General features: G+C 46.4%; 2 protein-coding genes and 1 long non-coding RNA gene across 6 annotated transcripts; 2 read left to right on the top strand and 1 right to left on the bottom strand.

Moving 5' to 3' along the window:
- The first annotated feature begins 61,992 nt into the window (after nt 1-61,992).
- Nucleotides 61,993-84,256, top strand: SLC41A3 (solute carrier family 41 member 3). Of its 3 annotated transcripts, none has more exons than XM_088528223.1 (10): nt 61,993-62,308; nt 71,732-71,839; nt 72,708-72,779; nt 73,582-73,726; nt 75,288-75,434; nt 78,120-78,264; nt 78,984-79,063; nt 80,609-80,743; nt 81,613-81,761; nt 84,062-84,256. In XM_088528223.1, exons 1-10 carry the CDS (start codon nt 62,018-62,020, stop codon nt 84,245-84,247), a joined length of 1,458 nt encoding a protein of 485 aa, XP_088384349.1. In that variant the 5' UTR covers nt 61,993-62,017; the 3' UTR covers nt 84,248-84,256. The 3 variants fall into 3 exon arrangements, with proteins under 3 accessions (XP_088384349.1, XP_088384351.1, XP_088384350.1); XM_088528225.1 differs by lacking the exon at nt 61,993-62,308 and adding an exon at nt 65,683-65,917; XM_088528224.1 differs by lacking the exon at nt 61,993-62,308 and adding an exon at nt 65,683-66,688.
- A 466-nt stretch (nt 84,257-84,722) lies between these two features.
- Nucleotides 84,723-84,934, top strand: LOC148594021 (uncharacterized). The gene is made up of 2 exons (XR_015913584.1): nt 84,723-84,784; nt 84,822-84,934. It is a non-coding gene; the product is annotated as an uncharacterized LOC148594021 (long non-coding RNA).
- Nucleotides 84,935-91,965: 7,031 nt separating this feature from the next.
- On the bottom strand, nt 91,966-123,152 carry CHST13 (carbohydrate sulfotransferase 13). Of its 2 annotated transcripts, XM_088528186.1 has the most exons (4): nt 123,046-123,152; nt 108,310-108,417; nt 97,065-97,147; nt 91,966-93,300 (listed from the first exon to the last, which is right to left on the bottom strand). In XM_088528186.1, exons 1-4 carry the CDS (start codon nt 123,137-123,139, stop codon nt 92,455-92,457), a joined length of 1,131 nt encoding a protein of 376 aa, XP_088384312.1. In that variant the 5' UTR covers nt 123,140-123,152; the 3' UTR covers nt 91,966-92,454. The 2 variants fall into 2 exon arrangements, with proteins under 2 accessions (XP_088384312.1, XP_088384311.1); XM_088528185.1 differs by lacking the exon at nt 108,310-108,417.
- Nucleotides 123,153-142,654: the final 19,502 nt, after the last annotated feature.

The raw sequence follows: 142,654 nt of genomic DNA, 5'->3' as shown, positions 1-142,654 counted from the left end.
CCAGAATGTTCCCTCAGCTAAAATCTCTGGAGGTTATGGGTCAGGCCTACACTATTTGCTGCGCCATGTATGAAAATGAAATAAGTAGTTTCACTTATTCTTGGAGAGGCAAATCGAATGATGCTGTTGCTGCTGAGAAGCCGTATGCTGCCTCAGAGTTGGATTCTGGTTTTTGATTCAGACAGCGACAACTAAAGTACCTGCTATAGCTGCAATCAGGTGCTCAAAACCATTGACAAAAATCTGCTTGTGATTGCACAACGATGGGTAAAAAAAATTCCCTTTCCTTTTGCCCCATTGATATCCAGAGCCATGCCCAGGATTGTTGCAGCCCATGTTCAGATAACATCTCTTTCTGACTGTAGGTCAAGGCTGCCTCTGGAAAGCCTGTGTGTAAGGGTACAGAGGTTAGCATGGTTTTTACCCTGTGCTGTTGAGAGAAGACCATAGAGGCACACAGATACCTGCTTTGTTGTTTCATTCAGGGCTTTGGCACTCAGTAGGCTGAACCGAGCAGAGTTCTAAAGTGATAACAATAGGAGATGGCAGAAAATCCACGGAGTTTTCACACTGGACTGATACTGTGCCAGAAGTCTTTGTCATTTCTGAATGATTTCCATGTGTCTTCTGTGACGAAACTGTCTTCATCCAGACACTAACAGATATGTCCAAACTGACACCCCAGTTGTCACTTCTTTGCTGAGGTTTCCTATGTGGAAGAAAAGTCTGCATTTTTCTTCCTGTCAAAAAGGTGTTTCCTACAATTTGTAGCCAAGCACACTGGCTTAGAAAATGCATGTGTTTCTATTCTATACCCATTTCCAAGCAAAATATTATTAAATCTTCTTTACGTCAGTTGGCATTTTTGTCACAATTACAGAGTGTACTTTCAGTCTGGCTGAAGTGTGCAGTTAAAGGGGGTGGGGGGGGAGGAATAACAACAACAACCAAACTCCCAGAAACGTGCTCTCTAATATGCAGACATGCAGGGGAAGAGTGTGGTAATGACTTTGGCTCTGTTTATTGAGCCTGGGCCAAATTCTGATCTCAGGCAAACTGGCCTCTGCTGAATTGCTCCAGATTTTCACCAGTCTGACAAACGGAGCCCTTTTCTGCCCATTAGGATTTGCCTATGGGTATTAAGTTTCATGGTGGTCTTGGGCAGGCGGGAGTGGAGTTTTTAGTGCAAAAAATTTTTGAGAGTCCTATCTTAAACAAGCAGTTTGGGAACACTTTGTAGGATATATGTTTTGGGTCAGTAAGGATCTATCTGCTGCAGGGCATATGGTATCCCAAGTATATACAGCCTTCTAAGTACTGTAGATCCGTATGGTTGTTTCTATTCTTACTACCTTTTGCACAAAGTGCAAGGGAGTGGCATCAACATCCATGCATCCATCTGCATCAGTTAGGTCTATGCAAGACAGGAAAGCTGTTTTTAAATGCTATCAGGGCTGCTGTATTATAAAGGACAGATTAACACATCACTGGACAGTGATGTACAGCTATGAGGTTTAATCTTCCAGTAGTATTTCTAGATATGTACAGTTTTTAGCTTTATGCTTTAGAATAGATTTATTTTTGAAATAAAGTATTGGACACAGACTTGTCAGAAACAATGAATGAGTCTTTAGCTCTTATTGTGCTGGTTTTACAAGATGCCAAAGATGCATTGTCATATGGATGGTATGTATTATGTCATATAAAATAATAGGTACATTAATGTAGATAGTATACTAAGTTTTATGTGTATTTACATGTGTGCATATACACAGACAAATGTGCACTGTTCATGAAAACAATACCTAAATTCTTCGTCCAAAGGGGAGATTCTCTCTCTGTTATTTTGCATGGGTATTGTGCAAGGGTAGCAGGAGAGGGAAAACAAAAACGAAGTCTTTACCTTTATAGGTTAAAGCACACCAAATGGTCTCAAAGCCAGGAATACAATCATCTGTGGTTATACTAGTAATTACATGATTAGTGTTGTCCCTGGCATGGTCTTGACTGGCTAGAGCTCCCCCAAACAATTCCCGAGTTTGGTTTGGTACTAGCAGTGTGTGTGGGAGCGCAGCGTATTTGAGTCCCACCTTTGGTCCTGATACCCTAGAGTCAGTGCAGATGTAGCTCAAGCTTCGGTATTAGTCGTCAAGCCGTGGTCATTGCTCTGCGTCCCCGTTGTGTGCTCAAGCCCTGTCTAACCCAATCTAGCATAGAAGGAATTGTTGGCAGGCTATTTTGTGGGGGGCAGTGCTGTGCAACTGACAGATCGTGATGACATTGGTGATAAAATATTTTGTGATCACTACTGTTGAATTACAGGTATCTTGGTCCCCAGGCTCCTCCTGGAAGCAATTCCATATGTGAATTTCCAGTGGGACTTGTACTGGAAAAAGCAAGATTTCTTGATGCTGGCATCAGAGGGCATCTCTTACTGGGTAGCCTTAAATAGCCAGTGCTGTGTCTGGGATTCCTCGGAATACAAAGTGTGGTGTCCAGAGGGTTCCTGCTGTGGCTAAGCTACGTTCCTCCAAGTGCCCTCTCGCCGCAGGAGCGGACACAAGATGCTGCTGCCAAAACTGACTGTTCTTCAGAGCATCTCACAGATTGATTTTCTTTGGCTTGGTTTGAAGCTGTTTTCAAGCTACCATCACGCTAAGTTGTAAAGCAAAAGTCATGGTGCTTGTTTCCAAAAAAATAAAAAATAAAAAGACACTCTGGGAGACTACAGAAAGGTTTGACTAGCCTGGGTTTCTGACCCTTCCATTCTTGCTGGTGGTGTTTATCAGTTCTCAAATTAGTAACAGGAGCTTTGAGACTGATGTCAGTCTCTGACATAGATTTTTTTTTTTTTTTAAACTTCCTTCAACATGCACTAATGGTCATTCCCTTTCATTTATTCACTGTGGATTTCTCCAAAAATACCTATTTGCAACACTTGAGTGTCTTTCAAGTGCTACATTTATCATACACCATTTTTGTAAAGAAATATTCCAAGTTGACAAGCCCTCTCTCACTCGCAAGCCTATCTAAATTCTCATGGCTGCTCCAAATTAGTCAGCGATGACGCTTTTAAAATTTACATCAGTTGTACTTGCTGGTTTGCTAGGTTGCAAATTTAACATCAAGCAGGCTTTCAATGTTAAAGTGATCATGTTTGATAGAATACTGACAACGGGTGTCCTATTTTTGCCAGCAGTGGTCTTAGACTGACTGCCAACGTGTAGTGTTTGCCAGCATACCACGAGTGTTATGCTGGGCTATTTTAAGGTTATATTCTGTGAAAGAGCTGAGACGCTTCTGAAATACCTGTTAACATTTAATGGAAACTACACACTGTAATACGTGATGCTGACAGGCATGGTCATTATAGCCTTTAAATAACATGCTACCTCTTTGTAAGGCAAAATAAAGATTCTATCATCTTTCTGGAATAGCTGTTCAAGTCAGTCATGCTCAGTCATGAGCTCTACCCTATCAGATGCTTCAGAGCAAAGTGTAAAATCCTTCTAGACGATTATATGGTAGCATTACTTAGATGAATTTTCTTCTAAATTCCTCTCCGTTAATATTTGGCTTGCATCCTGGAGCCTGAGGGTTCATATCTCTTATGTGCTACTTAATGCCACAGTGGATGTTTTTTCATTGCTCATAGAAATGTTGAACCCTTCCCTTAGTCCTCCTAGGTATTTTAGTATATCTTGTAGTATTTGTTTTACCTGTGTCTTGCACTGTGTGTTTGGAGGAGACACATATCATCAGTTGGGGAGTTTGTCTATGCAAAAATAATCTTTGTCACTTCAGGTCTCCTGACTCATGATCTCATTACATGTGTCTTGTCCTTTCGTAACAATAGAAGGAAGTTAAGAGTGGCCAGATATGTGACATAGCCAATTCCTATGCAGGGAAAAGGCCGTCACCATGAACACTGCTAATAGCTCGTTGTAAAAGCCTTTCTTAGATCTTTAATAGGTTTTGGGGGATTGCATTTTCTGTTTGTTTGGGTGGATGCACTGAAAAGCAGTAAAAATGCCAAGAAGCAGCTATGTCTGCTTGGTGTGTGTTGCTGTCTACTAGAGATCCCCACACAGAGCTCCGTACCCTTTCCAGTAATAATCTATTTCCATGCAAAAGGAGAAACTTGAAAATATTGCAGCTTCTTTTCCCCTCTTCTCCGTATCTTGGCATAGATTGTATGCCAGGACCAGGGCATGAAGTGTTTATCACTAGTAACGGGTATGTTTGAAACAATTTCATACTAAGGTTTTGAACATGTGGCTCTGGAGCAGGTTTCCTATGCTCCCAGTGACCTGAGGTTCTCCTGTGACATGGGGCACGACTCTAGTGACCTTCCACTTTTCCTGCCCTCTGGAATTCTTGTCTGTTCTCTATAGCTGACCCCACTCTGGATGCAAATAGAGATGGGCCCTTGCTGATGCAGGATGAAGCTGTGGAGACCGAAATACAGTACAGGTTCAGTGAGGGAAGATGTAGCTTATTACTGAACCTCTTTCATTAAAATCACAAATTTTCTATTGAGGTCGAAAAGTCCCAAGAGTTGTGCTTGTAGTTATGAGCTTGCACCAGTAGAGAAAATGGGAGAATAAGACCCAGAGTCTTTAACCTAGAGAACCTGCAAAATGCAGATTTTCCTCTTTTTTTGTGGAAGAGATTTTCATAGGTCAGACTTTCACTGATGTCATTAAAGTCTCTAATGTCACTTAAGCCAAGTATTCCTATTGGGAAGTGTAATAATGCCAAAGGATTAGCAGAGCTAGGAGTTAGCATTGCAATTTACAGGCATTAACTCAGTGCTAATGGCCTCAAGAATAGGAGCTCTGCCTATCTCTTTACAATGCTGTGACACTGATGCTAGGGACAGGGAGAGCTGCAGACCTTGGTAACTAATAGCCCTGAGTATTACAAGCTGTGTGGTCTTCTCAAGCCACTTCTCCTTTCTGAACTGTGTTTAGCCTTGCTTGATGGATGCTTAAGCTTCTCTCACGGCTGCAGCTTTTCCTAGCTGAGGGCAGCCAGAACACTGTCCATTTGCTCTGGCTTCAAAGACCAAGTTAGTGTCTTGTTTATAGAGAGGGTATAAATGACCAGCCTCTCAAAAGGCATCTCCTGAGTGAAGTACCTTCAACTTGGGTCCTTTTCACAGCCTCCGTGATGGTACAGCTTTCTTCAAGCACCTTTGCCAGACTGTTCATCCAACCGATCTGCCTTTGACTATTGTGGGTGTCTAGTAGAAGACTGGATTGATCAACTCCCCAGCTTCAAGCATCTAAGATGAACTCCATGCTTCGTCCCTCTGACTCGGTACCGTGCTTTGCATGGGAAGAACTGTGAGATGTGAGGTCGTGCGGTTGTTATTTCAGCATGGACCGGCAGGATGGTTAATGCTGAAAGGAAAACAATGTTCTCCCCTCAAAGAGGCATCCTGAAACCACGATCTTTCTGCTGGGTCTCTGCAGTCACTGCCCTGTGCAGATCCCAGGGTATGCCAGAGCGCTGGTAGCACTGACCACAGCATTGCTGGAGTGAATTTGTGAAGACGGACTTTCCCCTGATGTGAGGTCATGTTAGTGGTCTGTGCAGAGCTCTGTGGTGCTTCGTAGATACCAAGGCTTCCTCCACAGAGGACATTAAAGCTACATATGGGAGGAAGCATCTTTCTGCTTATTTCTGGCTCTTACATAGTTGATTTCTTTACTGAAGATAACTTTAGACTCTTCCCAGAAGGACTTCTTTTATGAGCTTCTTTTTGTTTAAGGCGTAAATCTTCTCATAATACTTAGCTTTAGAAGTAGAAAGTAAATCACTTATTCCACTCTACCCAGCTTCATTGGTTGTCTACTGTGGAGTTTTTAAAAGAAATTGGGTGCAAACTTGAAGTTTTCAAGTAGCTCAAATGGTAATTGTGCGGTGGGTTATTGTTAGAATTGCAATGACAGAGGCTAATCAAAAAGAATGCTGTTGCCTTTCAGGAAGAAAAACAAGTTTAATTGGTAACATCCTAGACATGTTCTGCCAGAGTCGTCTTCTCATCTTTTCCTAACTGGTTTTGATTAATGTAATTTTAACAATAATTTCTCTGAATAACTTGGCTTCTAAGAGGGTCTCTGCCGGATTGCGTTGTTGTTCCCTGCTGGATGGAGCTGATTTCGAGCCTCTCACTTGCAGGATGCTCTTGTGGGAGCAGCCGTGTCCTATTGCTGCTCCCGTGCTCTTACTCAAAGAGAACAGCAAAATGTGAGAAAGGCAAGGTGAGGGAAGCCGTGTTTATGCAGTCCTCATCCCTAGGATACTCATCCCTAGGACTATGCTTGCAGTATTTGCTTAGTGTCTCTTTAAAGCAAGATATGGTGACTAAATAGCAGGGTAGATGCGGGCATGTGTGAATATTATAGGGATGAGTTGACCCCAAGTGTTGTATTCCCATTAACTCCCTTGTTAAGATCCTCCTACCCTCATGGATCTATTCCAGGAGCTACTTTCTCCAATCTATCCTTCCATCTGTCCATTTTCTTTTTCTTGGAGATTATTTTGAGATGTGGGTCTAGTGCTAGTACTTGAAAAACAGTTGCACTTTTAAAGCACTGTGATTTACCTGCAGTGCATTTTATAGATGTGAAAAGATGGTGATAACTGCTCTTCCTTATGGGGAAATAGGGAAATAAATAGTAGTGTTACCTGTGGATGCTGTCTTTTGATTTCTAGTGGTAAAAGGATCCTATCTGTTTTAGAAAAACAGCAGTTCTGCCCTTTTTAACCTGTAAGTTTTATTCTGCCCACACACAACTTCAGGAACATACAGCAAACAGACTGTGGCACAAGCATAGTTTTCATTTAATCCTAATGCACCAAAACACCAACAGCTCAGTTTAAGTAAGGAAATGAATGATCTCAGTTCAGTGACTGTGTGTGTTATAAATGAGGGCTCTATATGTAAGACGGGGAAAATCCAAATGTTGTGTAATCGTCCCACAGCTTGTCACGGGTCTGCGCTTGCTGTGTGCAACGTGTGGAGGTTTGGGGGGAAAAACAGTGCTTTTTCTTTTGGTTTCCAAAACTCCCAAACTGATGCTGTTAAGCAGGAAATGGGCACACAGCTCAGCTTTGCTGAGCTGGACATCAAGCCTTGCAGTGCTAGGGTCTGGTCCTACCAACAGACTTGCCTACCTCGTGGCCAATGGGTACAGGGTACAACTTCTTGAAACTTGAATGAGACAAAACTTAAATAAAACTATTCCCTGTGTCTTGGCCATGATGCGGTCTTTGTCCGTGCAGTTCCTGCTGCATGATGTCCCGTAAACTTCAGATTTAGTGTAGAATCAGCCCCCGGGAGGCCTTAGCCCTTGGGCAGGTATGAAGGAGGAGCTGAAGGAGGTGGTGTGGATGTGCTTACTAAAGGCAAGCACCACCGGTGGCATGTGCTGCTTTCCAGGAGATGTCCATCACACCAGATGGGGCCCAAATGTGCTCAGATGCCATGTGCTGAGGGCGCTTTGAGGCCTCTTGGTAATGTGCTCTTTCCTGGAGCTACCAGAGATGCTGAAGGACTGCAGTTACCGCCTCAGCTTTTAGTAAGGCTGATCTGTGCATTTTCTCCGAAGTTGACTATCTTTTGAGGAAGACCCTTATGGCCAGGTAAGGCCAAGGAGTGCCATTGCGTGGCCTTTTAATAGTGAGGTTAAATCAGAAAGGGTTTCTGGTGTTTTTTCTCACCCTCGAGTGTCTTGCAAGGCTGGGCTTAGTGCTTCTAAATTTCAGCTCTGAAATCTCTTGGAGGAAGCACTCCTGTCTCTGCATCCCGCGGCAGCTGACGTCTTGTTTTCCAGCATCCCTTGGTGAAGGAAGGTCTGTTTCCCATAATGAAAAGCATCAGAGGCTCCAAATGACTCCCTTGTGTAACTTACAAATGGGTGCAGAGTAAAGTTTGATTCAGGCTCTGAAAAGAAATAACCCTTTTTCTTTCTTTTCTTTTTTCTTTTTCTTTCCTAAGCCAAAACTTAAAGTTCCAGCAGTTTCAAACCCAAAATAAAATACAGATTAACCACAAGCCTGCTCATATATATAACACTGACAGCTGCAACAGAAGTGCTTTTCCTAGTAGAGCCATTCCTCTACCTCAGCTAAGTTTCCTTACTGTGGGAAATTACCCTTCTTGGTGTTACCTCTGCTGGCAATCCGTGAGGTCCGTTAGCGCTTCCCTAATGGGAGTTCAGAACTGAACTGAGCCCATAGATCCAAACCCTTCTGAACCTGAAGGGGAACCAAAAATGGAATCGCAGGCAAATGCCGACTCTTTTTTTCTGGCTCATGATTAGCATGAAACATTACTGGGAACAGAATCTTGCCTTCAGTTATGGAAATATTATTTATATTCAGTTTTGGGCCTGTTTTGCTGTTGCATAACTCCCCAGGTTTCAGTGGGGCTCCACCAGCTGGGAATTTGGCATGTTTTACCTCATGCTGCGGTGTTTCTAATTTTCTTCCTTGTGTCTGGGAGCAATTTGAGCAGGACATGAGACGATTTGGGATGTACGGGCCCTATTCCCAGCAGTGCTGTGGCAGTGTGTGCACCTCTGAGCGCTGTTTGGCACTTTCTTGCCTTTAAATTTTCTCTGAGATTCGGTTAAAACCCAGAGAGGGCCAGGGTGGCAGTGACAGCATTAGTTGTTACCGTGATACCCTGAGGTAGTTGTGGCTCTCTGGTAACGTTGCACGGGTAGGAGAGGGTGTGTGTACACGAATGACACTGAACGTAGCAGGTAAGGGCTCTACCGTTCCCAACACTAGTGACTTCTGGGGAGAAAGTGAGACTGGAATACTCTGGTGTTCATACTTTGGCTTTATTTTTGTTTTCGTGTGATCCTGGATCATGTAGACCTTTCAAGAGACCTGCTCCCATGGATTTCAACACTGCTGGAAAATAGAGATCAGGCTCTGAAAGACCTATGGTGAGAACTTTCTCGGCTTGCTGGAGATGTTTGTAGCTGCTCCTCCCCATGTCTCTAAAAACAGCCAAAACCAACACTGAGTCACTCCAGCCTTGCTCTTCCCCAAAGCACGAGCACGTTCCCCACCCCACGTCCACGCAGAGATGCATCGCTGTGAGGAGGGATGGGGCTGGGTGCCGAGGCCCCTTCCTCACAGTCCTCATGTGTGGGTTTTGTGGTTGCAAGGAGCATGGTGCTTTGGAGCTGTGGCCCCACTCCCTTGTGGGTGCTCCCTCATGCTTTGCGTGGATGGATGGAGAGAGAAGGGGGCTGGTGTGAAGCTGATCTGGTTCATTCCCCCTGCGCTGGACCGGGGTGTGGAGCAGGAGCAGCAGGGCTGGCTGGATGCTGTGAGCAGCTGTGGCTGAGGATCCCAGCACAGCTTGGGGAGAGCTTGCTGAGCAGAACTGGGGTGTTTGCTGGCATGTTGCCTCCACATAAATTTCCTTTAAGCCCAAGCTTAGAAGAAACCTTCATGTGAGTGAAAACACAAGGTTGTTGGCCACAGCCCTTGTCTGGACGTTTTCCAGGCTCCTTTTCCCTCCGTCAGGGTATATGTGGAAAAGTCAGTTTGGCCAATCCGTGTATGTGACATGGAAAGAGCTGTGGCCCTGGGTTCTGCAGGGTCCCAAGGGTTGAGGGAACCAGTTAGGTAGCAGCCCCAGGCACCATGTAGACACTTGGGCTGGGGCACCCTCCTGGAGAGGGTTGTAGACACCTGCACTTGGTCTGTCCCCCGTATCAGTGATGCCCTACCTGCGCCAGCCCCTTCTGAGGTTTTTCTACCATGTGGTCTCTCTGCCTGGGTGTTTCAGTTTGATTCAGTATTCGGTGGCACGTGATTTATGAGCTGTGCTCCCTGATTTATGAGCTGTAGGACTGGCCAGGAAAGCCAGATCAGGCACTTGGCTGCTGTGCAAACAGAGATGACACATACTATCCGAAGTAGAAGAACACAGGAAAGATAAATTACACAGATTGTTGAAATACTCTCCTCAGCTGTGTTGTTCATGTAGATGAGTAAAACCAGAATAAGGGTTGTTTGGTTTTGTGTATGAGTTGGGGTTTTCTTTAGCTCTTTAAATTTTTTTTGCTTTTTCTCTTATGCTTCATTCAGCCCAGACAATGATCCTAGGCTCCATAGGGTGATTCGCAGTTTCAGATTTGGGTATTAGCATAAAACTGTTTGTTGGGTTTCTTCCAACCCTGGATCCCACAGTAGCAGGATCTGGAGCTGTGTCATTGCACAGAGGCCAGTGGCTGATGACACATGTTGCCTCCATGAGACTCCCCGCTCTCAAATGCTGTCTGCTAGCCTGCCTGCATGCTGTGTATCAGCATCCCCACCTTCTAATTTTGGAAAGAAAACTGAAAGTTTGTCATGGCACCCACAAAAGGTCACTGACCTGAGGTTTTAGTCACTGCCGTGTCATTGACTGGCATTTGGCTGCTAACCTTCATCCTCTGTTAGGCCACATTTTCTTTAACTGTGTCCTTATTAGACTAAGTGGATTAGACAGTTTAAGACATCAACTTAAAATTTTCCATTTGCAATTCTTTTCAGCAGAAAACCAAGTATTGAGCTAAAAGTAAATGGTGAAAAACTCCACCTTCCTTAGTCTGACTTTTCATGGTGGTAAAAGACCAGCCCCTGGTGTGGTGGGATGTATTTTATTTTTTACCCTGGAGGGAAGAGTTCAAAACCCAAAACCTTGGAATATGATTTTTAAACCATGTGATTTCTGAAACATCAAAGCATTAACTCTCTGGATACTAGGACTTCTCTCTCAGGCTTCCAACCCCCTGGGTATAGTGAGAGCAGCATATATTGTAGCTCAAGTCTGTGGTGACAGTATTTTAGGCTTGTGCAATTATCTTGCCAGAGGCGAAGGATAGTCTGGGAAATCAGCCAGGAGAAACTTAGAATAAGCAGGGCAAGTGGTATAAATGTAAGAATAGGGTGGGATGCCTGGATGTGGAAACAGTTGGCCCGGGAATGTGTTCAAACTGCATGGCAGCTTCAGAAAGGGAAGCTTGAGTGAAGGCTTTTATAAATGCTAGGGCTTTGTCTAGATCTAACCTATTTAAAAATTAAAAAAAGTTGGGTGCGGGACAGGGGAGACGAACATGTTGCCCTTGGGCTGTAAAGTCGGTTGGATCAACACTCGGGTACATACATCAGCAATTTCCAAGTAAAAAGGATCTGGCTTTCTTTGGGACTGCTCACATGACTGAGTAGCAAGCCAAAGCCCTATAAAGCAAATGAGGAGGGAACACATGTACCAAAGCAGCCAGGATGTTCAACTGACTGAATGTCGCTTTATTTCTGTGTTTTGTGCTGAAATAGATTGGAAGAGGCAGATCCTCTATCTCTAGCCAACTGTCTTATCTTCACTGAACTTAAGTGTTATTTATTCACACATACACAGATCTAGTTCCAGCGTGGATGAGCTGACGGATGCAAATCTGTAAGTGTGCCGAACAGGAAATGACTAAAGCGAGAAAAGGTTAGAGGATAAATGAGTTTAGTTCTATTAAATGCATGAAAGGACATTGGAGGGAGCCTGCATCTCTGCTAAACAGGACACCAGGGGTTATATTTACCTATGTAAAAACATAATGTGCACACAAAGAAAGTTCCCCTGGAAAGTCTTCTGATGGAGAAAGTAGCTGAGGGTGAAAGTCCAAGGGAATAGAAAAAAGAAGAAAACAAACTCATGGAATCTGTACATTCCAGACATAACATCCCCAAAAGGAGGAAAAAAAAAATCCATTAAAAAAGATGGGGGCGGGGGGAAGGAAAAAAAAAAAGTTATTTGGTGAAATAAGGCCTTATGTGTTTCTGCAAAACCACCGAACTACTTCAATTCCCCTACTGTCTCATGCCAAGTATGTTGAGGTACTGTTTGAAAACAAGCCTTCTCGTATAGGGGCTGTATGTTGCTGATGCCTCGGGCCTGCTCAGCATCACGAGGTGGGTCCTTCTCCTCGGCCCTCGCTGGCTGAAGAGGCTCCTTTTGAGCAGAGCTGAGGATCACGGAATCCTAAAATCATAGGATGGACATGAGAATGTTCTGCCCTTTAGAATATCTCCCAGATTGGGCAAGGTAGTTGTTGACAGGTTGGGTTTCTATACCTAGCACTCCACCCAGTGTGGTCTCCTGGCTCTGCATCCCACTGGTTGAATTCATCTCAAGCGTGGATGTCAAGCTGACCTCCCCACACAATGCAGAAGGCTTCCTGTTCCCACTGTGGTCACTTTTCCTGCTGGAATATTTCTCCCATTATAACATGCACTGAATGAGCATCTATCTGACAGTCATAAATCCACCCTCGACACCAAAAACTGAGAAGTCGATGCTAACTCTCACTTTAGCAGACATCCAGGGTATTGATGGCAACTTTTGTAGATCCAGTGTTGCCTGTGCCTAACCCTTTGCTGTCTCTCTGCCTACTACTGTGATCCTTCCTCCCTGCTGTTACTCAAATCCTTGATTCTGGTGTAAGGTTAGGTCTTATGTTTTCTCCCTAAAAAGAAAAACTGGTTACAGTGAGATTTTTATGATGTGCCTGCTTAAGGTAGCACAGGAGATGAAACAACATCTGTCTTTGGAGCTTTGGCAGAGGTGAATGCATGAGGTCTGTGAATCTAAGGGTTGTGCTATGGTGGGGGTATTGACCATCCTCTAAAGTAACACAAAAGAAACAATTTTACCCTAAATGATTCACAGAACTGAAGGGCTGTGTTTGTGCTGTACAACTGATTCAAGTTTCAGTAAACTAGAAATACTGTAGCCTGGAACATTGGTTTCAGATGGTGAAGAGATTCTTTCCTCATCCCTGTTCCTACAGTCAAGCTGCACAGCTGATGTCTAATGTAGGTTAACAATCTCCTCTTGGCTGCGCAGACAATGCAAGATCAATGTCTAACATCTCTGCTATTTCCTTTCCTTCTGTCTCCAGCTCTTTTCTTTCATTCTTCAGAGGACAGCTCACTTCCTTCAACAGTTGTCTATTATATACACTACATACCAGCAAAAAAGAATATTTAAGCATTCAAGATGTTCTGTAGCTGCCCATGATCGTTTTGTTTGTGTGTGTTTGACAAGCTGCATTAGCTTTTCCCCACTTGTTTGCATTTTCTTCAGCTTGCATATAGTGCTTGATTGTGCATATGGAAATACTTGGGGTTGACTGAAGGGGACTATCACCTCCTTCACCTTGTGTATGTAGGAGGAACGGGTGGAAAAATAGTGAAGACAACACTAGAACAGCATCATCTATTTACGATGCATAGTGAGTTCCTGTGTTTTGATTCACGTTACATCTTTGCCTGACCGTAGGAAATGGGTCATCAAAACTTTCTAAATCCCTGTCAACTGAGTAAAGCAGATTGCCACTGATGATGCCAGATCATCTGTTTCTCCTGGGAATAAATGAAGATAAAAATGCCTGTGCTTCTCTTATATATTCTGTTAAGTTGATATGTTGACTGCAAAGAGCTCAGCAGAGCTGCTGTGGTCAGTGGCAGCGGTGGCTGGAGTCGTGTTTGGGGGTTCATTGCTCTTAGGGAGTTCTGGAAGGTAATAACCCATGAACTCTTTGAAGGCATCCCTGAGGCACACAGTCAGCTGTCTCTTAGTGTAGAAACAGGGATAGGAGGAAGGTGAATAAAAACCTTAAACTCCTTTATAGAATCCCATCATGTACAGTGCAAGAATAAACCAGCATCTAGTTAATGGTAAGTTGACTTGTTTTTTCAACTAGATAAAATCAAAACAATCTAATGGACTTGGAAGAGACAAGCTGTCTGGGTGGGTGATTTCTGTCCTCCAGACCAAGGCAGTGCAGTGCCCATTTAATTCTGGATTTTTGGTGCTTTCAGGAAGCCTCAATACCTGAATGTCAGCATTGATCCAAATTTTTCTTCCCTACTCAGGATCTCTTATTCATATCTTTATGCTCATTTAATGCCTTGAATGGCAAGGAATGAAGAGCACATATGAACATTAGAATGTCAAAAGCTGTTTTGATTTCAGAGTTTTCCAAGAATATTTTCAGTTTTAATTTAGAAACACTGTAAAAGCTTTCTCTTGTTGCATACTTTATATAAGCAGAAGTGTCGATGCTGAGGAACCTTGCATACAACCTCCAGTGCAATGTTTTTAACCTGGGTTTCTGAAGCAGCATGACTTAGACATTCACTTTGTGTGTCAGGCTTCATCCTCCTCCCCTAATACCTTGGTTGACTGCAGCTGTGCTGGACACAGATGTGGTAGTTCATTGTCTTCCTAAGTGTTTCAGAGGGAAGTTTTGGCACCTCTGAAAAAGTGTTGTGTCTTCTGAGAAGACTGGGGATACCAGAGAAGCTCCATGTCACTGTGGGAGCTTATCCTACTTCACATTCCAGAGGAGCCACCATCAAGATGCAAGACCATAGCAAGCTGCACTGGATTTGTTCTAGAGCTCATGGAAGAGCTTGCCAATTTCTGGAAAAAGTTTGCCTTCTTGGGTAGCTAGTGCTTGAATTTTAGTTGCCTTCTGCAAATGTTACATTTCTTCACGGATACTTGGGAAGGCCAATTTGGGGGAAAATCGGAGGAGGACAGGCTGAGAGATATAAGCGGATTAGTCAATGAGCTTTCTTGTTCTGTGCATTGCTGGGAGTTGGATGGATTGCTCTGTAGCAATGGATGCCTTTTTATTGTGATAATTTATTAGGATACTGTAGTTTTTTTTTTTAGTGGGGGGCAGTACCTCTAACTGCTAGTTCATGGATCCTTAGAGATATGCATAAGCTGGAAGAAAAAAACAGATTGCAAGAGAAAAAAGTGAAAAAGGTCACAGGCATCCTTAATGTATAATACAGTAATATTTCAGTTACAATACAAATGATTTATTTACTAAGAGTAATTCTGTACTGATAATAAAATCACGTTTCCTCTTGGAACAACCCATTGCTGTTTGCAGATCCAAACTGTTCATTCATGAAGTTCCACATACAGTGCCATGTCCCCATGTCTCGGGGGTGAGTCTCACCCGCTGCCAAACACAATCAACACAAATTCTGCTCTTGATCTCGCTGGTATCAGCCTCATCCAGCGGAGAACTTGGCTTCTAGACCTCGTGTCATGTTTTAAGCGAAATAAACTGAGTCAATGTTATTTCAAAATTATTGTTTATAGCCAGCAAATTTTGAATCAAAACAAGCAGGCGTTCTTATTCTCCTTGCTAAATAAGCTGTGGAAAAGGTTTCAGTTTGCAGACTTTTTTTTGTCCCCCAAGATTACTGTGTTTCATGTGTTTTACTTCATCCCAAGATCGTGCTATTGTTCTCTTTAAAGTTTCCTAGGCCGTTAATCTTTCTCTATTGTTTCCATTTGGCCTTGGATAGGTCAGCTGGAAATTGCATTGCCGGAGTGTGCTCTGGTCTTGCCTATGTGCGCACGTACCCACGTGGTGGGGAGAGCCTGCAAATACTGTCAGTTCTTCATTCAGAATATATAACAGTAACCAACCTACCTAGTCTCTATGTTATTAAACTCTTATGTTCTCACTGCCTGCAGAATTACTGGGCATCAGCCACTCTATTCAACAACAGTTCTGTTATTTTTAAGAGTAACTCTTTGCCCATCTTATTTCCATGCAGCTCTCTTCTTCTCCTTTTTTTTTTTTTTTTTTTTTCTCTTTTAACTATCCACTAGGGTCCACTATATTGGATATGCCAGTTCAAAATGTGTATTTAAGGCTCGGTGACACACAGCTCACGCTGCGGCCACAAAGGAACAGTTATGGCAGTTCAGCCGTGTGAGCCGCTCCGGTGTTGCGGATCCATCAGTCTTTCCATTGTGACTCCTCCCCGCTCCCGAAGGATTTATAGTTGTGTTTTTGAGAGCGCTCCAGTAACTAAAATAAAGATGTATTTGTCTCCGCTGAAATGTTGCAGCCACAGTATGTGGCTATTTGGAGAAGACAAAAAAAAAAAAAAAAAAAAAAAAAAAAAAACACCACCCCAAAAAGCCCAAAACATGAAGCTTTAGTAAGCTCATGCGCTGTAGTGGCTCCAGTGGTGGATATTCAAAGCTTTGTGCATTTGTTTTAAAGTGCATCACTTTTAACCATTTTTTTTTAAAGCTGAATTTACTGTTTGAGTTTAAGTAAACATCAGTCATCTTAAATCACAGCCCCCACTTAGCCTCTAGGGCCGTGTCCTGACTTCACAGCTTGGTTCAGAGCACTGGTGTTGGATGGGCGGTTACAGCCCCAACAAGTCTGGAGGAGCTGTAAATCCGTATGGGCAGCAAACGGAGGCTGCGTCCGGGTGACGTTTGGCTGGAAGTCACGAGTGACCTGTGTCCGTGTCACGAGTGGCCTGTGTCCGTGTCACGAGCTGGCTTAATGGCACATTGCCCTCTGCTAGCCTGGGCTCAGGCCTGTTGTCAACCCTGTCTCAGCAGGAGCTGTGGCTTCCCGGCAGAACTGAGGAGTGAAGGGACCCCTATTAAAAGGGCAGCAGGAAAGGACAAATATGCTCAAACTCTGCTATTAACTGCTATGGTCCAGGGAGAAGGGGTGCAGCTGCTTTTGCATAGAAAGCTTCTCCTGCACACACATCCTCACTGCAGCCTGCTGTTATGTTACCAGCAAATGCTGGCGTCTCTCCTACGTGTGCTCTTACCATGGTCCGTGTCCATTCCAGGACTTTCTTACATGAGTAGAGAAAGGGTCTACTCATGAGTAGACTCAGGGCCTCTGGCACAGAAGGATGCTGCTCCTCTGTCATCCCTTTGAGACAGCCGATCACACGAAGGCCTTGGTGATCTGGCTGGTTGGTCTGGAAAACGGGAGCTATCCGTGCTTGTGATCACTGGAGATGACCTTTGCTGTGAGGGGTAGAGTTGACTGACAGTGAGTCTTCTGTACCCTCTGGTGATGGTACCTCCAGTATCGCTGCTCTGATCTTTTGCAAATAACATGATTACCTCCTAATGCAACTTAGGTCCTAGCCTGCTAATGATTCCAGTCTTTTCCTCCCAACCATGAAAGCTTGGATCCAGTGAAATTATCCTTTGAGATTTCAGAGTTTTTATTATTATTTATTATTATTAGATGTGGCTCTCAACCTGCTGAAATACCAGCAGCTCCCTGACAGTGGCTCTGAAGCTCTTTCGTGGTTAACAGGTCATTTGTAACTCATTGTGACAAGTGGAAAGAACCTCTAGTGATACCTCTAGATACACCGTTATCAGACACCTCTCTGTTAAGGGCCTTTCATAAAGCCGGTACAGTCCTAAGAATAATGCAGAACTTCACTCTATTTCTTAAAGCAGAAACCCCTTGATCAGAAGGGGCGTAAAAGTACACTTAGGCCACATCTGCTTTGCTCTCTTAAAAGCAGTTTCCACTGTAAATTTGATTTATGATCTATGCAAAAATTCTCATCTGAATTCTAATCTAGCATCTGACCATGTAGTGCTTGTCTGTAGCTCTTTCTAGGAAGGATCTGTCTCATCTCTTCTCCAACAATTTTTTATTGTTAGCAAAGTACTCAAGTCATCTGGATTTCAGCTGTTGCTCTGATTTTTTTTTCTTCTCTGTAAAATATTTGAGACAGTTATCTTCAGAAAAACAGTGTTTTGGGTGTACAGAAAGTCTGTTGTATTGTTAATCAAAAAGAAATTGCTGTTGTGTGAAACGAAACATGGCCTAGGACAAGTATGAATCTGGAATGCCCTGGTGTTTTCAGACTTGCTTCTGATCTTGAGCAGATACGATGAATCACCAAATGATAAGTTGGGGATAGCTCAATGCCATGTTTTGAAGCAAGATAATAAAAACTTTGAAAAATAACTTGATTTGTGAAAAACAAGGGTACAGGTATCTTTCTTGGTTGGTTGTTTCTTCTTCTGAGTGGGTGTTATGCTTCTGGGAGTTTGGAACTGCCTCCTGTGTGCTTAGAGATCAAAAGAAAGAGGAAGGATAGGCAAAAAATAGATAAGATAAGGAGCATCATTGCTCAATAGAGTAGCTGAGTTAAATATCTGCGAAGAAGAAACTCCTTAGCTCTAGTCCTGGCAAAGTTCTTTTGCCTAGATTGACAAAAGTTAAAAATCAATGAGTTTAAACACGTAGAGCTAATGTGTTTAAAATGGTGGAACAGCAGCCTCTAGGTTCCATCTAAAAGTAGTAGTACTGTGGTAAGGTGAAAGGTTTGGTGTGTTGTCTGGGAGAGTTACTTGGTCTAAAATAGGTTGAATCTTTCTCGAAGACAACCTCTGAGAAGCAGGTATTGCAGCTAGGGGGAAAGGCCCTACGAGGTAGAGCAAATGTAGTACTGAGAAAGTGGCCTCAATGTGATGAGAAGAAAGTCAAAATAGAGCAAGGAGGGAGCTTTGTCTTAGTGAAGGGGAAAAATCTTTGTTGCATGCAGGGAAGTTTGTATATGAAAGGGGAAAGATGGAGCTGTACGTGAATTCCGTGAGCATTAGGAGCTCCATCGTGGAGCTCTTGGCTCCCTGTCTTCTAGTGTGTTGCTACTGCTCTCAAGTGGAGTAGGCTCGCTCTTGGGGCCCTCTTCACTTTATTAATGGAATTAAGAATGGATTTTGGAAGGAAAAAAAAAAAAAAAAAAAAAGGCTACAGCCAAGAGAATATATCTGCTCAAAGTGTTTTCCTAGAATGTCCCTAAACAAAAGCCAATTCCCTAGAGGGAAATACTTCATCGTCCTGTTGCTCAAAAATAATCAGTTTTCGGCCATTCTGAAAGCTCATAATTGTAGTAAAAACAATTTTTTTTCCAAAAGATAGGCGAGTTGTTTTTCACCCTTCTCAATGAGATCCATATTCCATGGCACTGACTGCAAATCTTCAACTTGAAGATAAATGAATGTCATATCATGAATGTGTTTTTACTTTCTAATGGGGATGCACCACCCAATTAGATTCTGAAACAAAGATTAGGTTGAAACTAGGGATTTTTTTTGTTTTTCTTAATAAAAAATACCAGTTAATCCTAAGGAAAATAAGTTACTGCTGCTTTAATTATTACTATAGGTGTCAGAGGCATGAAAAGATGAGGATAAAACTTCAGTGTTATTTCCAATGAAGGCTTACTAGATTCCAAGTTTCTTTTAGTTTTCCATAACTCGGGAACAAACTGGATTCATTTAATAAGATGCTGGAAATGGAGCTGTGCTTAAATCGCTTAAAGAAGCATGAATATTTTTTACAGAAATGGCAGCAAATGTGTGGGTGTGAACACGTGTGAATGCCTGGCTTCTAACTTGTGCAGCCCATCTCTGTGACTGAGGTGGAGAGCCAGGATTATTAATTATATCACTTGTTAGCGAAAGGCATTTTACAAGATGTTATCTGAACAAAATGGAATGGAGAGCAGTTGCAGCTCATCTGGAGCTGGACAAATACCACTGTAAAGTCTGGTTTAAACCATGTGCTTGTAGGCACTGTAGAGGCAGAGAGCCTGGATGGACAGTGTTGGAAGAGATGATATTGACCCGAAGTGCAGATAGGTGGGCAACACTGGATTAAAGGGGGTCAACCAAACCAAACTGAATCAAGAAGAGTCCTCAAGGCAGGCTGCAGGCTTGTCTTCATGTTGCTCTGGAGCTGTGATGGGCATCCATGCAACTTGTCGAGACAAAAGGCCTGGCTGTGGGTAGCTGCACTGTGAGCTCTGAAAAATCCCATAGCTGAGGCTTTATCTTGTGACAAATATTGGCAATATAATGGTAGGAAGGAGATCAAGAGGGATCTATGGGCGTTAGGGTTTCCCTTCCTTCTCCTGGCCTTATCCTATTTTATTTTTTTTCTGTGAGTGTCACTGGTGTAATGAGGAAGAGGGGAGGAAAAGAAGACCTCATTCTTCCCTCAACTCCAGTGTATATTCAAGGGTTTGTGTAATAAAGACTCATAATTATATTTGGGTAGATTTGTTTAGCTCCAAGTGGTGTAGCCACTGCATCTCTTTCCTTTATATTGCTGCGAGATGTGATTAGTGGGAAATTCTGTGTAGATGGTGATTGCCAGTGGTTCAGAGGTCTTGATCTGAAGGTGCAAGGCTATAAACAGGAGGAGATTTAAAGCAGTAAAATTATATCCCCAATCCTCTCTTCACGTATAAGTAGAACTTTTGTATATTTGGCTTTCCTCCTCCCCTTTGCCCTTGCAAATCCAGCCTTCCCAAGGCACCCCCAGGATGAGGACAACTCCCTATCCTGGGTTCAGTAGAGTGAAAGCCCCAGATGAGGTGGCTTTTTGTTCCATTTCTCCTAACCTGAATCAGTCACGGATACTTGGAGGGACCACTTAATTGGGTGCCTTTGCGGTTTCAAAGGCTTGTCTTCCAGATTTAGCATGTTTCCAAATCGTTTCCTATTCTTCTTTTCTTGGTGCTGGATCATCTGCCAGCTTTGTCAGCCAGAATGAAATGTGGACAGTGGACTCCAGGCGTTTTGATCCAAAATTTTCAGATAATTATAAAGTAATAAGTAGGCAATTTTTACCATCCTTGGAGAGTTAAGTTTTTACAATTGCTGGCCAGGCTTTTTGATGCAATGGATTGTAAAAACAAGTTTCCTCATACTGAGGAAAGAAAATCTCTTGTCTTTGAATAACAATCCTAAGAACTGTATCTGACAAGGATTCAGATATACCAGTTGTGTATAAACTACATGAAGTTCCTGTTGCAACTTTGCAAATCAGGTCACTGACGAAAGCACAGAGAGCTGCCCAGATTTCATCTTGCAGGAGAATTGGCAGGTGAGGAGGTAATTGAATGGCAAACTCCTTCCTTAGCAACATGAGGGCTCCTTCTTGAACAGGATCATGGAAATCGTTATTCTGGCCCTGGTCATGCCTAAAGATTGACACAAATATAGGGAAAGAGAAGAAGAAAAAAGAAGAGAAAATGGAGTTGTTCTCAAATTCTAGATCCAAGCCCCCTGAATTTTAGGATTGTTTGGACCAAAAGTGTATGCCTTGAATCCACTGCTAATGGAAAAAAAAATGGTCCTAATAACCAGCCAGTTATCATAAAGAACAACCCTTGTTTGTTAAATATTTAAGTTTCCAGTACATTGAGAACCATTTTTGTTTTACCTAAAATTATTTGATTTATACCAATGTGGGCTCAAGTACTCTGTATTGACATTTGAAGAAATATATTTTAATTTATTTAATTCTAGAAGTTTTGCACCAAATGTGCATAATGGACACTGATGACTGGACTCAGACCAACCAGTAGATATCTAAATAGTGGGGTTTTTGGTTGATTTCTGTTGTTGTTGTTGTTTTTTTTTTAAAAAAATACTTTTACCAACCTTGGAGACTTCTTTTTTAAAACTGCTGTTTAGTGCTGCTGATGCAGCAGAGCCTGGAAAACAATATAACCACGTTTCATTTTAGCAGGAAGAACTGATCCTATTTTTATGGTACATCTTAAATGGTCAATTTAAATTTCCTACAGGGCTTAGGAGGAAGACCAGACTATTAATAATTGAGAATGGAAAAAAATCTGAAGCCTGGGGAGGAGATTCCTGAGGTAGATATAGGTGATGCTTGCAAAGACTCCCATCCTGAAGTTAAGCACGGGTGTACTTAAATGAGACGTTCTGAAAACCATTTTGACTCTGTGGTCACCAGGACAATAGAATTGTTTGCCAAGGAGGTCACTGTGGGCCTTTCAGCAGACGTGTTCAGAGTACAGAAGATGAAACACTTGAGAGATTAAAGGACTAGGGAAGCTGCTTGAGGTATCAAGGTGATGAAGGGCATTGCAGAAAACCACTTCTCTGTTCACCTCCATCCTCCCCGTTTTCTTGTTATGGTTAAGGAAATACTTGATGCAAGTAAAAGATGAGATATGGAAGGCATAAAAGGGAATATTGTACAGTGTGTCTATAAGCTACCTGGGGAGTTCCTCACCACCTCAGCACATCTATGGCCTCTTCAAAGAAAGGCCTAAAATCCATTTGTTATCGCTGGCTGTGCTTGTAGCTAAGCATGGGTTGACTCCTTAGTGGGAGCGTGTGCTCCTAGCGTTGGGTGCAGATGTCCATGCAGACATTGACTGTGTTATCATGATGCTCAAGTCTGATCTTCAGAAGAGTCTATCATCTTCAAGGACCAAAGGTTCTTCCTTCTCCAAGAACACTAACTACATGAATAAGCACGTTTAAGTCCATCCTAGACTTTTTTCAAATTTTGGTCCAGATTCTCTACTGATGCAAATTGGCCGTGCTCAACAAATCCAGGAGGATTTACAGCAGCTGTAGATTGGACACTTCTCCCCAGTGACTGCCCCGGGGTGGAATTCTGAGCTTGACAGATTGAGTGGTGACTTTTGTGCTCTTGGGCCCTTCTGTGAAGAGGTATTTTAAACCCATCATCTTCCCTAGAGCCAGCTGAATAGCCAAGGCTGTCTTTCTGCCAGGAGTCTGAAGCTGTGGTGCTTTTAAGCCAAAAAAATAAATGGGAACAACGAAAAAGAGAACCTCTGGTCTATGTAGAGGAAGAATTATTATGAAGACTAAAACCTTGTATTCTGAAATGTATTTGTACATTGAATGTGTTCAAAAAGAGTACAGCTGTTTGCATCCCTAAGCGGTGAAAATCAGAACTGTTCGCATATATGATGCCTATGCAGATGTAAATAACATTGTACAGTGGAAAGCAGGGAAGAATTAGGCGTTTTCAGCTGAAATGTTTCTCTGCCCAAGATCATAGGAGTTGCCAGCAATGAGCGTGGTGCCAAATTCAGTAAGCTTTTCTACGAATGTGATGACTGTACTCTTCAACCACTTATGCTCCTGTAAATCAGCAACATCTGATTAAAAGACAATGAAGTTTTAATGGTATTAATTGCAATAAGAGAAAGCTCAACTGGAATAAGAAGATTAAAATCTTTCAGTTTCCATGGATATCATTTCTGCAAGCAGTTTTGAAATAGATGTTGTAAAACCAGAGGACAGTGCAGACAAGAAAAGATGTGATTGCAATTTTTTTTTTAATTACATCTTTTCTACCCTTAATGCTTTTTTAATTCATTAGCCTCACTTAATCATCAAGTACTTTATTATTATTAGAATGCATTTCAGGACTACCCTGGATGTAATTCTGTATGTGTTTGGTTTGAGTCAGCAGTTTACAGTTTGTACAGAAGTAACATTTGCAGTACCAAGTCCTAAAGGAATTTTTCAAGACAACAAGATTATTTCATATGAGCAGTTAAAAATCAAAAAAATTACAAACATCTGTATTTTCTCAAGGGGGACATAGATTATTGCTTACAATGGTGTGGGATGGAATGTGCCTCTTTCAGCTGGATGAATCCATGTGCCCTTGCCAAGAAAGTTTTACATTTCCCTTTTTCCTCAGCTGCTGTATCCAGCCTTGGCACAGTATCTACTTATTATATTTATTTCTTGTATTTGCTGTTTTCAACTTTAGCATTTATCACATTTCTGTGTTTGCCTCCCTATTCCCCTCCCGCCCCTTGTCTGACATCATTTGAGTGAGCTCAGGGTGGGAAAAAAAACACTTTGGAGAGTCGAGGCAGGTAAAATAGTAAAAATAAGCACTTATGTAGTTCAAGAAACGAGAGACAGTTGGCCAGTCTGAGCAGGATCTTTCGCCAAGAGTTTGGCTGTTGTTTTCGGTGAGATCAGGACTGGGCACTTGGCTGCAGTAAGAAGTGGACCTGGGCCATGCAGCTTTCATCCAGATTCTCCCAAAACTCAGCAGTGTTTAGATCTGGCTTCCTCCTGGTGAGAACATGCAATGCTTGGATGTGCATGCATGTCACTAGATTCTGAACGTGCCATATAGGCAGAGCCCTGGAATTATCTTCCCAAGCAGAGGGATCGCAGTTGTCTTTGGCCTTTGAACAACATGCATGATGGTGCCATCTCTTTGTAGCTTCCCTTTTCCTAGCCATGCTTGTCCCTTGTAAATGGCCAGGGATAATCTGGCTCATGATGCTCTTTCCGAAGTAAATATGCAGCTGTGATATATATTTAAAAAAAAAAAAAAAAAGTGGTGCCTCATACTTTCAGGAAGACAGTTCTGCATTCGTGCTGATATCTTGAAACCTACTCATCTACAGCTTGTGCTCAAATAAGAGAGTCAAGAGACGCAGTCTTGTGTCTTGTTATTCATTCCAGGTTCAGAACAGCATTCTTTAAAGCAATAGTTATTCCTGGTTTTAGCCCTTTATAGTCTTGATTTATTTAAACTAGTATGAAAAATCTGGGAGGTTGGCGAGTTGAGTTTCTTAATTCCCTGATTCATTTTATTTATTTTTTTAATAGAGAAAGTTAAAAGAAAACAAGCCTGAGAATTGTTATATGGCATATAACACAGCCTGTTGGGATGGATAACATGAATCCGTCACGCCTCAGATGTAAATCACTCTGCACCGTAGGGACATTAAGACTCTTGGTACAAATGTGCATGTTGGGAAATTGTTCTGCAAATGTTACGTCTAAGTGTGCAGTAGCTAATTTTCAATTCTGGAAAACTTGGCTTGTTTACATCCCCTCTGAAGTAATGCTGGGTGCATGATCCGTGTTAGGAAACGGACTGCTTTACTTCTTTTCAAACTGCACTTGGCAATGAAGTCAGTTGGGTGGTACTGCAGCACAAAATGTCCCAACCTGGAATTTTTTGTTGTTGTTTATTTTTAGCACTCCTGAATTAGAGACTTTTTTTTTCCTCTTTCTGAGGGTGGAGCAGGAGATTCTATGTGGACCAAATCCTGGCACCGCTTCAGGGTATGGGACAGTATGTGTAATTTGCTGAGCCTGCATTATAGATCTCTGCTCAGTCTCTAGAGACTGGCTGTTACAGGCCTAGCTCAAGGCAATTTTGCTTCTAACTCAAGTTACAATGACTAAGGACTTTAGTTGTAAAGATCTTGCTTCAATTCTTGATACACTGGCCAAACTTGACTTTTAACTAGCCTTTTCTCCCAAGACTTGTCCTGAGGGGCTAATAATTAGTAGTCTATAAATTACAGGGCTTGTAAACTAGCCAAAAACCTAGTCCTTGTATCTGAGAGAACTGCTGCAGATTAAGTTGGTCATCTCAGTGTAGATGGTTTGGTAAATTAATTTATTTTTGTTTGGCTTATACTCAATTGAATATGCTGTCTGCAAGCAAAAGTAGCATATGTAATTATTAAAGGGATGCTTTTAGAGGAGAACCAATGTGAGGACTCGGCGAATGGATGAGTAGTTAACAGAGGAGTTTCTGAATTATTGGGATGATCTAATGCAAGAGTTTTTAAAACACTTTTGTCTACAGTTCTTGTTTACCAGGAAAGCAGGTAAGTACCAGTGAAGGATAACACTATGTTTGCTTATATGTTGCCATTACGTTCAACTAACATGACTATAGGTCGAATTGTTCAGCATACCCCAAATCATAGGGAAGTTAAAGGACTTAAATGAGTATCTTGAACTCAACTTGTATTATTCCAGACAGGGGACAATCGATATGAATTACAACATGAGAACCGAAACAGTTACTCCATTATGTGCAACCAAAGCCATTTTTTCTGTTTCACAACTAAATAAAGAGTAAGTCAATGAACCAAAGTTTTCAGTTCCTGGTGAGTTCAGCTAGCGAACAAAACTTTATTGGGCAAAAAGACCACTTTTGTGGTCATAGATCTGCATAAGTAGATCACAGAAGTAGGCTAGCTAGCATAAACTAGCGTGCAGATTGGCTTGAGGTCTGCCAAATACCTTCCCTATCTGGGAATTTTCCAGGTAGCAGAGGCTAAAATGGTTGTAGTGAGAGGTAGTGCTAAAGCAGGTTCTCCAAATTCGAAGGCCAGAACCTGATTGTAGAGGCTGACTTTAGTCTGATGGTAGATGGGCCACTAGAGAACCTGAACATGGAAATCTGGATGTATACCTACAAAAATAGGTCCATATCCATGAAAAGGTGCTGTGTAAGAGTTCAAGGAAGACGCTTCTTATGGTGGGAAAAAATCTACTTGTAAAATTCCAAGCTTCTCACAGAATTGATCGAATTGCTTTCAAAGAATGTCAAAGGAAACTTTCTTATATTAATCCCAGATGGTGTTACTAGTCAAAACATATCTCTTAGGGGGAAACATTTTCCCTCAGGAAAATGGAGGGTATTGAACAAAGTCTTGTTGAAAGACACTGGATTTCAGTGAGGTTTAAGATACTTTATCTACTTTATTTAGATACCAAAGGTTTTGATAATGCTCTTTGGCACGCTTAAACTCTGAGCAATGTGTGTAGGTGCTAGAGTTTGCACAAGTAAATATTGTGTGGGATTGAAATAGTTCCTCGTTTAGATGTGTAGTCATCAAGACTTACTCTATTTGACAATGGAAGTTCATTAACAGGCAAGCATGAATAACATGCAAATATACCTCTATTAGCATAAAGGGGCTATCATAAAATTACAGTTCAACACCTCCTATTAATAAGAATGAGTATTAAATTACGCTGTAATAATAGGACTGAAGATTGAGTTCAGCAAAAAAGTGGCAAATTCTGTCAATATGGATTGATGCATGAGAATCAGGTAACAAAAGGCCAGCATCCTTCATCTGAGCAAGTGCTGCCTATCTTTCTCAATCTAGTCAAATGCCTATGTCTTAAAGCAATTGGATTCATGCCTGTGGTTGTAAGGAAATCATATGCAGATGGCACTGAAATGATTATTCAGGATACTCATAACACTCCAATAAGGACATACTCAAAGAGCTCAACTTTAAGTGAGCAGTGTTGGAGATGGAGAGCTTATATGCAACCTATGGCTAAGGTAGGAGGAGGAAGGGAATGAGCACAAGGACTGTTGGATAAAGGTCTCCTTGTGTCCTTGTCCACATAGGCCATCAGCAGATCGCTCACTGGAGTCATTGTTTTTGCCTGCCCCAGCCCTTGTCCATGCTCAGCCATAACGACTCCAAACTGTTAATAGTTTTTTTTTTTTCACATGCAGTAAAACCCTAGCTGAGCTCTCCTCCGTTCCCCCAAGCGCCGTAGATCTGTTCTCATTCCGTGCTCCTCACACCCCTCCAGCCTGGTTGCACAAGGTGACCCACGAGCCAAGAGAAACCTCTGAGCTCACTGGCTGTAACAACAGGCGGTGGGAGCCAGGTTTCTGCTGTCTCATCACCTCGTCAAGGGAACAGGCGTTTGGGAGGGTGTTGGGCCTTGCAGGGGCTGCTCGGTTTGCAGAGCTGAGGAGGAGGCCTCACCCCAGGCCCCGCTGCTGGAGGAGGCCGCGTTGGTCCCCATGGCACCAACAAGGCCGCAGGAGCGCGCTCCAAGTAGGATCTGTTACTCGAGACCCTGGCGATGGGGATCGTGGCGTGTGGAAGCGAGTTCAGATGTGTTTGTACATCTGTGCAATGCCCGTTTACCAGCTCGGGACTCGTCTCTGCTGAGTTGATTTGTATCCCCAGGCTCTCTGTCCTGCTCCAAGCCTTGATTAACAAGGGTTTGTTTATACAGTGCTTGCTCTAGGCCTCCATCTGCCCAGCAAAACATAATACACAACATCTAAACAGAGAGTTATGCAGGCTAATTAATTCCTGATTCAGGGAAGGAAAAAAACAAATCCCCAAGTAAACTAAGTTTTCCTAAAAACTAAGCAACTCTTCTCACCTACTTTCTATCCTCTTATGTTCCTCCCACTTTACAATAAATGGCACCCATGAAACACCAAGTTGATTGAAGACATAAAGGGCTTCAGCAGGTGCTGGGAGATGATCTCCAGGCCATGGTGTGGAGGTTTCTGCAGGATGCTGTAGTGTCACAGGCCAGCAGGTCTACCCCCTAGCCGGAGATGGTGTTTGCTGGTCCTGTTCGTTCAGTCTGGGGTGTTCTTAGAGGTTAATTTGAGCCCTAGGACTCAGGTCTTGCTAGTCTCCGATTGGATCTTGCTAGCCTTCTGCTGTCGATGAAAGGGATTTGTGTCCCCAAAATGTTTCTCCGGGTCTTCAAGAGGCCCTCTGGGTAATGCTCACTAGTGACACTAAGCTGGGTGTAGCAGGCTCCTGGACTCCCTTTCATTTGATTCAGGAGGGGTGAAATCCTCAAGTTCTTCTAGTTTCAGCCAAACCTGTAACTGGGATTTCTTATCCCAGATGTAATAATATCAGTGACTGTGGAGGGTATTAGTCAAACACAAGATATTGGGGCTGGTCCAGGACTGTTTTTGACTGGAGGTCAGAGAAGGTTATTTATTTTTTTAAAAAAAATCTTGGGTTTGGTGGGAATATCACCTGTTTCAGCATCTGGTACTGTAAAACATGCGTGCAGCATGTCAGTCTGTTGGCAGAAAGGACAAGTGGGACCAAAAGTGACGCTGATATGTACCGCTCCAAGCTGATACTGCCTTTTTAGCATCATAGGATGCACAGGCACATCTAAAAAGCCTTTTTGGAAAGAAAAAAAAATAGTAGTTAAACATTTTCTTCTCCCTACTCGTGGGAGCTGAAAACTCAAACTTACTGTAAACAGCCTTGGAAAACATTTTAGGTTTCCAGAGTTCTGACTCCAAGCGTTTCCATGAAGCAGTGACACAGTTTGAGACTAGCACTTTTTTCTTTCTTTCATTAATATTTTCTTTCTGAGATATTTACAGAGTTTTTTTTAAATACTCTTACTTTTTGGGACAAGTGTCTCCTTCTTCAGAGGAGATCGGTCAGAGCTGGGGAAAAGGAAGTGTGCACTTCCTTAAATAAATACATATATGTTTTTAATATTCAGGATATTTTATTTTTCAAGCTGAAACCTGCCTTTTTTTTTTTTTTTTAAATCATCATTTAGTACTATGGAAAATGTATGGAGTTGTTTTGGCTGGATGATGCAAAGCAGTGGGTTAAATTTCAGCACGTTTAGTAGCACAGAGATCTCTCCTCTGTGAAAGACAGGATTGTATTATGTAACAGCCTGGCTGCCAAATACTTATGCTGGCAGCGGTCAGTGTTCTATGCACCATTGACATCAAAATCTAATGAGGTTTGATCCAGGGAAGGGAATTGAAAGGATGTCTTGTTTTTCTTCAATCTCCACAAACTGAACTTGTTTAAAAGTGGGAAGGAAAAAAAAGATACATAGTCTTGTTTGATAAATGGGGAAAAATAGTGGTTTTTCTCCGAAGTTTTGGCTGTTTATTGGTTTAACAGGTATTGCTCAGAACAAGCTGTTTATATTTACGGTGTTTATTGTATCGGCTAACCTGGTGTGATGGATTGAGGGGGCTGGAGGTCAGGCCTGCATGTGCTCTGTCCACAGAGGTTTCTGACAGCTTACCATCATGTTGCCAGTGCCTGGTATTTATTTATTGTCCATTCAGTGAACGGAGGACCAAGCGAGGGTCCTGCTGCCTATAACATGCACGGTAAATAAGATACTCCGGTAGGTAGGTGAGGGGACAAGCAATGCAAGGGGACAGCATGCAGGGGGCCTGGTTCCAGGAGAACTGCCCCAGTGCTCGAAGCGATGCAGCAGGATGTTTTGTCAGAGGTAACAAGGTTTTGCTGAAAAGTAGGTCTCATTTTGCCCCGGAATGAAAGGGCTATTCTACTGGGTTCAGCCTCATGTCCTGTCTGGACGATGACAAATGGAGAAGGATGAAGGGGGAAGGAGAGGACGCAGGACATGTTCCGAGTGATCTTCCCCCTTGATCTAATACTGACCAGCAGTCCAGCCATGTCCTGAGCTGCTGGTCTACGAGACTGTTTAATCCCATTTTGAACTCCTCTTCCTAAGTGTTGTCATGTTTTAGACTGGTATTGCATGGGTTTGAAATAAGGCCGGGGCAGGAATGAGGTGTATTCGCAACCTGGTGCAGACACTTACTAGGAGTTGCTCCATACAAGATGTAGCAGAGTTTGTGCATGTGTGGAAAAAAAGGAATGCGAAGCTGCTCATTTGAAATAAGTAGCAAAGTTGCCAACGCTAGTGAAACAGAGGCGAGAATAAGCTCATCGGTGGCATACTGAGTGTTTTACAAATGTAAACGCAGCCACTTACCTTGGTATCACCCAGGGATTTCAGTATCCTTAGGTTCATTTGCCAGTGGGGAAGCCAGTGTAAACGGGTTAAATACCCCAAGTAAGCAATAACCAAACATGTCAGCAGCAGAATGAGCCTGCACTCCAGGAGCAACGTCTGTTGGTTTGTACTCAGTGTGCTGCCTGCATGTTTCTGGAAAAGTATTTCTGGTCACAGTGTTAGTGGTGTTAACTCAGATTAAGTTTGACAGTTGTTCTCGTATTTCTACTTTCATCTTGAATGTCTCAGGACTTTCTTGCCTATTCAACAAGTCCTGTCAAAGCTGTTTAAGAGAAAACTACAGAGCCCAGGATGATTATTATTATTATTGTTGTTCTGGGCTTCTGCTGTTGCCAAAACTGTCTGACAGTAGCGTGTGTAGGAACAGAAACACTCTGATAAAGTCCAATAAACCCCAGCATCTGTGCACGATAGCAAGAATACAGGAGGGGAACGTGAAGGATGAGCAGCGCTGCTGTTCGAGGGATTGCAGTTTGCATGCAGGTCTCGGCATCCTTTTCATTGCTCTGGGACGGCTTCCAGCATGCCAGGATTCCCAGCAGCTACAGAAAGCAAGTTACCTAAAGGCAACCTGTTTTGAGGGATGAAACTGTTTTGTTTTCTCTCTCAGGGCCTAGCGCAGTTTAAATTCAGTGTTGTGTCAATGAGAACGTTTGAGCATTTTTTAAAAAAAAATAGATCAATTTAACGCTAATATGCCAGGTACTTTGTAGGAATTATAACTGAGGTCTCACACTTTTGTCACCTGTGTAGACCAGCTTCCCCAGCCAGATCATGTCCCACGACACCCCCTGATCAAATGCAGTTGTGTGACAGCTCACCAGAGAGGAGATCTTGATGAAGTACGAGAGCTGCAGCTCCCTGAAGAAGCCCAGACTGTGGAAAAAGTGGAGTAGGAGGCAGCCAGATACTTCCAGTGCTGATGAGACTTGGTAAGGGGAACGGTGCAGAAATCTTAGGCTTTGATTCACCTTGACAATGTAAATCAAAGCATTTCGAGTATGCGATTAGAAATGAAATAGTTAATTTCATTTTTGGTGGAAATTTTTTGATCTGCAGTTATTGGCACTTGTCCAATAGCCGGTCTGTCAGCGTGACACAGTGCTGCTGTGTGACTGGCATTGGTGAAAGGGCAATGCGAATGTCCTGCCTTATCTGCAGTACTATCTTTTATTATTTTTATAGCTCACACTCTTGACTAACCAGTGAAACTACAATAGCTTAGAGGCTGGACTTGGGCAAAATGCTGTTGTCTGTAAGCCTGTTTGAGAACTGTTATTTGGTGTGACTCTACTGATTGCAGAGGAATTGTGTTAATGGCAGTTGTGTTGAGAAGATGATGAATCACCTTCAGAAATGTTTAATGTAGAAAATGAAAACATCAAAACCTTACGTTGGAGCGTGTTATAAAATGAGCTTATTCTACCAGGGGTCACATTTGAAGAAATGAGGGCATTCTCTTGTATTCAAGAGAGCCTGCTGTCTAAATTCTTCTTCTCAAGCCTGGCATGAGACCCTATTTCTTTATAGTGCTAGACAACTAGACATTTCTAGTTGGTTATATTAATATGTAGCACAACAGGAAATTGTTGACCTCTAGTTGGTTATTAATCCCAAAACAATGATGTCTGTAATGTCTTTACAGTGACGTTTAAAAAGGTTATTTCAGTGCATGTATTATAGTGGAGCGCAAGAGGCCATTCGCATAACACCTTGGATGTGCTCAAGCTTTTCCTTTTTGAAAATACGTATTGATGTGGCTTCCATGGTCTCGGGAAAGCAAATGAAAAGCACCACACTTGGCAGAGCCTGGAATACAGGTTTGGCTCCCAATATGTGCCAGCTTGTTTCAGACAGTCCCCAGTCGCTGAGCCAGGCGGTGTGCCCAGGCCCTAGTATTTTGTTCTGCCCTCGTTCTGGGAACACGGCGAGGCCCAGAGGCCAAGGCAAACACAGTGTGCGCTTTTTGCCGGGTTATTTTTGGCTGACATTTCCTGAAAGGAAGAGCTCAGGAAAATAAAAGCTTAATATTTCTTGGGCATCATAATAAAAATGATAACAAAAATAATAACATTTCATTAGGCAGACAGTTTGCAGATCCCCTGTTTACTTCTGAGAGTTTTTTTGAGCAATAGGCAATGGACATCAGAGAGGCGCAAAGATAAACTCTCCATTTATCAAGCGGAAAGTAACATTTTCTACAAATCATTTTGGGATCAAGCTGCATCTGAAAGCCTGAGTAGGTATTGCAGGTATCTCCTACAGGAAAAAACAACTTTCCATCACTTGGGTCTGCCCTTCATCCATTTAAAATGACCCCTGTGTAGCACCTGGCCTCCTGCTTTCATGGGGAGCTGCATGCAAGCAGGGTCTGTTCCAGAGCAAGTAATTCCATAGAAAGACACCATTTGCTTTTGATTTGGGCCTCAAAGCCACTGCGGGGTATGTTATATTGGAGCATATTCTTTAATGCAGGCACTGCGGCACCTAGATTTCATGGTGATTGCTTTATTATAGATACAGAACAAAAACAATCTAACTGCAGGCGAATTGTGGCATCTGTAAATTCATGTCTTTCAACAGCAGGGATACAGGGGAACATCTGCAAAAGACCATATGTTCCACTAGCAAAACCCGTGTGCCTAAATCTGGGGTGGGGAATATCAGCCTGTATCTCATCAGTTAAATCCCCTAGATCAGTTTATCAGCTGGATTTATCTGTCAGTTCTCCCAGCTGTGGCCTGTGTTTGTGTTTTCAATATTGTATTTGCTATTTAGATGCTACCAGTGTTCTTTGAAGACTACTTTCTGAATAGTTTGCTCTTGCTGTGTGAGGAACTTTTTTAATACAAAACACCTCTGCCCATACCTCAGCCCACCAATAATCTTGGGTAATTAACCACGATCTTGGAATACCATTTGCTCTGGTGTCTCTAAAAGCATTTGATAGTAAAAAGGGATCAGATGCTAAGTGCTTACTCTATGTGCCTCTAATGAAAAGATGCATTTGTTTGGCTACTCAAAGGGATAAAATAAGGAATGTTTTCCATGAAGTAAGGAGAAAAGAAGGGTAGAAGAGTGTTGGAACCCCGATCTGGAAACACCTTCCTTTATTCCTTAAATGAGCAGTTACCTGGGCGATCCCATCCTGAAGCCCTGTTTTATTTTGAGGTTCTGCCTGGGAAACAAAAGTTAAATCTTTGTGTTTAGCAAATGTAAGAATATGCAGGATAGTAGGACTATACTTTGGCACTGTCTATTCAAAGAGGAATTATGCATTGGTTAGAGAGTTGTACATTATTATGGGATCTGCATTTAAAAGTACTGTGTGTTTGTTCTTGGAAAGGCTTCCCTGTTATGATGTCTCAGATTAAGCACCAGAATTAAAAATCACACTTTCCTCAGCTATATCTTCTGATTTTTTTCAAACAAAATCCCCATGTACTTACAAAAAAAAAAAAAAAAAAAAAAAAAAAAAAAAAAAAAAACCTCAAACCCAACAGCAACAAATTGTTCCCTTCATGATACAACGAAGGACAGAGTCCTATTGGTTTAGGGGTGTGCATCCCCCTCATCACTTGGCTGCTTTGCAGAGCCATAATCAGTTCCTTTTAAGAGCAGAATGAAGCAGATTTGCTCCATATGTCTGATACTGTATATGGCTGTGCTATCTCTCTAGCTGTGCCCGTAGCCCTGTGACTCCCATGTCAGTGCTGTACGAGCCAGTAAATTGCAAGCTCTTGGCAACAGCAGGAATTATTCCCATTGAAAATATTGCATTATATTCCCTGGCAAAAGAGAACATTTAATGGAGTACAGATGATGTGAATTAATCTTTGAACAAGCATTTCATTTGTTGGCCAAGATCTGATTGCCCTTTTTCTGTAGTATTCTCATAATGAACATAAAAAGATTACAAGATTTGTGAATGCAGTTGGTCCTCTGGAAGCTCTGGCAGCTGGCTCAGCTTTTACTTCATTTCTTTTTTTTCCCTGGTGTAATTAAAAACACTTATACAAACTTAGAACACCAGGATTATTAAGGGCACTCCCGAGCAAGAGGTAAGGTTCAGAACTCCATCACCTCACTTAACCCTTTCTGGCCAGAGACTGAACAAAAGGATCCTGATGAGATTTTGTTTGGAAAATATATTTCTTGCCCAGATCATTAGAACTGCTCAGGTAGGCTTGCCTGTAAACGTATGTATCTTAAGTATTGAAACAACTGAGATAACAGGACTTACAAATGAATTCCTCCTCCTCTTGGCTTGACAATAGAGCACCCTACAATGGCTTACAGTAAAGCTTGTCCTCCAAGGCTTTTTTAGGATGATATACAAGATAGCAGGGAATAGATTTTTGGTAATTGCACAAAATGTCAGTTAAAAAAAATTCACAAGATATATTTGAACATTGACAAGCTGAATGTGATTAGCAGCATATGCCTAGCAGAAGCTGGGCCCTGGGGCTTTCCATATCATGGCAGTCTTGCACCAACTGAAGTTTGCTCGTGGCAGGGAAAAACTGAAGGAGGGATAAAAGATAAGCACAAAATCTAAAGGATTATTTTGAACTGGATGCCAGTGGGTTGTAGATAAGACATAGCAGGACGGGGCATCTTGGAGGAAGGCCCCAGATCCCACTAGCGCTCCACTAAACCATGTCCTGTGGTCCAGGATGTGACCGAAACGACAGGGCCCTCGGGCCTGCTGTCATTGAGACAGAGCTGGTCCTGGTCTTGCCCTTCTGAGTGGGGAGTTACATGAGGAGATTGGGCCATGGGCAACAGGGAAGGAGCCGTGAGAGCAGGGCAGCTTGCTGTGCTCCATGGCAAGAGGAGCGAGGATGCAGCAAGGCCTTGGCATTCAGCAAAGGAGGTGGCGACAGGAAGATTTGCAGGCAGCAGATGCGGGAGGAGAAGGAGAGCTCAGGGTCAAGGAGGAAGATGTGGCCAGTCCAGAGACAAAAGGAAGATTGGCTGGAGATGGGGGGTGGCAGGGACGGAGCTGGGCTTCAGACCGTGCTCCTTGAGTCTCTGCGGCTTTCGGGGAGGTGGCGAGGGGCACCGTGGGCCCTCACGGCAGCTTGGGAAAGTTCAGAGCTGCATTGCCAGGCAGGGACCCTTCATTGCAGACAGCAGGTTCTCTTCTCGTGTGTTTCTCTGAGGCTTGTGTTAGGAGGTGGAAAAATATGGGCTTGGGCTAACGCCAAGGGGTTTAGCAAAACTGGCTGGGGTTTCATTTCTGATCCCAACACGGGTGCAAGGTTTGCTGGAGTCATTTATCCTTCCATTTCCCCTTATGTAAAACAGAGCCATAGCCCCTCCTTATGTTGTAAGGACATCTTGAGGCTTAGTAGGGCCCAATCACCAGCACTGCCCCAAACCAACCAACCAAAAAAGCAGAGCAGCTCCTTTGCAGTAATTGGGGTAGAAATGTACCCCTGTGCCTGTCTTAGGTCAGTGCAATTCCCAGAACGAGTGTTGTGTGATACGTGGGCATGCCGAGCGCTCGTGTTTCCTTTTGTTCCAGTGGAGAATCAGGCCATTCATTTCCTCGCTAATGGACTGAGTTTTGGGAATAAACTACAAGGAGGGTAAATACAAAAGAAGGGTGACTTTTGCTTATTGACATTAAAAAGGAAAATATTAACATTTTGAAGCTTTTTTTCTGTTAAAATTAGTGTGTTTCTTGTTTGCTTAGGGACCTCTCTCTCCTGCCATGTCATGGGGAGGAAGAAGCAAGGTCTGAGTGGTTTGCTTTTTGTGCAAGATTTTCCCCATTTGCAGGACCCATTTTGATGTCGATCCTGTCCCTACCGTAATAAATCTTCAAGTACCAACTGGGATGAGGACACAGTGGTTAATGGGCCACTGTTCAGGGATGGCCAGTGTCTGCCTGAGCAGGTAACCTTGATAGATGAGAGAAACAAGCTGGGCCTGAAGGAAGTATTTTTGTTCCTCTTGCATCAATGGGAGCCACACGACAATATTATAACTTGCTTGGGTCTGTGTTGAATGTATAAGGCAGAGCTGCACTATAATCCTGACGTCTTTAACTTAGATGCTGAACCATACTTATTTTCCACTGAGCTTCAGCAGTAGCTGAGAGTTTTGAATTATTACTCAAACGAGTTGACTAATTTCCAGCTATAAGGGTCTATTTTGCTGTTGTTCGAGTTGTTAAGTGCTTCCCTGGGATTCGTCTCCTCTCTACCCCCTCGGTTTGCTGTGTGCTGTTACGTGCTCCTTAGATTTTCCTTGCAGATGCAGATTCATTGAGTTTCATGAATGCAGGATTCACAGCAAAGCTGACACATTGCATTACACTCGGCGCTGTGCACAGAGCCTTGGCAAAGGATCTCTGGGCTTTACTCAGCCCAGAAACACCGTGTGAGCAGCTGTCGCAGATTGCATTGTAAAATTAGAAGAAAACCATAACACAGAGATGAAGGAAGGGGCAAGGAGAAATGTCCCTCTGGAGGCAGCAGGAATTTTCACTTTGAGCTGTGACAAGAGATTTGCAGAGCCACACACACACACACCAGCTTTGTGCAGAGTTCAGCTGGTTTCAGTTTTTGTGCTGGAGTGTTGTACCACGGTAGGTGCCACGGTACAAAGGATTCACCTTGTTCTGCTTCAGCACAGAGTTCTGCTTTTAGTGTTGCTGTCCAAGACATACAAAACACTGGTGGAAGAGCCTATCCTTTTAGCCAGAGTATTGGATTAAAAAGGACCTGTAAAAACACTGTATTTTATTATGTTGCATATGGAACAGTGCAAGAGTGGAGAGTTGTGCAGCCCTCTTCTGTAAAGGAATGGAATCTCTTTCCCTAATTAGATTTGCCAGGGTTTCAGGGGAGACCTGTGCTTGTTGTCCACATGCTGTACAGCTCTTCTATGCTCATGCATGAAACAGTTGTATTTTTGGCTATGCAGATAAAACATACCTGAGGGTGTATTTTTTGAGTTCTACTTTTTGGGCTGATAAGTGGTTCATCCTCAAACACAGTGCAAAGCTGTGACCTGCCCTGGTGACTCCATGTGAAAACCATAGCTGGGTGGTTATGCCAGTGTGTTTAATGCACAGGATGCTGGATCAAGAGCAGAGATCTGGGCTGCAAATGTGAGGCCTCCCTTTGGGGGAAACCTCAGGCAGGAATCGGGCAGTGCACAAGGCTTGTCGTACCTGATTAAAAGTGGTAAAGAATCATTGCAAAGTTTAGTACAAAAACCTCAGAATTTGAGGGCTCACTTGGAGGCACTGAGGGACTGATTGAGCATTTTTTCCAATGACATCAAGTGGAATAGTAACAGTTATGAAAACAAGGTCTCACTTGTCCGAAACAGGACCCCCACACTTAGTGGATACTAGAAAATTCAGGCTAAAGTGAATTGGTTACAGTCAGACAGAAGTCAGTAACAGAACTAGGACAAAACTCGGGTTGTCTGACTCTCGCTGCAGCAGCTTAAAGACCAGGTATCATTTTTATTGTGACTATTAGCCAATAGAGCCAATAGTCTGATGTGCAGACTGGTTATAGCTTTGGTGAAGAGATAATCAGTGACCTCAAGGCACTGATTGATGACTGCTGTAGATGCTAACAAAATTAGTTAATCAACAGTGATGAAATTGTATCATCACCCAGTAAGTGAAGCGTGCCACCCCGTGATTGGAATCTATTCAACGCCTGCTGTTTACCTTGACTCATGCCAATTTATAAAATGGGATAAGCTATTTCCATTCCAGCATCATACTGTCCTCTCCAAGCCTGCCTAATGAAATGCTTCCAAGTGAAAAACTCAGTGCCGAGTCTCGTTAGTCTTTTCCCTCTATGATAAGGAGATCCTTGTTCAATGTCCATGCTGAATTCTGACCCCTCTGTAGCAGAGAAGATGGAGAAAATATATGCAACAAGGAAATAAAATACATGTTAAATTCTTATTGCTTAATGTTTAAGGGCTATGCACAAACTGCACATAACCTTGTATAAAAGAACAGCTCCTGGGAGGAGTTAAGAGCATCTGCAAAGACTTTTCTGTGCAATGCTATGAGCTGAGTTTATTTCTTATAATCAGGTCAGTGTGTTCCAAAGGCAGACGGTGAGGCTGCCCGGTGTGTTAATGCCAGAAGGGAGGCTGGAATCAAGGCTGTTTTCTCTGCTGGCCTCGCACACAGTCTCAGCACATCCCTGTTCTGCACGTGGGCATGATCTGAGGTGAGTACCGGAGGTGGAAAGCCCCGACACGCTCCGTGATTGCACTAGCTGCGCTCTGGGATGGATCTGGATCTGGAAAAGGCCGAGGAGCCCAGGTTCAAGAGAGAATTCTGTGTTTTGCTCTGAGTATAGAACAGATGCTTTGACACTAAGTTACAGCAAGACTTATCAGGCTAATCCTACATGATTCACTGCCTGAGAACAAATACAGCTTTTTATGACATACAAAGATCCCACTAGTAGCATTATTTTGTTCATAATTTTTTTTTTTAAAAAAAAATCCTGGGAACAGTAAGCTGGTACTAGACCCAGAGAGAGCATCCTGAATGACAGCATAAGCTGATAATAATATGAGAGAAACTAAATTATGACCTTGGGCTTTTATCTGCCTTATTCATAGTGGCAATACTGAGTGGCTCATAGATTTTTAACCCAGAAGGATAAGCCTATGGCATCTGGCATTTCAGCTTGTATTTTTACAGTGCTTCTGTATCTTTCCCTGTGCAAGATATTTTTATAAGAACTTTTTTTTTTTTTAAAGACTTTTAAAATTAGGCACATTTCTACTTCAAATTGCAAAATACATCAACACACTTGCACAGACATGCTTTTCCCTGAAGAGCTGCAGGATTTCAGTCCCGTTTTTTTCCCTTATTCCGGGTGGGGATCCGAGGAACAAGCGTGTTTGTCAGGCAGCATTTTTGTGTGAAGGGGAATGTGACCTGCCTCCCCAATGAAGGGCTTTCACGTGGGCTGCCTGGGGGAATCTTACAGCAAACTTGCCCTCGGTGCGGTAGTAAAAGAGTTGCTCTGATGGGGTTGGCCTAGCAAGGCCGATTTACAGGAGCGAAGGCCTCTTGGGGGAGCCGAGCCAGCTGGAGTGTCCTCTTGACTGAACAAATCGTAAAGGGAGTTTCTTATTCCGCTGGGAAGACTGTGGGATTGGCCTTACTCCCAGTCTCTGCCAAAAGGGCTGCGTCCGCGCTAGGGAAAGGGTTTTGTCCCACAGCGCTGCGTGACGCGGCTACGCTTTCTTCAGGGCTGTGTTTTCTTGGCCCTCTACCGGGACTAGCGGAGCCAGGGTTGAAGTTAGAACAGCCCTAGAATTGCTGCAGTGCTGACAGGAGCTCAAACAGGTCGCCTCAGGCGATTAGAGGTGTACGTTGGCTCTGGCCAATGACTCTAAATATTCCAATTATCATGTTTTTCCATGGTAATGGCGATTAATTTTCTTTAGGCTATTAAAAAGAGCGTGTTTCTGTTAAGTAGGGATACCACAGACTCACCCTGGGCTATGTGAGCTTACTGATTTCCCATGGCCACGAGCAATTGACTGCTTTACAAGCAGTAAACATCAGCCAAGACAAAATTCTACTTTCAAAGTTGGGATTTAGAGAACAACAGGCGGAATTTGCCTTACCAATTCAGTTGAGATCCCATCGAGCAAATCCTGTAGACACAAAGGCATTAGCGTGGACCTGCTACAGCAGCATCTATCCCTGGATATGCTAATGCCCCCCTCTAAGGCAATAATGCAAAATGGGGAGCGATGAGCCATGTGGCTCTACTAATTTATCGTGTTGCTGCCTCAGTCTTCCTGTCTGCAGTCTGGAAACACGAGCTCTTCATCTCAAAACTCTTGTGAAAATGTTGCGGAGAGGAATTTATCGAGTGAGTTGAGTTTCTTTGGCAAGGGAGCAACATGTTAGTCAGAACCGGGCCCGATATTGAGTTCACGCTTGGACCTTGGGGGACCATAGTTTGACTCAGATGCTGTAGGTAAGTCTCAATTTATGCCACAGTCTACAGAGAGTGGCTCTTTTCCTTTAGTTTGCTGTTCTTCAATGGGTCTCCATCCTTTGCTAGCCTGCCTTTTGTGAAATGAATTTTCCACGTTCAAAAGCAGCAGTGTTTTATTTTTGTTTTAGCTTTGCTTGGGAATGCAGAGCAATTCAATCAAGAGGAAAATACACCATGAAAAGCTCTGAAAGCCCCGAGGTCAAGGATCTGAAGTTACCCACAATATTAATGACAAACCAGCGGCTGCTCCATGGCAACGGGCAGCAGAATATGCGGCGTGGAAGCCGTAAGCAGTGTGGGACTCTGAAGGAGCACAACCGGGGGAAAAATGGAAATTACATGATGTTCCCTCTGCTCTGTGCTAGGACTGCCATGTACAGCCTAATCCCTAATGCTGGCATATCCAAGACTTTCAAGAGGGCCTGGAAGAGATGGAGAAAGGAGCTGGAGTTACGCTGCCCAGAAGTTTCTTTTTAGGGGGGAAATGTTTTGCAGAAAGCAAGTTAAAGTTACTTAGATAAAGCATGCTGATACTAGGGAATCTCCATGCATGGCTTCTCCTTTGGGATTTCCTACTGGCACCAAATGAGTCGTTCCAAAAACTCAGTTGGTGGTGACTTTCTTTAGAAGTATGAGGCCCAGCTCTTTGCCAGAGCTGGGAATTAGCAGCAATAGGTTGTGCTTGTGGCTTCAGAGGGTGCTGAGCTTCTGGATGGAGAAGGGAAGGAACTGCTTACAAAAACGCCTCTAGATGCCACATCTTATTATTTACTTCTACTAAAAATACATTTCTGTGACCATCTCTGCTGCTCGGTTGTGCATGAGACAAACGACTGTAGATGTGGAGGGCTGTACTGTCAAGCTCCTACCTCCCATGGCAGTGTAAAGGATCAGGGAATGGGGCAAGGAGAGATGCAGCTTTTTTGTGCGGGGCTCTGAAATTTGCAGTATCTACCTATACTCAGAAGTGAGAAATCTGTCAAGAAAAAAAAAATGCTATTCGTGTGAACATGGTCTCGCTGTAGTCACGGTCCTGCTGTGACCTTCATTCTTACTAGCATATGTGGCGCAGATGGGAGGCCTTCATTGTGCTCTCTGAAATTTGGGGTGCTGTTTTACCTTTCAGGAACTTGCTTGCTACAGTTGGTCCCAGTTTCTATCCGTGTAGTTCAGAGCTTCACAGATGCTTTTCTTTGAGCAGCAGCAGCTGCAGCAAGTGGCTGGCCGTGTGGAACCTGTTTCTACAAACCACTCATGGTCCCCACAACCACGGCTTGGCCACTCTGGTCTGGAGTAAGTGTGTTCTTGGCACACTTCGTAAAATGTGGTGAACCATCAGCCAAAGAACTTGGATGGCATTTATCGGCATTATGGCTTGTAGTTAGTGACAACATTTACTGCTCTGTGCACTATTCTGCTGCTTTTGCTCTTCACTTTGACTGTATAACAGCATCAGCTGTGTAAATGTACATGGAACTTGGTAATCTTTGTACCCTTTTATTTATTTTTTTAAAAGAGGCCTCAACTTTCCAGAATACCAGAGAGATGGTTAATGAATCAACACCGGGTCATGGTCAACTGGATCCCTGAACAGCCCAGGGATCTGTTTTGCTATAACATCTGCTGCTGTAGCATTTGTTCTGTACGCTGGTGGTCAGATGACCTAATTCTGTTTTGTGTCAGCAGGGAGCATGTTTGAGCAGGGAGAGGGCTGAGTTTTGAGGAAAGCCCTGTGCAAAAAAAAATCTGTCCATTGAATCTGGTTGCTTAGAGGAACTTAGCTGAACCAAGTGAATGAGAAGGGAGGAAAGAAGCATATAAGGCTTGGAGGAAACTGGAGGGTAGTTTGGCTTCGAAAAGGAAATGAGTAATGAAGGACAGCATGATTCTGGGGAAGAATATTAAACATCAGGAATAGAAAAGGCAGGGGAAGGAATACTGTCTGGAACCAGAGGAAGAAGGCTTTGAAGAAAAAAAACAAAAAGAAACCCAGAAAGTTGCTCTGGATAAAGCTGAGGATTGCAGAAGCAGTAATCTGTTGCTGTGAATGCTGCAAAGGACTGCTTAGCACCTAAAATATGCCCATAAGACACTTCTGATGGTGTGAAAGGCAGTAGCTGAGGAGATGTTGAATTTGGCACGTCAGGGCTTTGCAGCTTCCGGGCACTCTGGTGAGCAGTCTGCTTTGATGCACTCTTTGATCACTTAGGGAAAAACTGGAATTACATGACAGAAGGGATCAGAAAGTTCGGCTGGGACACGTGGCTGAGAAATGCGACCGTTTCCCTCAGTCGATTGGGGTTCCTTGGGCACCTTTTGATTTCTTGTTCACTGTATTGTTCAGTGGCTACTCAGCTGACTTTGAGTATTTTACTTCTGAGCAGCATCTGTCACATCTTTCAACCTCTTCTAATGCTTGTGGCTCGGTAGCTCAGACCTTATGTCAAAAAGAATTGAGTCATTAGTACTGTTATTTCCTGATGCCGCTCAGCTCTCCAGAATCATCTAACTGTACTGACTTGGTTCATTTTTAACCATATCCTCTGCATGGATCCTTTTCTCCTCTTAATATGTAGTATATGTAAATATGTTAGACATTTACTTGACATTAGATTGAAATGGTGATAAAGGATGAGTGAAGGAGTGATGATGAAATGTGCATGAATGGATCACAAGTGATCTAGACGTAAATTTGGTTGACTAATGCCTCCAAAGCAGAAATGTGCACTGGGTTCCTTGTGTGGCCAAAACTGGCTGACACTGGAGTACAACGGCATCCTGATCTGATAGAGATCTCCAGGAGTTGGGTATCTGTTTTAGAGCAAGTGACAGGACAAGACTGATGACCATGTTTTGGGCAGGAAAGAAGAGTTGCCCCTACGATCTACAGATACTGGAACCAGGGTGAGTTTGGGACTTTGGATGCTTCTGAATGGGACCTTCTGTGAGGATTTGTTAACATGACAAGAAGCTTATGACAGGGGTGGATGGATGGAAGGATTGGGGTGAATTCATACAAGGCTCTGATTGCCATACCATTGAATGCAGTTGCTGTGATGGATGGGCCTATCCTTTGGACACTCTAAGGACAATATTATACTCCCCGTGAGGTGTTTGGACATTCCTGCAGAGCTGGGAACTGTTAAAGTACCTGGCTATGTTAAGGGTGAAACGCAGGACTGATGTGATGGAGGGAATGAGGATAGTGCCCACCCATCATAGTGATGGGTGTCCTCTCTTGTGACCCTCACTTCACCGAGCAGTTACGGGGACAAAGTGAGGAGGAGGTTTGTGTAAGTGCTGTCTCTGAGGGTGGTGATCTTGCTGGTCAAAATGGATATTGAAGATTCAGCTGTCCCCAGCTTTAAACAGGCCCAGATGTCGCTCTTGAACTAAGAAACTGCAAATCTACTTCTCCGTGACGGATCTCCTCACTTCCCTTGTTAATCCCTTTATATTTCTTAATGTGGCTGTGTGGCTCTCGAGCTGCAGCTGGCCCATAGTAAGCAATGCAAGTGCAACTCTTGTGCATTAACTATGTCATGTAACCAGCTGTGGGCCCTTTGGGAGGCTTCCCTGTGACTTGAGACTTATCTGGGGGAGAAAGTAAACCAGGAGGGGGCTAAACCTGCTATTACTGAGCAACCGACGTGGATGCATAGCCCAATACCAACCCATGCTAGAGCCATGAGGCCCCAGTGAAGCAGCTCTCCTTGCCTACGTGATGTATTTCTGGACTTGCAGAGTTATATGGTGCATGTCTTGTGGATTTTGGCAGCACAAAACTTCTGCTATTCAAAGGAAGGCGATAGGTTTCACTGGTAAGATCCTGCGTGTAATATCAGCAACAGCAGCTACAGATGGAAAATCACCAAAGTGCAGGTCATACTGACACGTTTTACTTCTGGCATCAGATTCCTCGGAAAAGATCCTGAGGAATCTGGGAACCGTGGCACATGATGGATTATTTCTGGTTTGGCCTGTCTCCTCCATGCAGCTTGTTTCTGACAGTCCGTGCTCCTCTTGACAGCTGGAGGCTTGTGGAAATGCAGCTCCTTGCTCGTTGCCTTTACTATTCCTGCCCTGCTAAGGGGCTGGCGTACATCGGAGTGTGACACATGTGAATGCTGATCATATGTCCTGAGGTGACAAAGTCCTGGAGTACAGTCTGCTCCGTTCTTTCCAGCAAGGATGCAAAAAATAATCATGCATGTTTGCCGGAGCCAGAAGGCATGCTAAAACTCCAGCAATTACGTTCATCGGAGTTTGTAGGCGATCATTCACCCGGAGAGAGGATAGCATAGGTTACAGAAGAGGCAAATTTAAAGCCCACTGCTAATTTCTGATCTTTACCAGTGAAACCTGCAAAGACTGATTCTAGCTCTGATTGCTGACTTCCTGGGCGATATTTTCCTAGCTCTTCTGCCACGGTTTTTCCACTGATGCTCTTGCTGCAGAACCAGAAGCCAACAGTGTGCCCAGGTAGTGTGGGGCAGGGAGCCGTGGTGCCCTCTGGAAGCCAAGCGCTCCACACGGAGTGTGACACGAGGGGATGCCGCTCCGTGTCCTCGCGAGCTCGAGGCCCAGCCTGGTGCCACTCATGGGCCCTCTGTGCTGCAGATGGGGTTTGGGACGCTCAGTACTTGTGCAGAGAGGGGCTTGCTTGGCTGTTACAAGAGATGCTCTTGCTCCGGGTTTAGCTGAGACTTCCTTGGTGTGAGGAAAGGAGAGGCACCTTTTTGCCCCCTCAAGGCTCAAAGGACAATTCTGTCAAGTTGCTGATATTTGTCACCATTCAGCTTCTCAGATGTCCCCTGAGGATGTCCAACAGTAGGATGCTACCTGTCCAAATCTCACCTCGAAGCACAGATCTAAATAAAGATGAGCCTGTGCAAAACTACTGCATGATCGCATAGCTGAAACAGGTCGAAAACTAGGGTTGAAGCCAAGCTTGTAATGGCATTTTAGCCCTCGATCCAAGTTTTCTTTTAGAGTTCGGTGTTTATATAACCTGAATGGGCTGGTGGATAGACTCATACAAGCTGTGCAGTAACACCTTAATAAGCAGCTATTATGTTTATTGAAAACTAATGTCAATGTAAACTGGTCAGTGCTCCTTAATAGCATTAAACTATCACTTTAGCCTGCCTAGCAATTTATTTCAGGGTCTAGGCTTAGCAAAGGAGTTAAGCCCAGCTTTGGGCTCATCTTCTACAGCAAGGTACTTTTCCAGCAGTGGTCCCAGGGAAATAATGACAATAGTGGGACAGATTATTTTACCCTGGAGCATATTTGAATGTCCCTCACATGGGTGCAAGGAGCTGAGTGGAAGCTTTAGTGGCTTCCTGCTTTGGGAAAGGCAGGGAGCTAGTTATGCAGATTGCCGCTTTCTGGGCACTGGGGCCGAATTTGTTCTATTAGTGAAGCTGCTGTCATAACACACGAGTCCTAGGTATGCACAGGGGGCAACATGAGTCATTAGCTCTTGCAACAGTTCCAAAAAAAGAGCAAAAGTCCCGTACTGCTTGTTCGCGGCCTTCCTGGCGTTTGCACAGGGGAAGTCTGAAGCCATTCCCCTGCCATATTGTTTCCCAGGAGCATCTGCCAAAAAATGCCTGGTGCAAAAAATAAACCGTGGCAAGTGCTGCCTGTTTCCATTACAGTAGGGGAATGACTGGCTTATGTAACATACAGCGTGAAACCATCGCAGGGATCGAGTATAAATATTGCTCTGTGGTGGAATGGACTGGGAGCATAGTTAACATTTTTGTGGCGAATGAAAAATCAGAGCTTGTTATCACTCATGACGTTTCTCCTCTCTGCGTGTGTTTGTGTGCACCTTTCTATTTCAGTATGCTAAAATCTCTGGGTCGAATCCTGATATTCTGAGCCTATTTTTATTCACTTGCTACTCAGGCAAAACTTCCATTGACACTGATTGGAAAACTGCCTAAGTAGAGATTGCCCAGGGAATTCAGATTCTGGCTACAACCCCGCCTTTTTTTTTTCTTTTTTTTTCTTTTTTTTTTCTTTTTTTTTTTCTTTTTTTTCTTTTTTTTTCTTTTTTTTTTTTTAATGCTGAAATTCCCTTTTTTGAGGTTTGTCTCTCTATCTTTAAGTTCAGACTAGCAAATCCATGGCCGGTGCAACTCTGCGTTGCTCCCTGAGGCCTACCATGGGTTTTGCGTGGCAGGGGTCTCTTCTGCTGTGTGCTTGGGCTAGGCGTCTCATGCGTCTGTGGCCCTGCTACCGGGCCTGTGCAATGTGGGATTTTCCTCATGGAAAGGGATACGTGGCTGGAGCCAGCCAGTTGGCCATGGAGCTGTGCTGGCGTGCGCTGCCTGCGGATGTGGCACGCAGAGGGTGTTTTTTTTTTTTTTTTTTTTCCCTTCGTCTTCCTTCCCCCCTCATTATTGGAAGCTTTTGACGTTGATGGTGGAGATTCAAATGAGTTCCCTCCAGCCTCAAAGCTCTCCCATCCATTTCCTGCTAACCTGCTGCTTCCAGGTTTGTTCCCCCTCAGCCAGTGCCGCCATCTCACACGCGGTGGCAGGTTGGCATTTGGCACAGAAGGCCTCGAAAGACACCTGGAACAAAACTGGCTTGTGAAGTGAAGCGTAGAGCCAGGAGATGAAACCATCCTCTGGGTGGAAAGGACTGTCAGGTGGCATCTCTGAACCTGGGGCAGCGAGCAGGAAAGATTCATTTCTTTGTATCATTACCTTGGTTTGGGGTTTTAGGCCACCGCTTAAATGCTGCGGTCACTACCCAGGAAGGACTGGATGAGGAAAAACCTGGATAAGTCCATCCTAGGCAGATGGTGCTGCAGGAAGGGGTGGTGGTAAGGAAATGGAGGAGTGGTGTTAAATGGAGAAGGGAATATGCCCGACACGGGCGCGAGCAGCTCTGCGGGCGATGCTGCAGGCCGCCTCCTGAGCGGGGCCGGGGAGCTTGTGGTGTGTGAAAATAGCCCAAATCCCCAGACCAAACTGCCCTCATGCTCTGATCCCTCTCTCACCGTCACCTCACCCAGCCTGTGTTTTGACTAATTCATGCCATTTTCTTGCTCTTCTTGCATTTAGTGCCCTGGAGGTGTGTGCTCCGTGCGCAGTGCTGGTCGTGGCAGATAAGTGATGGCTTGCAGAGCGGTTTGCTGATGGATGACTGTGGTGCTGTAAGTTCCTCTCACTTGCTACCAGTCACCTTTGAAGGCTCCTTTTGGCAGTGACATGCAAAGGAGGAAGAGCTGCATCAACTAATGGAAATAAAGGGCTTTTCCTTGGATTAGATCCTGAGGTGTGACAGCTATTCTACATTTGTGGGCCATGTCCCAGTGGTTGGTAATGGATGGCACTGCAGAGCTTAGCACTTTCTGAACAACAAAGGTCATCCCAGATCTCCAAAGGTCCTTGTACCACTCTGAAACAAGTGGCCATCGGTGTCTAAGAGCTCCCTCTTCTCCATCCCTTCCCGTTGCTACCAGCATGGCACGGGCAGGTTGTGGACTGGGTGCACTGCGATGAAGTTGTGTATGGATATCCCCAAAGTGGTCATGGAAGAGTTACCAAGGACTTATTGCTGTCTCTGCAGGGAAACAAATCCCAAGTCGTCCAGCGATCCATAGTGGAACCCACGGTCCTGTTTGTTGGCACAGTGCAAACCTCTGAATATCTTCAGAAAAGAAAAAAATCTTTATTCTGCTCCCAGGCCCAATAATCATTACAGAGAAGGGATGTCCAGCTTGTATGGCCTTCAGGAGGAGATGTGAATACATCAGAGGGAAACCCAGTGGTTGTTAGTTGCATATGAAGCTTTATAGCAGTAGCAGATGGAGTACTGCTAAACTAAGAGGTGTTTCTATATGAACATTAATCAGTGCTAACTTAATATTCTGCAAACTTAATATACTTCCAGGGGACTTTGAGTGCTTTATTATCTGGCCAGAGACAGATCTTGCCCCCAGAACTAATGTTGCATGGCCTGCTATTCATTACAGTGCTAATAAAGCTTAAGATGAGCTTAAAATCCACACCCTTTTTAAACATCAGAGTTTGCCCCAATGACATGAGTGGAGCAGGAAAATTCCTTAGTCAGCATCAAAGGCCAGAGTTCAGTTTCTTGCCCTCTGATGTGACAAGTTACCTCAACTCTTGGCTTAAGCAGTGGATTCAGCTGCAAAAGATAGATCTGACTTCAGATGCATCCCTGAACTTCCTCACCCTCTAGGAAAACAGTGATGCCATTCTTGGGACATCTGCAGAAGCTGGAAAACGCAGAAATCCCTTGTGTGCTGCAAGCTGTTTTCATGAGGTTTCCAATCAAGTATTTGGCAAACAGAGCTGAGTAATTTGGAGAAGGAGTCTCTGATCTTCAGTTTCATTCATTACTTCACTTAATATGTAATTAGAGCTGGATAAAATACCATTAGCCACTAATTCCCTGTTACTGATGAAGATGAAATCGAGTTGCCCTTTTAAGTGTCTTATTTCATGCTGCTTAGTGCCTGAGCCTACAGAGAGATCTCTCTGAAATATCTCTTCAGAGCAAGCAAAGCAGGATCTTCCTCAACCTGGGCAGGAGCTGCAATCCCAACTCAGTATTTAAGGTTTTGGTTCAGATTCTCATTTTGGGTGACTTTTGAAATGGTCTCAAGGGATCACAAGGCTTCCTGTGTGTTTCCCATAGGACATGAATGCCACAAGATCTCTTTTGTAGTCCTTGGCTTCCCCAACCCTTCCAGGAGTATCTGTGCAAATGGGAAGAGCAAGGACTAGGCTCTGTTTCTCATTCGCCAAGCTACTTGGATGCAGTCTGGTTCTTCTCCAGGTGCCATAGAGAGGCATGAGGAGAAATCAGTGCCAAAGCTAATACTTGCTGCCCCGTGGCACAAGGAGGAGCAAGGGAAGCAGGCATCTATCCCTATCCATATACCCAGGCATGCCTGACCCCTTTGCAAAGCATAAAACTGCCACAGGAGAAGTGATGTCCAGGAGCATGAGGACCTTAGGAGCCTGCACACAACCATCTCCACTCTGGGTTTTTACTGTGAAATCTTAATTTATTTGCATGTAAAAGCACAAGCAAATAAAGCATCCAGCGTGAGCTTCTTGCTTCCCTTTAAGTTGTAGGTAATCAGGACTTACTTTACAATGGTATTTTGAGGCTTCCTTTCTTAATGTTTGCTGTCTGGGGCAAGATGCCCAAAAGAAGGTGCTAGGAACAAAGCATCCTTATCGATACCAGCACCCAGCGACTCCAGTTTCTAACCCAGACTTTCAGGTTTCTGAGGAAATGCAAGGGAGGAAGCACTTTTCACTGCAGGGCCATGACCACTTTAATCACCCCAAGGAATCACTTTGCCTTCTTGAATTACCGTGTTAAAAGGACTTCTCATTAGGCTGCTCAGGGAATCTCACTGGCCAGGGCTGAAGCAAGAGAGCTGGTACACACAATGTAGTACTTTGTGTTCAGTCATAAGGAGCCCCATTTAGTTCTTCTTTCAGTTTCCACTAAATCTACGAGTGCCTGTGAACTCCCTTTCCTTGTGATTTGTCAACAGGACTCATGATCATGTCCACAGAGTTAATTATATTTGACATGCCTTATTATAAACAGCAGCTGCAGGCCTAGATGTATAGAGCGGGCTTCCTCCAAGTCTATCATATGGTCATATCAACCCAAGCTAGAAGGTCACAGCTATTCAGGAGACCTCATTAACTACAAACTGATACTTTCACTGAATAATTTTGCTTCATCGTGTACTAGGGGGAAAAAAACAGTTGTCTTTGGATAATGAGGCCACTTGGTATGGGCATGTGACTGCAGCTTCACTTTTTTATGGTGCTTTTGCTTAGATGTTCTGTTTTTTCTGCAAGACAAGATGGGCTCCTTGGCTTGTTTTAAAAACAGTGACATAGTGGAGAGCAGATCACAGGGATCTCCTTAAGCTTAGGCAGGAGGAAAGAGTATTGCTAAGTTTGTACCCTTTTCTGTGTATTTATAAGCAGAATCAGCTAAATAAAATACAGGGTTCGGACTACCTCACCCTGGGGCTTATTCTCCCTCAGGAAATAGGGAAAACTCTGTGACCTCCTGCCCCACCTTCTGTCTTAAGGCAGATTTATCCCCTTTATTGGATGTTCTTACTGCAAGGGGTTTAGCATATTGGTTCAACATACCTGGAAACCTGTGATGCAGTTAATTCTCTGAGGGACACTTCGGATAAGAGACTGTCACCCTCTAAGGAAATTCCTGAGACTAGATGAGGATTGAGAGAGTCTTTTGGGCTGTGTTACACCGGCATTCTGCCATTGCATGCTTAATAGCATCGGGAGCTGAGAGCTAGCCCTGCACCAGCAATGCTGCCCAGAGGAGTAAGTAAAAAAGGAGAAGTAAGTGAGGAAGATGAGTGCCCGTGCTGCTTCAGGCAAACACAGAACCTGATCCAGCCTAGGACCGGCTAGGATGTTGTGTGGATAATGCTGAGCAAAACAGCCAGGACACAAGGAAGAGTGTGTATGGTCCTTATTTTACTCTGGCAAACTCAACTAAGTGCTGTGGTGGTGCTTAATGAGTAGTTGTGCCACAGTAGTTGTTAACCAGAGAGGAAGAAACCCAGCTTGTCCACAGACAGGTCCCTGCTGATCCCAGCAGCTACTCGACCGCAGAGGCAGTGTAGTTTGCAGTCAAAGGTGTCCTCATGTGTGAGCAGAGTCTGCAGAGAAGAAGGGGCAGGTAATTGCAATTTATATTGCAGTTAAGAAGCACCTTTTGCAATATAAGATTTATAATGCAAATAAGATGCACCTGAGGATTCATCTCTAAGGGTTATCACGTGGTGACTAGGGCCGTTTTTGTCACTTTGTTCGTGACATTTGACTAGGGCACTAATCAGTGTTTGCTACAGCTAGGTGCAAATTGCCGAGTGGGAAGGGGATTCCGAAAGCCCCTGGTCCATGCTGTAACTACAGGTTTGTAGATGTGCATGCATATGAAGATGTTGATTGCTACAGGTATGCTGGCACAGTATTTCACTATCATTGTAATTTTAAAGCTTTGCCTAAGCTAAATTCCAATTTCTTGTGTTTTTTTTTTGATACATAGTAGTGTTTCAACATAGGTGGTTAAAAGTTTTGTGTTAATAAGAAATGAAGTAAACGAAAAATTCTCAAAAGATGAAAAGAGAAGGAAGACGGAGATTTTGGCAGCTACAAGGTAAATGACCTTCTCCAGTATTAAAGAGACATTTTGGGAGGAGCTTTGTTTGGAGAAAGGGGGTTGCAGTGTTTCACTTTTCTCTAGCTTGTTTCTTTTAACAAATGGCAAAGGACTTTTAAGGGGCCCTGCCAGTTTAAATAGAGTTAATGAAATATCTTCAATTGTATCCTGAAAGCTAAGGAGGACATTGGCAAGATCATTTTTACACCTGTACAAAACTTGTTGGTATTTGTTCAGCTAAAGCGATAGTCCCTTGGTGTTATAGATGGAAGAGAAGTTGTTCACAGCCAGACTTTTCTGGGAGGGTGCAAATTCTTCAAAAGCTCAGTAAATTATTACCCTCGTGCCCTGCTGCCCGCTGCAAGGCGGTTCCCGTCGTTGCTCACTAACGTCTCTGTCGGTTCATGCTCATTGCAGAGCAGATCCCCAGGTGCAATGCACTGCTGATATGGCTACAGAAAGGCCAGCAGACGATCAGAAACATAGGGCCCACGCTCCTATTACGGTTCTTGTGATGCCAAATCACATCCCTGCCAGCTCGGAGCCTCCGGGCAGGCTCCGTTCGTGAGAATGTCCCTCTCGTGGCCCAGGGGATGCACTAAGGGCACAGCCTTCCAGCAGGTTGGCTCTCCCTCTTAGCCTGGATCTCCCTGTGGAGGAGCGTGTCTGTCACTGCAAGGACTCTGTGTTTTGCTTAGCACACAGATACATAAATAGATCTTGCCTTAATGAAATTGAAGCTGTTTTGAGTCCTATTTGTGGCAGAAGGCAGCTACTAATGGAATAAAAATCCATAAATATAATCTTTCATGTCTGCGGCTTTTTTTGTCTGAATATGTTAATGGTACTTCATAAGAAAACTTTACCATAGACCATGCTCAGTTGTTAACTGTAATTATTGCCATAGCATGAGAGAGGCTGAGACACAGGAGACTCAAGTGCTGCTAGGAGCAAAGGGAAAAGAATTAAATGTAGGCTTTGACCTGCCTCCTTTCTCAAGAGCTAGCCCATGCTACTCCTGCAGATGTGCCAATATTCTTCTGGATCACTTCAGAGCTTTTGATAAATAGTTTAAATGATAATTTGGCATATATCGTGTGCTGGAGGCTATGGGTTCTCATATTTCTGAGTGAAGAAAGGCTTTGGACCTAATATAAACCAGTCAGTGCTAGAAGAGGGAAGCAGTAGCTCTGGTTATGGCCAGAGACGCAAAGTTTTCCATATTAAGGGTGCAGAGTCCTGAAAAGCCAGGGCAAATGATGGCTGGTTTGTGTGCTGCCCAAGGCCCACGGGCTGTATATCCAAGGACAGGCTTTAGACCTGTATTTGCAGTACCGACACATTTACTTGCGTATAGAAACTGAGCATTTGCTCGCACAAAATGAGCAGTGGCACTCAAGCAAGAACATACTGTCTCTGCTCTCTGTTATTTGTCCAGACTGCAAATGGGAAAAAAAAAAAAAAAAGATTTCCTATGATATTTGTCTCTGATGTTGTAATGTTGCATTTATTTACTTGTACGTACTTAGATTTCTAAACTAGATTGCAAGATTATCTGGGGTCATAGAGTTGGGATGAGATTTCCTGCATGGTGTTGTATATGAATACACTTGAACGTATAATCTGAGCCTGAAAAGATGGTGCTTGTTATTAGGGAGTAGAGACTGGGCGGCACTAAGAGACCAGACGCTAATGGAAGGCAATGCAACGTAATGCTTATAGAATTAAAACAAGAGCAATGATTCTTCTGTTTCAAGTCTCCTGTTGATATTTCTGCTGATATTTCTGTATCTTTGGGCAAGTTCTTTAAACTTGCCTTAGTTTTCCTAACTGTATTATAAAGGAAATACAGCCTGAGTTATAAAGGGCGATCTGTCTATATATTTTTAGCCAAGGATCTGCAGAGTGTTTAACAACCTGTAAGTCAGGTTCAAAACAAGCTCAGCTGGTCCGGGCACAAGGAAACGTACAGGAATAGTGTCCCGCGTTCCTGGAATGTACCCGTGTCTGGGACTGAATGTTACAGCAAGGCACTCGTAGCCTGGCACAACGGGCTGCAGCAGGGTGGAGAGATCCAGCGTTCAAACCAGCGCCAACGCGGAGCCAAAGGTACCCGAGTGTGCCCCGCTCATCGCATCTGATGCCACGTTTCTAGTCTTGCCATCCAGACAGCAAATACGCTCTTGAATTTGGCCTCAGAAGGTAAGGGATGTAACCATGGGGGTCTTACCCTAGCATTGCAGGACGGGGGTCTGTATAGAGATACAGCCACAAAGCTGCAGCTCACGGCATCGTGGATATTTTGGAACACTGATTTTCAAAATAAAAACACACACCCTTAAAAAAATCCAAAGTTTGTCTCTCTTCAGGCTCTACAGGTCTTGGCCAGGTTCTTCTGAAGGCCCTAAAAATAAGTGCCCTCTAAACAGTAAATAGCTACACTAGCAGACCCTAGCTCTATGCGTTAGATCTAGAAATATAAGTAAGGTAAGTAAAGAACTCAGCAAGGCCAAACGCCCAATACTGCTGGGGTTAATCTGCTGGGAGCATTTTCAATTAAATATAGAAACCAGTTTTCCATTTCACAAACCAGTTATGAATCTCTATCTATATTTAAGGAGGACCTGGCCTGGCCCCGGACGAGCCTGATCAGCCTCCGTTGCAGAGCTGTGGTAGGTGTCTGCAAACCTAGTTAACGTGCTGGGAGGAAGCTGACAGGTTGTAGCTCAGCTGTGGAGCCAGGACATGAGGTTTTTTCTGTGCTTTCTTCCTGGGGAAGATGTCTTGAGCTCTAGTCAAGTCTGCAGAGGTGAGGGAAGAGGTTTGTCTCTGGTTGCTCTTTTCCTGCCTGTTGAGGCCTCCTCTTCACAGCCTCCTTGCCCAGGGACATGCTGCCACAGCAGGGGATCTCCTTGCTAGCCCTGTGCTTCTCCAAGAAGGGTCTGTTTGAGTTTTTTGTCTGGTCATCTAGGACATGTGAAGTAATTTGATCAATCAATCCCAAAATCTGTGGGAGCAGGTCGAGTTTGATGCCTCCCCTCGTTAGCAGAAGGTTTAAATGCTGTTTTACAGGAGTGTTCCTCTGGCGTGTTTGGGGCTTCCAATGCATTTTCTTAATACCTATTTGTGTTCTCAAGTCTAGAGGCAGGGTGCATAAAACTGGCCTCGCCTTGTTAGACAGTGACATTGAAAAGGTGGCCCTGCAAGCACAGGGCTGTGCCCGTCCTTGCTAAAAGCCTCCGTCTGGAAACGAGCGTGTCTGTGCTCAGTCCTATTCCGATCCAAGCCCTGCATTCCCTGCCGAGGCTGTGCCAAGACCCAGCCATTTCTCATGGTGATCTCTGGGACACCTGTCAAGCAGGAGCTGGGCTGAGACCAACAGCTCATTCCAGATGCCACCAAGCAATCCTTAGCTCCTAACGACTCCCAGCCATCGCCGTGCTGAGCACGGCTATAAACGGTCACTTGAGAGGGAAGGGCTTTTTCCTTCCCTTGACTAGGCGTCTCGGTTTGCGTTTCTCAAACCTGCCCAAATCACTGCGATTGCATGTCTCCTGCTTGGAAAAATGATGTTATGAGCATGGTTCCTCTGATCCCTTCTCCAGAAAGGTCCAGCTTTTCTGGAAACAGTTCACATAGGATTTTTTTTTTTTTTTTTTTTTTTTGCTGCTATTTGCCACAAAAAGCCAAGAAATTAAATGCTAAGGTTCAGGACACAGATCAGCAAAAGTCAAGGGTGAAACAGTTGCCTGTAGAAATATCCTAACAAACCAGAAGGAGGGTTCAAAATAATCAGTTGTGAATCACTTAATCATTTCAGTGCAATTGTGCCCTAAGGAATAAATCATCTAGGTTTAATTCCTGCTGAGTAAGAAGCATTTATCTGTGGGGAAAGGAGGCTGGATGAGAGACTACTTCTTTGGGGGCAGAGCTAAATATTAATATATTTAATGGTGTCCAGCATCCTGCGGGACTGGGTGTTTCTGAAAGATAGTTTATTTTTACAGCTAAAAAAAATAAATAAATCACTGATTTGTTTACCTGTTTTTGGAGATCCTCCATCCCAGCTGGAAGATTTCCTACTGCCATCTCCATCATATTCAAAGCACTTCCAATGCCCTAGAGGTGAGGGTTATCACTTCCAGTGCTGTTGGTGACAGGAAGGGACCAGTGATGGAGGAGGAGCCCCCCAGGAGCAGCAAAGACCGAGGGAAGGTTCAGGAGAATGGAAAAAGGGCTGTGCTCCATGTCACCATTTAAGAAATTCAGTAAGGTGCTAAAGTAATGGAAGAGCTTAGAGGTGGCACAGTAAGGAGAAAGGAAACAAGCAGGGTAGTTAGTGGCAGTCAAAGTTAATTTAAGGAAAACACTTCCCTTCAAATTTTTGATAGCTTATAGGCAGTAATCTATTAATTGGCTGACAGTGATACTGTAACACATGGTCTCCTGTTGTACGTGAGACCGTTTCAACGTTACAGTTACAAATTGGAAAGGTTTTAATTGATTTGGATGGGTGTTTTGGAGAGCTGTACGAGGGGAAGCTGTTTTGCCTTCTAAAGGTGAGAGATTCAAGATGCTGTAAGAGATGGAAGAATAATTTGGAAATGAGCTCTTCAGCCATGGAAATGAAGATGTAACTGAATCTGGTGTCTGGAGACTGAAACCAGACAAATTCAGCCTAGTGAAGAAGTTCGTATTGAACAAGTCCTTAATCCTTGTTGACTCTTCTCCATCAATGGCTGTTTTTATTTAAGTCGCCTATTTTTCTAACAGAAATGTTGCAGTTCAACTAGGAGTTAATTTAAAGCTGTGCTGTGTCCTTTGGGTCAGGCAGGGCAATGGTCTCCTCTGGCCTTGAAAAGCATTGACCACAAATGGGCTGAAACCACTCAGATCTAAGCCTCGTGCACAGGGGCTGGTGCAGTTTGGAGTTTGGGTTAAATATGATCTAAAATGAATGCAGTTTGGGTTAAATACGATCTAAAATGAACGTGTTACAGTTGTTTTCTTGTGATTTTTGCCACAGAATGCTAACGCTGGAAAAACCATAAAGGGGTTGGCTTCTTCCCAGGCTAAGGCATGATCCCACGTCTCGGAGGTGAGAAGGCACATGGAACATTCCCGTTTCCAAGCGTTCCCCGTTGGGGACCCCAGGTGGGTCTCCATTGCAGTGCAATATCGTGCAGCGTTGCGGGGAACAGCCTGGCAGCAGAGGAGAGGAAGGGCAGAGATTCCTTGGTGTGCAGCTCTAATTCCCTGGCTCTGCTGCTGGTGACACCTGAGCAGGCCCAGCGATGTAAACATGCCCAGAGGTGCCCAACATGCCCTTGGTCTCCCTTGCCATCTGGCTCTGGCAGCGTTCCGGAGCGTTCCCATTTCACGTTATCAGTTTCCACGGGAAGGGGGGCTATTTGGGAGAATAATAACACGCGTACGCAGGGGCCGGGGTGCGCGTCCTTGGAATGAGGCAGCTGGATTCCGTCCCCGACTCGTACTGGCACTTTCTGTTGTGTGGAGGCATTGGCTCCATGAAATGTCAGGTCTCAAAATGGAAATGGCTCGACGTTGTTTGGGACCGATTCCAGGAAATGCCTCTTGGACAGAAACGCTCGCGCTTGTTGCCCCTCCTCTGTGACCACATGAGGAAAACGCTCTAAAATAGGTCATTGTTATGCATAGAGAGAGCCTGTTCCCTGAGCCCCTGTGGTTTCCAAGTAAACGAGCTTTGGAGGTAAGTTAGGAAAAGAGGCTGATTCATTAGCAGCAAGGGAAATCTGTGCATTGGAGAGGTGCCCAGCTGCCCGGAGGGATTTACGTAGTGACATGCTTCTCCAATCCTAGGCAGAACGAGCTAAGTGATACGCACACGGGCTTGAACTCTATCACAATCACATGCTTGCTCGGCTCATTTCTTATCTCATGGGTTTCTCTGGAGAGTATCAGTTGCTCCAGTCCCTCACAGGGTTTTAAAATTCTAAGGGAAGGAGTCACAGAGATCTATCTTCTAATGTGAGAAAATGCTGTGTCTGTTTTCTCTTCCAAATTAGGTCACCTTGTAAGGCAGTTCTGGATGGAGTTTGTCCCTGCAGTTACAGAGGCTGTAAATAACATATATGTTATGAGTATTTCATTGTGCTATCGCTAGTCTATCTGAATGTCAGATCCCAGAATTAATACCAAATTAATTTTATCTGCTGAAACACCCCAACTGTCACCCTCCTGTCCGGAATGAGATCATTTTGGGCAGTTATTTGTTCAAAGGAGGAACGGGGCCAGCGCGTTCTTCTGGCCTCATTATCGAGTTCTGGCTTTTGCACAGAGCTGAGCGCGGAGCTGTGTCAAACCATCTAGAGAGCAGGAAGGAAAATTTCATCTTTCTGAAGCATCTTTGCCCTCTTTGTTAATATGACAAGCAGGAGTGCCAGTTAGTGCCAGGGATGAGATGGGCACTTGTCCACAAGATCAGAAACAGAAACCTGCAAATTGCTCTTGCAAAGGGTGCTGAGCAGCTGTTGGATTATGAAGATTTTTGACCCCTCCTGACTTGGGCTAGATTTGATTCATTAACCTAGAACCAAAAAGCTTGAAATCCCTGGAGTACAAACTGTGGGATAAAAAGCCCTTGTAGAGCTCCATGCCCGTATTCCATATTCAGCTGCTGCCATCTAATGGTAGATTAGGTGAAGAAAGGATTTATGCAGTATAAATATCTTGTCATGGAGAATTTGGTGTGTGGGAGAGCACGTGCAAATAGTTCTGATGAGCCCTTAAGGCTGCTGGGGAAGCACAGTGCTTTAATCTAGTGTGAATCCCCTGTGGAGCAAATCCAGAGAGACCTGTGGTGCTGCAGGTCAGGTGAGTGGAGTCTCGCTGCAGAAAGCAATCGGGGTGCTCTTTTGCTCCTCTTTGTTGGGTGATTTCCATATGTGAAGCCCCAGTGGAAGTCTGTGATGGTCAACTGCCTTAAGATCTGCCCAAGAGCAGCAGGAATCAAGTGCTGGATGTTTGTGGCAGGCAATGATGACAAAAGAGTAGGTAGGTGGGAGGTAGCACTTTTATTACTATGAGTACCACAGATGTACACAAAACGTCCAAGTAGCATCCCTTAAAGAACATGGATATAAAAAGGCAAGGAGATGGAGACTATACAGAGGTAACTATCTGTAAATTATTGGGCCTGAAGGCTAACAGACAATAAAAATCACCTTCCTGTAATGAAATATGTACAGGAAAAAGGAAGTAAGGCTTCCTTCTCCTTGTTCAGCAGAGCCTGTTGGGTTCTATGGCTCTGAAACACCTCACTTGTGTGGTGGTGGGGAGGGCTGTTTTATATACACACACACGCACACGCACACACATATATCTATGTCAAGTTATCCCTGGTCTGTTTTTGCCTGAATTCCCCCCCTAAATATGAAGATAGTTTTAACCCATGTTTGCACCATCTCACAGAGGAGACAGCTCGAAGCCAGAATATGTCTTCTTGCAGCCCTGCGTTGCAATGAGGATGAAGGCTGAGGTATGCAAGGCAAAAGTCCTCTTTGGTTTCCATTTGGGTGTCCAGAGACATGTCCTGTAATGGGACTGAAATGCAGCAAACCAGAGAGAGCAGCCCCTGCTCTTAGTGGTGACAGGACGACTTGTACTGCCTGGCAGTCTGACTAGGCCGGTCACTGGCACCAACTGCAGCTAAGTCGTAAATCAGGGCTTTGTGTTGAGAAATATCTTCAAAAGTCCCCAGGCGCCCAAGAAATGTCATTTTATAGCAGGAAACTGGGAAGAAAAAGAATGTCTTTGGATAGAATACTGGAAAGAGCTCTAAAATTCCCCTCTACTTGGCTGAAGGAATACTTGCCAGAGAGAAAGTCCAGGAAAAGAACAGCGTAAAGGAGAGAGAAAGAGGATGCCAAGCTTATTCTGAGCCTCACCAGAGGAAACTATCTTTCAAAGTACAGAGAAGAGGAACAGAATTGGGTGCAATGAGTCCTCTAATGCATGTGTAACTTTTAGGGGTATTACCCCCACATCTGTGACCTTGCCGAGAAAACCAGCACATGTGACATCTAGTTTGGCGAGGAGATAAAAGATCTTAGCGTGAATTTGCTTAACTTTGTGCCAGCGAATGCCTCCCAAACTGCAGTGAGTGGTTGAACTGTCCCCTCTAAACAGGGGAGCTTTGTTTGCAGTCAAGGTCCAGTCGCTCTTGCGTTACGTCAAAGCCACGATCCATCTCAACGCTGCATTGCACTTTTGGGAAAGCAGGGCTTTGTGCTACTGCTGTAAGATGGTGTTCTCAAATACCTACCTGCTGGTGATACACTGAGGTTTCAGAGTGATACCTGTCTCCTTCTCCACATAGGGAAAAGCTCTAGGGTCAGGGTGCTGCTGTTGGAGCTGATGGTGGGACCCAAATGGAGCCCAAGTGGATGGGCAAATCCCTGCAGAACCGGGTAATCCTTGAGCTGGAACCAGAGCCAAAATATCCTTGTCAATCGAGTTCCCCAGGAGACTTTCCGCTTGCTCTGTAGATATTTTTCTTTTAAGCCCAGTGGTAAAGTGATAGCAGAATACACGTAATAGCTCTAAAATTATCTTTGCAAGGTTGCTGTTTTTTAAATGACCCTTTCCTTCTTATTTCCCGTAGGAAAACACTACCTTCATGCCATGCTCAGGAAAGCATCAGTTGCAAAGCGAAGACATAAAATTAAGTGAGCTGAAATTTAAGACTTGCTATTGCAGCAGTGACGCTCAACAGCAACGCGCAGCAGCTGCAGGGTTTCGTTACTGTCACTTGCAAAAGCCTACAAGTCCCTTGCTTGTGCCTTGCTTCAAACCAAAGCTTGCAGGCCCAGAGACACCATTTTATCAGTAGGAACCTGCTAGCACAGCATTACATCCAAGAGACTTCTGATATTGCTGTGGCACTAAAATGTGATTTTAATATCCTGGATTGTTCTGAAAATCTGAGCTGCCTGATTCCAGAGGCTTGTGTGAGTACGGTTACTTCAGTGCTTAATGGGATTTATGTGCAGAAATGTAATGGGTTTCTAACATACTGCTACAGCATGGGAGGAGGATAAAATCAAGTCAGACGGAGTTTGGAAATGGAATTCAGGAGAGCCAGTTAGCACAGGACGCCGGAAACAAGAGTTCTTGCAAATGCAAATATAGATGTAAATGCAGGGAGAAAAAAAAAAGGAAGAAAAAAAAGAAAAGAAAAAAAGAAAAGAGGAAACGACCTTCCTCAGCTCTTAATTGCAGCTCCTCTTTGCTCAGCCCACGCTGAAAGTTTCACCCTTCCCGATGCCGTCTGGTGCGGGGTCGTGGAGCGGTGCAGACCGGGTGGGGGGATGCAGGGCAAGGTCCCCCCGTTCTCCCAAGCGCCTCCTTCCAGGGAGCAGTTTCCCAGGAGGCCTCCAGCCCCATTCCAGGTTCCCCCCTCGAGCCTTTAGCTGCGGGACAGGTACGAGGATAATAATAATTATAGCAATTATTAATAATAGCGGCTCGGCGGGGGTTTCTAGCAGTCGCCAGCGTGCAGCGACGGCCCTGGTGCCCGCCCCCGCCGGGGCCGGCCCGGCCGCTGCCACTCACGGTGCCGCCCGCCCCCGGCCGGGACCGGGGCCGGGCTCGAACCGGGGGCCGGGCTCGAACCCGCGGCGCAGGGGCCGCGCCCGGCGCGCTCCAGATGCGGCGCCTCCGCCGCCCGCCCCCGTCGCAGCAGCCGCGGGCCCCGCGCAGGAGGGGTGAGTGCCGGGGACACCCCCCGTGGCGGCGGGGGTGGAGGACGCCCCGGGCCGCTCCATCCTCCCCTGCCGGGATGGGGACCTCCCTCTGCTGCCAGATGTTGGGCAGGAAGAGGGTGGATCGGCGCTGGGGTAGGGCAGGGACTAGGGCGCGTGGGGCCACTCCTACAAATGGCAGCATCCCCGCACATCTGGCGGGAGGAGGGTTTGGGAAGCGGCTCTGCCAGGAGCACGGCAGAACAGGGATGAACAGGGAAGGTGCGAGGTGGGAATGACTGGTAACGGCTCTGCCTGGTTATTTATTTTTGTGGGATGCTGTGGGGGCGTGGGAGGTTCCCTGTTGATAGATGAGTCACATAGCGAATGCACATGTGTCATACAGGGTGCAAGAGGAAGAAAAAGGATGCGGATTAGGGGATTAAAGAGCCCTCCTGCTGTCAAGGGGTGATTGGCAGCTGGCTGTGCCGTGCTAGCTGTGGGCTGCACAAGCTCCTTGCTGCACTTCAGGATGCAGATCGATCCCGTTTCATGGCCAAAGCTCAGCCTCTCCGAAGGGTGGGATTCCACTGGCTGCTCAAGTCCCCTGACTCCAATGTGAGGAGCTGCCAGGTCCAGAATTCACGTGGACCCTCCGCATCCTTCCAGGCGTTTCCTGGTGGCAGCAGGTTAGTGCAACTATAGGCCTGGCAAGAGAGATGGGACCGTGGAAGGGGAAATCAGTCTGTCCCAGCAAAAAGCTGGGTGTAAACTGAGCACCAGCATTTGGGTCAGCAAAGCAACTGTGCCAAGGGTTAGGGATGTAGGTGGTGTTTTGGTATCGTGTTGGTGGAATGGGCAAAATACCGTAGGATTTTCTGCCTCTGATCCATCTAGTACCTTCTTTCATAGTCTCGTCTCTTCTGGCTTTGTTTTTTTTCAGAATAACTCTGTGATACAAGAACGCCACCATGAAGGGTGAGGAAGCCCGGCAGAGGAGAAGGGAGGGCAGGACTAGGAATGGAGAGCGATCCAGGCACAAAGGGAAGAACAAGGGTAAACACAGAGAGAGCCGGCCTGGCAGCCACGAGGCAGAGGATGCCTGTTTGCTTGCACAGCAGAAACTGTTGGCTGAGGAGAAGGTGGCCATGGCAAAGCCGCGGGAAGAGTCGGCCGCTGCGATCTGCCTGCAGGTGCTCCTGCCATACCTCCTGGCTGGGCTTGGCATGGTCTTGGCAGGCATGGTTCTGGATTACGTGCAGGTAAGGGCAAGGAAGGTATCTCACGTATCTGGGATGGGCAGGTGGGAGGTTTGTCTTCAGAGGCAGAGCATTTTCTCTGGAGATGACAAAGGTGAATTTGCAGCAGATTCTCACGCAAGTGTATCCTTCACATAGTCCATAATTACTTCATGCAGCTCTCAGGAAAAATGATTTCATGTTTTTCTGGACCTTTATGCTCTCTGTAGGCAAAAGGCAACATGGTGCTGAAGAACATGTGAATTATCTGAGGTACCTACGTAGATGTAGTTCTAGAAAGCTCTTAGTCCCTTCCTTCACCGCCCAAGGAGGCGGCCTGCCCAGCACTGCCCAGCAGGCAAGTCCAGCCTGCCTGCGCTTCCTACCCATTTCTAAGACCTTGTAGCAATCACTTAAATCCTTGAGGCTCTTTCTAGTCTGTGACACCGATTCTGTGCCAGTCAGAATCAGACCTTGCCTCTCATAGTGAAACAATGCACAGCTTTAAAGTAGTGACAAGGACTTAATTTTAGGCAGTTTAAACCTATAGTTATTTCCAGGCTGTAAATTGTTATGGCTTTGTGCTCTGGGTTACTCTCACTGCTCTGTGCCTTTTGTTAATCTGTGTTATTTGACTAGCTACCTGTTGGGTCAGGCTGCCCTGAGCTGTCTGATACAGTGACATGGGAACTACTGTGCCTGCATGGACCTGCTTTCCCAAAGCTGGAGCTGTGTTCCTTTGCTAACAGCCCTGAGCTGATCTCCTTAAGCTAAAAGGCTACATGGGCCTAGGAGTGACAGGATGTCCTTAAATGAGTTTTGCATGTACTCAAGATATGGTAGAATACCTCTTCAGATGAGAAAACACCAAGGCAAATCTGGAACGCAGTCACAAACTACTTTTGGTCTCCTTTGATATTGCTGTGAGAATCTTGAGCAGCCACTTTCAGTTTTATTTTTAGACTATTTGGACCTGCCCTTCCCTATGGATCTCTGTGTTACCTCCAAGCCTGAGATATTAAGGCATAAAATAGATTGCAGATGGATTTGTAGTGTTGGAGGTGTTTGTTTTTTTGCCTTAGAGTGTTCTTCTCTAGGAAGGGGTGGGCCACTAATTAGAACAAAATGTGAAGTAAGCCTCATATTCCTCTGAAACCACAGAAATCTGGTTTCTATTTTAGGCAAATAGTTCAAAATAAAAGCTTCGTGTTATTACATAGAGCCTGGGAAATCAACCCATCCAACATCACATAGGAAAAATAGGTCTTTGGCTGTTAGCACAGCAACATCCTCTGTGTGAGCAAGGACCACCTGAGTGCATCTCCCGGTGGCCTGGCTGCAGCTAGGAGTGGTTGTCCCTTTCTGTCAGCCAGACGTGTTCAAATAGAGACTGTTTCTTCTCTAGCTGCTCCTGGGCGATGCTGCTTGTGGCTAGCTGGTGAGGTCAGTGGTCTAGCATAGGGAGAAGGGAGCATTCCCCTCCCCAGGCTTTGCCATGAAGGCTGGTGCAGCTCTGAGGGTCATCTTTGTCTCAGATGGTTGTGGTCTGTCTGCTGCTTGGCCACACTCTCTTTTCTTCATAAACTTGGTGCATATTTTCACAGGCAAATATGGTGTGCCTCTGCCAGAAAATGCAATATATCCTTGGCTGGTGCATGAAGTGCAAGCCTTTATCAGAGACTCCTTAAATGCATAATAAAATGACCTAGCGTACATGCCCGGGTGACCTGAATCAATTGCCTTCTCTGCACGTTGATTCATCGGTTGGAGGCTTTTTATGGTACTTACTTGGAGAGAGTCGAAGTGTGATAAATGCATAACCCCTGGCAGGCTGCAGCTTTAGTACAGGATGTTTTGCGGCTGGATTTTTTAGTGGTATCTCAATCATTCAGACTATTGATATTTCCTTCACTCTAATGTTCCTGCCCGTCAGCAGCCCAGTCAGCAGGTATGGTGACATTTGGGCCTGGTTATGCACATTATCAGACATCTGCAAACCTGTGGCTCCTGCCCAATGACTTGTCTTTTATTCTTTATTTACTGAGTGAGTCTGAGCAGATTTGGGCCTTCAGTCTGCCACTTCCTGGCTGGCATGAGATTGGCTTATGTGTGGATTTATTATTATTATCATTATTTTTTAATTAACATCCGTCTCAGAGCCACTGTGAACTTCCTTCCAGTTAGATCAACTGAAATGATCTTCCTCTCTAGATTTCAGCCCAGTGGAGCAGTATTAGGTGGAAGAGGCACACAGGTACGTGTCAAGCCAGTGAGGAAGGCTTGATAGGTTTCTGCTGTCCCAGAATAACCTAGAAAGTAGCCAAAGGACAGTCCCGCATCTGCAACCAGGGCTCTTGTCCTGTAACCTGTTGTGCTTCCATAGAAATCTCTGCCATCTCAGCCCATTAAGCCTTGTTCTTTGGTTCACATGCCTTTAGACTAAAGGAAATGCACCATCCAAAATAGCTGAGAGCTCCTTATGTTCCCTAAATATCTATGAGGCCAAAAATATGCCTTGTTCTGCCCAAGCCAGCATTGCACTTAGCTGCAAGCTGGGGAGTCTGTCGCTGGGGCAGAGTCCACAGCACATTAATCTTTACATCTCTCTGCAGAGAATGTCAGGGAATGGGCTGGTTAGTACAAAACATTATCAGTAAGGCAGTGTAATTTAAACGTTGAATTTGAACTGAACTGAGGAGCTGATAGGTTTCCTGCCTACCACTGAGCACTTGCTTTCAGTTGTTTGCCTTCACTTGGGCATGGCTGTGTTTGAACCTGTGGTTAAATAGTGAAGAAAGCATGCCTGTCACCTACTAACCCATTCCTATACCCTTTCCTACTAAGATGTGTTTTCAGAGCCTTTTGACCTTTTGATCCAGTTAGTTTGCTGAAATTACTAGAAAAGAGCCCTGACAGAAAACCACGACTCCCTTCCCCACATGCTTGGCTTTAAGTTGCAGAATATCCTGCTGTCATTACTGAGCAGGATACAAATTCCATGGCCATATGTGGTCGTGACGTAGCTCCGATTCCTGGGCATGTCCCAGCTGTTTGACTATGGAGACGCAGGGATGAGACCCCCAGCTGTAGGGCCGGGGGTGGTTGTTCCCAGGAACACTCACAAGCGACGCGTTTCGCTTTAGGACAGGAAGAGACACGAGCTCGCCGCGTGCCCCAAAACGGTCGCCCTTTCTCTCCCTTGCTTGTGGAGCCGTGAGATTATGGAGCTACCTTAAATAAGCTCCAGCTCTGGCTCTTATCTTGGCCTTTGAAAACTAGCAGAAAGTTGAAGTGATGACAGCAGATAAGGGTGTTCACTTTTGAAGCTTATTGGCTGGTTCTCTGCATTTTTTTTCCCTCTGAAAGCCAGTCATTCAGAGGTATAGCTGGCATACGCTGACTGTTACATCTCGCTGAGACCACGGAGGGGACCGCAGCGGCCAGGGTCTATCTAGAAGGGCAGATCTTCTCTCACCAGCTGGTTTAGCTGTGTCACTTGCCTGGAAATGGTACCTGCATAAGACTGTCAGCAATGAGAAATGTGGACTCATGTTTTCCTTGACCTTTCGTCACCTTGGAGGACAGCGAAGCAGAACCCGGTTGTTAACTCCGTACCTCCTCGGCCTTGGAACAGTGAGAAAAGTTCAATGTTGCTTGTGGTGGGAGTGAGGGAACTGGGGCTGGTTCGGAGCAACTTGTATATTAAACTATCGTATCAAAGGCAAGCGGCAGTCTGACAAGAAATGTAACCTGAGGAGAAAGGACACTAGTGTGTTTGAGCACGCTGAGGGATTCTTGCATGACCTGTCACTCTCTTAATGTCGTAGCCCGAGCAGGTCTTTCTGGTTTTTATGAAGGTGGTGGGAGCTGAATGGGGTATGGGCTCATTTCTGTTCATCCACGGACATCTCTACAATCTTCTTATCTCTTTTTTAATTCCCTTCTGGATATAACTTGGAGAAATAGTGTCCGTCAAATTCGCTGCCACCTGGACTCAACCCAGCTGAACTGCTTTTGGAAGATAGTCTTGCTTGCATCCCTCTGGAAGTCCTTCTAGGAGGAAGAGAAGCTAAATAAATTTATATTCGTTGTTGCATTGAGGAAATATATTTCTTTTGACTTTGGAGCGACTTACTAGGAGGATCTGTGTGATGTCCTGATCTCCCTCCACCATTCTCTCTGCTGAGCATGGGGTAGCTGTATTTGACCATGGTGGTCACACAGTTACAGTTGGAGCTCTGCTTTCATGGCAAGAAGCTGAGAGGTTTCACCTGCAAGCTGACCAGATCAGCCAGTGGATTTCTCCCAGAGACCTCGTTCTCCATTGCATCCCAGATTTTCGTGCCATTCCTTCTGGCTGGCTTGGGCATGGTAGCTGCTGGCCTCCTGATGGATACTGTGCAAGTAGGTACATGTGGTTAGGCTCCTTAATAGCAAAGGGGTGGGTTATTTCACTGACTTGGAGTATTTGTGCTTTTTCTTTCTAATATTGTATGGTCCTGCCAGGTAGTCAGCAGGATGGCTATAGGTTTTGCCCACACTGGGAGGTGCTGTCCATCTTCAGGTCAGTACATGGGCTCCTTGCAATGTGGGGTGGTGGTTTTCAGCTGGACTGCCTGGCACTGCCCTCCGTTCATGAGATAGTGGAGGGAGCACTCGATCTAGCTAAACATTTGGTGACAACTGATATGAAGCAATTGAGATCAAACTACAGTATATTCCTCTATTGCATGTTGTTGTTTCTTTACCTCAGAAAGTTCTGATAAGCAGATCTGGGTCATGGTTGTTGTTAACTACTTGTCTCACTCACAAGTTTATGTTTTCAGTTCTTTGCAAACAACCTAATGTAATCTTTGGTCTAGAAAGTATTTAGATACTATGATGAGAGACATGCCAGCATAAAAAGATTAGTATTGTCTACAGAGTGCTTCATGGCCAGGTTCTGAGGCAGTGCAAGTCTGGAATAGCTGCTACTAACTTCCAAGGACTTGTGCCCAGTTTATACCCTCACATCCGCAATCAGGATCTATCCCATGGATCTTAATTGTACTGGTGACACCAATAGAAATGCAATATTTGTTCTAGTTTGGGCATCTAATGCCACTGGATTTACAAATCAAAAGGCTGGCAGAGTTTCTCAAGGATATATCCTGTACTCTGAACTTACTAGAGTACATTGGATTCTCTGGCATTAGTACCGCAGCAGGAGCTAAATATGGACACTTGAGTGCTTGGAAAGACAATACCTTGCTGTTTTTCTTGCGTTGAACGAAACAAAGAAGGTGGAGAAGTCAAATTAAGGGGAATATGAGGAATATCAAATAAAGGAGGGTTAACTGGAGTGGCACACGCTGTTGCTCTGCTCTGTTTGTCGTCGTCTCCACCTCGTTGTGCTGAGCTGTTAGGTACAGACCTGTCTTGCAGCATTACAGAAGTTCTCAGTCTACCCGAGATGTTATTTTAGTAGTTAGCAGTTATCTTTGGCCATCTATTTCGGGGAAGAAAAAGACATAGTACATACCCTTGGCAGGTAAACAGGTCTTTGTCTATGAGTAATCCATTGCAATTCCAAATCCAAAGCCTAAGAATCAGGCTCTGTTCAAGTGCTGCTGTGTTAGAGTTGATGGAAAATGCAAACCATTCCTACCTACATCCGTCCTTCAAATAACAGATTGTAGTCCACTTTGTATATTAGCTCATTAGACTCTCAGAGATGGGGTCATGCCTGAAGCAGAAGTAACAGTGCGTGTTTTGGAGGAGATCTCAATTATGTTAAAATAGAAGTTATCAGCCAATGGGTTCAGCTCCCAGACTCCAAGGAGGAAGCTAGTGGATTGAGCATTCAGGAGAGGTGTTATTGAGGTAAGCTGCCATGATATCAGCAACTCTGCATTTAAAAACAAAGCCAGTAGCTGGAAAAATCCCACATTTTAACCTTTAAAGACTTGGATTATGCCTTTTATTCTTTGAGCTGCTTATTTTTTTTCTGTCTTTCTTTCTTGAGGCAATGAGAGTCCACTCTCCTGTCCAAATAAAATGTGAGATTTGTTTTTGTTCGTTTGCTTATTTGGGGTTTTTTTGGCCTGATGCCTGATATTTTAAGACTTACACTGGGGCTCATGAGGCTTCACACCACTGATACTAGAGGTTTTTCTAGGAGTCTGTAATTTACTCTTTTTGCAGGGAATGATCTGACTGAGGAATGCTTTTCAATTACTTCCAGTCACTGCAAAATATCCTTAGGAAACTCTATATCTGCCTTTGTCAGGGAGATAAATGAGTGAGCTCAAAAATGGTATCTGAGTGTACGTGTGAGTTTAATGGCTCTGCTCGGAAACACGGTGCCCTGAGCTGGGAGTCCAGCTGGCTCCGTCATTTGCAGGGCTGATACTGTGAGGGAGATTAGAACAAGGCAGAAATTGTTCATTTTTGTCCCTTCAAACTGTACAGGATTTCATCAGTGTTTTTCATCTGTGCAGTGATGAAACCGGTGTTTTTCCAAGTTACTCTTTAAAAAAAAAAAAAAAATCAAGGAGAAATCTGTCCAGACAGGTTGATATCAAAGACTCACTGATGGGGGTCTCGCACCATAACATAAGCATGCCCAGAGATCTGGCTACTCAAGACCCAGAGCTTGGCAAAGGTCTTTTCTTGCTTGATACTTCCACCTCTGCTCCAGTGATCCTTGGCTGGCTGGTTGATCCGGATTCCAGGCTGGCTGGCATTGCTGGGGAGACACCGACCTTGCAGTGTTGGGCCCCCTGTTTTACTGTAAGGTTGGGAATCGAGTTGAAACTGGAAGATCAGGTTTCAAAGCTGAGAATTCAGGAAGAAATTGTCACTTCCACGCCACTGCAGTTGAGCATGGTCCAAGAAAAAGCCCCAGACATCAGGTGTCCCTATTCTTTCTTGATTAAAAACCTGTGACATGATTAGCATTGAAAGGGATTTTGAAGAGGCATATGTTTCATGGTCCAGGATCTTTGATTTTTCTGTTGACTCATTCAGGACAGTGGGTCTGCAGATTTTAGCTGCTGTCATGGGAGGGTGGATGCCCCAGAACAGGAAACAGAGAAGATGTCTTGGGCTCTGGGCACATCTATTTGTTCTGTATTTGTGCGGTTGCTGTTACAGAGGAGAGTGGGGTACTGGCCACTATGGTATAAATCACTTTGAATCTGTTCCTGAACTCTTGGGAAGTCACTAATGAGTCTTAAATGAAAACATTTGAATCAGCTGGCTAGCTGCTTGCTTGCTTGCTTGCTTTTTTCTTTCTTTCTTTTTTTCTTTTTTTTTCTTTCTTTTTTTAGCACAATTGTTTAATTTTTATTACTTATCCAAAGCCTTGCAGTGTAGTTGTATGTAAGACAGAATCCCCAGTCATACCTCACATGCTAATCTTTGGCTTGGATTGCCTACAACCTGCAAAATTCATTCATGAACTCAAGGATTGGAGATCACATTTGTCTGATAAAGTGTCATTTTCCAAAGGTGACCTACACAGAAAATATAAACAGTTGGGTTAGTCTCTTGCTTTTTGTTTATGTGTCTCTCTATGTGCAACATATGCAAGATCTGTATGTGAATGTCTCTATGTTTACTTATTTTAAATATTTGGGTTATTTATACTGTGACTACGAAGCCTGTTTTTTCTCCTGTTTCTTCTGAAGGTGTCAAGTGTGTGTTCAGAACTTTCTTTATTCCCAGTTAAGGAGATAGAAGAAAAGGGGCTTTGAATCTTTAAGTAAAATATTCCTCCTGGTAGGTTTTCTCTTAACAAATTCAAGCCAAACTGTAGTGTGACAAGAAAGGTGACTACTCTAGTCTTGTGTGTTATTTATTTGACAGTAAGTAGCTTTTAGCCTTTGGGAACATGTCTGTTTCCAGGTCGTTGCTGCCCGAAGTGCCTTTCTGCACTGGCAGGAATGCTTTGCCCATTTGCTGCAGCTCTGAGGGGCTGTCTTAGCTGCTCTTCCCTGGTTATAATCCAGAAGGAAGCTGGGGGGTCTTTCCAGCTGCATCCCCAGGTTCCCACAGCTTCACGTGGCACAGGCAGAGCTAAACACCGAGCTGTTGATACCTGTATGTGTTTCACAACAGGCAGTGGTCCGAATGCTTCAACATCTTTAGAGCCTGTCCCACCTGCTGGGATTTTCAGCTTTATAAAATCCCAAGCGACCTGGAATATGTGAGCAGGGATCCATCCTTCACTTTGCCCTCTAGCACCAGAATTAGGGAGCACCATATGAAACGAGTCAGAGACAAGTTCAGAATAAATGAAAGGAGGGCATCCTTCACCCGACGTGTGGCTAAGCTAGAGAAATGTTCATCACAGGTTACAAGTTGGTTGGAGAGGAGATCGGACAAGTAGCTGAAATAAGTCCTTAAGGCACTACAAAATGCCCAGAAACTAATCCAGCTTGGTACTCTGTGTCAGACAGTTGCAGGCTGGAAAATACTCAGGAGACTTATCCCATATATTTGTCCTACATGCAAATTATTCTCTTATACATCTCAATTTGGCCATTCTTGGAGATAAAGATGGGGCAGGTGGACCTTATTCTGCCTCATTGCAGTTGTCCTAATGTTTGTACATTCTGCTCTTAGACATTGGACTAGTTGGTTTTCATTCCAAATCCTACAAGGGATGATGCATGAGTTACCTTCCCAGGCACTACATGGTATATAAATTATATGTGTTAATCTGCAGTTACTTAAGGTTTCAGATCATTTCCAGTGCAACTAATTCAAGGATTATTTATAGTTCAGTTTCAGAGGAGCAATAATAATCAAAATGATGTCTCAGCAGCTCTGGCTTGTGGACTGTCTTAATTCAAGATCCTTATTCCAGCTGTGCTGAGAGCGTGCTTGTTAGCAGAAAGGCTTAGGAACTGGACATGGAAAACCAATGAGAAAAATCTTCCCTGCCGCTCCTTACCTTAGATACTTGTTTTTGGGCTCAGTTAGCCCATACTTAGTTATAGATTTGGTTTAGATTTGTTTTTGGTAAATACTTTCCAGGTCTTTGTCCACTCATCTGAGTCTGCATAGTGAGGCTGCATAGCAATAGGTGCTACTATTACCTATTGTCAGTACAAAGGATGGAGAGCTTGCTGCATTTCATTTTCTAATTATTTTCATGTTGTTCTTTACTAATGCAAAGGTACCATTTAATTTCTGGCCTGCCAAAATCTCCTGCCCTCAGCAAGAAGATTCCTACCTCTTTAGGCTACTGCTTTGCTATGCGTGAGGTCAAAAAGAATGTTGCAAGCTAAAAATTGCTTCCTTCGCTCCTCAAATGCCACCAGCTCTGGGACAGCATCTGCCCATATGTGTGTAGTGCACCCCTGTAGAGCAAGGGGTGAGATGGGAACCCATTTCCCTTTGAAATAACTGTATTGAACTGGACAGCATCACAAACTATCCTGTTTTCTTTCCTCCTTCTAGCACTGGGATGTGTTTCAGACAATTACAGAAGTTTTTATCCTGGTTCCTGCCCTGGTTGGTCTAAAGGGTAATCTTGAAATGACGCTGGCATCCAGACTCTCTACTGCTGTGAGTATTATTGAGGTCGGGGGGAGAGATTAGCAGGAGTCATCAAGAGAAGCTGCTTTTATATAACACACAATGTGTTTAAGACATCCTCTTCCCTGCTAAGTAAAAGCAAATGGTGCCTGAGTATTAAAATAATGTTTTTGTCCTCATTTTGTAACTGGAACAGAGAATTTCTGTCTGCTCTTGGAAGGTGAAGTAGTCCCTGTGTGTCTAGCTGCTGATATCTGGGGCCCTGCGACAGACACATGAACGAGATAAAACAGGGGCTCCTTAGCCCTACACTGCAGGGCTGGGTTGCCATTTCTATTGCTTATTGACACTTAAGAGAGCTGTGACTTTTCTTCCCAGCCATCTCACCTTGGGTTGAGTGGCCTCAGGCTTCTTGGGGTCTGCAATAGCTTTTGTCACTCTGGATTTGAATTCTCAGCAGGATCCCGTATCCCTCTAAGCAGTTTGTTTCGTTTTGGACTCTTTGTGTTGCAGCTTGCTAGAGCCATGTAGGGGGACAAAATGAGGAAAAGGGGTTTAATTTGTCCAGTTTTTGGGCTCTGTGGGACTTGGTGGATGTGCTTAGCCCTGAGCCAGGTGGCAGTGGCCCCGAGGTGCTGATGTGCAGTGTGTGCTCTTGGGACCACAGCTTCAGCCTCTGTATTTGGGAGAACTCTGAACTCACCCGAAGCTTTCAGAATGAGCTGAGCTGGAGCATAGTGGATCCCTGTCAAGAGTAAAGTGTGGGGAAGACAGGAAGATCCCCCCACTCTTGCTTTAGCAGGCCCTTCCCATAGAGACCCCAGGAAACTGCCTTGCTACCCTCAGCAACAGCCTGTACCATGGGGTAGGTGTTCAGATTGTCTCTCTTGACTCCTAGGCTAACACCGGCCAGATGGATGATACCCAGAAGCAGTGGAAATTGGCCACCTGCAACTTAGCCCTGATCCAGGTGAGTCACTTCAGATGAGAGAGAAAGAGAAGATCCTTTCCTCTTGCTGTGCTGCAGCCTGACAGCATCTGTTTCCAGCAGTGCTGGATCCAGAGCTGTTTATTTGGGGTAGGATATTCTCAACAGAGCAAAGTAGAGCGCAGGACCTGACCAACAAAGCTCCCTGTGGCCCTGGAGCTTGTAGCTTAGCTGTAAAACGGATCTAGACATTCATTGCCTTTGAGGACAACCTGAGAGAGCAGAAGCAGCCTTCCTTGCAGGGAGAGCTGTGGCACACACTGTGTTTCACAACATTCCCTAGATAATGCTTGTCATTTACTGGCAACGCTGGGGAAGCAGCCTTGGATAGGAGGGGAGAGATGGGGGAAATGTGATTCTTGTAGCTCTTTCTGCTTGTTAAAATCCAGTGACTAGCCTAAAGGTGGCACGTGGCAAGGCCACAGGACTTGTGTCATACGCCTGCTCTCCCTTATCTCCCTCCACAGCTTTCAGCTTGCTAAGAGTGCTGTTGATGGGGATCCCATTTTTGTATTGACCAGGAGTATTCTTCTGCTCATGGACACAGTGTCCTCTGCTAAAATGTTATCTGCCCTCTGCAGGCCTCCTCAGCTTTTACTCCAAACTTGGCCAGAATTTTGTTTTGAGAGGAGCCTTCCAATGACGCTGCTTAAATTCTTATTAAATCAGCATCTCTGCAGGGCTTTGGCTTCCAAGCTATGCAGTAAATCTTCAGGTGCACAAAGCTAGGGCTGCCTATGAGCAGATGTGGGTGATTGCTCACCTGGTGTCATCTGGCCCCCAGGTCCAGGCCACGGTGGTGGGACTTCTGGCTGCTGTAGCTGCTGTGATCCTGGGAGCCATCTCCAAGGGCTCTGTGGAGCTGAGCCAGGCGGCTGTGCTGTGTGCCAGCAGCGTGACCACTGCCTTCATAGCTGCCCTTTCTCTCGGTGAGTCATTTTGATTCCTCAGGTCAAATACATGGCACTCAGGTGTGCAAAAACCTTTCCCTTCTCCCAGGGAACCCTACTGGACATCCTGTCAGTTTGGCCTAGGAAGAAGAGAGGGAAGAATGGATGCAGGGAGCATTAGTCCAGGATCCTCTATTCCTCCTCTCCCTAGATGCTGTATTCGCTTCTCCAAAGTTCTGTTGTGAGTTGGGCTCTGCATCCACAGCAGCTATCAAAATGTCCCATGTTATCTGACACACACAGAAAATGCCACCTGCTTTGGGGTGGAGGGGACATACTTTCTTCAGTCGGCTTGGGTTGCACATGAGCTACAGTGGAGGAAATCAAACTAACTAGAGGAAATCAAACTAAGGCCACACATAAAGCAGGGTGAGAGTCTTTGCTTGTCAGCAGACAACACTGGACCACACTCAAGATGGACTTGAGTGACCCAATGCCCTGTAGAGGAATCGGGGCTGGCCCTAAGCCAGGCAATCCACTTCCCTGGCTGTCCGTGTCTGCAAGGGAAATGCCTGGTGGGGATGGATAGGAGCATCTTTGCACCAGCTGAAGATGATCAGTTTGTGGACCTGCCATGTGAGGGCAGCAGGATTCTCTGAATACACAGAGCTGGCAGGACTTTTTGCAGACAGTTTTTTATGTGAAAGGGATAAGCTAGAGCAAGTGCGTATCCTAAAGCTGGAGTCTAAGGGTGAAAAACAGAATGAAACAAGAAATTGTCAAAAGAAAACATACCAGCTTGGCTTTCATTAAAGAGCTTTTCCACAGTCCTGTGACGTATCTAATGGCTGAGGGATTCCTATGTGTTCCCTGGTGTTTTAGGTCTGTGCTCATTAACTTAGTTGGAGAAATGAAGTTTTCTTCCTCTTCTGTAAACCTGAGAAGCAGCTGAATTTTATCAGGTGCAGCTTAGATCACAGTAGAAGAGAGGTGATACCCTCTGATTCTGTAGGTGCTCATGCATCAACCCCTGCAGGGAAAATTAAAGTAACCCCAAGGACTCTGGGCCTCAAGGGGTTATTCTGATAGCTGGACTGAACAACCAATTCAGCTTTTATTTAAAGAAGCTCTTTGCCACTTGGTTGTGCAAGCTCACGTAGAATATTAGTTTAATATGGAAAATATCCTTAAGCTTTGAAATCCAGAGCAGAGGATGACACCAGGATGCTGGTGCCTGCCTGCTGTGTGCTTATCTATGAATGTGCTTCATGCCTCGGCCTGTTTCAAGCCAGGAGAGATTAGGTTACTCAGGAGGGGAGCGTCTACTTTTGGGCTGTCTGTTGGTATCTCCTTTGATTCCTGGAATTTGTTTGTCTGCCTCTGGGCCTTTGGTGAAGTTCATAAGGGCAGACTCATGCCCTTGGTGAAAGCATGAGGACAAGTTCCCGGGGATATCCCGTCTCCAGCTACACAGTAGCCACTGGGAACAACCTGGTCTTGGCTTTTCCTAGACCCTATGGCCCTCCGGGAACCTAAACAGTAGCTCCGGGGCAAATTGCAGCAGGATGATTCTCTGATACTTGCTCCATTTCTTCTCTAGGTCTGGTGATGATTGGCGTGATCATCGGGGCGAGGAAGGTTGGGATCAATCCAGACAACGTTGCCACTCCCATAGCAGCAAGCCTTGGAGACCTGATCACCCTTTCCCTGCTGGCAGGAATCAGCAGTACACTCTTCAAATACATAGGTACAACAGGTAGCAGAATTCGTAGCTCAGCAAGCAAGAGATGAGTCTGTGTAAAATAACTGCAGGGCACTTACCCGTTTCTGGGATGTTTCACAATGTGAGCTGGCATCCTGCTGAGATGGGAAAGTAACCACAAAGGCTTTCTCCTGGTTCTCTTTTAGTAGCAAACTGGAAGGCAGAGCCTAAGAAATATAACTGGGATTTGTGAAAGAAATGGCAAGAGCATATTGTGCATTGCTTCGGAGCAGAAGGTTGACATATGTGACACTGGGACTCTGTTCCTGCATCTGTTGGTAATCCAGCAAAACTATTTTGTGTGTGGGGGGGGTAATAACAGGCCATTTGTGAGGAACACAGGCTACCTCTGCGTTTTGGCACCTGTACAATATTCTCATACCTTCTCCTGTAGAGTATTGTGGTTGAACAAGATGATATTTTCTTCTGGGAATGAGGGAGACAGTTCTGTATTGCTTCATACTCACAGGGCTTTAGGTAGGAATTGTGCCTATGGAGTTAGCCATGCTGCTCCTTGGCAAAGGCTTTGGCACCTGTTGATTCTGGGAAACTCAAAACATGTTGCAACTTGGTGTTTTAATTGTTGCTTGTAAAGTGCTGGGCTATTTACCCTGAGCCTAACCTCGAGTAGATACAGGAAAATAAAAAGATCCAGCAAACTTGATACCATTTGAAATGCAAACTGCTGCTCCAGGCTGAGAGCAGAGTCAGCGAGGCAGCTGTTCCTGGTTTGCATAACTAGTTCCATATGCCAGCAAGGGAGGGAGCAGGGGAATGCACACTGCAAGGAGAGGCCCAGGCATTGCCTCCTTCTCCTTGAGCTCCGGAGGTGTATTTTTTTCAACAGGCTTTTTCCATGACGCTGTTGCACCTGCCTCTGTAGAGTCAGTTTGTCTTTCAGTAGCTTTGCCTCTGATAATATCTCCAGGGGAGTGCATGGCAGAACAACGTGATAACCTCCTTATGGCCAGAGATGCATCTCTGGTATTTTTGGCGTAGTTTAAATAGCTTTGGCCCCTTGAGGTGGAAAATGCCCACCCCACAGACAGGTAGTCATTGGGAGCATGAAGTGAATCAGGTGAGGGTCAGGCCCCATCAGTGATGGTTGGAATTAAACCCAGTGTGTAGCAGGGAGTGGGTTGTGCTGTGATTGATGGTGATGGCATCACCCACACCACTAGTGAATTCTCAGACCCTGGGGCCCCAGAGGTACCTGTGTTGCACCATGGCTAGCAGGAGAGGCTCTTGGATGCTGGAATGTTAACTGCTGGGTCCTGCTAAAATGCTTGAGAACAACAGTGGGACATAAAGCTTAGGCTACCATGTGCCTTCCGGGGCATCTTATTTTCCTTATGTATAGCACCCTTTTGCCAGTAGAGAGTGTTAATTATTTAAAAATTAACCCTAATGCTTCCCATTCTGCATAGTGGAGAGGAGAATTTTGCTAACAGTTGCAGCTCACTTGGGGCTGCTCAGGGGAGAACGTGACAGACCTGGCATGCGGTGACCAAAGCCAGCTCATCCTAGCAGGAGTCTTTTTGTGGGCTTTGGTAAGCACTGATGGGCACCTGCACAGTGTGTCTGCATCCGTGAGGAGGGAATTGGTGGCCTGAAACAACAAGAGCTGGGCTGGGGCCGGGGAGAAGGAGGAGATGCAGTTCAGCAGCTAGTTCCCTTGTACAACCTGTTGGTTGTAAGCGACTCCAGGAGATACAGAGCTCTGATAAAACAGTGACCATTTACATCCCAGAGGTGGTTGCATTTCAGTGCCAACTAAAGCCACACGCAAAGAATACGCACCTTCGTGTAAGAGCCCTTGATGCAGGGAAGATACCATCAAATCAGCGCAATCTCATCCAGGTAGCCTGAGGCTCTGGCAATGTCATTTTGAGAAATGCACACTTCGAGCCTGCTTCATCTTCCAGATTACCTGCAAAGTCTGTGTTACAACCCGCTGGCTTTGGCCTGAACACAGAGACCAGATGGGAAGCTTTGTTGAAGAAGCAGTTTTATATCAAAAGGGCTGGCATCCACCCCATTGCTTGGAGGTGTTTCTTGTTGTTCTGAGTCATGTTTATTTTTTTTGGAGCCGCACATCATTTTTAAATTCTTTGACTATAAAGGTCATTTCAAGGTTATACCCTTTCTGAATGGAAGAAAGCACCTAATGGAAACACATGTAAGCTAGCACGGAAGAAACCCTGGATCTTAACTGGCTTATAAATGCAAAGAATGTTCATCCTTGTAGGAGCAGACCAGCTGTTCACCAATCCTGCCAGCTTATTGCTAAAAGTGTCTAGAATCAGCTGGAATTGCTTTAGGTGAAAATGCAGGGTGTCCCTGTCCTTAGTGTGGTACAGATTGCAGGCAGGAAAGTTTCCCCTTTGCTCTGCTGTTTGATTTGCACCCTGCAGCCAGCAAGCTTGTAACTTTGTTTTGTTTAGCTGAAGATGGAATTAGAGACCTACTCATTTGCAAGTAACATCCTCTAGCAGTGAGTTTTGTAGATTAAGTACAAATTTCTGTGGTGGGACGGGAATATCTTGGTTCATGCATTTCTTTTGTCACCTTATTTGCTACCATTCTTCCAGAAATGTGCGGCATCGTTTTGCCAACCTGTGGAGCCAGAGGCAGTTAATTCAAGGTTCCTTTTTTGTTGTTTTTCACCAGACCTGAAATACCTTTCTCCTCTGATCTGTGCTGTCTTCATTATCCTGATCCCTCTCTGGGTTGCCATCGCCAAGCAAAGTCCTTCCCTGGCAGAAGTCCTGAAGTCGGGATGGCAGCCGGTCATCGTTGCAATGAGCATCAGCAGGTAACCCAGGAGGGATTGTGCAGGCTGCAGGTGCACGTGGGTTCTCTAGGAGCTGCTGGAGCAGTGGAGCAGGGCATCTTCTCGAGCACTTTTCAACTTTTAGTGGGCCACCAACAGGCTGTGAGAGCTCACGCAGGGATCCCTAAAATGAATGGGGAAAAAAATAAGTCGTTGATTGAAGCTTCACACATTCATGCACCTTGGGAGAGCAAGGCAAGAAACCAAAAAGGGGTAAAATGACCATTGCAGACAAATGGGATGTCAGCCTTCTTTTTAGACAGGTGTAAATGGAAATTTCTGCGAGTGTAAAGCTGGGTAGTTCATTCCCCTGTGTTACATTTTTCAGATCAAGCTGAGATCTGAGAGAGAGTTCATCTGTGGTAAATATGGTCTTTCATAAAAATGTGATTTTGAGTTCTGCCGATAAATCCCGTTTAGAGAAACTTTTTGGGAAGATGATAAAGCTTCCATGACTAATAGCATTTTTTGCTCTAAGGTGGGGAAAGGGGACTTCCTGATCTTACCATGCCATTAACAAAAAACCAGGAGACTATCTAACAGTTATAGCTGCCCTGCAAAAGGAGTTGGTGTCTGATGTAGAAAATAGTCCAGAATTGACAACGGGGAAGAAGCTGTCCCCCATTGCAGGGGCTGTTTGCAGGATGGAGGGGTCCTAGGGAAGTGGTAGTGACCTTCGTTGCCTTGTCATTTTTTAACAGTATCGGTGGCCTGATCCTGGACAAAACTGTAACTGACCCCAACTTTGAAGGCATGGCAGTTTTCACACCTGTGATTAATGGTAGGCTGTTGGGACGTTCTGTGCATGCTTTTGTTATTTTCATTAATCCATGGGTTATCCACTTTTACCACTACCTGGAAGTCTGGGTTCAAGTCCCAGCTCCTGTTGGCAGTGGAAATGAAACTACTGGTTCCCATTACATCTCTGCTCGTTCATGCCTTGGAGTGTTGCTGGAGCGAAATAACAGGCAGGATTGAAAAATCCTGGCAGAGTTGTGGGAAAGGTTAACAGCATCTTGTGGTTATCTCTGGTAGTTGTGCTTCACTTTCGTGACATCAGAACTGCTAAGGATATCACAATAAATTTATTTTATGTCACTTTCCATGCAAGTTATTTTAGCTCTGCAATCACCCTCTCTACAGATTGTTGATAAACATTACTATATGAAGATTATAAGAAGTGTATAGAGATTTTATGTATGTGTGTATGTATCTGTGTGTATGTATCTGTGTGTGCGTATAAATCTTTTGTGTATACAAAAACCTCCTAGTGCTTTGTTACACACACACAGTATAAGCTGCTGGTGACTGGGACATTTGTTGAGGATGTACCGGATTATTTTTCTGCTGTTGCAGTGTTTTTGCAGGCTAGGCACATTCCAGAGGAAACCCCCATTCCTAGGAAAGGCTTGGCCTCTTGCCACCCTCAAAGCACGGTGTCCTCTTGCAGTGTCACAGGGTGTCATCCAGCCGTGACCTTACTGGATCTGCATAAAACAGGCCACCTTGCTGACACTTCCCAGCACGCAGCCAAAGAGCCTGGTTGGGAAAGAGCGTCAGGAGTGATTTAGCTGAACGCGGCCGGAGCCACGTGTCAGGCTGCAGGGCTGTTTTGCAGAGCTCGTGTCTTCATTTTGCATGGGCAGGGAAGTCCTGCAGAGCATTTCATAGAACTGCTTTAAACCCCCACATTAAGCTGATTTGCTCTGTTTTAGTATCTTCACTTTAATTCCACTCTGGCAATTCTCACTTTTAATGAGAGAGCATTTCCCTCCGCAAGAGAGAGAGAAAACATGAAAAGGCTGTAGGATCTGGATCCCTGTTATCTCGGTGGCATTTCCTGGCTGCACACTCTGGGTGATGGAAGTTTGCTCTGGAGGTCGTCAGCCCTCAATTTTCTTTTGGAAAATAGAGCAGCTCTTTCATGTTTGCCAGAATTAATCAGTCTGGAAGGAATTGCCTTTTAATTACATGACATATTTGGGGTCTGATGCATTCTCATATGATTTCTTCTCACTTCTCACCTTGAGCCAGGTGCAGTTGCATCCTCTTTGGAGGCAGCATGGCCTGGGAACTGGGGCAGGGAAGGGGAAGAAAATATTCCCAGGAAAGCAGTTAAAAGGAGGCGATCACTGCAGTCTTCCTGATTTTTATGAGCTGCTCTTGCTGAATGAATAGTGTAGTGTCACGATGACACTGTGGTATCAGGTTCTCTTTCTCTCACTCTAAATGAATGCATATTTACTTGCCTTGGGCTAGGTTTTACACTGATGCTTCCTCTCCCAGGGAAGACAACTTACAGGTTTGCTGTGTTTTCTCCTCATAGGTGTCGGAGGGAATCTGGTAGCCATCCAGGCCAGCCGTATTTCCACATTCCTGCACTTCTGGAGCATGCCTGGAGTTTTGCCGTACAAGATGAGGCAGAATTGGCCCAACCCATGCACCACGTTCTTCTCCTCAGGTAGACATTGAACCCTAGCAAGTCTCAAGGCTTGTCATCAGATGGCTCCTTTATTAAGCCTGGTGGTCCAAAAACTAGGTGGGTTTCAAAAACACAATTCCCTCTCCCCCTTACAAGGAAAATCTTAGATCAGAGAGCAAGCATCTTTGCAGTGGGCAGCTTGAGATACAGCTTGTGCTGTGTCTGTGCACTGACATGCAAGGTAACTGGTCTTCAGGGAACACTGAAAGAGTCATTGAAATTGGAATCTCAAATTCGACCTGATAGAGTCATTTTAGCCATTGCCATGCTAGAACTATCACCTAGTTAGGGCAGGGAGAGTTGGCTGAGCAATGGATTAATCTAAGCATCAGCAAAACTGCGTGTTGCTGTGTTGTCTTTTATAGATTGCAGGTTCCCCTTGACTTTTCCCTGCAAGTTTGGGGGCTGCTGCTAGAGCACACTGCAAAAGGAGAGAGCAGCTTGCAGCCAGGCACGGGAGAAGTGGTGGGAGCTCAGAGCAGCAGAGGTGTGTGTGGAGGAAGTGGGGTGAGAGGATCAGCATGGAGCGTGGCTTTGGCACATAGTTTCTGTGCCAGACAAAGCTGCTGGGCAAATAATACAGGTGCTTTGTTTTGCTACATGATCTAGGAAAGGTACTAGCAATGTGGTCAGTGGGAGTGGATTACCTCCAAAAAAAAAAAAATAGAAAAAAAGGCTGCTCTTGAGCATCTTTCAGAAATGGATTGCTAACCGTCTGTCCCTTCCACTCTCTTCTCAGTGGTGGTGGACAGCCCAAACCTGTGTATCATTAGAGTATACAGCTGTGTCCTATGCACCCCAAAGTCTGCAGCCTCTGTGATTGATGCTCTTGTCTGTATCCTCCACAGAGGTGAATTCCAAGTCAGCCCGAGTCCTGTTCCTCCTGGTCATCCCGGGACACCTCGTGTTCCTCTACACCATCCATCTGCTGCAAGGAGGCCACACGTCTCTGTCCTTCATCTTTGTGATACTTTACCTGACTGCTGCTTTGCTGCAGGTAAACCCCAGCCTTTTATCCATATGGAACCGCTCAGCCACTGTGAAAACAAAACAACCTCCAGGCTAAGCAGGAGTCGTAGTAAAACTCCCAGCAATGGCCCCACTCAGGAGTGCTTCCTACCAGAGTTTTTTATCTTTGCTAATACTTCACCCAAATTGTGAGGTTTCCTACGTGAACGTGGCTATCTCCATGGGTGACTGGGGAATCCAAAACATAAGGAGAAACGTTACCACTATCTGCTGAGCAGCTGTATGAGTCTGCAGACATGCCCTCAGCAAGGAGGTTCTCCTTGCTGCAGGTGGTACCTACCCTCTTTTGCCACACTGACTCAGTTGCATCAAGCATTTCTATGTGGTTTCTGGTCATCCCAGTAAAAGGCATTTGGGAGGATGTAACCCCAGACTGCACATTGCCCCACTTATTTTGGAAACTAGTTTCCCAAATCGTGGTGAAGAACGGGGGACCCCTGTGGACAGGAAAAAAAGAAAAAAAAGAAAGCCCAGGCCTGGATAGTTCATCTTTGAAAATAAAAGTTTGGGGTAGTTTTGGCAGTTCACACGTTTTTTCCTGCCTGTGCCTCCCGTCCCTTGCGCTGTTCCGCCTGCCCTGCAGACTTCCTTGGCTCGCTCACAAATGCACACAGCTGTCGCTGAAACTCAGAGGCTCTGCTTTCACTTGCCCTTTTAAATTAGTGATTCATTAGCTTGCAGGGGGAGGTAGCTGGCTTCCAGCTTTGCCTTCTGAGCAGCCTTGTGTCCGGGAGAATTCCTTGCATGTGTAAACAATCCATTTTTCCTGACCTTTGTACAACCCTACACCTAGCACCCGCAGTCGAAGTTGTAAAGGAAAATATTTATTCTTCTCTTCATGCATTGAGGTAACTCCTCAAGCAGAGCCAAGCATGAAAGTACAGAGTAAGTGACAGGATAAACAGCAGAATCCCAGCCACTCTGCTGACCCCAAAACATTCCCGTGGAGGCCGGCAGAGAAGAATACGCTCAGCCTGACTCTTTCTTCACCCTACGTTGTAGTTTATAAAGAAAGCCTAAAAGAATGGGAAGGGAAAGTTTGGGTCAGCTGGAGGGAACCTGAAGTGAATGATCAGAAACCCATAAACCATCCCCTTGACAGAGCCCTGCAATGGACTGGGCTTAGCTGGTCTAGAGAAGAGAGACTGGGAAGAATCTCAGAGTAGTCTTTAAACTACCCTGTTTCTGTAGAGAAGGAAGGGGTAACATTTTCTGTTTAGTCACTGGGGATGAAATAAGAAATCATGGATTTGAAATGAGAAAAAAATAAAAGGTAGTTTAAAGATCTTGGGAAAAACAAAAGCAGCAAAAAAAAATAAAGCACGAAACTAGTTACGTGGCATGTGGCTTTTCCGTTTTGGTAGTTGTATAGCATAGGTTAAACAGTATAGCATAGGTTAATCACAGCACTGTCGGGAAAGATTTGGACATATTTGCTCCTGCCCTGAAGCAGAGCGGTGGTCTATATTTATCCTCTTGAGTTTCCATCTAGCTGTAGTTTCTGTGATTCTGTTATTTAATTTGCTTCCTTCATCCATCCTTTTCTTTCTCCCCTGCCACCCCCTCCAGCTGATGGTTTTCACCTCTAGAAATGCCACCTCTGTCTGATTCCTGTTGTGCTGCGTCTCCCAGGGAGGGATTACAGCTGCGGAGTGCAAACTCTTTCTCCTTTTATAATTCAATTAACCAGAGAGTCTTTAATCTTTAACAGAAGTGTTTTTTTTTCCTCCATCTGTTTATCAGGATCAGGAGTGTAACAGGAATGAAAAGAAATCACAACAAAGATTTAAGAACTATTGAGGGGAAAAGAAAAGAAGTCATGTCATGCTGCTTGGAGTAATTTTGATATAAAAACTCCAGTGAGCCACTGAGACTTTTAGGAAAAACAGAGTAGATGAGTGAATTTCTAATGTGAGAAAAGAGGTCTGAAAAGAAAAAAGAATGACTACAAGCTTATGCAGGGCTGTCCCGTTCAGGATGGGGTGAGTGGGAGCGCTGCCATTCGTGGTGGTGGGAGTGGGAATGTCCCTTCCCAGCGCGGAGTTGCTGCTGTTGTCACCAGACTCCCGTTTTTGGGCCACGTGATGCCTGGGAGCAGTTCAGGTGTAGTCCACGTATCGGGATGCTGTTGGTGGCTGGTGTCAAGGGGCTGTGACACTCTGCTGGCCCTGCTTGTGCGGGCTGTGTGTGCTGGGAGTCAGCTCTACGGGATCCAGCTCAGCTCCATCTTAGGGAGAAACTGCAATTCTGTGTCTTGTGTCCCTTCAGGTGGGAATCCTGCTCTACGTGGCTGACATAATTGTGCGTCTGATGTGGAGGAAGGCCCTGGATCCGGATAATTTCTCCATCCCCTACCTCACTGCCCTAGGGGATCTCCTGGGCACGGGATTCCTGGCCGTCTGCTTCCGCCTGGTCTGGCTCATCCGCGGTGCAGACATGAAGCTGGGAAACTGAGCGGGCGCGCGCCGCATCCCTGCTTGAACATGGTGCTTTCCTTTGGGACAGCAGGATATTGTCCGCGAGAGCTGGTCAGCGGGCCGGCCTGGCCTCCCCTCCTGCCCCGGGCCCTGTCTCTGCTCCGCGTTGTGCCTTACACCCCGAGGCATCGGCACCTGCGCGCCGGGGCCGGGCGATGCCCCTGGAAAGGGGATACTGAGGAGCACTTGGGCCCTGGCGTAACCAAACGAGCTTTTTGATCGGCTTTGGTCCCTGGCGTGGTGACAGCCGGCGAGGCTGGTCCGGAGCCCCCTGGATCAGGTCCTGCAAATGGATGGAACTTCTCCATCAGGCTCTGGCTCCCATCAAGGGAAATATTCTTACCCACCCATGTTTTCTATCCCATCACGTCCCTGGGGCAGGAGAGCTGCCGCATCTCCAGGTTTGTCTCCTGTCTATGGTTCAGACGCTCGGGGTCTGACACGCTGAGCTCCTTGCTGGCTTGCACCCAGCAGGAGGTTATTTAGGGACACCACCTACCTGAGCAGCACCAAGGTTATCTAGGGACACCACCTACCTGAGCAGCACCAAGCTGGATAGATCGTGGTTTGGGGGTAGGAGGGCTGGGTTTGTTTTTACGGTTTATGAAATGTCCAGTAGGTAAAAAGTTTATAGAAACACACAAATAAAGTGGTTAAAAAGTAATGCTGTGGATCTGGAGGCTGTTTCTTCTTACCATGTTTCTGCCTGTTTCTAAGTCAAACTTGTCAGGCCAAACTTTTCACTTCTCCTCCACACAGTTTTAAAAGAACTGCAGTAAAAATTGGTGTTTCCTCACCAGGAAGAGCCTTTTGCAGCTTACGTGTTTCGGGTTAGAGTTAAAAACCTTGTCCTCTCTTGTAGTCATGATCCACTCATTGAAAATGCTGTGTCTGTTACTGCCCTGATCTAGAATCAGATCTAGGTTAGATCTCCTGCCCTTTCTAGTCTAGAAACTGCATGTGCAGAAGGACTGTGTTGTTTGACAGTGTGAGGGTTTGGCAAAGAAGCCCCCGTGTCCCTGCTACGGAGTGGCTGTCTTGGGTCACTCTGAACGTGACAGAGGCCTGTTGGGCCATGCTGCCAAAGCAGCCAATTCCCACCAAAACCAGATAAGTTGTAGGCTCCTTCAGAGAATGGTCCCAAAGAGTCAGGAGTTGAATGAAGCTGCTGAAAAATACCACAGAGCCTCATCTTTACTAATAATCTGTGTTGCAGCAGGGAAAAGGGGACAGTGAGGTCTGCCTTATCCTTCCTGCTAGGAGCTGGCCACCCTGTTCAGGGACCTGCCAGCGCTTTAGACACACATCTAAGGAGCATTGGTACCTGCTGGCCTTGGGCTTTGGTCTTGGTGCTGCTTGGATCTCCCGGAGCTGTTACAGACTTGACACATCGCTTTGGCTGAGGGTCTTCTAACCTCATAACTGTTCAGCTTCCCCCTTTCTGTGTCTCCTCTTTTTTCTGTTGTTACAAAGCATAAAAAAATCCCGTGCTGGCTGGGCTGGGGCTCTGTGCGTGCCAACTCTGTGGGTCAGATTTATCACCTGCCTTGAGCTGTCCTAGCCAATAACTCTTGCCCCAACGCCAGCTTTACTCTTGTTCCCCGGCTCAATGGCCCCTTTGAAGTTGTCCTCTCCTGGCCTTGGCATGTTTGCTGTTGGCGTGGTGGTGCCTTGAGCAGACAAGCCTACTCCTAGGATATGGCCAGGGCCAAACTGCTGAAGACATTGAGTCCTCTGCAGGCTCCCAGGCACGTGAAACTCCCTGTTTAAGAGCCTGTCTTTGCTCATGCTCCTTCTGATGCCTCCAAGGTCGTGGACTGAAGCCTGTGGATGCTGCTGTAAGGGAACCCACCCTCCTCTTCCCACGTCGCTACCAGGGGCCCAGCGTGGAGCCGCTCCGGCACTGCAGCAACCCCCGGCACGGGGCTGCTCCATGTGCTCTGCTGGAACCTGTGACAAAGGACACCAATGGGAACACCTAATAGGCGCCAGCTGTGTCCTACTTAGGGCTTGGCCGGGCCACCCTGAGCAGCAACACACCTGGCCCGTGCTGGAGGGGTCCCGCTTGCCGGAGGCACCAGGGCTCCACACGGCATCTCCACGGCCCCACGGATGCATCTCCCATGGGAAAGGCCCTACGAGCCCCCTGCTCCGGGCCGAGTGCTCGGGGGAAGCGGAGCATCCGCCTCCTTCCCCTGCACGGAGCGGACGCGGGGCACTTCAGACTGAAAATTGCTTCCAGTCTCCAGAGAAATGATATAATCAGAGGAAATGGTTTCAATAAAAGGGGATTTTTTTTTCCCCTTTTTTCCTCCTCTTTGTTAAAGGGCAACGAAAGGCTAGTTACTTGGCCGTTCAACCTGTTTATTCTTTTTCCTTCCTTCTCTCCTCCCTTGTGCTAGCAAAGGTTAGATGCAGCCGCCGAGGAGCACGGGTTTGCTCGTGGTTCCTCCGAACAGAGTCCTCCGAGCCAACCACGGCCGGGCTCTGCAGGGAGCAGTGGGGACGGCGCCGTTCGCTCCCTGCGGCGCTGGGCCCCCCAGCAGCACCATCCACCTTCCCACTGCTGCTCCCAGTCCTCATCCGCTGCCCAGGAGAGGCAGCCGGAGAGCTGGGAAAGGGGGACACGAGTGCCCTTCTTGATAAGCCTCCCCTGATAGCACCAGCCAGCCATTACCGGCACCACCACTGAGCTGGCAGTGACTTTTACTGCCCGTTCTGGCAGAAAAAGACACAGGGTCTTTGCAGTGGGGTTTTTGTTGTATTTGGTCCTCAAGGCGCCCCAGCTAGCAGCATGCTTAGGAAGGATGAGGTGGAAGAAGAGAGCGCCTTCCCCCTTGTCTTTCATCCTGGGCAGCTCGTGCAGGGCTCAGCGTTTGCCTTGGAATGAGTAATCCATCAAACCCCATGAGATCCCCATCTGAATATTACGTTATTTTAATTTCTGTTGGTTGGAGGTTGGCACATGCGGACTGCGAGCGGAACAAAATTGGTTCCGGGCTGCATGGTCCAAGCTGGAGCTGTGCAACCACCCGCAGCTGAGCACATCAGGAGCCAGGTGAGAAGAAAGAGAAGGTGTAAAAGGAAGAGGTTTCTCTTGCTTCCCTTCACCCTACAACCTGTTGCTGAAGCTCTGGCCCAGGCTGCTGCCTCAGCAGGGCAGTTCAGACCGATTCCTGAGAGCAGCTGTTAGTTGCTCCACAGTGACCTAAATCTCAGGTTCATTTCTGTGTTTTAGGATGAGGATGCTGGGGAGGAAGGGAGTTGGAGGATTATTATTATTGTTATTGCTGTTATTTGTAGCTTTGTTGCTTTGGGGACAAACCAGAAAAGGAAAGCAACCTGACTCTGGTGAGTTCTCTGAGCTAAAACGCTGCTCTTCGTTCTCCCTTCTCTACAAGGCTTCCTTCAGAGCAAAGTGGTGGGGACATCACCTGCCCTAAGGAGAGATGGGAACAGGGGGTTCATGTCCAGGGGTGGTGCAAGAAGGCTTTGCACACACGTCTGCACGCAGAGCCTCTGCTCCCTGCCTAGAACAGGGCTTTTCCAGAAGCTCTGCGCTCTCAGAGATGCAGCAGCCTCACCAGGGGCAGGTGAAGTGGCAGCCAGCAAACATAAGCGAGTCTGAAAAGCCTCCTTCAAGCAAAACGTCGCTTCCAAGGCACACTTGAAACCACTTACGTATTTTTTTCCCCTCCACTGGAAGTCTGTTTAATCCTCCAGCTGGTAAACAACCCAATCTGCGGTGCGCAGCACGCTCTGCAAGGAAGCCTCCCTATCACTGGAGCTCAGTTTTATTTTGCTGGCAGAAGAAACTCAGTGACTTTAAATGGGCCTCCAGGGAGAGGGCCATAGCATGAAATACCTGCAGCAGCAGCAAAACACCGTTTTTGTTCTGCCAGAGAGAACAAGCGTCGCTGTTTGCAGGACTTGGAGGCAGGGGCAACTCATCATTAGCTGCTAAGCCAGGTCTGACCATGGCAAAGCTCAACGCTGAGGCAGTGAAGGGACTTGCTCTTTTATAGTTGTATGTCTGTGTGTGTAGGTGTTGCATTGTACACACACACTCCATGTGTATAAACACAAACTGAATGACCGTATAACAATTTGATAAAAATATAATTCTATTATGTAGTATAGTATAGTCATATAGGCTATTTATTCATATATTATACAAATGATGCATTTATTGTCACCTAGGCACATATAAATATTACAATTATCTGCAATAATTCTGTTTATACATTATAAACATTCTGTACACATGCACACATGTATAAAAGTGATGCTATTCCTGTTTTTGCATTCCCAGTGAGAAGCCCTGACAGCTCCCAAGGACGTGACAGTTGAACCCCGGGGCGATCCGACTCGCTCGGGATGGTTTTCCAAGGCGCTTGGAGCCTGTCTGTCCCCAGGAAGAGCCTCCAGGTACCAGCAGTCCCCAGGGAGCCGGGGGGGACTTTGCTGCTGTGGCCCTCACTGTGACAAGTTCCAGATGGCCACCAGTGCTGGGCTGCCCCCAGCCCCATCTCAGCTGCATGCGGATGCTTGCTGCAATTCAGGAGTGTGAGTGCTCTCTAACAAAGGAATAACCACGTTATTAATATTATTAGTATTGTAATAAGCACCTGGGTGGGGGGGGGAAGTAAGGGCTTAAAAAGTATTTGCAAGTTTAATCCTTGCCTCAGGCTGCGCTGTGTGCAATTATTGCATCTAATGTGGATTTTCCTGTTTGTCTTTAGGTGCCCCTAAGCTCTCCAGTACTTGCCCAAGCCAAAGGCACCGCCCAAGAGCTGCTGATACCTTGAGCCCCTGCAAGGAATGGCCAGTCCTGCTCCGAGAATGAGCCCATCCTCCAGCAACAGGGCTGCTCCCTCCTGGAGACGAGCTGCTTAACCTGGGGGTAGGTGGCTCATTGCAGCCGCATTCACTTTGGTGCAGGTGCCCAACAAAGCAGAAAAGAGATCCTACTCAAGTAGAGGCAAAATAATGATAATAACGTCCTAGTACATTTTAGAGCTGGCCTCGCTTTACCTGGATAATTTTTCCTTGTTACAGCTGGCCTATCTTACCTGGCTATCTTGTCCTCTGACAGGGAAAGGTGATGCAGTGACACCAGTGCAAATCACCTAGGAACTGCTTGAAGACCCGGATCCCAGGACTCCAGATCTTACGGGAAATTAAAATGCTTGTAGTTGTGTGGCTAGTCACACGGTGTCCTCCTAGCTCCACCTTGGGCTAGCACAGGTTTCCTCCGTGCTGGCTGGGAAGGGCCGGAGGAGGCTCTCCCGGCGGAGCACAGGAATCTGCTGCTTTGGGCTTGGCATGGGCAAAGCATTTCCGAGCATGGAAAGCTCCATCCTGGCTGAAGAGAGTTGCTTCAGAAATACAAAGTGGCCGTTTTCTCTCTCTGTGTAGGCAGGTTTTTGCTTTGGAGGGTACTATTTTAGCAGGGGGAAGGCCAAGGATATGACATAAATGTAATGGATTGTGACCAGTTCTATTTAGAAAGGAAACAAAGGTGGATATTCCCTAGGTGCCACATAACCCTGATCGCAGGCTAAAGCCCCCCAGCCTGTTGCCTTTTGCTGGCTGGGGGGTTCATAGGGTTGACACTGTCTGAGGAACAGGTCAGGGCTGACTTGCTGATGGAGGATATGGGGGGAAGGCAGAAGATCAAACAGCCTTCAAAACCAGGGCTTTTTCCAGTCACCACCATCAGTGAGAAGGTTAGAAAACAGCTGGCTAAAGGAACAAGTCCGTAGCGTGCCATGCCCTTGCTTCCACACCAGAGCTGCCCCAAGGGGCTCCTGGACACCTACACGCAGCACGGAGGGATGACGGTCTGTGCAATGAGCCCACTGGTCGTGGACACATGGACGCAGCCTCTTGCACCAGCTAGGAAAGCCCAACCATGCACACGACCTCGCCAAAAGGTAAAGAAATAAAACCCCTCCTCCAAAGGCTTCATTTATCAAGGAAGGTTTTGTGGTTGGAAACCAACTGCCCTCTCCCACCCAATGCTCATGGAGCCCCACAGAGCTGCCTTATGGCCCACGTGCCTGGTGACGGGCCTCGCTCCGTCCTTGTCACACACCTGCCTTTGGTCTGTAGAGATACCTGTGGTGGAGAGTGTTTAGCAGGGAGAGAAAAACAAAAAAAGAAAGAAATGGGAAAAAAAAAAAAAAAGAACCTTTGTAACTCTGCATCTGGCCTCAAACTATGATCCATGACCAAAAGCTATGAAAAGAGCTCGTGGAGACTTGCACAGTGTCTTGTTTTTTTCTTCCAAGCACAAGCGGCATCAACCAGGGAACGTGAGACTCCTGAGAAAACAGGACAAATTCACTCCGAGCCTGAACATTGCAGATGAAATGGGTTGCATCATATAAACTGCTGCTTTACTCCGTGTTTCAGCCAGACAGGGAGAGATCTCCGAGTGCGACCGGAAGAATCAGTCGCACTGCCAGGAGCACCACCACTTCATTCCTTTTTTTTTTTTTTTTCCAGTGCTCTTCTGAGTCTGTTCCCAAACTCAGAGCAACCAGGGAGGGAATTTCTGATAGGGACAGATGAGCGGCAGAAAGGAAAGACACAGAGAAGGTTAAAATACAACAGCCGAAAGCCATTGGGTGCAAATGCTATTTTTTAAAACGGTCTGTGCACGCTGGGGTTTTACAAAACCGCCCATTGTATTGCACTAAGTCAAGTGTTCGCAGCGAGCCAGCAGACACGCTGTACAGCAGATGCTATTACCAGCATTTTTAGCTACAAAGGCAGCCACCAAGCCAAAGCCAAACAGAAAAGACTTGAATATCATTTTAAGGAAACTCAGCTCTTTGGACTGGTTTGAATTAAAAATCCTAGGACTGGAATTGTCATTTTTTTGTGTGTGTGCCTTTTCTTTTTTTTCCTGTTTCTTCTTCAGAGAATGGTTTGTGCAAGGCCAGCGAGCCGAGTGGCAGTGTGCCTCTAGGTGTCCCTGTCCCCATTATTTTTGGCAATTCTTCCTCTGCAGCCCCACACACCTCTGCACGTGCGTTTGAGCCGTCTCCTGCAGCCTTGCAGAGCAGACCCCTGAGCAAACCCTGCTGCTGGGCACTGCTGCAAGAAGAGTGGAGGGATTTTTCCTCATCCGCTGCTGAAATGCAGGTCCCTGAAGGGGGGATTCACGTCGGTGCTGGTGGGCACAGCTGTGCAATGGGGTGCGGAGACACCATGGGACTTCTCCAGCCCCAGGGGACCGTGGCCAGGGTGCCACAGGGCCTGTGACTGCATCTGAGCAGACACCCACACCCCAGACGTATGCACGACTCTGCAGAACAGCTAATCCCCACTCTTACCAAAACAGAGCTGTGGGGACCAGACTTAACCTGAAGCTTGGACACGTGTGTGCACAAGTGCCCTCGTGTGCACAAGTGCCCTCATGTGCACGGCCGTGCAGCAGAAACCCTGTCTCTGTCGGCCTGTCCAGCTGCAGGCTCGACCCGCTCTCCTTACACGGGGTATTTCATGTCCCACCTGTGGAAGGAGAGGAAGGGAAAAGCTCTCCAGGCTTCGTCAAAGCGAAAATGCTCCGTCGCAGTGGACCTGGCTTGTAGCCTCCTTGCCCAGACAGCAGGAAGCTGGAGGAGGAAGGAGGAGAAAAGGGAAAAAAAAGAAGAGTGGGAGTAATTTCAAACAAATGAAAAAAACTTACATTAAATTATTGCTTTTATTTATGGTTCTATGCAAGTCTCTGACACGCTCCACCCTGTCCCCCACCCCAAGACTCCACATCTGTCCCCTAAATAGCCCAGTAAGGAGGAGAAAGACACAGAGGGATCCTGCCCAAAGAAGGAGCCTTCCCAAGATTCGGATCTACTGAGGAGTCTCTTAGCTGAGTGAGAGATGCCCCCAGAGAAGCCAAGCCCTCAAACCCAGCAGTGTCCTGTCCCCAAACATCTACTGTAGACGTCAAAGTAGGGGACGAAAAGGGAAGAAAAGGCTCCAGCCCCAGTGTTTTGTGAGGTGTCCTCCCTCCAGACCAGGTCTGAACGAGGCATCTGGATGTGGAGCAGTAATGGAGAGGGCCTGGGGGAGACGGCGGGGATGAACTGAGGGATGAGTATGGGCTGGGAGGAGAGGAGTTGTGATACAGTGAGAGTTATCCAGCTCTCCATCACCACTCCCCTGGGGCCACCCTCATCGGATGCGGAGATAAGAGGGGATGGAGTAGTTGAAGAGCAAGTAGTCCATTTTGTATAAATTAAAGAGTCTCCTTTGGTAGAAGGGGCTAATGTCCTGGAAGAACTGGGCCGTCATGTCGTCTGTCGTCCTGGTGGTCTTGGATGAGGATGGGAACTTGACAGCAGCGTCGGCCCCAACCAGCTGTAGGATGTAGTTGGCGTCTTCCGCCAAGGTCTCGTACTTGCCCACCACGTCGTAGTGGACAATGCAGGGGTGGCACAGCGAGTGCACCCGCTCCCAGTGCTCGTTGAAGGGCTCCTCCCGCTGAGTCCGTGGATCCAGCAGATAGTAGACGAACTCCTCAAAGCGCACGTCGTCCCCGCGCTCCAGCGCCTTGTCGCTGGGCTCCTGACGGTGCCGTCGGATGATTTTGGTCCCGTAGCGCTTGTGGAAGGCCGTGTTGTAGCTGCGGGTGAACTTGTTGCGGTAGGCAGAGACCAGGCGCTCGAAGGGCTCCCGCACGAAGATGAACTTGAGGTAGCTGCGCAGGCGGTGGTTGATCTCGGGGATGCTGTACTCGGAGAGCGTGCGCAAGTTGGATGAGACGTGGGCCTCGTTGGCAGGGATCTCCAACGGGTCCTGGTATTTGCCTTGCCCCGTCAGGACCATCATGACCCGCTTCCAGTTAGTGCAGGCCACTTTGGGCACGTAGCAGTAGAGCAGCCCATGCGTATCGTCCACCACCAAGTGCCGCAAGTCATCCGGCCTCAGGAGACGCCGTTTGCGGGTGTAACGGTTGCAGACGTTGCTCAACAGCTCCCGTCTCTGCTGGTGAACTGCCTGCAGCGATGACTGCTCAAACTGGGGACACAAAAGAGATGGTCACCGGCTTGCCCAAGCTGACCCTGGCCTAGACACAACACCTGGCCCACTGCCGTCCCCATGACCGTCCCTTCCCCAGGTGGCGGCATTCACCCACGTAGGATTTTGGGGACAGCATTAACTTTGAACTCGGGCTTTGGTGTAGTTAATACTTGGACCTGCTGGGGGCAAAAGAGACAACATTGCCTGATTAGGCTCAGGATAAGGAGATAACATCAAAGGTGGCCTGAGTGTAGAAGAGGTGTCGCAGAGAGGCCTCCTAACCCAATGTTTGCCCCAGCTCCATCCCCCACACACTCACTGAGTTAAAACTCTCTCCTGCAGTTACACCAGGCCAGGCTGGAGGCTGGCAAGGCACTGACTTCTCTTCTGCAGGGGAAAAGAGGCCTGCAAGGCCCCAGAGAGGACTTGCTGGCCCAGGGCCCCATGCAGCTCCCGGGTGGGCTGTGCAAGGGGTCACCAGCCCAGCTGTGCATGGAGATGGTTGCTGACAGGCTCTGTGCAAACACGACAGCCATAGGCGGGAATGGGGCACACGAGTGTGGCCATGTCCCCACCCAGCGTGGGGCACTGCCAAGAAGAGTGAAACAGCCTTCAACACGGGCAGTCAAATCCACTCACCCTGCAGCTCCTCACGGCCTGCGGCAGCAGCCCCTGCCCACCTTGGCCACACTCCCGGCCTCCTTCCCGCTTCTCTTGTCACGTTGTCAGCCAGCTGAGGACAGCAGATGCCCTATAAAGCATCCCAAACCCTTTTTCTGAGGGATTTGTCTTTCTACACTGGCCAGTCCGATGTCACTGGATGGCTGTAACCTCCCAGTCTGCTGCAAGAGCAAGATGGAGGCAGATGCTCCATCCACAACCATGAGCTCCCTCCTCTTGCCTTCCTGCACGGGTGGTTGCAGAGCCTTGTGCTCCTGCCCAGCCTTTCTGCTCCAGGACTGCTGTGACACTGACACTATTAGGTGTGATGGCACCGGATTCAAAGGCCGAAGCCCCCACACTTGGCAGAGGTTAGGGGCCAAATTTTCCAAGCCAGGACAGAGGGTAAAGATGATGTATAGTTCAGTGGAGTTTACAAAAGGGTTTGTATGTGTGAAAGAGATATTTTAATTCTTCCTCTGGCTCATCCCCTTTTTGATGCTTGTATCAAGGTTCAGCCTTGAGGGATCCAGTCTGCAGGACGAGCTCCAGTTTCCTCACAAGCCCTTCCCCAGTTGACCCCTGCCACATTTGGGGAAGTGAGTTTTGCTGTCAGGAGTACATCAGAAACTCCAAAATATCATTAAAAACCTCTGAGAAAGGAAATCTTTTCCAGGAACTCAAAACAGGAAGATGACCACCTCTTCCTCCTGCCCACTCGCTCATGAGCTTCACTCCCTGACGCAGGGAGACATTTCAGGCCCAGTCCCTAGGCCCTTGCTGGGAGCCTCCAAGCCCCAGTGCTAACAGCCCCAAGGCCACAACCACAACTAAGGGCCTCACCACCTGTTTCCTAACCCGGGAGAAGTGACCCTGCGGGACTGTTACTTCAGTGACAGCAACGGCCCCATGTTGCAAGCCGAAGGCGGCTTCCATTTGGGGTTGTGCTCCTGCGGATTGTGCCCTCATGTCATGTTGCTCCACAGACGTTGCTTCTGGCCAGCCTATCTCTGTCACCTGTCGTGCCAAACGTTTGGATCAGCTCAGCTTCCCATCCCAAGGATGGAGTAGACCCTTTGCTGATAACGGGGCACGGATGTCTGCAGTGAAAGCTCCTACTGGAATGGATTAGCTGCCCTCAGGCCCTTCTGCATCTCACTTCTACGATGGAAATAAGCTCACCCAGGTGATCACTTTCTTCAGGAACCTGCACGGACAGTAACCTGGGAGAGGACCAGAAGAAAGCAGCCCATCTCCACCGAGCCTCCTTGCCTCTTCCATGAGGGAAGAGATAAGGGAAAATGCTCAGCTGGAGCAAACACAGGCTAGCAGACCAACTGACACCAGAGGCTGTTTCTGACAACCCTGACTACTTGGAAAAGAGGACCATAGTACCCAGGGATATAAAAAAATTGCTGTTGAAGGGCATGGAATTTTCACGGAATGCAGCCTGTCAGTAAGCCAAAGCTTGGGGTACAAATGTCTCCTTCTGGGTTTTGTTTGGAAGCAATGTTTTTAAACTGGAAGCCTTTCTCTCTCAAAAAAAAGAAGGTGTTTTAATTATTTGATTTTTTTCAGGTGTTTTTCCCTGCACTTGCATAATTCAAAGCTGGGAGGCTAGAGAGACAGACAGACAGACACTGTCTGCAGGCATGGCAACAAATAAATGTGACTACTTTTCACCAGCTGCCCACTGGATTAAGTGTATGTCTTGCAGTTATTTCACAGCAAAATTGCTCCCTTCATTTCCTTCCCTTTAAAAGCCAGAGAAATTAAGTATTGCTTTAAGGGAAATAACACGACGACATTCCAGCAGCGTTAGGACTTGCAGGTGTTATGGCCAAGGAAACCCACATTTGCCATTTTTTTTTTTTCCCAGAGCAAATGAAATCTGTCTGCCTATAGACGGCTGAAGGGCTTCCCTGGGCCACCTACTGAAGGTTCCTCATGGACATTCTTGGGGACATCTCTGGTCCCCTCAGCTGAGGGCATCAGCTGAGGCTTGTGGTCTGCCTTTCCCACCTCCATCCCCACCGGAGCCTTCCCTGGGAGCAGGAGGAGCCGTGGGACGGAAACGGAGCCTGGCAGAAACCGTGTCCTGTCCCTCCCTGCGCCGGCAGCCAGGAACCGGGGCCGCGCCGCCGGCACCACCGCTGCGCCAGGCCGGGCCGGGAGCCCGGGCCGAGGCGCGTGCCCGGCGCCGGTAGCCGCGGCGCGGGATGGGACGTCTCGCCCGGCGGGAGCAGCGCTGGGGACACGCGGCAGGGAACGGCACCCGCCGCCTTCGCCCCCGACGGCACCCGGGGATGGGGAACGCGGCTCGGCCTGTTACACCGGTGAAAGGGGCCGGTTCCTGTGGGGAGGAGCCCTTCGCAGAGCCAAGCCTGGCTGCGAAGCGGGTAGAAAACGTCGTGGTGGAGGGGAAATGCAGTTGAAAACCCTCACACGCCCTTTGCTGGGCTTCAACCGCAAAACCCCAGCTCGCAGGCAGCTGTGAATGGTGACGTCTTCCTCGAGGCCTTCCTCGAGCCCGGCTCTCACGGGGCACCGCGGTGCTGGTGCTGCCGTGGCCATCGCGTACATGGGGCCACCGTGGCAATGCGGGCTGGCCTGGATGGGATGTTCCCCATGGCCAGGCTGTGCCCAGTCGCCCCTGTTTGAGCACCTGGCCAAGTCCAGGGTAGCAGAGAGGACTGAGGTGTCCCATGTCTGTAACCCCCTCGTGGCTGAGACCACCTTTATCCATAGAGCTGCCAACCTCACAAGGCTCTGCCCATTTCTAGCCCAGAAGTGGGTGCTCTGGCCTGCAAGGACAGCCCCTAGCTTATGGTGAAGCCTTCACGTGGTGACATGTCCAAGGATTAGCCCCACTCTGGTAACAAAACTGTTTGCCCAGCCATCAGCAAGGGCCATAAGCAGTTTTAATCAACCACCACCCCGCTGAGCGGTGCAGTTTTCCCTTCTAAACGCAGCCAGAGGTTGGTTGGCGGCTGGATGGAAACGTCAAGTGCCCTGGGCACCAGCTGGTGGAGAAGGAGGGCTGGGATCCAGCCATCCCCCCTCCTTTATGCTCCCCCATCTCCCTCTCCCCATCCGCTCACCTGGTCGCTCTCATACAGGGCCTGGAGCGGGCTGCGACCGGCCTTCCCGTGCCAGGTGGTCCTCATGACCCCGTCTTCTGCGGCTGCAAGAGGAGCAAGAAGAAACAGAGGTGTTGGGGTCCTTGCCCTGCTCATGTGGCCAAAGCTGCTGCAGCCCCAAGCAGCCCTCATGGTGCTCCTGGCCAAAGGGACCTTAGAAGACACTTAAAAAATCAGAATAGGTGAATAACTGTGTTACTAAGATGCAAAACTATCTCTGTTCTCAGTAATTTATGACCTGCTGAGAGTTTGGAGGTGTTATAATTTTTTGGCACTACCGATGCTGTTTTTCCATGGTCATTTCTGCACTCATTCAGTTTGAATGGAGTGAAGACTGAACCGCTTGATCTGGTGCCTTCTAAACAATTACACTTACTTACTCCCAAATGCTATCAAAATGTTAAGTGGGCTGCAGACACTTAGTCAAGCAAAGGATTTACTTCCATGACATTAAAAATTACAGACAAAAAATCTGTTATATGTGACTTCAATAAAACAATAAATTGCCCCTCCCTCTTACTATTTCAAAAAAACCTGCATTTAAAGTTCAGCAGGTCCAGGCTTTTCCTTTAAACAAATAAGAGGCCATAAATAAAGAGACCTGCTGTTACATATTCGGGAGCAGGAATAATTTGATCCCCATACGTCTGGGAAAAACCACTGCCTGCTGGATGCACAAGTGGGGAAATTATGGACCAGGAGGCAAGAAGGGCTGGTCCAGGGTCTCCGCTCGCTGCGGAGACAGCAGCTGCGCTCGGCAGAGCATGGAGCAGGTCTGTGCTGAGCCCCGAGGGACTCCGAGTTTGCATTATGGGGCTCGGTCGCACGGTGATTAGCAGACAAGTTGTTCAGATGCATCGCCTGACTGTGATAATCCTTTTAATTTTTTATTTGTTATCTTCTTTTCTTTCTTCTCCTTCCATACAGCAATATTCCCTTGAGTGTTTGGGGCTCAGGACAGCCACATCAGCAGCTCCCTTCCCTTCTGTGCTTCCAAGGTGGAGGGTTGTCTGCAGCTATTGCAAACACGAGGCTGGATCCAGTCCCCGAGTCGGTGACAGATGCGCAAGTTCTCTTGCTCATAAATTATGTAGGGATGCAACCACTTTCCCAGCTATGAGGAAAGTGATCCAGATCTGACCTCCTGCCTGCTTGAATGTGCCGAGCGCCTCAAGCCGTAGATGTAAGAGATACGCGGCTTACCTCAGACGAGCTTAATTCAGAGCCCAAAGGCAGCAAGCGAGCCCAAAAGGCAGCAAGTTAATGAACTCATTAATGAGCTCATTAAAGAGCTGTCCGCTATGGCAATGGCTCCTAACTCGGAGACACCAGGGATCGGACCAGGGTGTCCACTGCTGGGAGCCCTCGGCCCGGGGAAGAGCCTGGGGAGGACAAAGTTGTTACTGCTCAGGGTGAGTCCTTGCTCAAGCTGGGGCAAAGAGGGTGAATCAGGAAGGTGAGGTGGGGATAGGAAAGGGAAGAAGTTAGGGATCTAAATTTAGGGTTCTAAATTCAAAATCAGCACCCTCTATGGAAAGAATGACTAGAGATGGCTTTGAGAGCCAAGGAGGAAGGAGCTGGGCAAATATCTCTCACCAATGATTTCTGTTAATGCAAGGGTTTGTAACGCAGAGCGTTTTTGCACCACGGTTTATGGGTCTGAACTTTCTTGTTCTCTGAGCACCACAAAGCAAAAAGAAATCTGTTACACAAGCCCCAGATGTTTTTCTTTTCCTTTTTTTTTTTTAATCAAAATAACCAGAAGGAAATATCCAAGTCTTTCGTCTTTTTAGAGTACTTATAGTATTTGCTTAAATGAAAACTGCTCCAAAGCACCAAGTCCCCAGGGTCTACATTAAACTTAAGTCTTTCTTCATCCACAGTTATGAGGAAACAAGTAACTGACCTCACAAGATTTCATCACCAGTGAATAAACGTTTGCATGTTCATGGGAAATGCCACTTCCCACAGCACTGGATTGATCAAGACTGAACACAAGGTACAGTTTCTTCCTCAATCTCCTACATCGGTTACCCCACGGGAGGGTGAAATGGCTTCTGTGCTAACAAGAGATAAGAGGAAGGTCTAATATCCACAGCACAGGGCTGAGACACTTGTCCCATTTCCCATTTCCAGGCTTAGAGTTTTGGAAACAAAAGGGAATTAGGATGAACTCTCTAAAAATATGCTCCCTGTATATGCAACCTGCAAGCAAAGTGCATGAAGCTCAAGTCCCTTCCCTATCATGGGCTGATAAGCTCCTGTTATATTTAAGAGCGTGACCCCGCTGCAGTCTGTTTGCAAGCACTGTGCACCGCAGACATTTGCCCTATATTTAGCAAAAGCAACGCGGAGGCGTTTTTGTTTTCAAGATTAACGCGTGCAGCGACCAGAACTCCTCTTGTGAGAGATGTAAACAAGCAGAGAGTGGTTCAGGCTGACCCGGAGCTGCTAGAAACGCGCACGGCTCGTGCTGGTGCTGCTTAGGGGAGTGTGGAAACCCTGCTCCCAGGAAACTGTGGGGTCGGGTAGGTATAACGCTGCCCAGGGACTTCTCCATCTCGCATGACTCTTGCCAACAGCCTAAGCAGAGAGGTTGCAAAATTCAACTTTGCTCAGGCTTTCATCCATACAAGACCTGGCAGAAAACAAGGCAACAGCAGCAACCTCCCCTTTTCCCCTCCAGGATCCCTGTTCTGCTCATACTGCATAGGGTTTAAGAAAAAAAAAAGGAAAAAAAAAAGATAGGAAGGCTGAGCCCAGGTGGCTGGAAGAGCCCTGCAGCGCTGAGCTGGCAGTGGGAAGGAGCCAGTGCTCCACATTCACTAGATCTTGACAGGTTTTTCTCTCCAAAGCGATGACACCATCTCCTGCACGGGGTGCTCGCCAAGCCCTTCAGAGCAGAAGTCTGGACCGATGGCAGGTTTTTATGAGTGCTCCAACCACAGAAAGTCTCCTAATTCAGAAACCGCCTGCTACTTACATACGCTCTGTCCCAAGTTGAAAATCAAATGAGTTCTTGGTTGGGCTGCGGGTGTGAGTGCTCAAAGGCCGTGTCAGAAGCCTCGCGGGATGGGGAGAAGCAGCGACACCAACGCTGTGCACCATGCAGCGAGGCGTCACGATGGGCACGTGAGGCAGGAGCCTCACATCTGCCCAGCCAGAGCCGGGGTGTCCTTCCTTCAGGAGGCCTCTGCATCCCCCTGTCATCCTGGGGAACGTGGTCTCCACTAATTTAAGGTAAGCGTGGGTCTCCTCTGCGCTGGCTGCAACACCTCACACTGTGCTGCGATCCCGAGCTGTGGCCCTGCTCGTCCTCCTGCCTTCCCGCAGACCTGGCATTGACAACATCTCTGCCAACGCTTCTCTCAGGCTCTTTGCCGTGTCACCAGTCACCTCATCGTGTAGCTCTACCAACACAACTCAGCCCTAACCTGACCCCTCTTCCAGGTTACTCCGTGCCAAACCGCCCCATCACGTAATCCCACGAGGTTCTCCCAACATGGTGCATCTCCCTGGCTTGTCCCCTTCTTGCTGTCTCAATCCTGGCCTTCGTCACCCACCCCAGGGCAAGCAGCCTTGCAAAGGCCGAGCTCAAGAGACCCCGGGCTGATACACACAGCCCTTCAGCTGGAAAGGAAAGGAAACCAAATGTGCAGGCGAAACAGGGGAAAGGCTCATGTTTCTGAAGGAACATGAAAGGATCTGTTTCTTCCATTAGGTTTGGGATGCAGCCAGGACTGCAAGGGGGAGGGAGGAAGGGGGCAGATGGGCGATGGCATTTGCCACATTTGCCTTCCTTCTTCCATTCCTTCTGTTGAGAACTATCCAGCCATGCCATCCCCTGGACCGCTGTGGTCTACCCATCACTGGGATGCTCGGGGGACCCTAAGCCGTTTGGGAAGGCCAATGAAGATTGAAGCATATGACAGTGGACTTGTGACAGTGAAATATATGACTGTGCTGCATTTTGGCACCACAGCACTAAGTCCAGCAGGATCTCCCATCACGGAGCAGCTGCCAAGATCTCAGCATCTTGGCTTTCCTTCTGACTTTACGGCTTGTTACTGAGGTTCCCAGATTCCACTGCACGTGATGGTAATCCTTGGAAATTTAGCAGGCCACGGTTGCATCCGCAAGCAGGGATGTTACTTAGCCAAGGCACATCCAGTTTGTAAGGGAGCAAAAAAGGCAACCTTTGGCAACTACTGGATTGCCATTTGGATAAAAAGTATCAAGACAAGCTCTCAGGATATGACTACGATCCAAATCCAAGTAGTTTTGCAACGAGACAGGCAGAAGCACATTTGCCCTTTGCATTCTCAAAGGATGAAGCGAAGGAAGGGGAATGATGCACATTGAGGAACAGAAAATCCACTGCTTAGGAAGTAATGCTGATCAGAACAAAAAACTGAATGAGAACAGCCTGAAAGGAAACTCAGGCGTATTTTGGAGACTGCTGTGCTACTGGTGCTTTCAGGCTCCCCTTAGGAGCTTAAAAAGGCAACATACTCCCGCCCTCTTTTCCTCCCACGGCCCAGATTTTAGTACTGTTTCCATCAAAAACAAAGCTATTATCTCGCGGCTGCGTGACATCAATACCACTGTAGGATCTGGGGTTTAACTGACTTGCCAGCTCCCTTTGGAAAAGGGAATGGATTTAAAAGCTGTGAATATTTAGGTGCATTAGCTGATTATGGAGACAATCAGTCACGTGCGAGTGAGGGACAGGCTGGCTCATGCCCACAGGGCTCTGGAAGCACTAGGGAGAATTTGCAGTCCTGGCTGCAGAGCCTCTTAGTTATGGATGGTGGTTCTGTGTGACCACAACAGTAAATCCAGCGCCTGAATTTTACACTTTGGCTAGGAGGCAGGATTCAGGCACTGACAAGCTTGTTAGTCTGACATCAGCATTACCAAAAGCCTAGAAAACAGTCTAAAGGAAAGAAAACAATTAAAAGATGTGGCAGTGATTGGAAAGGGAAATCAAATGCCACATGTCATTTGCTAAATGCAGATCATACCAAGGCAACCTGAACCACCGTTTCTGTACACAGAAATATACAGTAGATCTTTACCCAGATGTTAGTAAAGCATGAGATATAACACAGGAAATATTTTTAAAACTAAAGTTTAAAACAGGAACTGTAAGGGACAGAGGCAACTGGAAAGCAAGCCGCACTAGAAAGGGGAAATATTGATCAGAAGAGAATTTCTAGTGAATATATCTCAAAGATTGGCTTTGGGATCAATACTTGAGGAATAAGCTTAACATAAAAATAGAACAGAACTGATGGCGGACATAATATTGAGAGCGATCACCATGGCAGGGGGAGACTGAAGTATCAAACAGGGAAATCAAGGCTTTGCCATGGATGGGAAAACTGCAGATGCAACAATATTAAATTAGTAGTGTCGGAATTTAGCAGTTTCTGCTACTTTGCTGCTGGAAATGGCAGGAGGTCCCAGATGCATTAGTTAAGGACTATCAGCTGCCAGTGTGACATAGTCATGAAAAAGACAAATGAAGTCCTAAAACACGTCAGGTGAAATATTTTCCATGAAAGCATAAACACCCTGTGAATACTGCTATCCAAAGCATTGGTGACCTTCCTTGGCACCCCTGGCTGTCCTGGTGTCCCGGGATGGGATGCTCAAAGTGCCAAGCTGAGGGGATGACTGGAAGCCCCACATCAGTGGGATTTTGGCCAAGACACAGTGAGGAGCTGAGGAATCCCAGCTCCTTTAGGGAGGGAGACTGAACCTGCAGGGATTTTCCAGGCTCCAGACCCCTGCTCCTATATGCTGAAGAGCAATGCCAGAGATTTGGCACTCTGGAGACCACCAGCCCAGGAGGGAGGAGAGAGGTTACGCACCCTGCAGGTACCCAAGGAGTTAATCCTGACACTGTCACTCATCCCCACACCGCTGTCTCAAACTCTTAGCTTCGCTTCCTGTTGTGTCTGCACGAAGACCTAAAATAAGAGAAAAAAAAAAAAATTCTGGTGCCTGGCTACTCAAAATGATTGGTCTGGGTGTTAATTGTAGCCTGTGACTCCCAGAGGACGTGTGCGGAAGGGCTTCATTTGTTCTGTTGGAAGACACAGTTTTTAGGGCACCTCTCTTTAAAGGGGAGGTTTTTCTCTTAGCTGATATTTCAAGTAAACTCTAAACACGATGGGGTAAGGAGGAGCTCTGGGCTTGAGCTTAGCATAAGGGGATGTGAATTGCCCACCTGGCCCTGAAGCACACACGAAAATCAACTGGGGGGCACCAGCTATATGGAGTTTCACACTCAGGAAAAAAAGGAAGCACTTCTAGCCCTACTACATTCACAGAGGAAAAAAGTGTTTACAGTAGGGAACAAATTAGAGCAGTAAGAGCCATTTTCATCAGAAGGGGAAACAACACTCAGAGCTCTACGTCTAAAGGGATCAGCCTTAAAATCCTTGCTTAAAACCGTGGAGCCAGCCACTGGAAGATCCCGAAATCAAGAGTCAGATCTCTGGGGCTGCTGATGGCCACAGCAATCGACTTCTCTAGATTTGGGCTCTTCTCTGCTGTGTGCCATGAGTGCCGAGTCAGTGCATTGTGGTCACAGTGACAGCTCAGACCTGACTGCAGAAACACAGCCCCGTTTCCCTAAGACAGGCTCTGTGCCATTAAAATACCTGCACCCAGGAGACATGGAGTGGGATCTAGTTTAAGAGAGGATATTGAGATCACATTGCTCAAAGCCAAATCCTACCTTCAGGCACTGCCTGCTGAACCTGTTCAATTTTCGATTTTAACATCCAAGAGGCAAAACCCAAAAACGACAACAACAGAAAACAAACAAACAAACAAAAACCAAAATAGAGTCTGACAACAGCAGCGATGAATCCAAACAAATACTGCAGCTCAGCTTTCTGCCTCAGTTTCATAGTGAAGGCAGGGACACATGGCCCAGTTGGCGGCTGGAGAATTTGACCCTATCAAAGGATGGGTCATGGCATGGAGACCACAAAAGCAAGGGGAGATTCCTGAGCTGTGGCCCATGGTCTGCGTGAAGAATGGGCACTGTGCACATCCAGGCCTTGCCTGGGAGAAGCAGAGCAACGGAGGTAAAAAACACACTGATTTCAAGGAAGCAAAGCTCAATCTAAGCAGCTCTGGCCCTTGCACCTCTGTTCAGACCAACGGAGAACATATTTGCTCCATTGCCACCTAAGCACAACAGCTGATTGCAGGGATGTTTCTAAAGATACATTTAAAAAGGAGGAGGATGTGGGATCCTGAGCATCAATATATCACACCAGACCTAAAAACTTAACCGTACTAAAGACACTGATCACATTTAATACAGAAGATCACCAAGTATGTGACCCTTTACTTTCTTGTGTGCTGTATTCAGTTGTGAGAAAGTGTGGAAATTCTGGCATCTACATGCTTACATACATTCAAACCTAAGGGAGTACCTCTGGGAGTTAAAAGCAAACACAAAAATCTACTTTTTATTCTAATAGGAAGGTTTCAATTTGGGAATACAAGTTTTTTGGCTTCAGTAAACGAATTTACACTCTTGCGACTAAGCATTGTTAGTGCATCTAAAAAGCTAGGAACATAGACAATACATACTTGCTGAATTAAAATGTTATAGAAGAAAGAAAAAAATCTAACAGAACCACGTGTTGATTTGCTTATATGCATCCTTTGTGAATGCAAATGCAGCCACCTCGGTGGGAAGAGCTGGAAGTGAAACAAGAGGCAGGATGTGTAACCAGTTGGGCTTCATTGATGCCTCTGCTCCTCAAACCAGCTCTGTGGCTCGCTAGCTCACCCCAAAAAACTCAAAACCACTTGAATGTCCTGTCTGCCAAGGCTGAAGATCCCCCACACAGTCACGCGTGGGGAGAGGAAGGGGAGATGGGTCTGCAGCTTTTGGCCACGTGGTAGAGGAGCAAGTGCAGCACAGGAGCCGTCCTCCAGCAAGGCTCTGCTCACATACAACACCTTGGCTTCTGTCCATCCAGAGCAGTGACAACTTGATTTACTGTGCTTAAAACATGGTAAACAAATGCACCAGCCATGGATAAGAACAACGTTCCCTAATCTGCAGGATCCCTAATCTATAGGGCAGGCCAAATGGTGTTTTGACCTTGGAAGAGAAATGTTGAAATAACTGTATTACATCTCAAACAAGCGCTTCTTTCCCAGCACAATCCCAGCCTTTACCTTTCTCAGCATGCGAGGGATCAGTGAGAGACCTGAGAGATATGAGAGACATTGCAGATTTGCCTGAAAGTCTCCAAACTTCTGCCAAGAAGCCTGCGGGAGCAGCTGTGGGTGAGTGGGTTTGGATGGGGTTCTCTCGTGTCGATAGCAGGCCACATTTCATCTAGATCTCCACGGCTGAGGTTTGTCTCCCAGAGCACTGATGAGTATCTCTGCACTTTACACTCCAGCATTAAGAGCTGGAGCCCCTTGGGCACACTTGGAAGCACCGGGCGGCCTCCGTGCCCCATTCTGGTGGGTACTTGACATCAAAGCACATACTTGGTCAGACGTTCGAGGGGGACAGAGCCTTTCAAGATGAACAGCAGCCTTGGGACAAGCAAAAGTAAGAGAAAAAGTATTGGAAAAGCCACTTTTCGACCTTTCCCCAGGCATCTCCCATGCACACCACTGATGCCCCGAGCAGTCACGTTACAGAAAAGAGGAGCTCATACCCCCAACGTGCAGTAACAACAGCCTGTCCCACCACACACAGCTCACACTATGCAGGTAACACATCCCTTGGGGATGAACGCTGGAGTTGACCTCTTTTGCTCATCCTGGGAACATGCCAGTTTGGGTTTGAGCTGGAGGAAAGATGGAGGAAAGCCGGCCTTAAAATGCAAAGCTTGGTAAATGCTTTAGTATTTACAAAACAAATTAATGTTTTTATTCCAGACCTACATCCTCCGCAGCTGTATGATTAGCAGCTTGGACATGCCAGTGTTTATTTGCTAACGGCCTACTCATTTTTGTTTCCTTGCATTGTATTTTTCGCCCCAGTTATGGTTTGTTTAGTCTGTTCTGCCTGGGGACAGACTCAGAATAGACCTATGTGGAAGCGGACAACATATTCCCATTTGATGCATCCCCACGTAGCGCGGGCATGGGCAGATCCACCACGCTCTGCCTTCAATATCCATCCTGGTGATGAGCACGATGGCAATATATAACTCTGCAGGCCAGGTCTCGATAAAGCTGTCTGCTTCTGCACGTCTCTCCACTGGGGTAGAGGCAGCAAAGCAGTAGTTGTCCATCACAGACATCTGTGTCCGCTCGCTCTCTCGGGAATGATGCTCCATTCCCTGCTACACTCCAGGGGTGCCCCCACCATTCGGAGTGGCACCCACAGCAGCATCCAGATGAACAGAAGGGCCTTCCACTCACTCCACAGCGTTTTCTGGAGCATCGGGCTTCATAACGAAGCCAAGGGGCAGGAGGCCTCTGAATGGCACAGCCAGGGACGGGTGATGTAGCCTCCAAAAGAACCGTGCAGGGTACCCAACCCCCGACCTGGCAGCTGTCTGCATCAGGATCCAAGCAGATCCCAATCCTCTACGCCTCTCCCTGGAGAGCCAAACCCAGGGTGACAAACCCAGGTGCCATCCTTGTTGTGGCTGGTAACACCGCAGCCTCCTACATAACGCGACGCTGGGTGTCCCGGAGCCTGAGCCACTTCCTACCACCTTCCCCCACGGCAGGAGAGCGCGATGAGGTGCCAGCCAGCCTGGGCACAACCCGGGCACAACCCGCACACAACAGCCCTTGGACACAGAGCTCCCCAGCATGAGCCAGGGAACGTGCAGCTCTGGAGCGAGTCCCTGGCACGGGAGCGGTGCTGGCATCTCTCTAACCTTGGATGCCCTCGGGAAGAATAAAGGTACCAGCGTCCTCCTCCAGCAGGAAATCAGGGCTTCATCCGCATCTCTGCCAGTGTCTCCCTCCAGGAGGAGCCTGGACAAGTCATTTATTCCATCAGGTGCCCCAGTGGAGGTGTCCTTCACCCCACAGCGCTGCTGCTACAGGCTTGTGTAAGGCACTTCCATAGGTGCATCCACAGGGATGGGATTGTTGGGAAAACATGCATCCGTTTGCTTTGTGGCCAAGCTCACCTAAAAGGCTGCAACAGGTTATTGGGAGTTTTGGGATCAGGTGCTGCAAAATCCCCTCGTTTAGAGGGCTTGCTGAACTTGGCAAATATAGAATCATGTCCAGAAACATCCCAGTAACAGCAGTGTAAGGCTCGGGCCTCCTAGGACTGCTTCCTCACCAAAGGGGAAGAGATGCAAATGCTCCAGTCGGTGGCTCATGTGTTCCTGATTTAAAGCTGTTTCGTTCAGCAAAAATTAAACGAACCGAGTGACTTGAACTTGGCTGGATCAGACAGAACCAAGTCTCATCAGTGCAGGGATGCCTGAAAGCTTAGCTCAGGTTTTTTCCACTGCTACATGCTTTCTACCATCCTGTAGCCCTTTGCAAATGGCCAGACCAAGGAATTAACTGACTCCCCTCCCCTCACCTCTTGGCACACAGAAATTGTGAGAGGGCTGAAGAGAGATGTGCTATGAGGAGGTTACCCACAAAGGTAAGGGGAAAACCGCAAACAAAAGCAGCTTGGAGGAAGACACCTCCGAGGCAAACGTACACGGGGCAAGACAGAACATGTACACAAGACTTACCCAAGGAAGGACTCGCACACAAAACGAAACATTTCTGCAGTGGAAGACAAGCCTCCTCTCTCATCAGCTCACACAGAGGAGCCCACACATGTTTCTATATGGGAGAAGGTGGTTTTGCAGCACCAGGGTCACCTAAAAGTGATTCTTCAGCCACCCTCCTAAAGAACCATTTCAGGACAAGATGAGACAAGGGAGTAGGGCAGTGGTGATGGCAGTGCAAAGATCCACCTTCTTCCTTTTCTCCAGGATCTGGCTAGGACATGCACCACCTCTCTGGTGCTGATGGAGGGCCCCTACCTGCCTCTATCCCTCTATCCTCCTCCCAGAACTTCCCTTTTCCTCAGATTACTCTTTTTTTTTTTTTTTTTTTGATAAGCCTCTTAAGGCCAACCCCAGGAAGTCAGATGAAGGGTGATGGTGCTCCCCAAATGCCAGCACCCCATCCTTATCAACCATTTTCAACGGGCATCTCTGCTGATGAAGCCTCCCAGTGCCTCCTTCCCAGACATGTTCATCAGAAGAGTTACTATGGGCAGTGATTTCTGAGGTGAATCCTCCAGCCTCTGAGAAAGCCTTGGGAGCTGCCTGGTTGTACAAAGCTCCTAGAAAAGAGGAAAAGGAGTGTTTTTCAAGCCCCAGCACAATGCAATCAGGTGTGTAGCTGGAAAGGGGCACCAGGAGAGCCTTGTTCTCACAGTCTGATAACGTAGCTAAGCATCTCCCAAGCAGCAACCACCACCTTGCAGCTTCTCCACAACCAAGGGCTTGAGTGGCACAACTGGATGGTAATGACAGCCAGGCACTAATGACAGTGGCCTGCTATCCAAGAAACACACTGTAATGAGGGGCTGATGAGTCGCTTGAGATTACGTGGGTTAATTTGACAGATGGCACCGTGTTCAACAGCAAAAAGCATTTGTTCTTCCAGGGATGCTCCCTGCTGGATGGATGGCAGCAGTCCATGGACAACCCAGGGAGGGGGGACAGGATACATCCAGGAAATGTTACTTCCAGGCGTGAATGAATGTCCTAAGTGATGCAGTATGGAAAGGGGTTGAGGGGAAGCGGCATCCGCAGGAGCGAGCGCACGTCCTGCTGCCATTCCAGCCCACGGGGCCTGCCGGAAGCAGCAGCGGGTCTGGTGAACACCCGGGTGTGCAAATGCAAGGCCACAGGGTACAGAAGTGGGCCCAGAACCACAGGCACATCTGCTCCCCCTGCACGGCCGATCCCTGAGATCCGCACAGTCACGGCTGCCTGGGACCTTGGGATCTTTGGCTGCAACGTGGTGCCTCTGGCATGTTATGGAGAGAGGCGGAGCGGCCACAGAGCCACATCATCTACCTGTCGGATGTGGGTGTATTTACCCAGAAAGTGCAAATTACTCCCAGCACACAGAAATCTGGGGGCAAAAGGCACATGGACAACCCGAGAGCCTGGAGCACATTAAATGTGTGCAATTTCCAGCCTGCTGGGGAAAGGCAGCCTGACGCACCCTTGGCATGAGCTTTCAGAAGGTGCAATGCTCCTTTCTCATAAGCTGTCGCCCTGCCCGTGAACATTTCCATGCTGGATGTCTGAAGACAGATACCATAAAACTCCAAATGACAGATAGAGGCCATTCAGCCTCCAGTGCTAAGTGTCACCAGCACTAAGAGCCACCAGACTTCAGGTTTCTCCATCCAGAGCTGGTTCAACACAAGCAATCGACTTTCACAAGAAAGTCTCAGCCCAGCCTTGCTGGTGCTGTGGCAACTTTTGTGAAGGAGGGAATGCCACCTTGCCAAGAAATGACAGCAGACGCCTTCGGACCGGCTGTCGAGACAGACACAGCAGCACAGGACATGACCTGCTGATGACTCCTTGTCCCAGGACACATAAACCCTTGCCCCAGTGACAAGGATGTCCAGTTGCCAGGGTGGAACTGGAATGAAAGGAAGCAATCAGAGGAGAAATAAAGATCCTGTCCCAGGAAAGCAAACAGGGAGTCTTGCAATGCTTTGTAACAGCACTGAAAGCAAGATTCACACCCAAACAGGGCATTCTGACAGCCTGCTGGAGTTGCAGTTAACACAGAGATGTAAATTAAACCTATGTCATGCTTCCCTCCTCCATGGAAGGTGTTCAGAAGGTCCGTCTGCAATGAGCACTTCCTTCATCCCGACCCTTGGGATCTGCTGGATAGTCCATTTGATCCAGGCCATGGCTGAGCTAGATAAATTAGTGCTCTGACACAGCCTGCGTGCCAGGATCTGGGCTTCCCATTCAGCACTGCATAAGGCATGTGATGGGAGCGGGGGGCACGGGACTAATATTCAGTTACGTGGATTTTTCCCCGAATCACTAGAAAAAGAAAGTTCTCTGCCAAAAGAGCTCCAAAAACACAAGAAACATTGCTGAGTATAATCTCCAGTGTCCAGTTCTATTATGCCTTTTACAGATTTCACAGTAACTAAAAGGAAAGGTGCATTTTTCACCATCTTAGGCCTGCAAGTACTTCCAGTCAGTGCAAAAGTAACTGGACCCTGTGTGCAAACCCTCACTGGGGCCCTTCCGAGAGGCAATTCCCAGCAGGCTGTTGTAGCACTCGGTGTGTGCATTCCGCTCATCGTGCCTGCACGACAAACGCAGCACATCACAGAACTTCATATTTGCAGCCAGCAGTTAGCACTAGAGCTGAGACACTATTTAGCATTAATGGGTGTGCAGCCAACTCCTTCCACACGCTATACAAAATCACTCAGATTCTAGCCATGAAGACGGCTAAGAGATTTAAGAGGACATCATTAAATGTATTTATTTTTAAGCTGTTTCAAAAAGAACATTAAGCTCCTGACATGAGATTGGGTTTGAACCTTCTTGCACTAGTTTAGATTTGTACTGCCTCCTTACCCTTCATGTGTCATACATGTTGTGCAGGAGAAGATTATTTTCTTCCTGGCTTTATTACTTTTTTTTTTTCCCCTCTGTTTTCCCTAACGGAAGACTGCCCAGAATCAACTCCCAAAAGATCCAGTCTGCCCAGGCTTTAGCCAGATGACTCAATTTAAGGAGTGCTCCCCATACCCAAGTAAGTCATTGCAGGGACTATAAATGGTTGGTTGCAGAAGTGACTGTGATTTACAGAGAGCCAGTTGTTGGAGATGCTTTACAACCACTAAAAACTACAGCATGCTCGGGGTCCTGGGAGATAAACTCAGCTTTGCCAACAAGAATAAGCTGTACAGGAAAGTTCCTTAATTTTTATAAAGCGTCATTAAAGCAGATGGCACCTCTTGCACTGTCATGGTGTTAGTAGCTGTACCCAGACATTTGGGTTTGGCACAGCTGGCCCATGGCTATGTGGCTGTCTCCTTCCTGGAGATGGGGAAGGCTCAGAGTTCATTTTCCAAGAAAAGGTTTTTTTTGTCCCAGTTTAGCCAATCTGAGTCAAAGATCAGACAGGGCAATGCTAATCAAGTGCCATAAGCCATAAGCTTAGCTCACAGCAGACCATGCAGAGAGGGAAAGAAAGAATCCAGCTGCCTCAAGCACTGTGCCAAATGTCACAGCATCACCAACGGGGCCCAGAGCAGTGTCTGGTTTGGACAAAGTGTTCAATGGTTCTTTCTAAACCCGTGCATGCCCTCAGTAAGTCTCCACTTAGTACCAGGCTGAGGCAGTGTCAGAGAGATTTAATATATCAAAGGCAATTGAGGCAAGGGGATGTATTCCACTAGGGCAATGTGCCTAGTTCTCTGCTGTGACAAGGAACACGATCTAAATCTTCATAGGAAACAGAAAATTAACAATAACCTGGAAAAACATGGCCTCTATGAGCAAATAAAATATCTATGCATAAGCATCATCGAACCCTACATTTTCAAATGGTTAATTCCTCCCACAAGCCAAACTAGAAGCTTTCCAAGAACAATTTTTCTTCCCCATTATGCCTGTCATTCGCTTGGCCCCAACTGCTTGCTTGCATGCACGATGCAAGCCTGAACTGCCAGCATTTCCATTCCCTCTCAATAAACTCCCTTTACAGCCCACTGCTCAGCAGGAATTGCAGCAGAAGGGCTTGAGCTGGCAGTGCCAAGGCAGAGATCCCTGCCTGCATGCACTGGGGCTGATTGGCAAATCATGAGGCTACAGTCCTGCACGTCACCAGAGACCTTCCTCTCCCTGAATGCCCACATTCTTGGTGGCTGTGGCCATTCCCTGTGTGCTCCCATCACCCGGTCAGACATAGGGAAGCCGTAGCTGCATTAAAGCTCCTGGGTTCAGACAGCTGCACGGATTTGCTAAGGCGCAAACCCATGTGCAATGGATCATGCACCAGCCTGTTGCCTTCTGCTCAGCTGCTGAGGCCAAGGCGGTCCAAGGTGCTGGGAGGCCAGGCTGGACTTGCACAAAGCCCGTTTGCAGTCAGGTCTAGTTCAGGCAGATGCTGTTTGTGTCCTCTGCACACAAGCTACCTACACATATACAAGGGAAAATTAAGCCCCCCTAAAGTTGCATGGCTCAAGCGCTTGCCTGCTGAATGCATTCGAGTCATCTCGTCAGGCTGTGCATCTGGAACTCATGAAAACCTCAGAAAGCAGACTTGGAAACAAGGCACATTCATCAAACCCTTCTCAACACGCCACCTTGTCCACAGCCACTCCCTCCTTGGCTTTGCTTCACTGCTCTTGCTCCTCTTCTCTCCGTGGAAGGAGCTGAGAGTGTCTCCAATCAGGGCCTTTCTAAATGAGAACAGTCTTAACCTGTGAAATTCACTGCCACATGATACTGAGCAAAAGGCCTTTACAAAAGCGTTGAAAAGATGCACGAACGTGCAAAGCAGGACTGCTGAGAGTAATGGGGTGGGAATCTAGGGCAGGAGCTAATTATGGCCTGCTGGAGGCTAAGAAGAAGTGTCTCCAGTGCATAACTGTTCATCGTAGAGCTCCTTGTCCTGGTTTCTACTGCATTTAGTAGTGGGCATCGCCTGAGGCCACCGCAGGGCCCTGGCTTCCCATGCTGATACACGCTACAAACCTTTCCAGCACCACCTCAGCACTAAGACATAATAGATACAGCACCACTGGCAGCAACTTGTGCGAGTGGTTTTGGGATTTAATGCCATGGTACCAGCCTAGTGCTGAGGATGTCTGGTAGTAGCAGGTACTCTGAAGACTCCCCTTTCCTTTCACGGCACCACAGCAAGGTCTAGTAGGCACCTCAGGAAGAAGGGAAACAAAATTCCATCAGAGCCAAGTCAGCCTTGTTTCCATCTCACAGAGCCAGTGTCTGCCAATCCTATTAAACTAAAGGGAGATGAACTTCTTTGATATTTCCAGGAGTAATTTTGGGAAAGACCCAAGTGCGAATATGGTATCACTGCTCCTGAGCCATAGGAATGGCCCTGCTCTGCAGATGTTTGCAGGACTGAACTCTCAGTCTTCCCGTGCCACCAGGAAATATGACTATGCAGATATGCTCCTTATGGTCAGACAAGAGGATGAGGAAAGAGTAGAATATTTAGAAGGCATCACTCAAGAACAGGGGAGGGGAATTGCAGAGAAGCTTCTGACCCCCAATTAGCTTGTGCTAATTTCCCAGGCCCTTGAAGGAAGCAGTCTTGGACAGGGGAGCCAGTCACAGAGATACCCACAGCCAGCTGCTCCATACAAACATCACCTTTGAACCTCATGTCAACATTACCCTTCTTCCTGCGAGGTCAATAATTCATCACACAAAGCTGCTAAGCAACATCTGGCCAGAGAGCAGGGTGGGATCATGTTTCATGATAGCGGCGAGGCTGCATATCTGCAGTTAGCAGCACTCTTCGAGGGACTGAGAGACAGTGGAGGGAGTGTCTGCAAGGGAATGCCATAAATCTAAATCCCTCTGCTGCACCCTTTCCTCATACCCAGGAGAAGGGCTGGGCAAACAGCCAGGAGATGGAGACCTATTAACCATTCAAGAACAGAACAAGCCTTGACCACTGCTGTGACAAGAGGCCAGGACTTGTGCCTCTGTGTCCCCCCACACCACTGAGGTGATGTGGGATGGGAAGGGACCCATGGGTCATGAAATGCCCCATGCATTGCTGTGCAGATCCAAAACGGTCAATTGAATATCTCCTCCATACAAACCTACCACAGGTACAATTGAAAACACCTGATAATCTGCTGTGCCCAAGCTAGGCGCTTGTTACTCTGTGACCTGAGCTACTGGGAAGATGCTACCTCCAAAAGAGACTTCTCAGTGATAAAGGTGCTTCAAATCCGTCTGAGAACCTGGAGAAAGTTTGGAGTGAGTCTTTGAAAGTGCAGCCCAATCCTGAAAAAAGCTGGATCCTCCTCAGCACTGGGTGTTTCCTCTGCACAGCAGATCTCAGCAGCAGTTTGTTTACAAGGCTGTGCAACAAACTTATCCAAGCACAAGAGAATGTGGGGCAGGCAATGCAGATGCAGAAGCAGCAAAGCCACGTGCCACCCCACCACGAGGGCCCAGTGACAACAGTAAGGTGGAACAGACTTCACAGGGCAGCGCGTGCAACTGGGATGGCAAAAGGATGTAGACAGGGAACATACACACACTCACGCTCTTGAAACCAAGCCCTAGAACATTTTAAATACAAATGAGTGGCTTTCATCTCAGCACAGAGTTACGAGAGGATGTGGGTAATGCGGCCATGCTTTCCTGTACAGTTAAACGGTGATAAATTACTCCCACTATCTATCTCAGCTGTGCCTGTAGCTGCTGAACCCGAATGTGTCAGAGCTGCAGCAGTAATAACCCGCAGGGAAATCCTGCCCTCTTCTCCCAGGAAATATCAATTCCCATCGTTTTTGGACATTTCCATCAGTCTATGTGCCTGGAAATGTACAGCTGTTTTATCTAATCAAAGATTATCCAAGTATTAAGATCTGTGGGGCACTATGGAGAAAACAAGAATTTCCAGGCCAGCCAGAGTGCCAGGCTGCAGGAATTCCGCACCAGCTAAGGGCATGGACACCTCCATACCCCGAAGTTAAAGAAGATGCCTGCTAACTCCTCAGGAGTTCAGCTAAATGTGCTCATTGGAATCACAGCAAGCAAGAGAGAAGCGGATTTGCACCAGCTGAACAGATTTTGAATTCCTTCCCCTCAGTGAGGAAGACCTGCTCTACCTAGAAACAAGATTCCAACCCCTGCAGATCCTTGTCTCCAAAAGGTCTGAGATGGAAAGAGATATAAGGCAGTGATCTTTAGCGAGTATATCCACCCCAGTCATTGCAGGAGGTGGGTAAGAGCTGCTGCAAAGAGCCTGGGAAAAAATAAACCTATTTTATAGCCAATGTTCAAAAGAAATCTGGGGAGAGAGCTCCGCTTCACTCACACTAGGCTGCCTGTGGACAAGTCAGTCTGAAGACGCCCCAGACTCCCAGGTCTTGCTGGGCTGTGTGGGTCAGGCATAAAGGCACCAGTTGCAAGATGCAGATCTCCGAGGGAGCTGCTGCGGTCCCAGATAACCTTCAGCACAACCTTTCACCATCTTTTCATACCGAAAGGCCATGTTTTTAGGCAGCTGCCCAGGACTAGCCACAGTGATGCCCGGAGCTGACACTGAGACGTGTGCCAAATGCAGAGGAGCGTGTGTGCACCAGCGAGCGTGGGGTGTTTGTTTTTTGCAATCACTGTCCCGTCTGATGGTCCAGGGCAATGTTGGGCTCTTCCAGATCTGGCCCAACAAGAAGTGAGCAGAAATATTCAGGTTGTTAAATGGTGGGGTGACAGAAAAGGGTTTTATCTATTGTAGGTCTGTCTGTCCGCGAAGTCTGTCCCTGGTTTGCTGTCCTGTGCACAGAGGGAGACTCCAGCCCGGTGCTCTCCAGTGCTTCTCCAACCCATGCAGCAGTGGCAGACGAGAGGAACCGAGTTGCCTTCTGCGGGGTCTGCAGCTGTCCCCTGCCTGGCACGTGCGAGTGCAGCCTGTTTGCTGACCAGCTGCCTTTCTGCGTTCGCAGAGAACATGAGGTTTGAGGAAGTGCTGCGCATCAAGGAACACCGGGCATTGCTTCTGCACAAGGTGCAAAGCACCCAAAGCTACTTCTCACACTGCATCCTGTGGCTCCACTTCACCTGAACACACTGCATGCTTCCCCCAAAGCATCAGGCTCTCCTTCCAGCACTGTAAGTGCAACATTAGCTTTGCTCCCTTGCTCCTTGAAACCACAAGAGAAGCAAAACTAAACCACGTGTTCCTGAGCTACCTCTTATGCTGGCAAATCTGTGCAGAACATGCAGAAAGAGGAATTTATCTGAGCAGTGGCCACCCGGCTCCTAAGAACACAGAGCAACCCTTTCTTCCCACCTCTGCCCACGCTGGACTTGAACTTAGATTGTGATTTTGGCTTCCCAGTGAGGGCCGCATGCCCACGCTTGGGAAAAAGAGAACAGAATGTGCCAAGGCAGGCTGCAGAGGGGCTGCAGGGGAGATAGTTCAATCCTTGCTTATCAGAGCTCTGCAGATGATTGCTGTGCTGAAATTACAGTGGGAGCAAATCTGCACAGAGACAAAACTAGGCAAGCCACAGCAAACCTCTAGAGCCAGCAGCAAGGCAAAGAGCCCAGTATCTTGTGCTGGAGACCTGCATCGTGGAAGGGGGACACCAGCTCAGGGTGCTGGGTGCACTTAGCAGTATCTTCTTCAAGCCAGCCCTGCTAAATTGATTTTACTATCATGGACAGTTGTACCTGAAGAAGGAAAAATTAAAAGAATTGTGTGAAACAGAGGACAATCACAACGGGCTTGTAAGTGAACATAAGCCATGCCCAAAGGCACCGATCCAGACAGGAGACAGGCAAAGGGCATCCTGATTTACAGCAGTGCAAACTCGACAGGTTCATGTGCAGGACAGACTGCTCTGAACTGGACGGCAGAGGCTGGGCAAACTGGTTCAGCTCTCCACAGGGATCAGGCTTCCCCTTCCTCTATGAATGCCCAACTCAGCATAGCTCCACGTGCACCAGTTCTCAGCAGTGCAAACCCCATGGTGATGTGCACACTGGGCCTTTCAGGCTACCAGAGCTGCTCTGTGGGATGCTCCCTCCCTCTTTGACTGCTAATGGTCTTTAAATACCTTCTAACAAGAAAAAGTTTCAGGCATTTGCCCAGCTGCATCTTTGGTGCAAAAAGTCAAAGCCTCGATTGAAACAGTTTAGCCCCACAGAGCTATTTGGGGAGTTAAGCTCTTCTTTAGGTTCTCAACTCCAAGTGGGAATAGTGGGAGTTAAGCACCTAATGACTTGGTAGCTTCATGGCTTCTGATTGAAAGTCTTGGGAAAGAGCTGTGTTTGTCCAGGGATGAAGACGGTTTGTGATGCTCTTCGTTCAGACACCGACAGGAGGCAGCAACCAAGGAAAAAAATCCAGCACATAATAATAAAATAATAATAAAAAAACATGGAAGCTGGCTCTGTGGAAAGTGCAAACTGTTCGGGTGCAAAACGTTGTTTCCTTTGCTTTCTTAATAAAAATAACAGCTTCCCTGTTCCAGTATTTTTCCACCAAATGGGTTTCCTCAGTTTGCAGCTATCTCTGCTCAGAGACCAGTGGATGACAAACACACCAAACACTGGAATGTGTTTGCTAGGCTCACCATTTCCCTCCTGCCCAGGACTGGCTGCAGGCAAGGCAAGAGCGAGAGGGGCAGACCCTCAACCAGGGGAAAGGACCAGGCTGCACCACAGGTCTGTCCCGCTTCTCCTGCTGCTGCTGTCTTACATCATGCGGAAAGGATGTCAAATCCCTTTTGCCATGGCTAGTTAAAATACATTGATTGAGGAAAGGAAAGATGAATGGTATAAATCCCTTCAGATTTCACTTGGACCTTGGGTGTCCACAGACAGCATGATTCTAGCCTTGTCCCTAGATATTTCCCATTTAGAGTTACCCTCTTAAATTCCTGAAGTTGGAGTGCAAAGCCCGGGCCCAGCATGCTTCCAAGAAAACCAGCCATGCTGCAATGCCAGCAGGATGCAGCACCAGCAAAGGATCCACCACGATCCACGTGGCAGAAGGGCCGAGATGGCTCCATCCTGCAGGCACAGAGTTAACTCCTGGGCACACTGAGCCCTGCTCCTTCCCCGCTCCCAAACCTCTCAGAGGTTCACAGCACAAGCCAAGAAGGACTAAAACACATTCCTCAAGGAAGGCCTGGCCCTCGGGAGTGGATGGGCTTCACTACTGCCCACATTTCAGCACTGGATCTCTGGGCACAGAGGGGATCTCTGGGCACTGGGTCACGGCTGCAGCATTTCGTTAAGCGTGGCAGCTCGAGGGCTTTCCAGCCCGCATTGCCCAATGGCTCTGCGGACAAACACGCCTGTACTTTGAGCGCTGCCCTCGTGTGCTGCCTCCTGCACGGGCTGCGACCGCCTCTTGGGTTTCACACTGCGGAGAAGGGCAACCGGAGCCAGACGAAATCACCCCGTGACAAAAGCAAACGAAACAAAACGAAACCAAACCCCAAGACGACCTTAGAGGGCCTCTTTGATTTCACATCTTTGGCCGTGCTCGGTTTGCTGGAGCACAGGCAGCTCGGACTCCATTAGCTGGAAAGCCCAAGACGTGTCAGCCAGCTGCAAACATGACCCTGTCTCAGAACTGCTGGCAGGGCCACGCTTGGTCCCCAGGGGTGTCCCGTGCATGGGAAGGGCGACTCGTGTGACACGGAACCTCCCCGTGGCTTCGGGGATCGCTCGCTCTCCTGCAGGCAGCCCTTGGACAGGAGGGCTCAACACGCGGCGCCTGCAACGTCGTCACGCTGCTGCTCTCCTGCTCGCTCACGGAAGCTGTTGGGCAACACTTCATATGGGGAAAGGATTCCCTCCTCCGGGACAAGAGGGGAAATCCCGCTGAGTCAGGGGGAACCTGCTGCTGACGTTGGTGGTGCCTGAATTTCAGCCTGGAAATACCACAAAAAACTGTGGAGGAACTTGTGATCTAAAACAGTCTCTTTCCTCCATCCAAGGAAACCCCTAGTGAGAAAAGTTTCAGACAGTTACTAATATCTGTGTACATAAGTAGCTCCACTCAGATGACCTGTATGTGTGTTGTGGGTTCAGGGACTAGTGCTCTGCGGGACCTCAGTCAAATCACTTATAAACTCCGTGCCCTGGACCTTTAGGGACGCTGTGCAAGCGGAGTGTGATAATTTGCAAAACCAACCAGTGATTTGGGGTGTTCAGAAAACTTCTACAGCCAGTTTTGTAAGGATCAGCAGGGCCCAATCTCAGAAGAGATCAGTGGGTCTGATAAATAAATATATATACATATTATATATATATATATATTATAATCTTAAATAAATATATATGTGATATATATATATTATAATCTTAAATAAATAAATAAATAAATAAAATAATCTTAAATAAATAATAAATAAATAAGATCTTAAATAAATAAATATATATTTTAAGGCACCTTAAGCAGATGACTGAGAAAAACAACATAACAGAAATCCAAGAGGCACCTCGGAAAAACCCGTCTGGGCTGATGTAACTGAAGCTGTACAGCCAGGTTGCTTCTGGATGGGGGTGATCCCTGGGCTGTTAGCTCTGTATCAGGTGGAGGCGAGAAGCCTCAAATCTCCACACATCCCAATGCTCCTGAACTTGGAGTTTTTTCATGTCCCTGGTCCGTACAGCGTTATCGTGTGAGCATGGCCGTGTGGGCACCACCTGCGAGTTCCTCTGGCCCACGCGCTTCAACACGGGTTTGCCGGGCGGTTGTGACTGTGATGTTCAGCTGGAGGACGTCAGCCACCAGGCTGAGCTCCTTCCCTGGGAGCACAAGAGCCTCTCCAGCTGCTGAGAGCTTTGGGTGGGCAACAGAAACCATCCCAATGCTGGCAGGGTGAGACGGCAACAGGCTCTCCCGCATCCACCATGGCACATTGGAAAGTCATGCCAGAACGATGAGGCACAGTTTTCTACTTGTGATACCTGCTGCATACTGGCAGTGTGGTGTCTTACACGCCATCCTCCTCCTGTAACCCCCGTTCCTCATCCCTCAAGCTGGAGCAGCAGTATCTCTGCTCCGGGAAGCGCCGAAGGGGCCTTTGCTCTGTCTGAGATCAAACTGGCTGATGTGGGAGAGGTTCAGGGCAGAGAGAGGGGCTTTGCTGCCTTCCTCATCTGCAAATCTCTCTGATTCCTTCTCTAAAGGCTGGAGCAGTATCACAACCCTGACGATAACACTGTTATGATCCAACTTCTGGTATCTGTTGTTGAGCTGGATTGAAGGCAGGACACATCTAACCTGCAAAACCCCCTCCAAGTCCAATGTCAGTCAGAGCCGTGAAATGCGAAAAACTATGTAAAAAGCTTCCTACAGCATGCAGTCATCTTTCATTAAGAAATACAGTCTTTCCAGATGGTAGAACTCTTTATTAACCGCCTAGCAGACTGCAAGTTCATGTACATGTTCCTCTGACCCCTGCTAGCAGCCTGAAAAATGCCAGCTCTCTGGAGGTCTGTACAACCACCCAGTCTCCCCCAAAACACCCACTAAACGGTGGCCCCACAGCACGTTCAGGTGAGGTTGGCAGACCTTGTGGATGAGGAGAAATAGAGGATCTTACTGTCTTCCACTCACCTCATCCTCACCTCCTTCAGACGTTCTCCCTTCTCTGCTAGCATAGTCACCCTCAATTCTCTTAGCGCTGCTAAAATCTGTATAGTTACCCTGAGAGCAGCAACAACCAAATCTTTCATGTAGACAAGAGCCAGCAGCCTCCAGCATTTGCTGTTGTGCCAGCCTAGACGTACTACAGAAGGAGACAGATGAAACAATGCTCAGAGATCCCCACTGCTCATTCCCACCTTCTCTATATGGAAAATGTACGGCGTGCAAAAGCCAGAACAACCACTACTACCAACACCCAGTCCCCAGAAGAGGCAGTGTGGAAAAAATCAGCTCAGAAGATGCACGACTGATGCTGAGGCCAGGATCTCCTTGGTTGTGGCTGACACCAGGGCAACTCATACCCAGAGGGAAGACGTAACTACAGAGAGGTCCTAAGGTTGGACAAGGAGCTGAGCCCCCAAGTGCAGATGCACGTACGGGTGGTCCAGGGAATGAAGAAGAAGGGGAAAAAGGATCCGACTGTTGTATAGGGAACTTGTAGCAATGCTGCTTTTTCTAGCATTTTTTTTCATTAGTGTATAGAAACCAAATGGCACCAGACAAGCAGAACTCCAAATAACCTCAAGGCAACCATCACTTTAAAGGTGACACTTCTGTCTGCAAATTGTTTGCCTATTATTTCAGCCAGTAACTTCTAAAATTCAAGTAATTGGTCTCCGTTTGCTTTCCTTTGAGCTAAAAGAAAAAGAAGCAGTTTATAGCTTCCTTCTTTTCTATATTGGAAAATGATCTCTGCTGTTCTGCTGTTGTGAGTATTTCACTGAGCTAAAGGGGAAAATAAAACACTGCAAATAAAAAAAGAAATACTATGGGAAAGAAAGGGCATAAATATGGAAGCTGGGTACTGGGAAGCAACCGGATTTTAGGCAGCATGGATACCACTTTAATCCACCTCTTTTGTCCACCATAGGGAGCAAAGCTATGGTTGGTGTTCATCATTCTCGCCAATGGGCTTTCACTGGGAGCAGGAGAAAACGCTAGTTTAGAGCAGGATCTATGCTCCAGATCTACGACCACCTACAGAACCTTCCAAAAGGGACACTGGTCCCATGTTGAGGGAATAGATTTGCAGACTGCTGCCCGTTTTGCCTTTCCAATCAGCCTGTGGCCAGCACCTCTCACAGGAGAGCTGCAGATGTGAACCCCTCTCCAGCCGTGGGGAGCTGCCGCCACCGTTACCGTCACCTGGTTTGTCCTGACCTGACGGGAACTCCACGTGGGCCCTGGCCACAGAATTCAACACAAGCGAGCTCAGAAATGCCGGCTGACTCAGACGCATAGAAGTCTTCTTTTAAAAACCAAGAAGCCCTGAAATGAGCTGGATTTTCCAGGCAAACGCTGAAGAGTAAACCCAATGTAAAACGCAGTCCCCTCTCTGTTAGAAGCCACAGATATTCAAACGAATTCAGTACTTTTTACTGAATATTCCCAACATTAAAATAAGTTGGCATACACTATTTCTGTGAAAAAAACAAGGTCTTAAAGAATAAAATTCTGATTGCAGTCTTCTGGGATTACTGAATATACTTGATAAACTTCATATGCTATTCCAGCAATAACAAATTCTCACGCAAACCTAATGCCTTTTCAGTCTTAGATTATTCAGACAACAAGTTAAGCCCTTTTTAGTTTTAGAGGAAAAAAAACATTACAGTGATGGCTCAGTCCCCATAGAAAAGAAAATTGCATTTCATTTAGTCCATGCTGATAAAATTTGACTAACATTTCAGTCAAATCAGTTTTTTGAATTTTAAGGTCTAACTTTAAAGGCCCCATTGATGGATTGCTGCTGTAATCAGACCCCATTAGTACATTGTTAAAACTACAGGAATTACTCAATAGCATCTCTTAGGAAATCGGGGCGAATTCACAAAGAAGAGCAGAAATAAGACAAGAAACTAAATAACGCTTCCAGTACAGAACAGTTTATATTTTAGTACTGTTATTACTGAATTGTTCCCAGTGTGGAAAATATTTCTAAGAGCAGACACTAAAGAGGTCCCTTGAGCAATTCAGCCAGATTCCCCAGGACTTTTAGTGACTGCGGGTGTGAAATGGGCACTTCTTCTCTCTTAGCAACTCTTCTCTCTTTCCCAGCCACAGAGGACTTCACTGAAGTCCTGTGGCCAGTTTTACAGAGTTTCATGCCTTGATTTTGCTGAGCACAAGGGCACTCCTGAAAGAGACAGGTAAGCCAAAGGAAGTTTGCTCTAAAATCAAGCACGGATTTCACTGCAAAACAGCCGCAGCGTTAAGGTGGCCTCATGGCACTTCACACCCCATCACAAAAGCGAAGTTAAGAGGTCTCGGCTAAAGAACAGGAAACCTCACAGCAAATTCGCCGGCTCGCCTTAACTTAAACTTCCAGCGGGTCGGCGCTGCCGGGGAGCTCGGCCCCTCGCGGTGGCACCGAAGGGACCTGGGTGACTCGCACTAATAAGGGAGCGATCCTGGAGCCGAGACACCGACCCGCTTCGCCACGCTGCCCCCAGGATCCGTCCCACGGCGCGGTGAGGAGGGACATCCCGAGAGCCGAGCAAGTTGCGCCGGGGACCGCGTAACCCACCTGGGTGGAGGCTGCTCTGGAAGTAGAAGACGAGCAGGAGGAAGGAGCCGAGGCCGGCGGCCAGCGCCAGCCGCGGCGTCCTGCCCCGCCGCATCCTCGGCCGCGGCTCCGCGGCGCAGCGCGCCCGCGGACAGGGCCCGCCGAGCGGCTGCGGCTGCCGCCCGCCCGGGGCCGCCCCGCTCCGCCCCGCGGCCCCGCTCCGCCCCGGGAAGCGAGAGCCGGGGCCGCCGGGGGCCGCTCCGCTCCTCTCCGCTCCTCTCCGCGCCCCGCGGCTCCCTCCGCGCCGCCCCGCTCCGCTCCGCGCCCCGCGGCTCCCTCCGCGCCGCCCCGGCGTGCACGGGCCTGTCGCGAGGCCAAGGAGCGCCAGGAAGAGCGGCGGGAGCAGCCCCGGGGCTGGGGGGAAGAGCGTCCCTGGAAAAACAAAACCAAAAAATACATAAAAATGTATATGTGGATATATATCCCTGTAAAAACTTGTGTGATGGGTTTAACATTCCTCGCAGGGAAGAAAGAGTTACTGATGAGCTGGCAAGGTTTGGGAGGTTTCTGATGACATTTCTCAGCACGTTCAGCATTTCATAAGCATCACAAAGTTTTGCGGCCTTAAAATATAACTTTTTTTTTTTTTGCTAAACTCTGCGCCTACAGACTTTAACCGAAAGCAATAACGTTTCCAAGTAATGTTAACTCAAGCAATAAAGTTGTATCAAAGGAGGGCATAATTTCCTACTAATCTCTCTGTTTTCTGAAGGCAGGAGCGCAAAGCGCTCTTACCACGTCCTCTAACCTCCAGGCTCTGTAATTGCAGTCAAAGCAAACTCGGAGCTCTGATCCCCTGTTTCTGTTTTGAAATGGCTGCAATGCTGTTGACCCACCTCTGTAACAGCCTTCAAGACCTACAGAAAACCAGACTGAGAGATTCCCACTGACAACAGTTCACGCTGCTTCTCTCCTCATCTGCTAAACACGTAACTTTAGGAGAAAGCGGAGAGTGGAAGGAAGAGCCCACGAGATGCCAAGAAAACCTGGATGTGGAGGCGCGATGGACTTCGTTCTGCCCTTATTGAGGCCAAGTTAAACCGGGATAGGTGAAATATTCAATACAATGAAGAAAAGTGGAATGAATTGAGAGCCAAAGCAGGCCATGAGACTGAGCATGGCATGCACAGGGGAGAGATCCGTGTGTGTGCACACGTTTTTCCAGTGCGGATGGGCTACAATTGGATCCACCCCACCGTATTTCCATTTCTGAATAGGCTTCGTGCATCTCATGGGGTGGATGCGAAAAGCAGGATTTGTGCTAGCATTACAAGAGATACCACAGTGGTTCCCACCGTGCCTACTATAGCAAAGAGGATGTCTGGAGCTGCCATCCTCCAAGCTCTCAAGCGAATGGAGAGAGGCTCAGAGACTGAAGATGCTCCTGGACCCCCTTCCTACAGCTTGTCAGAGCTGAAAGATGCACTCATACTTTTCATTCACTGTTTACATCTCCCGGCACTGGAATATTGCAGTAAATTTACCCCAAAGCTGTCAAAAGAGCTAAGTAAAATAACCATCCCTTTAGCACAATTTCTCGGCCATCAGGGGAAATAAAAACAGCATCAAGGTATCAAAGATCATCTGCAGCTGGGCACTCACTTAAAAGAAATCACAATGAAAAACTCAGCAAACTTGAAGCTCAGACATGGACCTGTTGAGTCCTGCTGACTCCAGTCTATTTTTCATATCCAGAGGGCAGGGCACAGGCCCGTTTGTGATCGTATTAGTGTACGAGAGACTGGTCTTGCAGAGACGAGGGGGAATGCACCGCTCACATCCTCAGGGCTACGTGAAGGAAGGGCAAGCAGACATTGACACTGCAGGCACCAGTTTGGACTCGATTACAAACATGATTGGCTCCAATAAAGAAGGGCCTTTTTTAGAAGGATAAACACATTTCCAGAGAAAATGGGTACATTGTGAAAGCAGCTGCCTGGTGGGAACGGTACTGGCTCTCGGGATGTCAGGGCCTTGTTGTTGCCTATTTCTGCTTATCTGAGAAACATCTCTGGTCCCACCTCTACTGCCTAGTGCGATCTGGCTTCCCCACAGCCTGTTCAGAAGAGGCTGAGTGAGCCCAGCCCATAGGGCAAACTGATGGTTGGTGCCTACCAGTGAAGGAAGGTGCAGAGGGCATCGCAGGAAGGGATGTCTCTGGGAAGTCTCTGGAAGTTCTCTGTTTTCTCCTCATCATGTGGTTTTTAATGATGAAGCCCTTGTCTCTCTGGTCTGTGTCGTTCTCAAGAGCCATGGTTTCTGCAGGGCAGTGAGGAGCCTGGTTTGCCCAAGGTCACCTGCAAAGTCTGGAAGGACAGAGAACAGAGGCCAAGCTCTCAGATTCACAGATTATTACCCCAAGATTCACAGATTATTACCCCAAGCGCTGCCCCATGCCTACTCCTAAGAGAGACATGGTCAGATGCTCTGTGTGTTGGAAGAGCTCTCCCTAACCTCAGTAGTAACTGGAGAACAACAGAGGCATGAGGCACACTGGAAAATATGGCTTCTCAACAGCGTGCATGGAATGGCATAGAGCAGACATACACAAAGCCTGGTGTTCCCTTAGACACTGCTCTGCCCATCCATGCCAGGCTGGAAACTCCCTGGGGCAGCAGCCACCCAGCTCCACATTTGCACATTACTTAGCACTGTGGGGTTTGGATCGTGGCTGGAGCTAACCACCACTGTAAGACAATATTTATGACCAAGAATAATAGTCAAGAGCCCCTGATAACACAGTCTGGAAGAAAATTATCTGTTATCACCTCAGCCTAGAACTGCATCCCGTCTGTAAGTGAAGAGTCACTGCTTTGTGTCTGCAGAAGGACGCTGTGCCTCTGGCATGCGCCGCATGCTTGGTTTCCTCTCTGCTCATTAGCAATGCTCATTACTGTCTTCTCCGCAGGTTCCTCCCAAATGCCTTGTGCTTGCCAAGACCTCGGTGCCACTGAGGGAGATTAACCCCAGGCTTCGGTCATGCTATCATGTTGGACAGGAATGAAACAGCTGCTAGTGTCAGCTGGAAACTGGTGCATCTGCAAAGCTGCCTCCCTGAGCCCTGCTTTCCTGGCTCGTGTGGAGAGGAGCCTTTACAGGGGTATTTTGCTTTTGAACCCAGGCATTTATTTCAGAAGCACAAATTCCATGCAGGGTGGTTACCCTGGCCTCATGCTGGCCCCATCTGCTGGTGGCCGGGCACTTCTGCACAGCACAGCCCCAGATCTGACCCAGCCAGCAGAGCAGGGAATTGCACCCGTGCAGAGCAGGAGTTCCTCGAGGTCTAGCATCCACGTGTTTGACTCATGGAGATGCATTAGACATCACCCTGCCTCCAGGATTTCTAAAGACCCCAGTGTGTCCCATTACCCAGTGCCTTGGTGACTGCATTTCATGGCTTCACTGTAGAGAGGGGCTTGCCCTTCCCCAAGACACCATGACCTCTCCAAGCAACCCCTTCCAAACATCACTAACCCCAGGGAGGTTTTCCTGCCATCTTATCTGAACCGCCCTTGCCATGACTGGGACCCACTAAATAATGTCCTGAAAGACAAGTTGGGGGCCTAGTTCTGTCACATATATGTGCTAGTCAGGAAAGACCAATTCTGCTAATACCATAACATGGGAATATTTGTTTTTTCGAGCAGTGCATTGATTTTCCAGCACCTCCTTTAGTTCCTGCCTGCAGAAGAACTTCACGTATTGCAAATCCCATCATGGTTCAAAGCAGCAGAGAATCACGCTGGGGTAGACTCCTCACCTTAAATGCTGTAGTTAATGTTTGCAGGCTCAATATATAAGAGAAACAGGTTGGACAGAAGGCAAAATTTACACTAAGTACAAGCATCTTCTGAGGAGGTAATTGAAGCATGACAAGTACATATAATACAGGCTTAGTTCCCTTTTAAATCTGCAGTCAGATTTTGCCACTGGTTCATACAAAGTAGCACTGATGCACTGGGAAATCTCCTTTATTTTAGGGGGACAAGGAAGGAGCTGAGCAACTCATCCGAAAGACACCCTGAAGAATCCCACTGACTTGGCAAGCATGATAGGCTTAAAGTTGTTGCTTAAAGTTAAGCAGGCTCCTATGATTTGTGTGAAGGAATAAAGCTAAGGATAGCGCAAGTAGTATCTGGTCCTGAGAGTTAATATTGTAACCTAGTAATTTCATAGCTTGCTGACCTTTCTGTTCTAAACAAAACACTAATGACTTCCCACAGTTTCTGTTGCAATTATCCCTCAGGAAATCTCCCCGGAGACAAGGAAACTAAAAATTGGGCTCTTGATTTCCATCAGTAAAACACTGACTTCTGTCAAAATATATTTCAAGACATCACTCATTTAAACTTCCTTGCTGCCACAATTAAAAAATAAAAATAAAAGCGGCAGCTGCTGTCTTTTAAAAGCACCCGTGGTGATGGGACCAAAGCAAATTACAGGCTCTGAGGGCTACTCTTTGCTGGCAATGCTTGCAGCTGCTGAAAATACAGTTGTTAGGATGGAAACTCCCCTCAACCATGCTGCTCAGTGGTGGCAACTGGGGACTGTGTTTGCCTTTTGCACCAGGTATTTATATTTCATTAGTTTATACAGTGTTACAAGCTGGGAGCTCATTCTCTGCTGATGTCTGATTAAGAAGTTCCCATGCAGAAGGATGTGATTTACAGATGCACAGCAGAAAGCCGATTGCCCTTGGTCATAGCATGGCACTGGGAGCTGCTGCTGGCAGGAGGGACAAACGTGTCCAAGCTCCTGCTAGGAGTGCCAGGCTCGTGCAGGGTTTGTGCTCTGCCATTTCTTGCACTTTTATAGCAGAAGACAGAGCCTCTCTGCCTGCTCCACCAGCTGAAACTGGTGCCATCCTTTCCCCAGCACATGTGGGGTCACAGAGTCAAAAGGATTGCACCATGGCAGAGATGAGGGTTGGCTACAGACCCTTCTGTCCAGAGGAACCCTGCAAGGCCCTGCAGCAAGTGAGCAGGATGGTCCTGCTCACCATGGGTCAGAGGCTACACACGGCAAGCAAGTCAGTGCCCAAGACCCTCATCCACTGCTCAGCAAAAGTCTTCTCTATTCTGTCTCATCCACTTGTGCTGCAGCTCCCAACAAATAACACTAAGTGCTGTTGCATGGCAAAAGAAATACAAATACTTCTATATTTATATATGCAAATGCCTTGGGGTAGGATGGACTCTCAAGGGTCCAGGCCTGTAATTTTTCAGACAGACAGAAAACCCCAACCGCAGCATATGCCTGGCCACATCACGTCACTGGGCAGCACAACGATATTTAAGTCCCTGGGCGGTCGCAAGTACTTTCTTACCACCTGAGGACTGGATTAAAAATAAATCACAGCCAGCTTTCTTCAAAGAAAACACGACATTTTTCATGACACCCAGATCTACGGTTCCCATACTCCTGTAACATACCCTGGGACTGGGACATACCTTCACTGTATGGGGAGGTTAGGGTCCTTCCAGCCTTCACTGCATCAGGCCTGTCTTCCTCCAACGTGTCCTTCTGGTGCATTTATATCATGGCCCTCTCTGCTGTCTGAGGCTGCACAGATGGGTCAACCATCCCTCACCATGTGGAAAATCCACACGGGTTTTTTAGTTTGTGCACTGGTGTTTGGTGAAGGTGATGGTTTCCCACAAAACGTTAACACTGCATAAGAAAGTAGGTGGATATCAACGAACAAATTGCCCTGGTGATGGGTAGAAAAGGTGAATGGTCACCATTCCCAGCCTTGTGCTTCTTCCACTTGCAGACAGGTTATCCGGTATCCAGTGTCTCTTCTAAGCTTTGGGAAGCTGGAAGATTCAGCGCTGATATTCATGCCACGGGTTGAATCCATCTGACACAGAACAGCAGGAGCAAAACCCTGAATTTCCTCATGTGGCCACAAAACATGGTTTAGAGAGGTATGCGGAAGAAGTAATGACACAGTCTGACAGCAGCTGTTATGAGAGTGAAGAAAAGGGCATAGCCAGGTATGAACATATCCTCGTATGCAGCATAAAGTGCCTCTAATTCCCTCTGTCCTCTCTCCTTTCTCCCACCCAACTTCACCTTCTCAGATAGTGAGATATTGGTCTACAGGTAATTTTGTTGTTCTTGCTCTGCTCTGTTTCATCCAGTTGTGTCTCTGTGGCACTACAGAAGTGGTGAGAAATGGGGACCAAATTTTTGACTTCTTACATCCCTGTCCAATGACTTTCATTCAATGCCACACGTGAACAGGGTTGTCACCAACTGCAAGGCTGCAGGAGGATAAATTCTTTTGCTTCCCCTGTGGAAATAGCTGGTATCAGACTGATGAACAGAGATGGCACACGCACACCAGCATGTTTGGACTTGATAGTCCGGTGACATTAGTGCTGGAGAGCATCCACGTAAACAACAGCCAGGCAGACTGCCGCTGGGAGCTTCTAGGAAACCAGAGCACGCTCAGAAATATCTGTTTCCAGTATCACAGCATCACAAACAAGTTATCCAAGGTACTTAAGCCAAGGAACAGTCAGGGAAAGATTTGCCAGCTTTTGCTACACTGATGAACATCTTTTAAAAACAGTAAAAGCCACAAAAACACCAAAAACACACCACTGGGCTCCCTTTCATTGCACATCGCTGTAAGATCCCAGTGCCTTCCAGTTATGCACCAAGAAGTGACTTAACAGCTGTCCCAAGGCTGTTTCAAAACCCCTATACAAAACAGGCATTTGCTATACAAACTCTTTACTCCGCAGTGTGGTGAAGAGGACCGTTTTCATCGGCATGCACACACTCAAGAGCACAGTTTTCATTTGCAGTGGAAGATGGGGGAGGCTTGCGACAGCCTGCAGAGAGGCAGCTCTGAGAGCTTCTGCTGGGGCCTTTCCTGCAGCCCTCCATCTGTTAAGCATCTCCAGGCATTCAGGTCCTATAGCATTTGCACAGCAGTGACAGGTGAGATGGGCCGAAGACTTGTCCCAAGGCCTGATCTGCTATCCTGTTTCCAGCACATAGGAGCAGGATAATTCTGTCCTTGGGGTGTAGACATGGTTTACATTTAGAAGATCCCAGAAAATGGGGAGAGGGGAGCTTGCAGATGCCATCTGGTGATCTGTCCATATTACAGAGCAATTTAAGGACTGTGCTTTTAAAATCATTTGGCTGAAGCTACCAATAACTAAGAGGTAGAGAATGTTTACCACGCAAGCATGGCTCCCTTGCCAGTGTATTTGCAAGTCCAGATCTGTTAGTTTGAAGCCTATAATAAAACTAGAGCTTTGGCTGCTGGCAGCATGTGCTCAGAGACTACTCATTTTCAGCCCAAACAAGGAGCCAATCCAGTAAGTCTATATACATACATTTGATAAAAGTAAGTTTGTTAGCAACTTGTTAGCAGCTTTCAAAGAAGGTATAAACAGGTTATTCTAAGAGAGGCTTTCTGTCCTTGGGAGTGTAGCTCACTAGCACAGACAAACAGTCTCAGGAAGAAAGCGGGTAGCAAAGAGTGCTTAAAAGTTTCTGTGAAAAGTCCTCTTTTATGAACTTAGTGAGCTTTACCTAAGTTAACTTGTTCATGGCTTGAAGCCCAAGGCCAAATGATCTGGTCTTGTGATCTTCATCTTGCAGCCAGCCAGCAGCTAAGGGGAGAGACTGTAGTTTAAGCAAAAAGCAGCAGCTCGTTACCCTCACAGGACACAGTGTGCTGGAAAGTGCTCTGGTCCCTGCAGCTTCCACTTTGCTGCTATTGCACCCATATCCATCCAAAATGGCTTCAAATACAAGGAGAAGAGAAAAAACAACACGCACAGGCCAAAGCCAAACAGTCTGACCCTGTAAATAACAACATAAATCACCATCAGTGGTCAGAGCAGGGCTATAAAAGTCTTGCCAGCCACAGAATGAGCATGCCGAGAAAAGCTCCCTTTCTGCTGATACCATGGGTTATAGGCAGGGATGTACGTCCTTGCCCCTCTGTCATCAGGGAACTTGGTAGACCTTTTTATGGGTTTGCGGCAACATTTGCAGCATCAAGTTCCTCTCTGGGATGGGAGGAAGGGTTTATTTTGCGCTTCAGAACTGTTGTAGATAGAGCCACACTTCCAGCCATGCAATGCCGTGCACTTTAGCATAGAGTTGCATATGGGATGGTTCAGTTACCAAGTGCTACCTACCTCATTCTATGGCCAGCTGAACATGACCCTAGCACCTTGAGTCCCTGACAGCATGCCCAGAACATCCAGAAATCCCAACACTGCTGAGATTCCCTACAACAAAGTAGCTAGACCCTGGAAGAAAGGAAGAATGAAATTTAAAAAACGAAATAAAGTAACATTTTCAAAAGAATCTGTATGATCTGAGTACTGTCATAGACCAGCTTTAGATGAGCCTACAGGTTCCTAAATCCTTTTGGTACTACTGAAGCATTCCCTCAGGATAAAAACAGTGTTTCATGTTTACCAGAGGGCAGTACTATTAAAATAATCATCACGTAAATACTTCTTGAGCTGTACTCTGAATGTACTGCCACACTGAAGTCAAACACAGGTTTATTACTGCAATTTTTTTGGCACAAAAGACTGATTTTGTGTGCCGAGACATGGCAGGGCTGATCAAATCCAACCTAAACAGCTTCTATTTCATGGAAACCCTGGCTGAAAATTATATAAATATTCTTTGTCTAGCAGTCTTCCATGACTCGTCGTGCGCTTTCACTATTCCAGGAAGCCTGAGATACTATTTTTATTTAGACCGAAAATAATAGAAGCTTTTCTTCAATCCTTTGGGTGCGCTAATTGAATTACGTCTACATTAGCGAACCTCAACCCTGCTAAAATCAAGCCACCACCTACCCACGATGTCCAGGAGGCATTTCTAGGAGGCATGAAATCTGCCTCCTCCTGAAACTCTATCCAGAGGTGTCTTTTGCAAGAAGTTGCATCCTGGAAAGTTACCAAATCAGGTTTGTTTCAATTATGGAGTAAAGAAAGCACATTCCAAAGCTCTGAGCCATCTCCGAGGAAGCCCAGACAGCTGGTTCCTCTGTTTTATACAGAAATCTTTCAAGCATGTACTTTGGTGCAGTGTTTGCACATTCGCTAGCACATAGGAGGTGGACAGGGCATGGGATGTGCCACTGGGTAGTTCAGGGCAAACAGACCAAGTACTGCAGCCCAACCTAGACCAAAGACCTGCAGGTGATATCTTAGCCTCTCCTTGCAGATATTAACCACTGAGTGCTAATTTACTTACAAATTTCAGTATCATGAGCTCGCAGAAATGTGGCCTGTGAGTCCAGGTGTCCAAATGATTTCAATTTCAACCCAACGAGAATGTGCCTGTTCATCCCACCATGGGCAATCCCTGAGGAGGCATCAGTGTGACCTACAAGGTAACCTCCCATGTAGGTGCAAATACTCGGGCTGAGTAACTGTGTGTTCTGGGCGCAGCCAGCTTCACATTTAGCTTGTAATGTTAGGACTGCTGAGAAAGTTAAAGAGCAGCCTGACCACAACCAAATCTATATATTGATGGAGGTTGACGCCTGCACTTTTTAAGCAGTTGCTCTATTTCCAGATGGTTGGAATGAGATAGGCTCTACCCTTTTCAGCACAGCTAAAATAATCCATGGAAACACCTTCTCTATTTGAGCTTCTCTCAAATTTGCTAAAGGTGGAAGGGGAGAGAGAAAAAGCTGACTCTGTTCTACATATGTTCTCAGCAAAGCTGTGATTTCAGCAAAGCCAATAAGGATTCAAATGTGTCTCTCAGCTAAGGAAGAAAGCACAGTTGTGTGTTGTCCTCAAACCTCCTTCCCAACTAACAGCACCACCAGTATCATTGAAAAAAATTTAGAAAAAAAGCAAATAACATTTTTTTTTCCTGAGATTTCTGTGGTTAAAGCTACAGCTAAAAGCAGAGCAGCAGGTTACGTCAGAAACTGAATATGCTCCTTTATAGAGGTTTGAGTCAGTGAATTGGTCAGCCTTGAAGAGAAATTGGTTCGTAAACTTCAGAAATGGATTTAAACAAAGCATGATTATCTCTTTCAATGTGGGTATGTTCTTTTCTGAGAAAGCACCAGCAGGAGAACAGAGTACGAGATAGCTCAGGCATATGCTGCCGTACGTTTAAAACCTAAAGCAGTAAGAGCTGCACTGAAGCTTGCTCTGTTTTCCTTCCATTTGGCATTCCGGAGTTAATGGAGTGAAGGAGCTCAAACAAAGTGGCTCAGTGAGGCTCTCTGTGGTCCATGCCCTGAAATGCCCCTGCCTAGCAAGCCAGAACTGCACTTTGCTGCTGCCTCGGAGCCTTCTTCCACATGTGAGATGGGGAAGAAAAGCCACCCTCACCTTCCCGGTTGTGCCAAGGAAAGACTAGGAATGCCTAAGGACTAATGAGGAAACACCAGACTGCAGCTCAGGTTGCAGAGGCAGCAGAGAAATTCATGCTCTGAACAAAACGTGAAGGAGAACAGAGCTGCAATGTGGCCCTCATCCACGCTGGGATGCTCTGTGACCTCGTTCAGAGGTCCCTTTTGGATCCTGAAGCCCTGTAGATCCTGCAGATATTCCGTGCTGCCCCAGTCCTCTGCTAAACAGGGATCAAATCCCCCTGGGCCAAGAGCACCAGGCACACACAGCTCTCTAACGATGCCCACAAACCACATGGGAAAAGCCTTTGGCTTTCCAGCAAAGCAGCTGTAACTCAGCAGTGAAATAATCAATGAAAAGGAATCATGATTATATATGATTTAGATATACAGCTGGGCAGGAATGCAAGGTCTTGTTCACTGAAAGGAAAATATTAGGAATTGAGGAAAAATGTAATAAAGCTTCTGTTATTCTGACAGCTAATATTCCTCTGCACTGCAGTGCAGTATGTAGGGCTTTACTGTCCTCCTTTATTCTGCTCTCTTTATTTCCTCTGATAGTTGATTTGTAGCCAGCCAAACTATTCTTGCAGAACCCAATGGAGGTTCATGGTGCTAAGCCAGCCAACTATCCACTCAAGGCTAATGCTGACTTTCCCCTCAATATTCCCAAAGCTTGACAAAGCAGGCATGATTCCATGGATCTCGTGAGCCACTGCTTGGCTGTTTGGCCATAAGGAAAGGAAAGTTATACAGTTACTACAGCTTTAGCTAAAGAAGGGATATACTTTGCATTTTTCCATTGAAATCTTAATTGGACTGCGCAGAAGCCAAGAAAAGACAACCATTCTCAGCTGAAGTCTCTAAAATGCATTCCACAATCAGGACTACTGCACGTTGGAGAGTAACTTAATCCTAAATTCTAGTCTTTGCGACTAAGGCTAGGAATGTGCAAGAATGACACAAAACAAAATCTCTTTCTTTCCAGCACAGTATCTCAAATGTCTGCCCTGAGTTTAGAAAATCTGATATTCAACTGCATGTCAACATTTGCAAAAGTGAAAATGAAATTTGAAAAATGACTATGAGCAGATTATTGAGGAAAAGGTATAAACTCAGGGCAACACGAAACCACTTAGTGCAATTCATTAATGTGTTAAATAATGCCTGAATAGAGTAAGAATGTGTAGCAGCTGAGTGCACCATTAGACTATGCAGAAACACATGGGCATATTAAAGGTATCGTTTTTGCTGCAAAAAGTCCATATTTCTATACAGACTTAGCCAACAAAACTTTCGTTCCACTCCAGCTTTTGAGACAATTAATCTGATGGAAACTAGAGTGGGAAATCCTGCTGGGGCACCAAATGCTTTAAAAGCAGAGCTTTGGTGGAAGATCTACTAGCAGTGGAAGCAAATGCACCTGACTTTCTGGGCTGCACTCACAGAAAGCTCCCTACAGTTTCAGTGGCAGATGTGAATGCCTCTGCTCTCCAATATCGAACCTTTTCTTGCCAATTTTAAATTACATCAAGCGCAAAATAAGGGCAAAACATTTCCTTACCCAGCATCAAAGATCTGTTTTTCTTCATGTTAAAAAAGACCTTCTACCTAATCTGCCCTCAAGAAAGTGGATTGCAAAATCAGTCAACAATTTTTTACCCTAAGAAACCTACTTAGCAGGAGCATTTCCCAGGAGAACAGGGTTCAGATATTCTCCACACCGAGGAGGTGTCATTTCTGACACTACAGAAATTAGTGCTAAATGAATGTCAATGTTACTCTACTTCCCAGGAATCCAGCACACGCCAAGACATACACAGATGTCATGAAGCAGTGAAGCTAGTAGTAAAGAAGGATACTGAGGAAAGAAGGAAGGGCAATCGCTTAGTTTTGGTGGCTGATTCCAGAGAAGGTGCTCAAAATACAATGGTTCATACTAGGATGGTGACCCTGGGGAGGACAAACACAGAGATGTTCCCTCACCAGCTCCAGGGCCAAAGACAGAGTTCGTAAGGATGCGTCCCTTCCAAAGAGAGGAGAAGGGAGAGTGCTGGACCCCAAGCAGATTTGGAAAGGAAGAGGAGAGAGGGGTCAGCAGGGAGCTGTTTGGTTTGTATGTGGGAGGGAAGAAGGACCCAGGAAAACAAATTACCCAGGAAACAGTTTATAACAAGAGGAATAACAAAAAAGATTGTGATTTCAGCCAGTGTTTTGTACAGGCTCTCAGCACGGGCCTGCATGACTCCAGAGCACACATCCAAGACATGAGAAGTTTCAAGCCCAAAGCATGTGGGTGGTAGAATTTCTTTCACAAGAAGCAAAAACCTCTGCTGTAACTCAGTGAGTATTAAGACCAGCATTCAACAACCATTTCTTTTATATTGGCCATAAAAATGCTGAGTCATTTTATGAAATTTGAAACAAATTAAACAGAATGACGCAGATACTCTGGATGAGGAGTTTCAACCCAAACAGCTACAATTTTGCACAGCTATAAGCAGCTGGAATGAAGTGGCTTTGCTGGGAGTGCTGGTCCATGTCATCAATAGGTGGTGTGCCTGCATCACCTACTGCACACACTGACTCGAGCAGTGCAGGGACGGAGCTGGAGACGAAGGCAGACACTGGGAATCACTAACAGCTAAAGCAGCGTAAGGAATTCAGGGAAAGCACATTTTTCCTTGGAGTCCAGAAGTGGTAATTTCATCCTCCGTTGCAGAGGAAACACTGGCTGCTGAATTTAAATTTTCACAGATCAAAAAAAAAAAAAAAAAAAAAAAAGCCCTCCAGGTGGTTTTTAATCCCTACAGTTAACTGAGCCATGCAGTTTGAGACCCTCTCAGACAGACAGCATCTCATTTTCCAAGCCTTTTTGAAATGCCTAATAAAGATGAAATGAGCAGCACTTTTATGACTCATTCCAACGCAGGGGCCAGGAGAGGAACGTCAGAGGGTACCACTGGGTCAGTAAACAGATGCTGTGGCTTATCTGTATCAGAAAACTAAGGAGGAAGGTGCGCGCTTGGTTCTAGAAAGCTGTAGGCAGAACTATGCAGGGGATTAGGATTAAAGATAATGATGGAAAGTCGTAGTGCACAAAGTGCCCCATGGCTGCAGCCTACAAGTTGGATTGGCAGCTCTGTAAGAAGAAATTAGTATAGGGACAGCATCCTGGTTTTGGAGTTTAAAATCTCAGACCCAGTTTTAGGGGATTCTAGCTATTACCTAAACAAGACAGGTGAATTGCTAAAGAAACTTCAAACATGTGGAACCTGAAGGCTCCCTGGGATCAACACTCTTGTGGGGCAAAACCTTTTGGGATCAGACTGGTATTCAAGTACATGCCTGTGCAAAACAGTGTCCTTCTGCAGGAATCTCAGCAAAATAATGGGGTCCCCAAGCCATGCTCACTCTCACTGACAGCTCCATTCGTGGTTCACCATGAAGCACATGTCCTATAAAAAATGAAAGAGAAAGAAGACGTGAATTTACAGCAATGGTCACGCATTCAGCAGAAGTTCCCAAAAATCCAGCACAGATGGGGGAAAGCCCAGTGGTCCAGGGGTTTCGGTGCTTTTTTCCCTCCTAGCTATGCTTTGGTACTGTGGTACTTAATGTTTTACAAGCTCTAAAAGGGTTTTAATGATGCCACTATAAAAAGACTTCATTCAGAAGAGGAAACATTTATGGCATAAAGAACTCAGCCAAGTATAGAATGAATCTTGAAGCCTTGTAGGAGCCCCATAAATATTTCTGTGCTGATGAGGTGTGAACCACCAGTAGTTTCCTTTCTGTTTAACTAATTCCATAATCAGTTACACCTTCTTCATAATTTTAAGCCTGCTGTTGCACATTTGGTTATTTTAACACGGACTTTTAATCCACACTATCTTCTTCCTCTTCTAAACATCAAATCCATAACCACACAACAGCTGAACACGGCTGAAACAGCCATTACCAGGAAGGTGAGACAGCTCTTCCTCCTTGGGGACATGTTCTGGCCAGCTCCTGCATCAAGGTGAAGCAACTTGCCTGTGATCATGCAACGAGTCAACAGCAGAGCAAAACTGAGAATCGAGGTGAGGCGATTCCCAGTAATTACTCTGAAAATCAGGTCTGGGCTACTTCATGGTCCCTAATCCATATCCTGAGAACCTTCTCTTTGGACATCCAGGTTCATTTACCAAATCGGTCTCTTCTCTCTCACCACCCTGGGAGATAGGAGGTGGAGCACAGTCATATGCTCAGTGTGTTATGAAGGAAAGTTTTGCTGGTGAGCAGATACCACATTTTTTTTGAAGTGTAGTTTTGGGTTTTGAGAGCCTCCCGCACACCCTGCACCCTATTAGACCAGCAGTGGTCACACGTTGAAGGAAGGCAAGTGGCTAAACCATCAATGCCATCCATTGAGGGTCTCCCATAGCTCAGGGAGAATTAATACAGAATTAATTTCTGTATTACAGAAAGAAGAATCATACAGAAGAATTAATTTCATTTTCTGTGAAGTGCTGCATTGTGGTATGAAGTGTTTTATAAACAAGCAGGGCTGAAATGTTTCACCTGAATTGAAAAACTGAGCTACTTTCAACTGGGGCTAGAAAACAGAAAAAGGAAGGAAAATCATTTTCCTTCGGATAACAGGAGATGGAAATTAATTATCTGTCATGCTTAACTTACAGCCTCTCATAGTTTCTAGGTGTTAAATCAGCTAGATTCTTGCCAGCCTATCTCCTCTGAGACATCTTTAACTGCTTATCCAATTTCTTCTGTTCAAGTTCTTGTACTTACACATCTCAGTGTTTAAACTCACTTCCAGAGTAAAGGCTAAACCTGTCATTTTGCTTCAAACTTGCCCCAGAAAATATTATGTTATCCAAAGCATGAAGTGTATAGTCTAGTTTTATATGATTTTAGCAGCTTCTCCTTTATGTGCACATACAGTTCTAGGCAAGTGACCCTCCCCAGTGGGTCTGTTCTCCAGGTGGCATCGCCTGCTCAGGTAATTAGGTAGTAATTAAGCAAGGTTTATGACAGAGATGTGCCTGGATGTGCGTTTGTACATGAGAAATGGAGTGTTGCAGAGAAACTGGCTGAATTTCAGGAAAATGTAGCAGTGTGCTTCCTGGGAGTGCACGTCTGCAATGAGAGCAGGAGGATTTCACAGAGATGCGGCTCAGCGCCCTCCCCACTACAGATCCTTTAACCTGCCTCCCAAAAAAACCCACTTTCCCAAGAAAGCTGGTCACAGCAGGAGGCTGAGTCTGGTGCAGAGCACGCTCTAGCTATTACACAGGGGTGTTTATCTCCAAACCTGCTCAAGATGCTGCCAACTGACATCAGGAATGATGCTACTTCTAGTGCAAAGACAACCACTGCCTGTGGAGAGGTTATGCTGTTCTGCAAGGAGCAGCCAAGAGCACAGTGTGCTCTGACCCTCCCAGCCTCCCAGGAGCAAGGGTTTCTCAAGGATCGTGTCTGTGCATATCCCCAGGGACCACACAAAGCTGCCAGATTTGGTCACATCCACACAGAGGCAGCCTGTGCTCCAGAAAACATCCCTATGTTGCCTGCAATCTCTTCTAAATTCAATGTTGAAACTTTGGAGGCGTCGTAGAAGCCCTGCCCCTCAAAATATAGAGCATACAAACCGTCTCTTCATTTCACTTAAGTGATGGAATATACATATAAAAGCCCCAGTAAAGAAACACACACTTCGCTGTTTGTGCATGGGGAACATCAACTGGAAGGAAGCCAAGCAATTACTGAGCATTAGGGGAAAAAAAAACAGGAAACGAGTTACTCCGAATTACAAATCAAGCCTGAAAGATTAAAGAAAAACATTCAAACAGGCTAACACAGCTAGAGCAAAGCATCCATCCTCCGAGAGAAGGAGCCTTTATCCCCCCAGGAATGACGGTCTGTCCTGGGAGCCTCTCCCAGCTGGCTGCCCATATGTGATGGCTAAAACTCATCCCCCTCAAAGTCTTGTTTAATGCAGGCCCAGCCGATCGATCCTATCAAACCTCCCAAAATGGTTGAAATCGGAACTAAATCTTCACTGGGGACATGTGCTTCTCTGGAGGTCATTAGTCTGCTAATTAAAAAGCCTGCCAACTGCCTGCCACATGGGACTGACAGGCCTGGCACGTGCAGAGTGCTTTTAGTTGGCTTTTGACCTGACCAAATATTTACACAACCTAAACATTTGTAGTATTTGTTTCATAGTGCTCTTTTAAGTCTTTTGAGATGAATATATTTAATTCTTCTGATTAAATATCTCTTCACTGCAGTGGTTATAAAGGAATGGATGATTCCCCAGCAGTAACTGATTTTGGATAATAATCTAGTTCAGTTTAAGAAATCATTATTTAATCGTTATTAATTGTTAAGCCATGATTTTCTCAAGTATATCTGCACTCAAACTGACTCTACACATTCTGGCATTTTGGTTTTTGGATGTTTTCCCCCCTCTCTGAACTTACAAATATTTCACGGACAAAGCGGACTGTTCCGCAGCCTTTTGAGCTGCGACTGACCATGGGAGAACACGAGATCTGCTTGTTATAACCCCTTTGAGTAGGGGAAAGTCTTGCCTTTGAAGTAGAGAAGCTTTTTTTGTCTTGAGAACATCAAATCTTCTGGATCAGACAGACCTTGCCCCAGGCGTTGTTCCTAGAAGAAGGATTGCTTTAGCCTTAACCTCGATCCGCTCCCTGAGCTGCAACGGGTCGTGAGTGCAGAGGGATGTGAATTCCTTTCCCTGCATTTGGAGTGGACCAGATGCAACCCAGCTCCAAGCCAGAAGCCGTGTGGCCGTGTTAGCTGGGCAGGGCAGAGCCTTCTGCACCAATGTGATGGGTCAAGTCGAATCTCTGCTCTTAAGTCACGGGTAAGCCAGCATGGAAAGGTGCCAGCATCTGGAGCGGGAATGTCTTCTTGGGATGAGCTGCATGTTGATGCATCTTTCTCCCTGTCTGGCCATCTCCAAGACCGACAGGAGGGACAGACCCGACCCAGAACTCAGCATTACATGGTTTCATGTCTCTTCTTTATTTACTTAATTCAGAACCCTTGCAATGCCCTCACAACCACCTGGCTGACAAATGACCTGTGATTTCAAGTGAATTACTCGCACCACCAGCCATCCAGGAGAAACATCAAAAAATAAATCAGCTAATTTTGCAGGGTTATTTGGAGCATCTGGCCACGTGACTCCAGCTCCAGAGGGGGCAGTTCCCTCCCTCTGTACTTTTGCCTTGATATCAGGGATCTAGCAGGGCAGTTAAGAAACTCCAAATGCTGTGTAGAGCAGGGATTCATTAAAATGAAGTATCCCAAGCACATCGCATGTATTGATTTGTAATTCTTACCAGTGGCTGTTTTCATAAAGTAATTGCAGATGCTTGCTCTTGCTGCTTGCAAAAAGGGCAGACAAATTGTAGTCTGTCTTGCTTAACAGCCTCTGCATCAAAGATCTCATGAGAGGCTTGGACACTTTAAAAGGATCAGCATTTATCTGCGGTGCTGGCTTTGCATTTAGTTTCCTCACATATTCATGCCAGCAATATTTTAGCGTGCATATAACAGGAGTAAGCAAAGACCAACAGTGGGGGATACAACTGAAGTGAAGCAGATGTCTTTTAAATTCAGAGCACATACGACAAAGAAGCAGCCAGTGATCGAACACAAACTAGAAGCACAACCAAAAAAGTCAAATTATCTAGTTCACACTGAGCATTAGAGAAAGACTTGAGAACCTAAGTGGTGCAAAGCAAACTTGTTTTTAAAATCCCTTCATTTTGAATACTCTATTACATTGCCAAGTAAGACAGGTAAGAAAATTCAATTAATTGAGCTTTTTGTGGAGTATGTCCCTTTAATCATTACATTTTGGCACAGCACATAGGGCTCCTTCAGGCCAAAACATGACTGATGTTGAAAGTGCAATTGTTCTTTCCCTTTGGGAACAAAAGTTTTCTGATTGTTATAAACATATTTGCATCTTTTTTTTTTTGAGATTAATCACACATTAGTAATTAAACCATTACGGGTGAGTCAGAGACCATTTTGCTGATTTTTTTAAACATGTAACTGAAGGTCAGAAGCTACTAAACGCCACAAAGTGAGCAGACCTGATGTGAAACAGCCCTGTTCATGCCGGTGGGACTGCTCTAATGAGCATGAGTTAGCAGCATGTGATCTCAGATTGGGAACTATATAGAGCTGCTCCACTTTAATTTTAAGGTACTGGGCACATCCAAGCAAGAGAAAAACATAACGATAAAAGAGCAATTCTAGAGAAGCAGCTAATTATAAAATGAAAAAGAACCAAGGGTGGAGGGTTTTTCTTTTTCCTGGTTAATCTAGGAAACTTATTCAACCAAGGCAGCAAGCAGTGGTCATTAGAAAAGTGCGGTGACATGCAAGCAGTGAAAAAAAAAAAAAAGCTTAAATCTAGGTTTTTACAAAATCACAGACCTGAAGACAGACATTCAGCTTCTCTTGGAACAGTTCTCCTCTAAAACCAGACTGAATGTAGCCCACATACCAGAGTCTATCTTGGGAACAGAAGCCCTTATGCACAAACCAGTGCAATGAGTTTATTGCCAGTGATGAGGAGTTACTCATAACTCTGATTTAGCTTTCTAGCAGGCAGGAAAGCAGGCTAGTAGCACTCAGCTGCTTCGTTTTGCTCCAATTCACTCAGTATTTTATGAAATTCTGATCTGCATGGATTAAAGAACTGCACACTTCCACCTCCCACACTTTGTTTGGATTCCCAAAAAACCTAAATACTTAAATAAAACTCAGTTTAAAAGGCAGCTTCTACTTTGTGCATATCCATGTGTTTGAACAACGCAAAATCATCATTTCACCTGGTTTTGATAGGATACTAAAACATCAGCCTATATTTTCTTAAAAAGTTTGTGAATTCCAGGGACATTTGCAGAGCTTTGGACTGAATGCTGGGTGTGTGACAGAACCACACAGGCTTTATACAGTTTTGCTATTTTTTTTGCCTGGGTATATTTCTAATAAAACCATTTCCATGCCAAAACCACAAAAGATGAGGTAAAGAGGAAAAAACTTGAAGATTGTCAGTGAAACTGCTCTCGAGTAAGGTGACATAAGCCTCACATACAGAAGATTAAGCTTAATCTCCAAAGAGGGACTTAATCTCCAGCAGAAAGGCTGGTGAAC

This window comes from Tinamus guttatus, unplaced genomic scaffold (genome assembly GCF_059628265.1).
Source record: "Tinamus guttatus ecotype Peru unplaced genomic scaffold, ASM5962826v1 Tinamus_guttatus_pri_ptg000307l, whole genome shotgun sequence".
NCBI classification, from domain to species: domain Eukaryota; kingdom Metazoa; phylum Chordata; class Aves; order Tinamiformes; family Tinamidae; genus Tinamus; species Tinamus guttatus.
This window is presented reverse-complemented; position numbering and strand designations above follow the sequence as displayed.

Excerpts from the sequence above, each read along its gene's own strand:
- SLC41A3 (XM_088528223.1), top strand. The coding sequence starts at position 62,018 with ATGAAGGGTGAGGAAGCCCGGCAGAGGAGAAGGGAGGGCAGGACTAGG. Across the intron at positions 75,435-78,119 it reads TACACTCTTCAAATACATAG|ACCTGAAATACCTTTCTCCT; the intron begins GTACAACAGGTA and ends GTTTTTCACCAG. Across the intron at positions 78,265-78,983 it reads GTTGCAATGAGCATCAGCAG|TATCGGTGGCCTGATCCTGG; the intron begins GTAACCCAGGAG and ends ATTTTTTAACAG.
- CHST13 (XM_088528186.1), bottom strand. The coding sequence starts at position 123,139 with ATGCGGCGGGGCAGGACGCCGCGGCTGGCGCTGGCCGCCGGCCTCGGC. Across the intron at positions 108,418-123,045 it reads CCAGAGCAGCCTCCACCCAG|GAGCTTTGTACAACCAGGCA; the intron begins GTGGGTTACGCG and ends CCTCTTTTCTAG. Across the intron at positions 97,148-108,309 it reads TGAACATGTCTGGGAAGGAG|CCGCAGAAGACGGGGTCATG; the intron begins GCACTGGGAGGC and ends CTCCTCTTGCAG.